This window comes from Dendropsophus ebraccatus, chromosome 1 (genome assembly GCF_027789765.1).
Source record: "Dendropsophus ebraccatus isolate aDenEbr1 chromosome 1, aDenEbr1.pat, whole genome shotgun sequence".
In the NCBI taxonomy this organism is placed as follows: domain Eukaryota; kingdom Metazoa; phylum Chordata; class Amphibia; order Anura; family Hylidae; genus Dendropsophus; species Dendropsophus ebraccatus.
Genome location: NC_091454.1, coordinates 1,804,771 through 1,922,270, shown reverse-complemented (window position 1 = coordinate 1,922,270; position 117,500 = coordinate 1,804,771). Strand labels below are relative to the sequence as shown.

Sequence of the window (117,500 nt, the reverse complement as noted above, 5' to 3'; positions counted from 1 at the left end):
CTACACTGTGACAATCCTCTGCTCAGCAGCTGCTCCGGCTCCTGCCAGTAACTACACCTATCAGCGGAGTGGCCCCTAGGGGCCTGGGCATCGAACACTGCTCTTAGTTTACTTCCTCCATGAATCTTCCTATATACAGGACACTGCATTGGCACTTTACCTCCTCAGGTTACATTTATGACGGCCATTTTTGCTTACTTGCACACGGACATTGTGATTCTTTTGTATACGGATAGAGACATGTAGTTTGGAGTATATCTCGCCCGGTATTGGCCCTGAAGACATGATTACTATTGTGTTTTCTTGCTTTGTGTTTTGGTGTTTCTTCTGTTTATTTCTCGTGTTGCTCATTAAGATAACTATATTCTATCTAGCTGTGCCATTGCCCTACTTTCCATACGTACTTTTTGGTTAGTTTGGTTTAGACGTTTTTTCCGTATGCGGGCTATGTGCACCCGTCTTTCATGCATTGACATTTACCTATTAAATTAATTTGTCTTAATCTTCAGGGTTGTGCATCTCCATCTCATCTGGGTTACGGTGCCCAATACAGCTCACCATCAGGGTGCCCAATACAGCTCCCCACTAGGGTGCCCAATACAGCTCCCCACTAGGGTGCCCAATACAGCTCCCCACTAGGGTGCCCAATACAGCTCCCCACTAGGGTGCCCAATACAGCTCACCATCAGGGTGCCCAATACAGCTCCCCACTAGGGTGCCCAATACAGCTCCCCACTAGGGTGCCCAATACAGCTCACCATCAGGGTGCCCAATACAGCTCACCATCAGGGTGCCCAATACAGCTCCCCACTAGGGTGCCCAATACAGCTCCCCACTAGGGTGCCCAATACAGCTCACCATCAGTGTGCCCAATACAGCTCACCATCAGGGTGCCCAATACAGCTCACCATCAGAGTTCCCAATACAGCTCCCCACTAGGGTGCCCAATACAGCTCCCCACTAGGGTGCCCAATACAGCTCCCCACTAGGGTGCCCAATACAGCTCACCATCAGGGTGCCCAATACAGCTCACCATCAGAGTTCCCAATACAGCTCCCTACTAGGGTGCCCAATACAGCTCACCACTAGGGTGCAAAATACAGATCACCATCAGGGTACCCAATACAGCTCCCCACTAGGGTGCCCAATATAGCTCACCATCAGAGTGCCCAATACAGCTCCCCACTAGGGTGCCCAATACAGCTCACGATCAGTGTGCCCAATACAGCTCACCATCAGTGTACCCAATACAGCTCACCATCAGGGTGCCCAATACAGCTCACCATCAGGGTGCCCAATACAGATCACCGTCAGGGTGCCCAATACAGCTCCCCACTAGGGTGCCCAATACAGCTCCCCATCAGGGTGCCCAATACAGCTCACCATCAGAGTGCCCAATACAGCTCCCCACTAGGGTGCCCAATACAGCTCCCCACTAGGGTGCCCAATACAGCTCACCATCAGGGTGCCCAATACAGCTCACCATCAGTGTGCCCAATACAGCTCACCATCAGGGTGCCCAATACAGCTCACCATCAGTGTGCCCAATGCAGCTCCCCACTAGGGTGCCCAATACAGCTCACCATCAGGGTGCCCAATACAGCTAACCATCAGGTTGCCCAATACAGCTCACCACTAGGGTGCCCAATACAGCTCACCATCAGTGTGCCCAATACAGCTCACCATCAGTGTGCCCAATACAGCTCACCACTGGGGTGCCCAATACAGCTCGGGATGCCTAAAAGAGCTCACCTTCAGAGTGCCCAATAGCTGTATTGGGCACCCTACTGGTGAGCTGTATTGGGCACCCTGATGGTGAGCTGTTTGGGCACCCTAGTGGTGATCTGTATCGGGCACCCTGATGGTGACCTCTATTGGGCACCCCAGTGGTGAGATGTATTGGGCACACTAGTGTTGAGCTGTATTGGGCACCTTAGTGGTGAGCTGTATTGGGCACCCTGATGGTGAGCTGTGTTGGGCACCCTGATGGTGAGCTGTATTGGGCACACTGATGGTGAGCTGCATTGGCCACCTTAGTGGTAAGCTGTATTGGGCACCCTAGTGGGGAGCTGTATTGGGAACACTGATGGGAAGCTGTATTGGGCACCCTGATGGTGAGCTGTATTGGGCACACTGATGGTGAGCTGCATTGGCCACCTTAGTGGTAAGCTGTATTGGGCACCCTAGTGGGGAGCTGTATTGGGAACACTGATGGGAAGCTGTATTGGGCACCCTGATTGTGAGCTGTATTGGGCACCCTGATGGGGAGCTGTATTGGGCACCCTGATGGTGAGCTGTATTGGGCACCCTGATGGGGAGCTGTATTGGGCACCCTGATGGTGAGCTGTATTGGGCACCTTAGTGATGAGCTGTATTGGGAACACTGATGGGGAGCTGTATTGGGCACACTGATGGGGAGCTGTATTGGGCACCCTGATGGTGAGCTGTATTGGGCACCTTAGTGGTGAGCTGTATTGGGCACCCTGATGGTGAGCTGTGTTGGGCACCCTGATGGTGAGCTGTATTGGGCACACTGATGGTGAGCTGTATTGGGCACCTTAGTGATGAGCTGTATTGGGAACACTGATGGGGAGCTGTATTGGGCACACTGATGGGGAGCTGTATTGGGCACCCTGATGGTGAGCTGTATTGGGCACCTTAGTGGTGAGCTGTATTGGGCACCCTGATGGTGAGCTGTGTTGGGCACCCTGATGGTGAGCTGTATTGGGCACACTGATGGTGAGCTGCATTGGGCACCTTAGCGGTGAGCTGTATTGGGCACCCTAGTGGGGAGCTGTATTGGGCACACTGATGGGGAGCTGTATTGGGCACCCTGATGGTGAGCTGTATTGGGCACCCTGATGGTGAGCTGTATTGGGCACCTTAGTGGTGAGCTGTATTGGGCACCCTGATGGTGAGCTGTGTTGGGCACCCTGATGGTGAGCTGTATTGGGCACACTGATGGTGAGCTGCATTGGGCACCTTAGCGGTGAGCTGTATTGGGCACCCTAGTGGGGAGCTGTATTGGGAACACTGATGGGAAGCTGTATTGGGCACCCTGATGGTGAGCTGTATTGGGCACCTTAGTGATGAGCTGTATTGGGCACACTGATGGTGATCTGTATTGGGCACCCTGATGATGAGCTGTATTGGGCACCTTAGTGGGGAGCTGTATTGGGCACACTGATGGTGAGCTGTATTGGGCACACTTATGGTGAGCTGTATTGGGCACCCTGATGGTAAGCTGTATTGGGAACACTGATGGGGAGCTGTATTGGGCACCCTAGTGGTGAGCTGTATTGGGCACCCTGATGGTGAGCTGTTTTGGGCACACTGATGGTGAGCTGTATTGGGCACCCTGATGGTGAGCTGTATTGGGCACACTTATGGTGAGCTGTATTGGGCACCCTGATGGTGAGCTGTATTGGGCACACTGATGGTGAGCTGTATTGGGCACACTGATGGTGAGCTGTATTGGGCACACTGATGGTGAGCTGTATTGGGCACCCTGATGGTGAGCTGTATTGGGCACCCTAGTGGGGAGCTGTATTGGGCACCCTGATGGTGAGCTGTATTGGGCACACTGATGGTGAGCTGTATTGGGCACCCTGATGGTGAGCTGTATTGGGCACCCTGATGGTGAGCTGTATTGGGCATCCTGATGGTCAGTTGTATTGGGCACACTGATGGTGAGCTGTATTGGGCACCCTGATGGTGAGCTGTATTGGGCACCCTGATGGTGAGCTGTATTGGGCATCCTGATGGTCAGTTGTATTGGGCACACTGATGGTGAGCTGTATTGGGCACCCTGATGATGAGCTGTATTGGGCACCTTAGTGGGGAGCTGTATTGGGCACACTGATGGTGAGCTGTATTGGGCACCCTGATGCGGAGCTGTATTGGGCATTCTGATGGTGAGCTGTATTGGGCACACTTATGGGGAGCTGTATTGGGCACACTGATGGTGAGCTGTATTGGGCACACTTATGGGGAGCTGTTTTGGGCACCCTGATGGTGAGCTGTATTGGGCACCCTGATGGTGAGCTGTATTGGGAACACTGATGGGGAGCTGTATTGGGCACCCTAGTGGTGAGCTGTATTGGGCACACTGATGGTGAGCTGTATTGGGCACCCTGATGGTGAGCTGTATTGGGGACCTTGATGGTGAGCTGTGTTGGGCACCCTGATGGTGGGCTCTATTGGGCACACTGATGGTGAGCTATATTGGGCACCCTGATGGTGAGCTGTATTGGGCACCTGATGGTGAGCTGTATTGGGCAACCTGATGGTGAGCTGTATTGGGCACCCTGATGGTGAGTTGTATTGGGCACCCTGATGGTGAGCTGTATTGGGCACACTGATGGGGAGCTGTATTGGGCACACTAGTGGTGAGCTGTATTGGGCACCTTAGTGGTGAGCTGTATTGGACACCTTAGTGGTGAGCTGTATTGGGCACCCTAGTGGTGAGCTGTATTGGGCACCCTAGGGATGAGCTGTATTGGGCACCTTAGTGGTGAGCTGTATTGGGCACCCTGATGGTGAGCTGTATTGGGCACACTGATGGGGAGCTGTATTGGGCATCCTGACGGTGAGCAGTATTGGGCACACTGATGGGGAGCTGTATTGAGCACCCTAGTGTTGAGCTGTATTGGGCACATTAGTGATAAGCTGTATTGGGCACATTAGTGGTGAGCTGTATTGGGCACCTTAGTGGTGAGCTGTATTGGGCACCCTGATGATGAGCTGTATTGGGCACACTGATGGTGAGCTGTATTGGGCACATTAGTGGTGAGCTGTATTGGGCACCTTAGTGGTGAGCTGTCTTGGGCACCCTGATGGTGAGTTGTATTGGGCACCTTAGTGGGGAGCTGTATTGGGCACACTGATGGTGAGCTGTAATGGGCGCCCTGATGGTGAGCTGTATTGGGCACCCTGATGGGGAGCTGTATTGGGCATCCTGATGGTGAGCTGTATTGGGCACACTGATGGTGAGCTGTATTGGGCACCCTAGTGGTGAGCTGTATTGGGCACATTAGTGGTGAGCTGTCTTGGGCACCCTGATGATGAGCTGTATTGGGCACACTGATGGTGAGCTGTAATGGGAGCCCTGATGGTGAGCTGTATTGGGCACCCTGATGGGGAGCTGTATTGGGCATCCTGATGGTGAGCTGTATTGGGCACACTTATGGGGAGCTGTATTGGGCACCCTGATGGTGAGCTGTATTGGGCACTCTAGTGGTGAGCTGTATTGGGCACACTGATGGTGAGCTGTATTGGGCACCCTGATGGTGGGCTGTATTGGGCACCCTGATGGTGAGCTGTATTGGGGACCTTGATGGTGAGCTGTGTTGGGCACCCTGATGGTGGGCTCTATTGGGCACACTGATGGTGAGCTATATTGGGCACCCTGATGGTGAGCTGTATTGGGCACCTGATGGTGAGCTGTATTGGGCACACTGATGGTGATCTGTATTGGGCACCCTGATGGTGAGCTGTATTGGGCACCCTGATGGTGAGCTGTATTGGGCACCCTGATGGTGAGCTGTATTGGGCACCCTGATGGTGAGCTGTATTGGGCACCCTGATGGTGAGCTGTATTGGGCACACTTATGGGGAGCTGTATCGGGCACTCTGATGGTGAGCTGTATTGGGCACCCTGATGGTGGGCTGTATTGGGCACCCTAGTGGTGAGCTGTTTTGGGCACACTCATGGTGAGCTGTATTGGGCACCCTGATGGTGAGCTGTATTGGGCTCACTGATGGGGAACTGTATTGGGCACCCTGATGGTGAGCTGTATTGGGCTCACTGATGGGGAACTGTATTGGGCTCACTGATGGTGAGCTGTATTGGGCACCCTGATGGTGAGCTGTATTGGGCACACTTATGGTGAGCTGTATTGGGCACCCTGATGGTGAGCTGTATTGGGCACACTGATGGTGAGCTGTATTGGGCACCCTGATGGTGAGCTGTATTGGGCACACTGATGGTGAGCTGTATTGGGCACCCTGATGGTGAGCTGTATTGGGCACCCTAGTGGTGAGCTGTATTGGGCACCCTGATGGTGAGCTGTATTGGGCACCCTGATGGTGAGCTGTATTGGGCACCCTGATGGTGAGCTGTATTGGGCACCCTAGTGGTGAGCTGTATTGGGCACCCTGATGGTGAGCTGTATTGGGCACCCTGATGGTGAGCTGTATTGGGCACCCTAGTGGTGAGCTGTATTGGGCACACTGATGGTGAGCTGTATTGGGCACACTTATGGGGAGCTGTATCGGGCACACTTATGGGGAGCTGTATCGGGCACTTTATTTATAGACCAGGCTGAGGGTAGTTTTGCTGCTCTTTATGTATTATAGATCAGAGGAGACCTATTTTTTGGCCACCAATTGTGGTAGTTTATGGTGATGTGTGAGCAGGTGCTCCGGGTTACACTCTCCCTCCCGTATCCCTGATTACATTGTTAGCGTTGCTCTCTATGTATTTTCCTCCTGTCCAGTGATTTAGTTATAAAGTATTGGCTATATGTCTGGTGGCCTGATTATAGGCAATGTAAGGGCCCTGAGGCAGGCCTAACTGGTCAATATAGGAAATATATCTCCTCCAATGGGAGGCTAGCCCTAGCTTCTCCTATAAAGGCTCCGGTTAGTCCCTGGTTTATTGCCTAGACTAGTGTATAGTGTATATTCTACTGCCAACACCTGACCTCACTGACCAGGCCTGCAAAGCACCAAGGAGGCAACCACCATTGAAGTTAACAGGTTCCATCCTGTCAAGTCTACAAAAGTCCTCTCTGTGCTTATTAAGGGCTTTCCTACAGCGGATGGAGAAGCTCTTATTCTGCCGATGTGCCCCGCTGACTACTGCTCTATCTACTATGGTAATGTGGAGGGATTAACTTCACCCGGCTGTATCCTTCCGGGGCTGTATACCTCCACCTGGCACCCCGTCGTCTCCTCCAGCATCAGGCGGAGTCTCATAGCCCTGAGTATAATATAGTAATATAAAGGCTGGTGCTCCCCTACATTATAGAACCCCCCTAACACCCCCAGGACTGAGGGAGGCGCGAGGCACCGCTGGACTCCTGGGCAGTTTATTACATCTGACTGGTCATGTGACCATTAGACAACTATTATAACCTCCAGAGCCTCACATGTACCTAGAGGCTGAAGACTATATAAAAGTCTGTTTCTCTATTTCGGGGGCGTTGTGCACCCCATTTCCACCATCCTGCGCCGGCTTCTTTGTGCCGTCTTCTTGCTCGCTCTCTTTTTTCACAGAAAGTTTCTTCTTCACCATAAATATAAAGATGACAAATAGGATGAAGGACGGGGCCCGGATCCCAGTGGTGAGGCCCAGGAAGGTGCTCCTGGGGGAGAAGAGACAAGGTTAGGGGTGTCATGTCATCCCCACCACCCTGTGCGCTGCACCCCAACATCTACAACCCCTGGTATGACCCCACCACCCTGTACCCTGCACCCCAACAACTGAACTCCCCAGCATGACCCCACCACCCTGTACCCCGCACCCAATCTCACACCTCCAGTATGACCCCACCACCCTGTACCCCAACATCTCACACTCCCAGCATGACCCCACCACCCTGTACCCAGCACCCCAACATCTCACACCCCCAGCATGACCACACCACCCAGCACCCCAACATCTCACACGCCCAGCATGACCCCACCTTGCACCCCAATATCTCACACCCCCAGCATGACCCCACCACCCTGTACTCAGCACCTCAACATCTCACACCCCTAGCATGACCACACCACCCTGTACCCCAACATCTCACACTCCCAGCATGACCCCACCACCCTGCACCCCAATATCTCACACCCCCAGCATGACCCCACCACCCTGTACCCACCACCCCAACATCTCACACCCCCAGCATGACCCCACCACCCTGCATCCCAACATCTCACACCCTCAGCATGACCCCACCACCCTGTACCCCAACATCTCACACTCCCAGCATGACCCCACCACCCCTTGCACCCCTCTATCTGGTTCTTTGTCTGGTATCGGGGTGATGTCAGGTATGTGGGGCCCCTTATAATGGGGTGTTTACCTGAATGAGTGGGTGTCATACAGGCGGCACGCCCCTCTCCCTCCACAGCGCTTTGCCCCCCACTTTAGGCAGGTTCTGTCAATGAGAGCCCCAAAATAAATGGGAGCCGGGATCCCCGCTGCAGAAAAAGAGGATCCAGGGTTACAGCAGAACTGACAACAGCACCCTAAAATAATTCTGCCCCCCCAGTGTACCTCCACTCAAAGGGTCTGCCCTGTTGTTGGTCTCCCATGGCTGGCACTGTTATTGGTCTCCCATGGCTGGCACTGTTATTGGTCTCCCATGGCTGGCACTGTTATTGGTCTCCCATGGCTGGCACTGTTATTGGTCTCCCATGGCTGGCACTGTTATTGGTCTCCCATGGCTGGCACTGTTATTGGTCTCCCATGGCTGGCACTGTTATTGGTCTCCCATGGCTGGCACTGTTATTGGTCTCCCATGGCTGGCACTGTTATTGGTCTCCCACGGCTGGCACTGTTGTTAGTGCCAGCCATGGCTGGCACTGTTATTGGTCTCCCATGGCTGGCACTGTTATTGCTCTCCCATGGCTGGAACTGTTATTGCTCTCCCACGGCTGGCACTGTTATTGCTCTCCCACGGCTGGCACTGTTGTAAGTCTCCCACGGCTGGCACTGTTATTGCTCTCCCATGGCTGGAACTGTTATTGCTCTCCCATGGCTGGAACTGTTATTGCTCTCCCACGGCTGGCACTGTTATTGCTCTCCCACGGCTGGCACTTTTATTGCTCTCCCACGGCTGGAACTGTTATTGCTCTCCCACGGCTGGCACTGTTATTGCTCTCCCACGGCTGGCACTGTTATTGCTCTCCCATGGCTGGAACTGTTATTGCTCTCCCACGGCTGGCACTGTTATTGCTCTCCCACGGCTGGCACTGTTATTGCTCTACCATGGCTGGCACTGTTATTGCTCTACCATGGCTGGCACTGTTATTGCTCTCCCACGGCTGGCACTGTTATTGGTCTCCCACGGCTGGCACTGTTATTGGTCTCCCATGGCTGGCACTGTTATTGCTCTCCCACGGCTGGCACTGTTATTGCTCTCCCACGGCTGGCACTGTTATTGCTCTCCCACGGCTGGCACTGTTATTGCTCTCCCACGGCTGGCACTGTTATTGCTCTCCCACGGCTGGCACTGTTATTGCTCTCCCACGGCTGGCACTGTTATTGCTCTCCCACGGCTGGCACTGTTATTGCTCTCCCACGGCTGGCACTGTTATTGCTCTCCCACGGCTGGCACTGTTGTTAGGTTCTGTTGACATGTGACAACCATATAACCTGCACACTTACCTAATGCTCTAATCAGTAACATATAGACACCGACAGCCAAAGATTTCAGCTCCGGAGAGACGCACCTGCAGGGAGGGCAAAGATACCAGGGATAAAAGAAAATGTTATCCACAGCAGGTACAAGCAAGACGGGAACAGGGCAAGCAAATGATGTAGGTACAGATAGTACTGCCTCCCTGTGGGTGATGTAGGTACAGATAGTACTGCCTCCCTGTGGGTGATGTAGGTACAGATAGTACTGCCTCCCTGTGGGTGATGTAGGTACAGATAGTACTGCCTCCCTGTGGGTGATGTAGGTACAGATAGTACTGCCTCCCTGTGGGTGATGTAGGTACAGATAGTACTGCCTCCCTGTGGGTGATGTAGGTACAGATAGTACTGCCTCCCTGTGGGTGATGTAGGTACAGATAGTACTGCCTCCCTGTGGGTGATGTAGGTACAGATAGTACTATCTGTACCTACATCATCTACAGGAGAGACAAAGAGACAATAGTACTGCCTCCCTGTGGGTGATGTAGATACAGATACTATTGTCTCCCTGTCTCTCCTGTAGATGATGTAGGTACAGATAGTACTGCCTCCCTGTCTCTCCCTGTAAATGATGTAGGTACAGATAGTACTGCCTCCCTGTCTCTCCCTGTAAATGATGTAGGTACAGATAGTACTACCTCCCTGTCTCTCCTGTAGATGATGTAGTTACAGATAGTACTGCCTCCATGTCTCTCTTGGTAAATAATGGAGGTACAGATAGTACTGCCTCCCTGTCTCTCCCTGTAGATGATGTAGGTACAGATAGTACTGCCTCCCTGTCTCTCCCTGTAGATGATGTAGGTACAGATAGTACTGCCTCCCTGTCTCTCCCTGTAGATGATGGAGGTACAGATAGTACTGCCTTCCTTTCTCTCCCGGTAAATAATGGAGGCCACTGTTATAAGTATTAGTCTCGGGGACGCACCAGAGGACAATGACATAACCTGGAGCTCCACTAATCGCAAATATAAAAGTGGTGAAGATTTGTGAGATGACATAGATGAGGAACATCCTGGAGCAGTTGTCACTGGGAGGACACGAGCCGAGCGAGACCGAGGAGTTTCCCGACGCTAAACCCATAGATTCAATACACGAGCAATTGTGATAAGCCTGAAATAACAGAGAGCATTATCTGATTATTATACACAGTATCACACTTATTATTATACATCACACTGATTATTATACATCACACTGATTATTATACATCACACTGATTATTATATACTGTATCACTCTGATTATTATACACAGTATCACACTTATTATTATACATCACACTGATTATTATACATCACACTGATTATTATACATCACACTGATTATTATACATCACACTTATTATTATACATCACACTGATTATTATACATCACTCTGATTATTATATACTGTATCACACTGATTATTATACATCACACTGATTATTATATACTGTATCACACTTATTATTATACATCACACTTATTATTATATACTGTATCACTCTGATTATTATATACTGTATCACACTGATTAAGAGACAGACAGAGACAGTTCCTGCTGCAGTGAAGCCAGAGTCCCGCTTAGGCCAAGACCCTTGTCAGGGACCAAGGAAAAGACTTTATTTCTTATGCAAGTAACATCGGCTAGCATGCAGTGCTAGACCCCTCAGAATGGAGGACGTCCTCTGAGGATCACCTTGTCTAGGCCAGGAATACTTTATACAAGATACAGGGTAGTAGACCTGAGGTTCGGTACTGACCCTACCATTACAAAGCTGCAGATTACGCCTACGTATCCTACTGTAACGCACAGTTGTTCTGAAAGGTTTCGGGAAATCTGCTTCACCCATTGCAGTGACCTGGGACTTGTACTACCCTAATAGGACGGGTATCCTGACACTACAGGGCATAAGGCAGTCAAACACGTAAGTATGAGTTTCTTCTTCTCTCAACTACGCAATCCCATCAGAGTACACAGCTACCTTGGACAGGGCCCTCACGTCGCTCCTCTACTCTCCCTTCTACAGTTACTATCTCTCACCTGCACCTGCAGTTACTGAAGCCTTATTACTGTATTACAATGAAGGACTCAACTAAAAGGACGTTATTCTGGTTAGGCAGCGGAACTGTCTATCATTCTGCACCTACACACCAAGTTATACTTCGGTTATCCAAACCTATGGAAGCAGCGCCTCTCTGAGCGGGGGAGGGTACCAACGCCACTCCAGCCTGCAGTGATAGGTGTCCATGCTTCCCCGACCAGCAGCACCCCATACCGCTTTGCCACAATTGCGCTGGTTACATCACTCACTATGTTCCTCCCTGAGCCGGTGGATGATCTGCAGCCGGCCAGACACGCGGACAGGTAGGTGATGTTATTATTTCCACAGACGGGATCCCATTGTTGTGTGGCGCATGAACAGTCAGCGTTACAGGAGGAGAAGAGGCTGTGCTCCCTGAATGTGTCCAGCTTACTCCTATAATATGATAGAAAACATCAGAGCCCACCACCTCCCCCTATCTGCCCCCATTTATGTACAGAGAAATCTCCAGAGAACGTCCCCAATGCAGGAATGAGATGGGAGCCATGCTGGGGGGCAGGAATGAGATGGGAGCCATGCTGGGGGGCAGGAATGAGATGGGAGCCATGCTGGGGGGGGGGGGGGGGGGGCAGGAATGAGATGGGAGCCATGCTGGGGGGGGGGGGGGCAGGGAGGAGGTGGGAGCCATGCTGGGGGGTAGGAATGAGATGGGAGCCATGCTGGGGGGAAGGAATGAGATGGGAGCCATGCTGGGGGGGGGGGGGCAGGAATGAGATGGGAGCCATGCTGGGGGGGGGGGGCAGGAATGAGATGGGAGCCATGCGGGGGGGCAGGAATGAGATGGGAGCCATGCTGGGGGGCAGGAATGAGATGGGAGCCATGCTGGGGGAAAGGAATGAGATGGGAGCCATGCTGGGGGGCAGGAATGAGATGGGAGCCATGCTGGGGGGGGGGCAGGAATGAGATGGGAGCCATGCTGGGGGGAAGGAATGAGATGGGAGCCATGCTGGGGAGCAGGAATGAGATGAGGAGCCATGCTGGGGGGCAGGAATGAGATGGGAGCCATGCTGGGGGGAAGGAATGAGATGGGAGCCATGCTGGGGGAAAGGAATGAGATGGGAGCCATGCTGGGGGGCAGGAATGAGATGGGAGCCATGCTGGGGGGGGGGCAGGAATGAGATGGGAGCCATGCTGGGGGGAAGGAATGAGATGGGAGCCATGCTGGGGGGGGGGGGGGGGCAGGAATGAGATGGGAGCCATGCTGGAGGGCAGGAATGAGATGGGAGCCATGCTGGAGGGCAGGAATGAGATGGGAGCCATGCTGGGGGGGCAGGAATGAGATGGGAGCCATGCTGGGGGGGGGGGGCACGAATGAGATGGGAGCCATGCTGGGGGGTAGGAATGAGATGGGAGCCATGCTGGGGGGCAGGAATGAGATGGGAGCCATGCTGGGGGGCAGGAATGAGATGGGAGCCATGCTGGGGGGGGGGGGCAGGAATGAGATGGGAGCCATGCTGGGGGGCAGGAATGAGATGGGAGCCATGCTGGGGGGCAGGAATGAGATGGGAGCCATGCTGGAGGGCAGGAATGAGATGGGAGCCATGCTGGAGGGCAGGAATGAGATGGGAGCCATGCTGGGGGAAAGGAATGAGATGGGAGCCATGCTGGGGGGTAGGAATGAGATGGGAGCCATGCTGGGGGGAAGGAATGAGATGGGAGCCATGCTGGGGGGAAGGAATGAGATGGGCGCCATGCTGGGGGGCAGGAATGAGATGGGAGCCATGCTGGGGGGCAGGAATGAGATGGGAGCCATGCTGGTGGTGGGGGGGGGGGGGGGGGCAGGAATGAGATGGGAGCCATGCTGGGGGGAAGGAATGAGATGGGAGCCATGCTGGGGGGAAGGAATGAGATGGGAGCCATGCTGGGGGGGGGGGGCAGGAATGAGATGGGAACCATGCTGGGGGGCAGGAATGAGATGGGGAGCCATGCTGGGGGGGGCAGGAATGAGATTGGGAGCCATGCTGGGGGGGGGGGGCAGGAATGAGATGGGAGCCATGCTGGGGGCAGGAATGAGATGGGAGCCATGCTGGAGGGCAGGAATGAGATGGGAGCCATGCTGGGGGGAAGGAATGAGATGGGAGCCATGCTGGAGGGCAGGAATGAGATGGGAGCCATGCTGGGGGGAAGGAATGAGATGGGAGCCATGCTGGGGGGGGGGCAGGAATGAGATGGGAGCCATGCTGGGGGGGGGGCAGGAATGAGATGGGAGCCATGCTGGGGGGAAGGAATGAGATGGGAGCCATGCTGGGGGGAAGGAATGAGATGGGAGCCATGCTGGGGGGAAGGAATGAGATGGGAGCCATGCTGGGGGGGGGGGGCAGGAATGAGATGGGAGCCATGCTGGGGGCAGGAATGAGATGGGAGCCATGCTGGGAGCAGGAATGAGATGGGAGCCATGCTGGGGGGATGGAATAAGATGAGAGCCATGCTGGGGGGGGGGGGTAGGAATGAGATGAGAGCCATGCTGGGGGGCAGGAATAAGATGGGAGCCATGATGGGGGGGGGGTAGGAATGAGATGGCAGCCATGCTGGGGGGGAGGAATGAGATGGGAGCCATGCTGGGGGGGGGGGGCAGGAATGAGATGGGAACCATGCTGGGGGGCAGGAATGAGATGGGGAGCCATGCTGGGGGGGGCAGGAATGAGATTGGGAGCCATGCTGGGTGGGGGGGCAGGAAAGAGATGGGAGCCATGCTGGGGGGCAGGAATGAGATGGGAGCCATGCTGGAGGGCAGGAATGAGATGGGAGCCATGCTGGGGGGGGGGGGGGGGGGGGGCAGGAATGAGATGGGAGCCATGCTGGGGGGGCAGGAATGAGATGGGAGCCATGCTGGGGGGGGGGCAGGAATGAAATGGGAGCCATGCTGGAGACTAGGAATGAGATGGGAGCCATGATGGGGGGGGGGGGTTAGGAATGAGATGAGAGCCATGCTGGGTGGGGGGGCAGGAAAGAGATGGGAGCCATGCTGGGGGGGGGGGCAGGAATGAGATGGGAGCCATGCTGGGGGGCAGGAATGAGATGGGAGCCATGCTGGGGGGCAGGAATAAGATGGGAGCCATGATGGGGGGGGGGTAGGAATGATATGGGAGCAATGCTGGGGGGGGGAGGAATGAGATGGCAGCCATGCTGGGGGGGGGGGGCAGGAATGAGAGGGGAGCCATGCTGGGGGGGAGGGCAGGAATGAGATGGGAACCATGCTGGGGGGAAGGAATGAGATGGGAGCCAAGCTGGGGGGAAGGAATGAGATGGGAGCCAAGCTGGGGGGGGGGGGGGGGTAGGACTGAGATGAGAGCCATGCTGGGGGGGGGGGGGGTAGGACTGAGATGAGAGCCATGCTGGGGGGGGGGGGTAGGAGTGAGATGAGAGCCATGCTGGGGGGCGGGAATAAGATGGGAGCCATGCTGGGGGGAGGAATGAGATGGGAGACATGCTGGGGGGGGAGGAATGAGATGGGAGCCATGCTGGGGGGCAGGAATGAGATGGGAGCCATGCTGGGGGGGCAGGAAAGAGATGGGAGCCATGCTGGGGGGCAGGAATGAGATGGGAGCCATGCTGGAGGGCAGGAATGAGATGGGAGCCATGCTGGGGGGGCAGGAATGAGATGGGAGCCATGCTGGGGGGGGGGAAGGAATGAGATGGGAGCCATGCTGGGGAGCAGGAATGAGATGGGAGCCATGATGGGGGGCAGGAGTGAGATAGGAGCCATGCTGGGGGGCAGGAATAAGATGGGAGCCATGATGGAGGGGGGGTAGGAATGATATGGGAGCCATGCTGGGGGGGAGGAATGAGATGGGAGCCATGCTGGGTGGGGGGGCAGGAAAGTGATGGGAGCCATGCTGGGGGGGGGGGCAGGAATGAGATGGGAGCCATGCTGGAGGGCAGGAATGAGATGGGAGCCATGCTGGGGGGGGGGCAGGAATGAGATGGGAGCCATGCTGGGGGGGGGGGCAGGAATGAGATGGGAGCCATGCTGGGGGGCAGGAATGAGATGGAAGCCATGCTGGGGGGCAGGAATGAGATCGAGGCCATGCTGGGGGGGGCAGGGAGGAGGTGGGAGCCATGCTGGGGGGCAGGAATGAGATGAAGGCCATGCTGGGGGGCAGGAGTGAGATAGGAGCCATGCTGGGGGGCAGGAATGAGATGGGCGCCATGCTTGGGGTAGGGTGGGGTGGGGGATTAGGAAGGAGATGGGAGCCATGCTGGGGGGCAGGAATGAGATGGAAGCCATGCTGCGGGGCAGGAATGAGACGGGAGCCATGCTGGGGGGTAGGAATGAGATGGGAGCCATGCTGGGGGTGGGGGGGGGGAGGCATGAAGGAGATGGGAGCCATGCTGGGGGGCAGGAATGAGATGGGAGCCATGCTGGGGGGGGGGGCAGGAATGAGATGGAAGCCATGCTGGGGGGGGGGGGCAGGAAAGAGATGGGAGCTATGCTGGGGGGGGGCAGGAATGAGATGGGAGCCATGCTGGGGGGCAGGAAAGAGATGGGAGCCATGCTAGGGGGGGGGGGCAGGAATGAGATGGGAGCCATGCTGGGGGGCAGGAAAGAGATGGGAGCCATGCTAGGGGGGGGGGCAGGAATGAGATGGGAGCCATGCTGGGGGGCAGGAAAGAGATGGGAGCCATGCTGGGGGGGAGTGGGCAGGAAAGAGATGGGAGCTATGCTGGGGGGGGGGGCAGGAATGAGATGGCAGCCATGCTGGGGGGGGGGGCAGGAATGAGATGGCAGCCATGCTGGGGGTGAGGGGGAGGAATGAGATGGGAGCCATGCTGGGTGGCAGGAAAGAGGTGGGAGCCATGCTGGGGGGGGGGGGGGGGCAAGAATGAGATGGGAGCTATGCTGGGGGGGGGGGCAGGAATGAGATGGGAGCTATGCTGGGGGGGGGGGGGGGCAGGAATGAGATGGGAGCCATGCTGGGGGGGGGCAGGAATGAGATGGGAGCCATGCTGGGGGTGGGGGGGGAGGAATGAGATGGGAGCCATGCGATGGGGCAGGAATGAGATGGCAGCCATGCTGGGGGTGGGGGGGGAGGAATGAGATGGGAGCCATGCGATGGGGCAGGAATGAGATGGAAGCCATGCTGGGGGGGGGGGGGCAGGAAAGAGATGGGAGCTATGCTGGGGGGGGGGCAGGAATGAGATGGGAGCCATGCTGGGGGGGGGGGCAGGAAAGAGATGGGAGCCATGCTGGGGGGGGGGGCAGGAATGAGATGGGAGCCATGCTGGGGGTGGGGGGGGGGAATGAGATGGGAGCCATGCGATGGGGCAGGAATGAGATGGAAGCCATGCTGGGGGGGGGGGGGGCAGGAAAGAGATGGGAGCTATGCTGGGGGGGGGGCAGGAATGAGATGGGAGCAATGCTGGGGGGGGCAGGAATGAGATGGGAGCCATGCTGGGGGGGGGGGGGAGGAATGAGATGGGAGCCATGCGGGGGGGCAGGAAAGAGGTGGGAGCCATGCTGGAGGGGGGCAGGAATGAGATGGGAGCCATGCTGGGGGTGGGGGGGAGGAATGAGATGGGAGCCATGCTGGGGGGCAGGAAAGAGGTGGGAGCCATGCTGGAGGGGGGCAGGAATGAGATGGGAGCCATGCTGGGGGTTTATTAAGGCTTCACGAGGACTCACCCATTATAGGACACAGTGATGCCGGCCACCTCACTGTTCTCGCAGCCCATGATGAAGACGGATAAAGACAAGACAAAGGCCGTGAAGGAACAAGTGAAGAGCAACTTAGAACCCGACAACAATCCAAGTTTGTACTTCTTCATCAGCAGACCACCCAGGAACATACCCAGGGCTGCGGCCGGCAGGGTGGAGACTCCTGCACATGGAAAACCATAGCATTTAGAGGGTATGTCCATATTACTGTGAGTGACTGGAATCATTGCGTATACCTACACACACAGCCAAATGTTTCTTTGCTTCAACTGAAGCAGCTTTGCAAACATTTCTTGAAGAAATTTAACTTCCTGCTCAGATGCAGATCTATGTGTCTCCATGGTAACAGACTACAAACAAACCCTGTGTAGTCTGTGGTTGTTACTCACTCCATATAAAATGTACATCATGAAAGAATAGGAAAAGATGTGAGTATGACTGCTGGATCTGTTTATAGCTGGTTACCATCGAGTCGCTTACTTAGTGCACAGGAGCTGCATACACTTTATGGAAGGAAATTGATATGAAGGCTGCACAGTAGTCATTAAAAATCCAAACATAGACTTCATTATGGAAGTCCGTGTTTGGAATCTTTATTTGGCTACTAGATGGAGAACAGTCTGGACCCCAGGGAAATAAATAACCCACAGGGGGCCAGACGGTTCTCTGTTGAGAGGGGAGTTATACTTTTCTTCCTGGGTCTCCACTGCTGATTGCAGAAGCAGAGGTGGCTCTGAAGAAAAAAGACGTGACTCCTTACCTAACCCCCTGGCTATCGGACTGCTCCGTCTAGCACTCAAGTGGTTAAGTGGGGATGCTATGCATCCTTACCTAACTTCCTGGTGGGCAGACAGTAATCAGCTGTCAGTACAGATGCTGCATACCGTAGAGGAGCAGAACACCGTCAAAAAAAGATTCCAATGTGTATGGTCTTTTTTATGCATTTACAGGCTTAGTATAGGATGCTTTCAGACGTCTTCAACTACTAAGTGGGGGCTTAGTGTCAGCCTGTAAAATGGCTGACCCCCACATTATTACCCCAGTACTTATTATAATTAATTATTTATTTTAAAAATCATTTTAAAAAGCGTGTATGGTTCCCCCCTTTTCCAATCAGCCAAATAAAAAACCAAGCAGCAGCAGCCTAATAGTACAATGATGGGAAGGGTATTTATGTTGGTCTCTCCCCAGCCTAATAAGGCCAGCCTGCTGCCGCCCCGTCCAGGAGCGCCATTTGTGGTGGTGGATAGTAGAGTAATAATGTAAGGGTTAGTGGTAGCCATTCTGCAGGCTAATACTAAGCCTCAGTAGTGGATGCTGCCTATCAGACATCTTCAACTACTCAGCCTTTAAGATGCATAAAAAAAAAGACAATACACCCTTTAAAGTTTTTAATTAAAAATATAGACACCCCCACACTCCTCGATGACCATTTTATTAAAACTAGAAACCTGATGGTCATTGCTTTAGTCCACCAAATCCGATGTAGTCCTGAGGATAACAATATCTGAAAAATAAAAAGAAGACACACATAAAAAGGCAGGAGCAGAACACCCATAATTTTGACAGGTGTTCTGCTCCTTACAGTATGCAGCATCTGTATAGATAGCTGCTTACTGTCTGGCCCTCAGAAACATAAGTGGATATGCTATGCATCCCCACTTAACCCCCTGGGGGTCCAGATTGTGCTCCATACGCTGTGCTGAGCGCAATGCACCTGCCCCAGCAAGAAAGGAGTTAAGTTATTTAACCCTTTCTTTACTGGGAAGGAATGGTGCACTCAGCATAGCAGATGGAGCACAGCCTGGCCCCCCAGGTGGTTAAGAGGGGATGCATAGCATGAGGTTGGTCTGAACCCATGGATCCGCTCATCCCTATTGCACAGTTCCTGCTTGTTTGGTGAAGCAGTAATGACTGGACACGGCCCGGGATATAAAGGATCGGGTAGTTATAAGGGGTCATGTGACCTGCATTGACCACTCACCGGTGATGAAGTTGGACCTGGAGATGGTCTGGCCGTACTGCTGCTCCATGTATTTGGGTTTGTAGGTTATAAAGCCCAGGAAGCTGTTTGTCTGCAGGAGGGTGATGACCATCAGCATGACGTAGAGGTTATTACAGGCCAGAGACTTCAAGGAGAGGAAGAAGCCTGCGAGGAGAAGAGCAGCATCGTCTATAAGGAAATGGGCTGCATTTTCCCCATTCCCTAGATCTCTGCTTGCTGTCAGAGCTTGTGAATAGAGATGGACGAGCCATATCCCTATCCCTCAGCAGCTTCATTCCAGCTCAAACCTTCACCATTTGGTTACCGCTCGCTGAAGAAGCTGGATGCCGCCCTAAGGCTGCCTGGAAAACATGGATACAGCCCACGGCTCCCTAGGACGGCATCCAACTTCTCCAGCCAACGATAACCAAATGGGATGAACCTGAGCCTGCTGAGGGATAGGGATATGGCCCCCTCATCTCTATGTGTGAACAAGGGTTCTATATACACAGTGTAGACTCAATGATACCTACAATGATACTATTCACTGACAGCAAGCGGTGCTCATAACCCTGGACAGCCCCCCTCCTATGTGGTCAGGTTGGTGTCACCTTTGATTGTTGCTTTCTTGTGCGGCTCGGCCTCCAGCTCCTTCAGCTTCTGTCCCTCAGGGGCGGCCTTCTCCTCCGTCTTCTTCAGACTCCTAGGCAGGAAGCAGAACGGGATCCCAGCAATCAGGGTGAGGACCCCGGCCACCAGGAAGCCCAGCCACCAGGCGCCCACCCAGCGGGTGTCCTGAGGGGAGATGGTCACAGTGTCTACAAGAGAGGAGGTCATGTGATGTCCATCAGGTCCGCCCCAAAGAAAACACTATATTATGCCCTAATGACGATAATAGTATATAACAGCCAATAGGTTATTATCATATATACTATACTATATATATATATATATATGACAATAATCTATTGGCTGGTTTATATAAACAGCCAATAGATTATTGTCATATATATATATATATATATATATATATATATATATATATAGTATAGTATACAACAGCCAATAGGTTATTATCATATATACTTTACTATATATATATACACTCACCGGCCACTTTATTAGGTACACCTGTCCAACTGCACGTTACCACTTAATTTCTAATCAGCCAATCACATGGCGGCAACTCAGTGCATTTAGGCATGTAGACATGGTCAAGACAATCTCCTGCAGTTCAAACCGAGCATCAGTATGGGGAAGAAAGGTGATTTGAGGCCTTTGAACGTGGCATGGTTGTTGGTGCCAGAAGGGCTGGTCTGAGTATTTCAGAAACTGCTGATCTACTGGGATTTTCACGCACAACCATCTCTAGGGTTTACAGAGAATGGTCCGAAAAAGAAAAACCATCCAGTGAGCGGCCGTTCTGTGGGCGGAAATGCCTTGTTGATGCCAGAGGTCAGAGGAGAATGGGCAGACTGGTTCCAGCTGATAGAAAGGCAACAGTGACTCAAATAGCCAACCGTTACAACCAAGGTAGGCAGAAGAGCATCTCTGATCGCACAGTACACAGTATGGGCTACAGCAGCAGAAGACCACCCCGGGGGCCACTCCGCTCAGCTAAGAACAGGAAACTGAGGCTACAATTTGCACAAGCTCATCGAAATTGGACAGTAGAAGATTGGAAAAACGTTGCCTGGTCTGATGAGTCTCGATTTCTGCTGCGACATTCGGATGGTAGGGTCAGAATTTGGCGTCAACAACATGAAAGCATGGATCCATCCTGCCTTGTATCAACGGTTCAGGCTGGTGGTGGTGGTGTCATGGTGTGGGGAATATTTTCTTGGCACTCTTTGGGCCCCTTGGTACCAATTGAGCATGGTTACAACGCCACAGCCTACCTGAGTATTGTTGCTGACCATGTCCATCCCTTTATGACCACAATGGACCCAACATCTGATGGCGACTTTCAGCAGGATAATGCGCCATGTCATAAAGCTAGAATCATCTCAGACTGGTTTCTTGAACATGACAATGAGGTCACTGTACTCCAATGGCCTCCACAGTCACCAGATCTCAATCCAATAGAGCATCTTTGGGATGTGGTGGAACGGGAGATTGGCATCATGGATGTGCAGCCGACAAATCTGCGGCAACTGTGTGATGTCATCATGTCACTATGGACCAAAATCTCTGAGGAAGCTTCCAGCACCTTGTTGTATCTATGCCACCAAGAATTGGGGCAGTTCTGAAGGCAAAAGGGGGTCCAACCCGTTACTAGCATGGTGTACCTAATAAAGTGGCCGGTGAGTGTATATGATAATAACCTATTGGCTGTTGTATACTATACTATATATATATATATGATAGTAACCTATTGGCTGTTATATACTATATATATATTAGTATAGTATATAACAGCCAATAGATTATTGTCATATATACTGCGTATTGTACAAAACATAGTGCTGTGTCACCGTGACGACTGCTGTGACCACATGATTAAATAATCACAACCCCTCAGGTGCAATCAAGCAAAAAGGATTAAAAAAACAATAGATAAACCAGATAGGGATATACATACATCAGCAACTGTGTGACGTCAGATGGTGGCGACACTTGTCACTACCCTGCGCCGGCCTGCACTGCGCACACGCCGACAAGCTGAATCACGTGGCCACCTCACCTCCATGTGACTCACTCCGCCACCAGGCGCATGCCGCGTGCGCAGCACACACTGGTCAAACATGTGTGGTGTCCCACTAGGGGTGTTCCTACTATCCACACCCTTTGTAAAAGTCTGTACTTGTTGTAGTCTTACTGCAGCTGAAGTGTTACTAAAGATGACCACTAGATGTCGCTTTATGTATAACTGAAGTGTCTACTATAAGTGAAGATCTCTTCTTTCTTCTATCCTATCACCCCTTCCCTTTCTACTCTTCTTTTGCACTCTTTCCACCCAACCACAGTGCACCTTACACGCTGGATAGGAAGTTAGTCCCTTGGGTGAGGGAAGAGTCCTAATTGAGATTCTGTGTAGAAAGGATGCAGCTTAGATAGCTCTCCACAGTGGTTTTGCCTGGGCCCTGGCCCTCTACCAGGTACCCCCATAGCAAGTCGCAATCTTAGTCAGTACCCAGCATTGGTAGGGCGCAGGACAGTCACCTCTTACGAACTTCTTTCTTGAAGTACCCAAACCCCGCATAATGCAGTGCTATACCCTTCAAGAGAGGACTAGCCAACATATCATCTCAACCCACACCGAGGACTAGGAGTAACCACAGTGCAGGACAGTATCCATTAAAGAGCCAAAGAGCCAGGAACTAGTCCGGATAGAGCAAAGTTACTGGAAAGTCTATGAACTCCATTTCGCAGCACGAGTGTCAGCAGGAAACCCTCATCACTCTGCTTATTCCAGGTAACACGGTCTGGGGCCTGTGTCACCCATTAGTACGGTTCAGCCAAAGCTAGTGGGCATGAGGTGGTGTGAAGACTATAGGAAAGGACAATACACAGGCACAGGTTGTCTTCTTCTCCTACAAGTATTCTTCTATACACTCCAATCTCACGGCAGAGCACAATACTAGTGAGACCCTCACAGCCCCCTCCTCTCTACTACCTCAGTACAACCTTATCACCTCCACTACATCCCACTCAGCACTTATCCCACAGATCTGGTGGTTCTATGGCCGTGTAATTATTGGCCCTGTATCAGTACCTGAAGGTCCGTTGTGTTACCTGCTGCACATTAATAAGTAGTAACCAAGTCACCGTTATCCCCCGAGTCTGTGATTATTCACCTCCACCTGCACAGTATATACACCGCAACCTTGGGACCTCTCCCCTATCTGTGGGTGGGGGGTCCTACTATCCGGGAGGGTCACTACACCGCTCTGACCACCTGCACAGTATATACACCACAACCTTGGGACCTCTCCCCTATCTGTGGGTGGGGGGTCCTACTATCCGGGAGGGTCACTACACCGCTCTGACCACCTGCACAGTATATACACCGCAACCTTGGGACCTCTCCCCTATCTGTGGGTGGGGGGTCCTACTATCCGGGAGGGACACTACACCGCTCTGACCACCTGCACAGTATATACACCACAACCTTGGGACCTCTCCCCTATCTGTGGGTGGGGGGTCCTACTATCCGGGAGGGACACTACACCGCTCTGACCACCTGCACAGTATATACACCGCAACCTTGGGACCTCTCCCCTATCTGTGGGTGGGGGGTCCTACTATCCGGGAGGGTCACTACACCGCTCTGACCACCTGCACAGTATATACACCACAACCTTGGGACCTCTCTCCTATCTGTAAGTGGGGGGTCCTACTATCCGGGAGGGTCACTACACCGCTCTGACCACCTGCACAGTATATACACCACAACCTTGGGACCTCTCCCCTATCTGTGGGTGGGGGGTCCTACTATCCGGGAGGGTCACTACACCGCTCTGACCACCTGCACAGTATATACACCACAACCTTGGGACATCTCCCCTATCTGTGGGTGGGGGGTCCTACTATCCGGGAGGGTCACTACACCGCTCTGACCACCTGCACAGTATATACACCACAACCTTGGGACCTCTCCCCTATCTGTGGGTGGGGGGTCCTACTATCCGGGAGGGACACTACACCGCTCTGACCACCTGCACAGTATACACACCACAACCTTGGGACCTCTCCCCTATCTGTGGGTGGGGGGTCCTACTAACCGGGAGGGACACTACAACGCTCTGACCACCTGCACAGCACACACCACAACCTTGGGACCTCTCCCCTATCTGTGGGTGGGGGGGTCCTACTATCCGGGAGGGACACTACACCGCTCTGACCACCCTGCACAGTATATACACCACAACCTTGGGAACATCTCCCCTATCTGTGGGTGGGGGGTCCTACTATCCGGGAGGGTCACTACACCGCTCTGACCACCTGCACAGTATATACACCACAACCTTGGGACCTCTCCCCTATCTGTGGGTGGGGGGTCCTACTATCCGGGAGGGACACTACACCGCTCTGACCACCTGCACAGTATACACACCACAACCTTGGGACCTCTCCCCTATCTGTGGGTGGGGGGTCCTACTAACCGGGAGGGACACTACAACGCTCTGACCACCTGCACAGCACACACCACAACCTTGGGACCTCTCCCCTATCTGTGGGTGGGGGGGTCCTACTATCCGGGAGGGACACTACACCGCTCTGACCACCTGCACAGTATATACACCACAACCTTGGGACCTCTCCCCTATCTGTGGGTGGGGGGTCCTACTATCCGGGAGGGACACTACACCGCTCTGACCACCTGCACAGTATATACACCACAACCTTGGGACCTCTCCCCTATCTATGGGTGGGGGGTCCTACTATCCGGGAGGGTCACAACACCGCTCTGACCACCTGCACAGTATATACACCACAACCTTGGGACCTCTCCCCTATCTGTGGGTGGGGGGTCCTACTATCCGGGAGGGACACAACACCGCTCTGACCACCTGCACAGTATATACACCACAACCTTGGGACCTCTCCCCTATCTGTGGGTGGGGGGTCCTACTATCCGGGAGGGACACTACACCGCTCTGACCACCTGCACAGCATATACACCGCACCCTTGGGACCTCTCCCCTATCTGTGGGTGGGGGGGGGTCCTACTATCCGGGAGGGTCACTACACCGCTCTGACCACCTGCACAGTATATACACCACAACCTTGGGACCTCTCTCCTATCTGTGGGTGGGGGGTCCTACTATCCGGGAGGGACACTACACCGATCTGACCACCTGCACAGTATATACACCACACCCTTGGGACCTCTCCCCTATCTGTGGGTGGGGGGTCCTACTATCCGGGAGGGACACTACACCGCTCTGACCACCTGCACAGTATATACACCACAACCTTGGGACCTCTCCCCTATCTGTGGGTGGGGGGTCCTACTATCCGGGAGGGTCACTACACCGCTCTGACCACCTGCACAGTATATACACCACAACCTTGGGACCTCTCTCCTATCTGTGGGTGGGGGGTCCTACTATCTGGGAGGGACACTACATCGCTCTGACCACCTGCACAGTATATACACCACAACCTTGGGACCTCTCCCCTATCTGTGGGTGGGGGGTCCTACTATCCGGGAGGGACACTACACCGCTCTGACCACCTGCACAGTATATACACCACAACCTTGGGACCTCTCCCCTATCTGTGGGTGGGGGGGTCCTACTATCCGGGAGGGTCACTACACCGCTCTGACCACCTGCACAGTATATACACCACAACCTTGGGACCTCTCCCCTATCTGTGGGTGGGGGGTCCTAGTCCTACTATCCGGGAGGGTCACTACACCGCTCTGACCACCTGCACAGTATATACACCACAACCTTGGGACCTCTCCCCTATCTGTGGGTGGGGGGGTCCTACTATCCGGGAGGGTCACTACACCGCTCTGACCACCTGCACAGTATATACACCACAACCTTGGGACCTCTCCCCTATCTGTGGGTGGGGGGTCCTACTATCCGGGAGGGTCACTACACCGCTCTGACCACCTGTGACTACACTATCCCAAGGGACCCTACAGGACACCGACCACAGGGGAGAAGGGTACAACCGGCCTTACACTATAACAGCAGACGTGCCATCCCACCTGTGTGCCCACCAGGCCCTGGTGTCACATGACAAACCCCTAAGGTCCGGCTGTATCTCGGCCATCCACCACAGGAGTCACACGTCCATCTAGCAAGTGACCGTGCATCCCCCCCCCCGCTATAACACCATCTGGGGGTCACCACTGCATACACCAGGCACCATGTTGAAAAAGGGTAAAATTGCTAACAGTAGAGGCAAAGTGCAATGTAACTGGGGAAAAGTATAGAAAAACCCTCCAATGTATAGACTGAGCAGAAACTCTCCATACTGGAGGGAATAGCATATCGGCCATATAAAGCGTCCAAGAGTAGGGAAGGGACCTCAGTTATGTGCTGATATGCCGCCCAAACCTTGGATTTACCAATGTCTCGATCGGTCCAGTGGCCATCAAGGTCAGGGATACCTTATCTCGGGGAACCCCATGCCACACTGTCTTGGGGCTCCAGTGTATGCATGTGGTTCCCCGAGATAAGGTATCCCTGACCTTGATGACCACTGGACTATAGTGGTCATACATCGGAGTGGTTTTCTATACTTTTCCCCAGTTACACTGCACTTTTCCTCTACTATTGGCAATTTTGCCCTTTTTCAATATGGCGCCTGGTGTATGCAGTGGTGACGGAGTGAGTCACATGAGCAGGAGGTGGCCATGTGATTCAGCTTGCTGGCGTGTGCGCAGTGCAGGCCGGCGCAGGGTAGTGTTTCGGCGCCATCTGACGTCACACAGTTCCCGGGACCCGCGTTCATGATGTATGTATATCCCTATCTGGTTTATCTATTTTTTTTTTAATCCTTTTTGCTTGATTGCACTTGAGGGGTTGTGATTATTTAATCATGTGGTCACAGCAGTCGTCACGGTGACACAGCACTATGTTTTGTCCAATACGCTGATTTACCACCTTGTGTCTATATACACGCTTACATTGATTTACACTGGTCTGATGACTGGTTTTTCCATATTTCTGTCAATGATCGTTGTAATGAGTTAATAGATTATCATGAGCCTGAGTGCATATATACCGCGTGTTCCCGCCATGTTGTATCATCTGCTGGAAAAAGCCGACAGTAAAGCCGAAAAATGGCGCCCTGGTGTGAACTACACCCACATCTCTTTGGAAGTGCTGTCTCTACTTTCTTTTTTCCTTCACACTGCGACCCTCCAGCTGTTGCAAAACCACAACTCCTATTATGCCCTGACATCTAAAGCTTTGGATTGGGCTGTCCGAGGATGATAGGAAATGTAGTATTGCAATAGCTGAAGGGCCGCTGCTTAAGAAACACATGAAGGACCTCTCTGCTGGAGGAACATATGGAAGACCTCTCTGCTGGAGGAACATATGGAAGACCTCTCTGCTGGAGGAACATATGGAAGACCTCTCTGCTGGAGGAACATATGGAAGACCTCTCTGCTGGAGGAACATATGGAAGACCTCTCTGCTGGAGGAACATATGGAAGACCTCTCTGCTGGAGGAACATATGGAAGACCTCTCTGCTGGAGGAACATATGGAAGACCCTCTCTGCTGGAGGAACATATGGAAGACCTCTCTGCTGGAGGAACATATGGAAGACCTCTCTGCTGGAGGAACATATGGAAGACCTCTCTGCTGGAGGAACATATGGAAGACCTCTCTGCTGGGAAAACACACGAAGGACCTCTCTGCTGGAGGAACACATGGAAGACCTCTCTGCTGGAGGAACACATGGAAGACCTCTCTGCTGGAGGAATACATGGAAGACCTCTCTGCTGGAGGAACATATGGAAGACCTCTCTGCTGGAGGAACATATGGAAGACCTCTCTGCTGGGAAAACACAAAGGACCTCTCTGCTGGAGGAACATATGGAAGACCTCTCTGCTGGAGGAACATATGGAAGACCTCTCTGCTGGGAGGACATATGGAAGACCTCTCTGCTGAAGGAACATATGGAAGACCTCTCTGCTGGAGGAACATATGGAAGACCTCTCTGCTGGAGGAACATATGGAAGACCTCTCTGCTGGAGGAACATATGGAAGACCTCTCTGCTGGAGGAACATATGGAAGACCTCTCTGCTGGGAAAACACACGAAGGACCTCTCTGCTGGAGGAACACATGGAAGACCTCTCTGCTGGAGGAACACATGGAAGACCTCTCTGCTGGAGGAATACATGGAAGACCTCTCTGCTGGAGGAATACATGGAAGACCTCTCTGCTGGAGGAACATATGGAAGACCTCTCTGCTGGGAAAACACACGAAGGACCTCTCTGCTGGGAAAACACAAAGGACCTCTCTGCTGGAGGAACATATGGAAGACCTCTCTGCTGGAGGAACATATGGAAGACCTCTCTGCTGGGAAAACACACGAAGGACCTCTCTGCTGGGAAAACACAAAGGACCTCTCTGCTGGAGGAACATATGGAAGACCTCTCTGCTGGAGGAACATATGGAAGACCTCTCTGCTGGAGGAACATATGGAAGACCTCTCTGCTGAAGGAACATATGGAAGACCTCTCTGCTGGAGGAACATATGGAAGACCTCTCTGCTGGAGGAACATATGGAAGACCTCTCTGCTGGAGGAACATATGGAAGACCTCTCTGCTGGAGGAACATATGGAAGACCTCTCTGCTGGAGGAACATATGGAAGACCTCTCTGCTGGAGGAACATATGGAAGACCTCTCTGCTGGGAAAACACACGAAGGACCTCTCTGCTGGAGGAACACATGGAAGACCTCTCTGCTGGAGGAACACATGGAAGACCTCTCTGCTGGAGGAATACATGGAAGACCTCTCTGCTGGAGGAATACATGGAAGACCTCTCTGCTGGAGGAACATATGGAAGACCTCTCTGCTGGAGGAACATATGGAAGACCTCTCTGCTGGGAAAACACACGAAGGACCTCTCTGCTGGGAAAACACAAAGGACCTCTCTGCTGGAGGAACACATGGAAGACCTCTCTGCTGGAGGAACATATGGAAGACCTCTCTGCTGGAGGAACATATGGAAGACCTCTCTGCTGGAGGAACATATGGAAGACCTCTCTGCTGGAGGAACATATGGAAGACCTCTCTGCTGGGAAAACACACAAAGGACCTCTCTGCTGGAGGAACATATGGAAGACCTCTCTGCTGGAGGAACATATGGAAGACCTCTCTGCTGGAGGAACATATGGAAGACCTCTCTGCTGGAGGAACATATGGAAGACCTCTCTGCTGGGAAAACACACAAAGGACCTCTCTGCTGGAGGAACATATGGAAGACCTCTCTGCTGAAGGAACATATGGAAGACCTCTCTGCTGGGAAAACACACAAAGGACCTCTCTGCTGGAGGAACATATGGAAGACCTCTCTGCTGGAGGAACATATGGAAGACCTCTCTGCTGGAGGAACATATGGAAGACCTCTCTGCTGGAGGAACATATGGAAGACCTCTCTGCTGGGAAAACACACAAAGGACCTCTCTGCTGGAGGAACATATGGAAGACCTCTCTGCTGGAGGAACATATGGAAGACCTCTCTGCTGGATGTACATATGGAAGACCTCTCTGCTGGTAAAACACACGAAGGACCTCTCTGCTGAAGGAACACATGAAAGACATCTGTGCTGGAGAAACATATGGAAGACCTCTTTGCTGGAGGAACATATGGAAGACCTCTCTGCTGGAGGAACACATGAAGGACCTCTCTGCTGGAGGAACACATGAAGGACCTCTCTGCTGGAGGAACACATGAAGGACCTCTCTGCTGGAGGAACACATGAAGGACCTCTCTGCTGGAGGAACACATGAAGGACCTCTCTGCTGGAGGAACACATGAAGGACCTCTCTGCTGGAGAAAAACATGAAGGACCTCTCTGCTGGAGGAACACATGAAGGACCTCTCTGCTGAGAAAACACACAAAGGACCTCTCTGCTGGAGGAACACATGAAGGACCTCTCTGCTGGAGGAACAAATGAAGGACCTCTCTGCTGGAGAAACACATGAAGGACCTCTCTGCTGGGAAAAACATATGACGGACCTCTCTGCTGGAGGATTTTTTTTTTTTTTTAATGAAGTTTAGATAAGCGATTGTTCAGCTGAGCGATTGGCTCATCTCTCCTGGCAGCACTAGTGCGGTGTTCACAATATGGGATAAATAATGTTTGTATGAAGAATGATTATCAGGCAGCTCTGCTCAATCACCATTTTTTAATGTAATTCCATTTCTCCCATTCCAAATTTGGTCCCTAAGTACTAGGGATGGTCCGAACCCTCGGAAATGATTCCCCTTGGCTGTATCCAAGTTTTCCAGGCATTACTCCCGCTGGATCCACCCGCTCCACCGAGCGGGCAAACAGTGGTAATCTGCTGCAGAGCGTTCGGCAGGTTTGGACCATCCCTACTAAGTACCTTAATGGAGGCGCCGTTGTCTCCGCTCCCTGCTGTCTGTACCTGAGGAGGCTCCGTTGTCTCCGCTCCCTGCTGTCTGTACCTGAGGAGGCGCCGTTGTCTCCGCTCCCTGCTGTCTGTACCTGAGAAGGCTCCGTTGTCTCCGCTCCCTGCTGTCTGTACCTGAGGAGGCTCCGTTGTCTCCGCTCCCTGCTGTCTGTACCTGAGGAGGCGCCGTTGTCTCCGCTCCCTGCTGTCTGTACCTGAGGAGGCGCCGTTGTCTCCGCTCCCTGCTGTCTGTACCTGAGAAGGCTCCGTTGTCTCCGCTCCCTGCTGTCTGTACCTGAGGAGGCGCCATTGTCTCTGCTCCCTGCTGTCTGTACCTGAGGAGGCGCCGTTGTCTCCGCTCCCTGCTGTCTGTACCTGTGGAGGCGCCGTTGTCTCCGCTCCCTGCTGTCTGTACCTGAGGAGGCGCCGTTGTCTCCGCTCCCTGCTGTCTGTACCTGTGGAGGCGCCGTTGTCTCCGCTCCCTGCTGTCTGTACCTGTGGAGGCGCCGTTGTCTCCGCTCCCTGCTGTCTGTACCTGAGGAGGCGCCGTTGTCTCCGCTCCCTGCTGTCTGTACCTGAGGAGGCGCCGTTGTCTCTGCTCACTGTTGTCTGTACCTTAATGGAGGCGCCGTTGTCTCCGCTCCCTGCTGTCTGTACCTGAGGAGGCGCCGTTGTCTCTGCTCCCTGCTGTCTGTACCTTAATGGAGGCGCCGTTGTCTCCGCTCCCTGCTGTCTGTACCTGAGGAGGCGCCGTTGTCTCTGCTCCCTGCTGTCTGTACCTGAGGAGGCGCCGTTGTCTCTGCTCACTGTTGTCTGTACCTTAATGGAGGCGCCGTTGTCTCTGCTCCCTGCTGTCTGTACCTTAATGGAGGCTCCGTTGTCTCTGCTCCCTGCTGTCTGTACCTGTGGAGGGGCCATTGTCTCCGCTCCCTGCTGTCTGTACCTGAGGATGCTCCGTTGTCTCCGCTCCCTGCTGTCTGTAGGGGGGGCTGGATAGTGCAGAGACAGAAGAGAAGTGGGGGAGGGGCTGGATAGTGCAGAGACAGAAGAGAAGTGGGGGAGGGGCTGGATAGTGCAGAGACAGAAGAGAAGTGGGGGAGGGGCTGGATAGTGCAGAGACAGAAGAGAAGTGGGGGAGGGGCTGGATAGTGCAGAGACAGAAGAGAAGTGGGGGAGGGGCTGGATAGTGCAGAGAGCAGAAGAGAAGTGGGGGAGGGGCTGGATAGTGCAGAGACAGAAGAGGAGAAGGGGGGAGGGGCTGGATAGTGCAGAGAAAGAAGAAAAGTGGGGGAGGGGCTGGATAGTGCAAGGACAGAAGAGAAGTGGGGGAGGGGCTGGATAGTGCAGGGACAGAAGAGGAGAAGTGGGGGAGGGGCTGGATAGTGCAAAGATAGAAGAGAAGTGGGGGAGGGGCTGGATAGTGCAGAGACAGAAGAAAAGGTGGGGGAGGGGCTGGATAATGCAGAGATAGAAGAGAAGTGGGGGAGGGGCTGGATAGTGCAGAGATAGAAGAGAAGTGGGGGAGGGGCTGGATAGTGCAAAGATAGAAGAGAAGTGGGGGAGGGGCTGGATAGTGCAGAGACAGAAGAAAAGTGGGGGAGGGGCTGGATAATGCAGAGATAGAAGAGAAGTGGGGGAGGGGCTGGATAGTGCAGAGATAGAAGAGAAGTGGGGGAGGGGCTGGATAGTGCAAAGATAGAAGAGAAGTGGGGGAGGGGCTGGATAGTGCAGAGACAGAAGAGGAGAAGTGGGGGAGGGGCTGGATAGTGCAGAGACAGAAGAGGAGAAGTGGGGGAGGGGCTGGATAGTGCAGAGACAGAAGAGGAGAAGTGGGGGAGGGGCTGGATAGTGCAGAGACAGAAGAGGAGAAGTGGGGGGGGGGCTGGATAGTGCAGAGACAGAAGAGGAGAAGTGGGGGAGGGGCTGGATAGTGCAGAGACAGAAGAGGAGAAGTGGGGGGGGGGCTGGATAGTGCAGAGATAGAAGAGAAGTGGGGGAGGGGCTGGATAGTGCAAAGATAGAAGAGAAGTGGGGGAGGGGCTGGATAGTGCAAAGATAGAAGAGAAGTGGGGGAGGGGCTGGATAGTGCAAAGATAGAAGAGAAGTGGGGGAGGGGCTGGATAGTGCAAAGATAGAAGAGAAGTGGGGGAGGGGCTGGATAGTGCAGAGATAGAAGAGAAGTGGGGGAGGGGCTGGATAGTGCAGAGATAGAAGAGGAGAAGTGGGGGAGGGGCTGGATAGTGCAGAGATAGAAGAGGAGAAGTGGGGGAGGGGCTGGATAGTGCAGAGATAGAAGAGGAGAAGTGGGGGAGGGGCTGGATAGTGCAGAGATAGAAGAGGAGAAGGGGGGAGGGGCTGGATAGTGCAGAGACAGAAGAAAAGTGGGGGAGGGGCTGGATAGTGCAGAGACAGAAGAAAAGTGGGGGAGGGGCTGGATAGTGCAGAGACAGAAGAGGAGAAGTGGGGGAGGGGCTGGATAGTGCAGAGACAGAAGAGGAGAAGTGGGGGGGCTGGATAGTACAGAGACAGAAGAGGAGAAGGGGGGAGGGGCTGGATAGTGCAGAGACAGAAGAGAAGTGGGGGAGGGGCTGGATAGTGCAGAGACAGAATGGGAGAAGTGGGGGAGGGGCTGGATGAGGAGGAGGAGGGCAGCCTGGGCTGTGTAGGTGCAGCAGGAGCTCAGAGCTTAGTGTAACCCTTTCCTTTCTGTACTGCTGTTTGTCTCCTTTCTGCTCACCCATCAGTCAGTGCATCAGTAACCTCTTCCCCTTCTCTTCTCTCTGAGGGGGTTTTTCAGTCAGTAACATGAAGGCTTATAACATCCTACTGAACCAGCAGGTGGTCTTTGGGTCGTCCGTCTTTGGTTTCGTCCGTCTTTGGGTCGTCCGTCTTTGGTTTCGTCCGTCTTTGGGTCGTCCGTCTTTGGGTCGTCCGTCTTTGGGTCGTCCGTCTTTGGTTTCGTCCGTCTTTGGGTCGTCCGTCTTTGGGTCGTCCGTCTTTGGGTCGTCCTTGGGTTCTACCCCCAGTGGAATGAAGGAGCATCAAGGATTTTGATGCAAGGAGCGTTATGTAAGGCCCCTCCCTTATTATTACCATTCTATCATTATAACCCCCTGCCAGGAGATCTGTGACCCCCCCTCCGGCTGTGCAGACCCTGGACCCTCTGAGGATCGGGGGATTCACTTTGTTATATATCATGTCTGTAAACTCACCCAGGTCCACGAATCCGATATCAACGTAAAGCTTGGCGAATACTGAGCTGAGTGTGAACCCCGTCATTGGGCCAAACATTGCGGCCGTGTGCAGAAAAGCTGGAGGAGAAGACAGAGGAAGGGGTTAAATCACCACAATAATAATCACTATGGACTTTATTATAACCTCCCCCCCCCCCCCACTACTGCTATCTGCTGCCCTGTGACATCACCATTACCCGTATACACTATATACCCCCCCACTACTGCTATCTGCTGCCCTGTGACATCACCATTACCTATATACACTATATACCCCCCACTACTGCTATCTGCTGCCCTGTGACATCACCATTACCTATATACACTATATACCCCCCCCCCACTACTGCTATCTGCTGCCCTGTGACATCACCATTACCTATATACACTATATACACTATATACCCCCCCACTACTGCTATCTGCTGCCCTGTGACATCACCATTACCTATATACACTATATACCCCCCCACACTACTGCTATCTGCTGCCCTGTGACATCACCATTACCTATATACACTATATACACTATACCCCCCCAATACTGCTATCTGCTGCCCTGTGACATCACCATTACCTATATACACTATATACCCCCCCCCCCCACTACTGCTATCTGCTGCCCTGTGACATCACCATTACCTATATACACTATATACACTATACCCCCCCCACTACTGCTATCTGCTGCCCTGTGACATCACCATTACCTATATACACTATATACCCCCCCACACTACTGCTATCTGCTGCCCTGTGACATCACCATTACCTATATACACTATATACCCCCCACTACTGCTATCTGCTGCCCTGTGACATCACCATTACCTATATACACTATACCCCCCCACTACTGCTATCTGCTGCCCTGTGACATCACCATTACCTATATACACTATATACCCCCCCACTACTGCTATCTGCTGCCCTGTGACATCACCATTACCTGTATACACTATATACCCCCCACTACTGCTATCTGCTGCCCTGTGACATCACCATTACCTGTATACACTATATACCCCCCACTACTGCTATCTGCTGCCCTGTGACATCACCATTACCTGTATACACTATATACCCCCCCCCCCCCCACACTACTGCTATCTGCTGCCCTGTGACATCACCATTACCTGTATACACTATATACCCCCCACTACTGCTATCTGCTGCCCTGTGACATCACCATTACCTATATACACTATATACCCCCCCACACTACTGCTATCTGCTGCCCTGTGACATCACCATTACCTATATACACTATATACCCCCCACTACTGCTATCTGCTGCCCTGTGACATCACCATTACCTATATACACTATATACACTATACCCCCCCACTACTGCTATCTGCTGCCCTGTGACATCACCATTACCTATATACACTATACCCCCCCACTACTGCTATCTGCTGCCCTGTGACATCACCATTACCTATATACACTATATACCCACCACTACTGCTATCTGCTGCCCTGTGACATCACCATTACCTATATACACTATATACACTATATACCCCCCCACTACTGCTATCAGCTGCCCTGTGACATCACCATTACCTATATACACTATATACCCCCCCCCCACTACTGCTATCTGCTGCCCTGTGACATCACCATTACCTGTATACACTATATACCCCCCCACTACTGCTATCTGCTGCCCTGTGACATCACCATTACCTATATACACTATATACACTATACCCCCCCACTACTGCTATCTGCTGCCCTGTGACATTACCATTACCTATATACACTATATACACTATATACCCCCCCCACTACTGCTATCTGCTGCCCTGTGACATCACCATTACCTATATACACTATACCCCCCCACTACTGCTATCTGCTGCCCTGTGACATCACCATTACCTATATACACTATATACACTATATACCCCCCCACTACTGCTATCTGCTGCCCTGTGACATCACCATTACCTGTATACACTATATACACTATACCCCCCCACTACTGCTATCTGCTGCCCTGTGACATCACCATTACCTATATACACTATATACCCCCCCCACTACTGCTATCTGCTGCCCTGTGACATCACCATTACCTATATACACTATATACCCCCCACTACTGCTATCTGCTGCCCTGTGACATCACCATTACCTATATACACTATATACCCCCCACTACTGCTATCTGCTGCCCTGTGACATCACCATTACCTATATACACTATATACCCCCCCACTACTGCTATCTGCTGCCCTGTGACATCACCATTACCTATATACACTATACCCCCCCACTACTGCTATCTGCTGCCCTGTGACATCACCATTACCTATATACACTATATACCCCCCCACTACTGCTATCTGCTGCCCTGTGACATCACCATTACCTATATACACTATATACACTATACCCCCCCACTACTGCTATCTGCTGCCCTGTGACATCACCATTACCTATATACACTATATACCCCCCCCCCCACTACTGCTATCTGCTGCCCTGTGACATCACCATTACCTATATACACTATATACCCCCCACTACTGCTATCTGCTGCCCTGTGACATCACCATTACCTATATACACTATATACACTATATACCCCCCACTACTGCTATCTGCTGCCCTGTGACATCACCATTACCTATATACACTATATACACTATACCCCCCCCCCCACTACTGCTATCTGCTGCCCTGTGACATCACCATTACCTGTATACACTATATACCCCCCACTACTGCTATCTGCTGCCCTGTGACATCACCATTACCTATATACACTATATACCCCCCCACTACTGCTATCTGCTGCCCTGTGACATCACCATTACCATATACACTATATAACACTATATACCCCCCCCACTACTCGCTATCTGCTGCCCTGTGACATCACCATTACCTATATACACTATATACCCCCCCCACTACTGCTATCTGCTGCCCTGTGACATCACCATTACCTATATACACTATATACCCCCCACTACTGCTATCTGCTGCCCTGTGACATCACCATTACCTATATACACTATATACCCCCCACTACTGCTATCTGCTGCCCTGTGACATCACCATTACCTGTATACACTATATACCCCCCCACTACTGCTATCTGCTGGCCCTGTGACATCACCATTACCTATTATACACTATATACCCCCCCCACTACTGCTATCTGCTGCCCTGTGACATCACCATTACCTATATACACTATATACACTATATACCCCCCCACTACTGCATCTGCTGCCCTGTGACATCACCATTACCTATATACACTATATACCCCCACTACTGCTATCTGCTGCCCTGTGACATCACCATTACCTATATACACTATATACCCCCCCACTACTGCTATCTGCTGCCCTGTGACATCACCATTACCTATATACAACTATATACCCCCCCCACTACTGCTATCTGCTGCCCTGTGACATCACCATTACCTAGTATACACTATATACCCCCCCCACTACTGCTATCTGCTGCCCTGTGACATCACCATTACCTATATACACTATATACCCCCCCACTACTGCTATCTGCTGCCCTGTGACATCACCATTACCTATATACACTATATACACTATACCCCCCACTACTGCTATCTGCTGCCCTGTGACATCACCATTACCTATATACACTATATACCCCCCCCACTACTGCTATCTGCTGCCCTGTGACATCACCATTACCTAGTATACACTATATACCCCCCCCACTACTGCTATCTGCTGCCCTGTGACATCACCATTACCTATATACACTATATACCCCCCCACTACTGCTATCTGCTGCCCTGTGACATCACCATTACCTATATACACTATATACCCCCCCACTACTGCTATCTGCTGCCCTGTGACATCACCATTACCTATATACACTATATACACTATACCCCCCCACTACTGCTATCTGCTGCCCTGTGACATCACCATTACCTATATACACTATATACCCCCCCCACTACTGCTATCTGCTGCCCTGTGACATCACCATTACCTATATACACTATATACCCCCCCCCACTACTGCTATCTGCTGCCCTGTGACATCACCATTACCTGTATACACTATATACCCCCCCACTACTGCTATCTGCTGCCCTGTGACATCACCATTACCTGTATACACTATATACCCCCCACACTACTGCTATCTGCTGCCCTGTGACATCACCATTACCTATATACACTATACACTAATACCCCCCACTACTGCTATCTGCTGCCCTGTGACATCACCATTACCTATATACACTATATACCCCCCACACTACTGCTATCTGCTGCCCTGTGACATCACCATTACCTATATACACTATATACCCCCCCACTACTGCTATCTGCTGCCCTGTGACATCACCATTACCTATATACACTATATACCCCCCACTACTGCTATCTGCTGCCCTGTGACATCACCATTACCTATATACACTATATACCCCCCCACTACTGCTATCTGCTGCCCTGTGACATCACCATTACCTATATACACTATATACCCCCCCCCCCACTACTGCTATCTGCTGCCCTGTGACATCACCATTACCTATATACACTATATACCCCCCCACACTACTGCTATCTGCTGCCCTGTGACATCACCATTACCTATATACACTATATACACTATATACCCCCCCACTACTGCTATCTGCTGCCCTGTGACATCACCATTACCTATATACACTATATACCCCCCCACACTACTGCTATCTGCTGCCCTGTGACATCACCTTTACCTATATACACTATATACACTATACCCCCCCCACTACTGCTATCTGCTGCCTTGTGACATCACCATTACCTATATACACTATATACACTATACCCCCCCCACTACTGCTATCTGCTGCCTTGTGACATCACCATTACCTGTATACACTATATACACTATACCCCCCCACTACTGCTATCTGCTGCCTTGTGACATCACCATTACCTGTATACACTATATACCCCCCCCACTACTGCTATCTGCTGCCCTGTGACATCACCATTACCTATATACACTATATACACTATACCCCCCCACTACTGCTATCTGCTGCCCTGTGACATCACCATTACCTATATACACTATATACACTATACCCCCCCACTACTGCTATCTGCTGCCTTGTGACATCACCATTACCTGTATACACTATATACCCCCCCACTACTGCTATCTGCTGCCCTGTGACATCACCATTACCTATATACACTATATACCCCCCCCCCACTACTGCTATCTGCTGCCCTGTGACATCACCATTACCTATATACACTATATACCCCCCCCCACTACTGCTATCTGCTGCCCTGTGACATCACCATTACCTATATACACTATATACCCCCCCACTACTGCTATCTGCTGCCCTGTGACATCACCATTACCTATATACACTATATACCCCCCCCCACTACTGCTATCTGCTGCCCTGTGACATCACCATTACCTATATACACTATATACACTATACCCCCCCCCACTACTGCTATCTGCTGCCCTGTGACATCACCATTACCTATATACACTATATACACTATACCCCCCCCACTACTGCTATCTGCTGCCCTGTGACATCACCATTACCTATATACACTATATACCCCCCCACACTACTGCTATCTGCTGCCCTGTGACATCACCATTACCTATATACACTATATACCCCCCCCACTACTGCTATCTGCTGCCCTGTGACATCACCATTACCTATATACACTATATACACTATATACCCCCCCACTACTGCTATCTGCTGCCCTGTGACATCACCATTACCTATATACACTATATACACTATACCCCCCCACTACTGCTATCTGCTGCCCTGTGACATCACCATTACCTATATACACTATATACCCCCCCCACTACTGCTATCTGCTGCCCTGTGACATCACCATTACCTATATACACTATATACCCCCCCCACTACTGCTATCTGCTGCCCTGTGACATCACCATTACCTATATACACTATATACCCCCACACTACTGCTATCTGCTGCCCTGTGACATCACCATTACCTATATACACTATATACCCCCCACACTACTGCTATCTGCTGCCCTGTGACATCACCATTACCTATATACACTATATACCCCCCCCTCTACTGCTATCTGCTGCCCTGTGACATCACCATTACCTATATACACTATATACCCCCCCACTACTGCTATCTGCTTCCCTGTGACATCACCATTACCTATATACACTATATACCCCCCCCCCCCACTACTGCTATCTACTGCCCTGTGACATCACCATTACCTATATACACTATATACCCCCCCCACTACTGCTATCTGCTGCCCTGTGACATCACCATTACCTATATACACTATATACCCCCCCACTACTGCTATCTGCTGCCCTGTGACATCACCATTACCTATATACACTATATACCCCCCACTACTGCTATCTGCTGCCCTGTGACATCACCATTACCTATATACACTATATACACTATATACCCCCCACTACTGCTATCTGCTTCCCTGTGACATCACCATTACCTATATACACTATATACCCCCCCACACTACTGCTATCTGCTGCCCTGTGACATCACCATTACCTATATACACTATATACACTATACCCCCCCACTACTGCTATCTGCTGCCCTGTGACATCACCATTACCTATATACACTATATACCCCCCCACTACTGCTATCTGCTGCCCTGTGACATCACCATTACCTATATACACTATATACACTATATACCCCCCCCACTACTGCTATCTGCTGCCCTGTGACATCACCATTACCTATATACACTATATACCCCCCCACTACTGCTATCTGCTGCCCTGTGACATCACCATTACCTATATACACTATATACACTATATACCCCCCCACTACTGCTATCTGCTGCCCTGTGACATCACCATTACCTATATACACTATATACCCCCCCCACTACTGCTATCTGCTGCCCTGTGACATCACCATTACCTATATACACTATATACCCCCCCACTACTGCTATCTGCTGCCCTGTGACATCACCATTACCTATATACACTATATACCCCCCACTACTGCTATCTGCTGCCCTGTGACATCACCATTACCCATACCTCCCAACTTTTGCAAAGAGCAAAGAGGGACATGTGCGCCGCGGTCCCCATAGCCACGCCCCCATAGCAACCCTCCATAGCCACGCCCTCATAGCAACCCTCCATAGCCACTCCCCTACAGTCACCACATGCTGCTGACTGAATAGTTCCCTATACAGTATCCAATTCCACCAAAAATGCCCTATATAGTATCCAATCCCCCATTATAGTGCCCCACATAGTATCCAATGCCCCCATATAGTGCCCCCATATAGTGCCCCACATAGTATCCAATGCCCCCATATAGAGCCCCACATAGTAGCCTATGCCCCCATATAGTGCCCCACATAGTAGCCAATGCCCCCATATAGTGCCCTACATAGTAGCCAATGCCCTCATATAGTGCCCCACATAGTAGCCAATCCCCATATAGTACCCCACATAGTAGCCAATCCCCCCATATAGTGCCCACATAGTAGCCAATCCCCATATAGTGCCCCACATAGTAGCCAATCCCCCCATATAGTGCCCACATAGTAGCCAATCCCCATATAGTGCCCCATATTATCCAATCCCCCATATAGTGCCCCACATAGTAGCCAATGCCCCCATATAGTGCCCCACATAGTAGCCAATCCCCCATATAGTGCCCCACATAGTAGCCAATGCCCCCATATAGTGCCCACATAGTAGCCAATCCCCCATATATGCCCACATAGTAGCCAATCCCCCCTTATAGTGCCCCACATAGTAGCCAATCCCCATATAGTGCCCCACATAGTAGCCAATCCCCCATATAGTGCCCCACATAGTAGCCAATCCCCCATATAGTGCCCCACATAGTAGCCAATCCCCCATATAGTGCCCCACATAGTAGCCAATCCCCCATATATGCCCCACATAGTATCCAATCCCCCATATAGTAGCCAATCCCCATATAGTGCCCCACATAGTAGCCAATCCCCACATAGTGCCCCACATAGTAGCCAATCCCCACATAGTGCCCCACATAGTAGCCAATCCCCATATAGTGCCCCACATAGTAGCCAATCCCCATATAGTGCCCCACATAGTATCCAATCCCCATATAGTGCCCCACATAGTAGCCAATCCCCATATAGTGCCCCACATAGTAGCCTATCCCCATATAGTGCCCCACATAGTAGCCAATCCCTCCATATATGCCCCATATAGTAGCCAATCCCCCATATAGTGCCCCATATAGTAGCCAATGCCCCCCATATAGTGTCCACATAGTAGCCAATCCCCCATATATGCCCCACATAGTAGCCAATCCCCCATATAGTGCCCCATATAGTAGCCAATGCCCCCCATATAGTGCCCCACATAGTAGCCAATCCCCCATATATGCCCCACATAGTAGCCAATACCCCCCATTAGTGTGGCCCCAGCGGAAAAAACAATAAACCAGTAACTCACCTGTCCGCCGGTCCCAGCAGCTCCTCTCCCGGCAGAGCGCGCACTCCCGTCATCCTCCGGGGCGGGCAGCGGGGTACAGAGACACTGACTGTGCCGGAAGTAATTCATGATGGAGGCTGCAGGTCACTTCCGGCACAGTCAGTGTCTCTGTACCCCGCTGCCCGCCCCGGAGGATGACGGGAGTGCACGCTCTGCCGGGAGAGGAGCTGCTGGGACCGGCGGACAGGTGAGTTACTGGTTTATTGTTTTTTTCGCTGGGGCCACATATAATGCGGGACACGGGGGGCCGTTCCGGGACCGCGGGACAGAACCCCGAAAACGGGACTGTCCCGCGAAATCCGGGACGGTTGGGAGGTATGCCATTACCTATATACACTATATACCCCCCCACTACTGCTATCTGCTGCCCTGTGACATCACCATTACCTATATACACTATATACCCCCCACTACTGCTATCTGCTGCCCTGTGACATCACCATTACCTGTATACACTATATACCCCCCCACTACTGCTATCTGCTGCCCTGTGACATCACCATTACCTATATACACTATATACCCCCCCCCCCACTACTGCTATCTGCTGCCCTGTGACATCACAATTACCTATATACACTATATACCCCCCACTACTGCTATCTGCTGCCCTGTGACATCACAATTACCTATATACACTATATACCCCCCACTACTGCTATCTGCTGCCCTGTGACATCACCATTACCTATATACACTATATACCCCCCCCCCCCACTACTGCTATCTGCTGCCCTGTGACATCACCATTACCTGTATACACTATATACCCCCCACTACTGCTATCTGCTGCCCTGTGACATCACCATTACCTATATACACTATATACCCCCCCCCCACTACTGCTATCTGCTGCCCTGTGACATCACCATTACCTATATACACTATATACCCCCCCCCCCACTACTGCTATCTGCTGCCCTGTGACATCACCATTACCTATATACACTATATACCCCCCCACACTACTGCTATCTGCTGCCCTGTGACATCACCATTACCTGTATACACTATATACCCCCCACTACTGCTATCTGCTGCCCTGTGACATCACCATTACCTATATACACTATATACACTATACCCCCCCCCACTACTGCTATCTGCTGCCCTGTGACATCACCATTACCTATATACACTATATACCCCCCCACTACTGCTATCTGCTGCCCTGTGACATCACCATTACCTGTATACACTATATACCCCCCACTACTGCTATCTGCTGCCCTGTGACATCACCATTACCTATATACACTATATACACTATACCCCCCCCACTACTGCTATCTGCTGCCCTGTGACATCACCATTACCTATATACACTATATACCCCCCCACTACTGCTATCTGCTGCCCTGTGACATCACCATTACCTATATACACTATATACACTATACCCCCCCCACTACTGCTATCTGCTGCCCTGTGACATCACCATTACCTATATACACTATATACCCCCCCACTACTGCTATCTGCTGCCCTGTGACATCACCATTACCTATATACAGCGCTGTGTTCTGCTTCTCCGAGAAGTCATCTATGTAAGCGATTCCCAGAGGAGCAATCGGCGTCTCTCCGATCCCTCGCAGCATATTCCCCATCAGGACGTACACCCATATGTACGAGCTCGTCTCCTTCCCACACCCTGAGAACACACCATTACATGGGACTGCAGGTGACAGCTACTACATGATCTGTACTCAGAGATATCACTGTGTTATCTGTGGTGTTACATAGGACTGCAGGTGACTACTACATTATCTGTACTCAGAGATATCACTGTGTTATCTGTGGTGTTACATAGGACTGCAGGTGACTACTACATTATCTGTACTTAGAGATATCACTGTGTTATCTGTGGTGTTACATAGGACTGCAGGTGACTACTACATTATCTGTACTCAGAGATATCACTGTGTTTTCTGTGCTGTTACATAGGACTGCAGGTGACTACTACATTATCTGTACTCAGAGATATCACTGTGTTATCTGTGCTGTTACATAGGACTGCAGGTGACATCTACTACATTATCTGTACTCAGAGGTATCACTGTGTTATCTGGTATGTTACATGGGACTGCAGGTGATATCTACTACATTATTTGTACTCAGAGAGTTATCACTGCCTGTTATTTGTTGTGTTACATAGGACTGCAGGTGACATTCTGACACTTTCTCACCTGTTTTGATAGGATCTGTCAGTGTTGCGTTGGCCAGACACGGAGAGACGCTGTAGGCGGAGCCTGTTATATTGTTGGGTGGAGTCATGTGCATCCTGGCTGATTCATACTTATACCTGTAAAGAGATGATGATAGTGAGTGCAGCAGCGGAGGGCAGGGTTAGGATATAATGCAGCACACTGGTGTAGTACATACGGCCCCATGAAGAAGTGCGGCAGTGCTGTGAGAAAACTGCCTAATGACATCACAAAACACCCGGCAGCAATGATCCGAGGTCTGTGAAAATTTGTCCCAAAGTAACTGACAAAGGCGATGACCAGCAGGTTCCCTGTACGGAAGAAAGAGCGCAAAATAAACATCACAAAGAGAATAACGTGAGAGAGAAGAAGAGGAAGAAGTAATACTCACCAAACTCAAAGCTCCCGTCAACCATCCCCACCGTGGAGGAGGAAATGTCAAAACGGCGCTCAATCTGCGTTATGGAGCTCTTCATGTAACTCCCAGAGAACGCCTTCGCGAAATACGAGAAACACAGAGCCACCAGAAACGTCTGCCGAGAAAAGAGGACAAGGTGGTGGATGAGGAGGGCAAGATGGAGGGAGAGGAGGGCAAGATGGAGGAGGAGGAGGAGGAGGAGGAGAAGGAGGACAAGGTGGTGGATGAGGAGGGCAAGACGGAGGAGGAGGAGGGCAAGATGGAGGAGGAGGAGAAGGAGGACAAGGTGGTGGATGAGGAGGAGGACAAGGTGGTGGATGAGGAGGGCAAGATGGAGGAGGAGGAGGAGGACAAGATGGAGGAGGAGGAGGAGAAGGAGGACAAGTTGGTGGATGAGGAGGAGGACAAGGTGGTGGATGAGGAGGGCAAGATGGAGGAGGACAAGGATGAGATGGAGGACAAGATGGAGGAGGAGGAGGAGGAGGACAAGATGGAGGAGGAGGAGAAGGGGGAAGACAAGGTGGTGGAGGAGGAGGAGGACAAGGTGGTGGATGAGGAGGAGAAGGAGGACAAGGTGGTGGATGAGGAGGAGAAGGAGGACAAGGTGGTGGATGAGGAGGAGGACAAGGTGGTGGATGAGGAGGAGGACAAGGTGGTGGATGAGGAGGGCAAGATGGAGGAGGACAAGGATGAGATGGAGGACAAGATGGAGGAGTAGGAGGAGGAGGACAAGATGGAGGAGGAGGAGGAAGACAAGGTGGTGGATAAGGAGGGCAAAATGGAGGAGGACAAGGATAAAAAGGAGGACAACATGGAGGAGGACAAGGATGAGATGAAGGACAAGATGGGGGAGGAAGAGGAGGAGGAGAAGAAGGACAAGGTGGTGGATGAGGAGGGCAAGATGGAAGAGGACAAGGATGAGATGGAGGACAAGATGGAGGAGGAGGAAAAGGAAGACAAGATGGTGGATGAGGAGGAGGACAAGGTGGTGGATGAGGAGGAGGACAAGGTGGTGTAGGAGGAGGGCAAGATGGAGGAGGACAAGGATGAGATGGAGGACAAGATGGAGGAGGAGAAGGAGGACAAGGTGGTGGATGAGGAGGACAACAACGTGGTGGATGAGGAGGGCAAGATGGAGGAGGACAAGGATGAGAAGTAGGACAAGATGGAGGAGGAGAAGGAGGACAAGGTGGTGGATGAGGAGGAGGACAAGGTGGTGGATGAGGAGGAGGACAAGGTGGTGGATGAGGAGGGCAAGCTGGAGGAGAACAAGGATGAGATGGAGGAAAAGATGGAGGAGGAGGAGGAGGAAAAGGAGGACAAGGTGGTGGATGAGGAGGGCAAGCTGGAGATGGATAAGGATGAGAAGAAGGACAAGATGGAGGAGGAGGAGAAGGAGGACAAGATGGAGGAGGAGGAGAAGGAGGACAAGGTGGTGGATAAGGAGGAGGACAAGGTGGTGTAGGAGGAGGACAAGTTGGTGGATAAGAAGGGCAAGATGGAGGAGGACAAGGATGAGATGGAGGACAAGATGGAGGAGGAGGAGCAGGAGAAGGAGGACAAGGTGGTGAATGAGGAGGAGGACAATGTGGTGGATAAGGAGGGCAAGATGGAGGAGGACAAGGATGAGATGGAGGACAAGGTGAAGGAGGCGGAGAAGGAGGACAAGGTGGTGGATGAGGAGGAGGACAAGGTGTTGGATGAGGAGGAGGACAAGGTGGTGGATGAGGAGGGCAAGATGGAGGAGGATAAGGATGAGAAGAAGGACAAGATGGAGGAGGAGGAGGAGAAGGAGGACAAGGTAGTGGATGAGGAGGAGGACAAGGTGGTGGATGAGGAGGAGGATAAGGTGGTGGATGAGGAGGTGGACAAGGTGGTGGATGAGGAGGAGGACAAGGTGGTGGATGAGGAGGGCAAGCTGGAGGAGGATAAGGATGAGAAGAAGGACAAGATGAAGAAGGAGGACAAGGTGGTGGATGAGGAGGAGGACAAGGTGGTGAATGAGGAGGAGGACAAGGTGGTGGATGAGGAGGGCAAGCTGGAGGAGGATAAGGATGAGAAGAAGGACAAGATGGAGAAGGAGGACAAGGTAGTGGATGAGGAGGAGGACAAGGTGGTTTATGAAAAGGGCAAGATGGAGGAGAACAAGGATCGGATGGAGGACAAGATGGAGGAGGAGGAGGAGAAGGAAGACAAGATGGTGGATGAGGAGGAGGACAAGGTGGTGGATAAGGAGGAGGACAAGTTGGTGGATGAGGAGGAAGACAAGGTGGTGGATGAGGAGGAGGAGGACAAGGTGATGGATAAGGAGGGCAAGCTGGAGGAGGACAAGGATGAGATGGAGGACAAGATGGAGAAGGAGGTGGAGGAGGAAAAGGAGGACAAGGTGGTGGATGAGGAGGGCAAGCTGGAGATGGATAAGGATGAGAAGAAGGACAAGATGGAGGAGGAGGAGAAGGAGGACAAGATGGAGGAGGAGGAGAAGGAGGACAAGGTGGTGGATGAGGAGGAGGACAAGGTGGTGTAGGAGGAGGACAAGGTGGTAGATAAGGAGGGCAAGATAGAGGAGGACAAGGATGAGATGGAGGACAAGATGGAGGAGGAGAAGGAGGACAAGGTGGTGGATGAGGAGGAGGACAACGTGGTGGATGAGGAGGGCAAGATGGAGGAGCACAAGGATGAGAAGGAGGACAAGATGGAGGAGGAGAAGGAGGACAACGTGGTGGATGAGGAGGAGGACAAGGTGGTGGATGAGGAGGAGGACAAGGTGGTGGATGAGGAGGAGGAGGAGGACAAGGTGGTGGATAAGGAGGGCAAGCTGGAGGAGGACAAGGATGAGATGGAGGAAAAGATGGAGGAGGAGGAGGAGGAGGAAAAGGAGGACAAGGTGGTGGATGAGGAGGGCAAGCTGGAGATGGATAAGGATGAGAAGAAGGACAAGATGGAGGAGGAGGAGAAGGAGGACAAGATGGAGGAGGAGGAGAAGGAGGACAAGGTGGTGGATGAGGATGAGGACAAGGTGTTGTAGGAGGAGGACAAGTTGGTGGATAAGAAGGGCAAGATGGAGGAGGACAAGGATGAGATGGAGGACAAGATGGAGGAGGAAAAGGAGCAGGAGAAGGAGGACAAGGTGGTGGATGAGCAGCGCAAGATGGAGGAGGACAAGGATGAAATGGTGGACAAGATTGAGGAGGAGGAGAAAGAGGACAAGGTGGTGGATGAGAAGGAGGACACGGTGGTGGATGAGGAGGAAGACAAGGTGGTGGATAAGGAGGGCAAGATGGAGGAGGACAAGGATGAGATGGAGGACAAGATGGAGGAGGAGGAGAAGGAGGAAGACAAGGTGGTTAAGAAGGAGGAGGACAAGGTGGTGGATGAGGAGGAAGGCAAGGTGGTGGATAAGGAGGGCAAAAAGGAGGAGGACAAGGAAAAAAGAAGGACAAGATGGAGAAGGACAAGGATGAGATGGAGGACAAGATGAAGGAGGAGAAGAAGGAGGACAAGGTGGTGGATGAGGAGGAGGACAAGGTGGTAGATGAGGAGGGCAAGATAGAGGAGGACAAGGATGAGATGGAGGACAAGATGGAGGAGTAGGAGCAGGAGGACAAGGTGGTGAAATAGGAGGAGGACAAGGTGGGGGATGAGGAGAAGGACCGGGTGGTGGATGAGGAGGGCAAAATGCAGGAGGACAAGGATGAGAAGGAGGACATGGTGGTGGATAAGGAGGGCAAGATGGAAGAGGACAAGGATGAGATGGAGGAGGAGGAGGAGAAGGAGGACAAGATGGTGGATGAGGAGGAGGACAAGGTGGTGGATGAGGAGGAGGACAAGGTGGTGGATAAGGAGGGCAAGCTGGAGGAGGACAAGGTTGAGATGGAGGACAAGATGGAGGAGGAGGAGGAAAGGGAGGACAAGGTGGTGGATGAGGAGGGCAAGCTGGAGGAGGGTAAGGATGAGAAGAAGCCCAAGATGGAGGAGAAGGAGAAGGAGGACAAGGTGGTGGTGGTGGAGGAGGAGGACAAGGTGGTGGATAAGCAGGGCAAGATGGAGGAGTACAAGGATGAGATGGAGGACAAGATGGAGGAGGAAAAGGAGGAGGAGAAGGAGGACAAGGTGGTGGATGAGGAGCGCAAGATGGAGGAGGACAAGGATGAAATGGTGGACAAGATTGAGGAGGAGGAAAAAGAGGACAAGGTGGTGGATGAGGAGGAGGACAAGGTGGTGGATAAGGAGGAGGAGGACAAGGTGGTGGATAAGGAGGGCAAGCTGGAGGAGGACAAGGATGAGATGGAGGACAAGATGGAGGAGGAGGAGGAGGAGGATGAGGAGGAGGAAAAGGAGGACAAGGTGGTGGATGAGGAGGGCAAGCTGGAGATGGATAAGGATGAGAAGAAGGACAAGATGGAGGAGGAGGAGAAGGAGGACAAGGTGGTGGATGAGGAGAAGGACAAGGTGGTGAATGAGGAGGAGGACAAGGTGGTGGATAAGGAGGGCAAGCTGGAGGAGGACAAGGTTGAGATGGAGGACAAGATGGAGGAGGAGGAGGAAAGGGAGGACAAGGTGGTGGATGAGGAGGGCAAGCTGGTGGAGGGTGAGGATGAGAAGAAGGCCAAGATGGAGGAGAAGGAGAAGGAGGACAAGGTGGTGGTGGAGGAGGAGGACAAGGTGGTGGATAAGGAGGGCAAGATGGAGGAGTACAAGGATGAGATGGAGGACAAGATTTAGGAGGAGGAAAAAGAGGACAAGGTGGTGGATGAGAAGGAGGACAAGGTGGTGGATAAGGAGGAGGAGGACAAGGTGGTGGATAAGGAGGGCAAGCTGGAGGAGGACAAGGAAGAGATGGAGGACAAGATGGAGGAGGAGGAGGAGGAGGAAAAGGAGGACAAGGTGGTGGATGAGGAGGGCAAGCTGGAGATGGATAAGGATGAGAAGAAGGACAAGATGGAGGAGGAGGAGAAGGAGGACAAGGTGGTGGATGAGGAGAAGGACAAGGTAGTGGATGAGGAGGAGGACAAGGTGGTGGATAAGGAGGGCAAGCTGGAGGAGGACAAGGTTGAGATGGAGGACAAGATGGAGGAGGAGGAGGAAAGGGAGGACAAGGTGGTGGATGAAGAGGGCAAGCTGGAGGAGGGTAAGGATGAGAAGAAGGCCAAGATGGAGGAGAAGGAGAAGGAGGACAAGGTGGTGGTGGTGGAGGAGGAGGACAAGGTGGTGGATAAGGAGGGCAAGATGGAGGAGTACAAGGATGAGATGGAGAACAAGATGGAGGAGGAAAAGCAGGAGGAGAAGGAGGACAAGGTGGTGGATGAGGAGCGCAAGATGGAGGAGGACAAGGATGAAATGGTGGACAAGATTGAGGAGGAGGAAAAAGAGGACAAGGTGGTGGATGAGGAGGAGGACAAGGTGGTGGATAAGGAGGAGGAGGACAAGGTGGTGGATGAGGAGAAGGACAAGGTGGTGGATGAGGAGGAGGACAAGGTGCTGGATAAGGAGGGCAAGCTGGAGGAGGACACGGTGGTGAATGAGAAGGGCAAGATGGAGGAGGACAAGGATGAGAAGGAGGACAAGATGGAGGAGGAGAAGGAGGACAAGGTGGTGGATGAGGAGGAGGACAAGGTGGTGGATGAGGAGGAGGACAAGGTGGTGGATGAGGAGGAGGAGGACAAGGTGGTGGATAAGGAGGGCAAGCTGGAGGAGGACAAGGATGAGATGGAGGACAAGATGGAGGAGGAGGAGGAGGAGGAAAAGGGGGACAAAGTGTTGGATGATGAGGGCAAATAGTAAAATCCACGGCACTCAATGTTATGCAGAAGTGAAAAAGTTTATTTTACAGTGAGAAAGAATAATGTATACTCCGACCAATATGAGATACTATGCAATAGAGATCATAATAGTAAGGCAAGCTTTCGGCCCTTCCCGGACCTTCTTCAGGCTAAAGGATCTCGCTATGCAGTGTGTGGCTAGGCCTGGTGGAGACTCCACCAGGCCTAGCCACACACTGCATAACGAGATCCTTTAGCCTGAAGAAGGTCCGGGAAGGGCCGAAAGCTTGCCTTACTATTATGATCTCTATTGCATAGTATCTCATATTGGTCGGAGTATACATTATTCTTTCTCACTGTAAAATAAACTTTTTCACTTCTGCATAACATTGAGTGCCGTGGATTTTACTATTTGTTGGATACCTGGTTGAAGAACCACAACCCACTGGGCACCTACTAGCGAGAGGTGTGCAACACTGATTTGTTCCAGGATGATGAGGGCAAGCTGGAGATGGATAAGGATGAGAAGAAGGACAAGATGGAGGAGGAGGAGAAGGAGGACAAGGTGGTGGATGAGGAGAAGGACATGGTGGTGGATGAGGAGGAGGACAAGGTGGTGGATAAGGAGGGCAAGATGGAAGAGGACAAGGATAAGATGGAGGACAAGATGGAGGAGGAGGGGAAGGAGGACATGATGTTGGATGAGGAGGAGGACAAGGTGGTGGATGAGGAGGGCAAGCTGGAGGAGAACAAGGATGAGAAGGAGGACAAGATGGAGGAGGAGGGGAAGGAGAACAAGGAGGAGGAGGAGGAGGAAAAGGAGGACAAGGTGGTGGATGAGGAGGGCAAGCTGGAGATGGATAAGGATGAGAAGAAGGACAAGATGGAGGAGGAGAAGGAGGACAAGGTGGTGGATGAGGAGAAGGACAAGGTGGTGGATGAGGAGGAGGACAAGGTGGTGGATAAAGAGGGCAAGATGGAGGACGACAAGGATGAGATGGAGGAGGAGAAGAAGGAGGACAAGGTGGTGGATGAGGAGGAGGACAAGGTGGTGGATGAGGAGGGCAAGATGGAGGAGGACAAGGATGAGAAGGAGGACATGGTGGTGGATAAGGAGGGCAAGATGGAAGAGGACAAGGATGAGATGGAGGAGAAGGAGGAGGAGAAGGAGGACAAGATGGTGGATGAGGAGGAGGACAAGGTGGTGGATGAGGAGGACAAGGTGGTGGATAAGGAGGGCAAGCTGGAGGAGGACAAGGTTGAGATGGAGGACAAGATGGAGGAGGAGGAGGAAAGGGAGGACAAGGTGGTGGATGAGGAGGGCAAGCTGGAGGAGGACAAGGATGAGATGGAGGACAAGATGGAGGAGGAAAAGGAAGAGGAGAAGGAGGACAAGGTGGTGGATGAGGAGCGCAAGATGGAGGAGGACAAGGATTTAATGGAGGACAAGATTGAGGAGGAGGAGAAAGAGGACAAGGTGGTGGATGAGAAGGAGGACACGGTGGTGGATGAGGAGGAAGACAAGGTGGTGGATAAGGAGGGCAAGATGGAGGAGGACAAGAATGAGATGGAGGACACGATGTCGAAGGAGGATAAGGAGGACAAGGTGGTGGATGAGGAGGGCAAGATGGAGGAGGATAAGGATGAGATGGAGGAGGAGGAGGAGGAAGAGGAGGAGGAGGAGGAGGAGGAAGAGGAGGAGGAGAAGAAGGAGGACAAGATTGTGGATGAGGAGGAGGACAAGGTGGTGGATGAGGAGGGCAAGATGGAGGAGGATAAGGATGAGATGGAGGAGGAGGAGGAAGAGGAGGAGGAGGAGGAGGAGGAAGAGGAGGAGGAGAAGAAGGAGGACAAGATTGTGGATGAGGAGGAGGACAAGGTGGTGGATGAGGAGGGCAAGATGGAAGAGGACAAGGATGAGATGGAGGAGGAGGAGGAGGAAGTGGAGGAGGAGAAGAAGGAGGACAAGATGGTGGATGAGGAGGAGGACAAGGTGGTGGATGAGGAGGAGGACAAGGTGGTGGATAAGGAGGAGGAGGACAAGGTGATGGATGAGGAGGGCAAGATGGAGGAGGATAAGGATGAGATGGAGGAGGAGGAGGAGGAAGTGGAGGAGGAGAAGAAGGAGGACAAGATTGTGGATGAGGAGGAGGACAAGGTGGTGGATGAGGAGGGCAAGCTGGAGGAGGACAAGGATGAAATGAAGGACAAGATGGGGGAGGAAGAGGAGGAGGACAAGGTGGTGGATGAGGAGGGCAAGATGGAGGAGGACAAGGAAGAGATGGAGGACAAGATGGAGGAGGAGGAGGAGGAGGAAAAGGAGGACAAGGTGGTGGATGAGGAGGGCAAGCTGGAGATGGATAAGGATGAGAAGAAGGACAAGATGGAGGAGGAGGAGAAGGAGGACAAGGTGGTGGATGAGGAGAAGGACAAGGTAGTGGATGAGGAGGAGGACAAGGTGGTGGATAAGGAGGGCAAGCTGGAGGAGGACAAGGTTGAGATGGAGGACAAGATGGAGGAGGAGAAGGAAAGGGAGGACAAGGTGGTGGATGAAGAGGGCAAGCTGGAGGAGGGTAAGGATGAGAAGAAGGCCAAGATGGAGGAGAAGGAGAAGGAGGACAAGGTGGTGGTGGTGGAGGAGGAGGACAAGGTGGTGGATAAGGAGGGCAAGATGGAGGAGTACAAGGATGAGATGGAGAACAAGATGGAGGAGGAAAAGCAGGAGGAGAAGGAGGACAAGGTGGTGGATGAGGAGCGCAAGATGGAGGAGGACAAGGATGAAATGGTGGACAAGATTGAGGAGGAGGAAAAAGAGGACAAGGTGGTGGATGAGGAGGAGGACAAGGTGGTGGATAAGGAGGAGGAGGACAAGGTGGTGGATGAGGAGAAGGACAAGGTGGTGGATGAGGAGGAGGACAAGGTGCTGGATAAGGAGGGCAAGCTGGAGGAGGACACGGTGGTGAATGAGAAGGGCAAGATGGAGGAGGACAAGGATGAGAAGGAGGACAAGATGGAGGAGGAGAAGGAGGACAAGGTGGTGGATGAGGAGGAGGACAAGGTGGTGGATGAGGAGGAGGACAAGGTGGTGGATGAGGAGGAGGAGGACAAGGTGGTGGATAAGGAGGGCAAGCTGGAGGAGGACAAGGATGAGATGGAGGACAAGATGGAGGAGGAGGAGGAGGAGGAGGAATAGGGGGACAAAGTGTTGGATGATGAGGGCAAGCTGGAGATGGATAAGGATGAGAAGAAGGACAAGATGGAGGAGGAGGAGAAGGAGGACAAGGTGGTGGATGAGGAGAAGGACATGGTGGTGGATGAGGAGGAGGACAAGGTGGTGGATAAGGAGGGCAAGATGGAAGAGGACAAGGATGAGATGGAGGAGGAGGAGAAGGAGGAGAAGGAGGACAAGATGGTGGATGAGGAGGAGGACAAGGTGGTGGATGAGGAGGAGGACAAGGTGGTGGATAAGGAGGAGGAGGACAAGGTGATGGATGAGGAGGGCAAGATGGAGGAGGATAAGGATGAGATGGAGGAGGAGGAGGAGGAAGTGGAGGAGGAGAAGAAGGAGGACAAGATTGTGGATGAGGAGGAGGACAAGGTGATGGATGAGGAGGGCAAGCTGGAGGAGGACAAGGATGAAATGAAGGACAAGATGGGGGAGGAAGAGGAGGAGGACAAGGTGGTGGATGAGGAGGGCAAGATGGAGGAGGACAAGGATGAGATGAAGGACAAGATGGAGGAGGAGGAGAAGGAGGACAAGGTGGTGGATGAGGAGAGCAAGATGGAGGAAGACAAGGATGAGAAGGAGGACAAGATGGAGGAGGACAAGAATGAGAAGGAGGACAAGATGGAGGAGGAGAAGGAGGACAAGGTGGTGGATGAGGAGGAGGACAAGGTGGTGGATGAGGAGGGCAAGATGGAGGAGGACAAGGATGAGAAGGACAAGAATGAGGAAAGGAGAACCAGGACAAGGTGGCGGATGAGGAGGGCAAGATGGAGGAGGACAAGGATGAGAAGGAGGACAAGATGGAGGAGGAGGAGAAGGAGGACAAGGTGGTGGATGAGGAGGGCAATATGGAGGAGGAGAAGGAGGACAAGATGGAGGAGGAGGAGAAGAAGGACAAGGTGGTGGATGAGGAGGAGGACAAAGTGGTGGATGAGGAGGGCAAGATGGAGGAGGACAAGGAGGAGAAGGAGGACAAGATGGAGGAGGAGAAGGAGGACAAGGTGGTAGATAAGGAGGGCAAGGTTGAGGAAGACAAGGTGGTGGATGAGAAGGAGAAGGAGGACAAGGTAAAGGATGGGAAGGAGGACTAAGTGGCGGATGAGAAGGACTAGATGGAGGAGGAGTAGAGTTATAAGAAGGAGGACAAGGTAAAGGATGAGAAGATGGGCAAGGTGGAGGAGGAGGAGGACAAGGAGGAGGAGAAGGGGAAGGATGAGAAGCAGGACAAGGTAGAGGAGGAGGACAAGGTGGAGGAGTAGGATAAGGTGAAGGATTAGAAGGAGGACGAGAAGGAGGAGGACAAGGTGAAGGATGAGGTTAAAGATGAGGAGAGAAGGACAAGGTGGTAGATGAGGACAAGAACAAGGTAGTGGATGAGAAGGAGAAGAAGGTGGAGAAGGAGGTCAAGGTAAAGGATGAGGAGGAGGACAAGGTGGTGGATGACAAGGAATATAGGGTGAAGGATTAGAGGTAGAACAAGCTGGAGGATGAGGAGGAGGACAAGATAGAGGATGGGGAGGAGAAGATAAAGGAGGTCAAGGTGAAGGATGATGGAGAAGGACAAGGTGAGGGAGGAGGAAAAGGTGAAGGATGAGGAGGAGGACAAGGATGAGGAGGAGGACAAGGTGGACAAGATGGAGGAAGACAAGGTGGACAACATGGAGGTGGATAATGAGAAGGAGGACAATGTGGAGTATGAGGAGGAAGGCAAGGTTGAGGATGAGAAGAAGGACAAGGTGGAGGAAGAGGAGGAGGACAAGATGAAAGATGCGAAGATGACAAGGTAAGGAATGAGGACAAGGTGGAGGATGAGGAGTAGGAAAAGGTGAAGGATGAGAAGGAGGACAAGGTAAAGGATGAGGAAAAGGACAACATGGAGGAGGACGACAAGGTGAAGGATGAGGAAGAGGACAATGTGAAGGATAATAAGTAGGACAAGGTGGAGGAATACAAGGTGGAGGATGAGGAGGAATACAAGGTGGATGATGAGGAGGAATACAAGGTAGAGGATGAGGAGGAGGACAAAGTGGAGGATGAGGAGAAGGACAAGGTGAAGGATGAGGAAGAGGACATGGTGGGGGAGGAGGAAAAGGTAGATGGTGGTGGTGGTGATGATGATAAAAAGAACAAGGTGGACAATAAAAGCGAGGACAGGGTGGATGATAAGGAGAAGGAAAAGGAGAAGAATAAGGAAGATGACAAGGTGAATGATGCTGATGATAAGATGATGGAGAAGGACAAGGTGATGGATGAGGAGGAGGACAAGGTGGAGAATGAAAAGGAGGATAAGGTGGAGGATCAGAAGGAAGACAAGGTGGAGGATGAGGAGGACAAGGTGGAGGATGATGATGATGATGAGAAGAAGGACAAGATGGTGGATGATAAGGATGGCAAGGTGGAGGATGAGAAGAAGGACAAGGCGGAGGAGGAGGAGGACAAGGTTGAGGATGAGAATGAGGACCAGGTGGATAAAGAGGAGGAGGAGGAGGAGAAGATAAAAAGGTGAGGAAGATGATAAGGTAAGGAATGAAGACAAGGTGGATTATTTGAAGGAGGACAAGGATGAGAAGAAAGATGAGGAGGATGGTAATGATGAAGCGGGAAAAGGACAAGGTGGAGAATAAGGAGAAGAGAGGACAAGTTGGAGGCTGAGGAGGAGAAGAACAAGGTGGAGGACAGACTGGAGAATGAGGACAGTGATGTTAAGGGGGAGAGAGGGCAAGGAGGAGGATAAGGAAGAGGACAAGGTGGAGAATGAGGTTGAAAAGAAGGAGGAAGAAGGGGGAAGAGGATGATGATTAGGTGGAGAATGAGGAGGAGGACAAGGTGGAGGAGAAGGAGAAGCAGAAGGTCAAGGTTAGGGGTGAGGAAGACAAGGAGGAGGATGAAGAGGTGGTGAGCAAGATGAAGAATGAGAATAAGGATAAGGAGAATAGGAGGAGAATGGTGATTATGAGGAGAACAAGGTGGAGGAAGAGGAGGAGAACAAAGTGGAGGAGGAGAGAGGAAAATGTGGAGATTGAGGAGAAGGATAAAGAACATAAAGTACAAGGTGAAGGATGAGAAGAAAAATGATGCAGAGGGGGTTAATGTGGAGGATGAAGAGAAGGAGGAGAACAAAGTGGAGGAGAAGGAGGACAAGGTGAAGAATGAGGAGAAGAGAGAACAAGGTGAAGGATGAAGGAGGAGGACCAGGTAGAGGATGATGAGAAGAGGGTGGTGTTGATAATGATGAATAGGATGAGGATGGTGATGAGGAGGAAAAGGTGCAGGATGAGAAGGAAATAGAGGACAAGGTAAAAAAATATGAGGAGAAAAGAGGACAAGTTGGAGGAGGAGCAGAAGAAGGACAGTGATGATGAGGGGAGGACAAGGAGGGATGAGGAGGAGGACAAGGTGGAGAATGCAGAGGAGGATAATGATGAGGAGAAGAAGGTGAAGAATGAGGTGGAGGACAAGATGGAGAATGAGTAGGAGGACAAGGTGAAGGACGAGGAAAAGTTGGTGGAAAGTATGATGATGATGAGAAGGAAAAGATGGAGGATGAGGGGAAGGATAATGAGGAGGAGGATGGTGATGAAGGTGAGAAGGACAAGGTGGAGGAGGAGGAGAGAGGACAATGTGGTGTCCCACCATGGGACCATGGGTGTTGCTACTTTGAACACCCCTTGCACAAGTTTAAGTGGTAATGAAGTCATGTATACGTTTTGCCACTAGATGTCACTATTTTGTATATCTATGTCTGTACATTGCACAGCTGTAGTGAATCAAGGGTTAATGTTTTGTTTAGGATCTGCACCACCAATGAGAGCTGCTCTTTCCTTCTGCCTATCTCTATTCTTCTTTCTCTTTGCACTCTCATCTCCATCACTCACAGGAGCTGTTACACAACCTGTAGGAAGTTGTCACATGGGGAGAGGAAGTGTAGTCACACACTTAGTCTTATCTAAGTTTCTGTAGAGAGAGGATGCAAGACAAAACGGTCCCTGCTGTCATCCAGCTCGGCCCTGGATTTGCCAGGTCCTCCTTCCAAGTCCAGGGTGGTCTAGTCTAGAGTGTGGTGGTAGAAAACACAGAGACTCTTTTCTTTAACCCCTTAAGGTCAAAGCCTATTTTCATTTTTGCGCTTTTGCTTATTCCATTTTAAGTTTAAAAGTCCATAGCGCTTGCATTTTTTCACCTAGAGACGTATATGAGCGCTTATTTTTTGCGAAACCAATTGTACTTTGCAATGACAGGCATTATTTTTCCATAACATATGCTGCGAAACCGGAAAAAAATCATTTGCGCTGTCAAATTGAAAAAAAAAACGAATTTGTTTTGATTTCGGGGAGTTTTGCATTTACGCCGTCCGTCCTATGGTAAAACTGACTTGTTATATATGTTCCTCAAGTCGTTACGATTACTATGATATATAACATGTATAACTTATATTGTATCGGATGGCCTGTAAAAAATTCAAACCATTGTTAACAAATATACGTTCCTTACAATCGCTCCATTCCCGGCTTATAGCGCTTTTATCCTTTGGTCTATGGCGCTGTGTCAGGTGTCAGTTTTTGCGCCATGATGTGTTCTTTCTATCGGTACCTTGATTGCGCATATACGACTTTTTGATCGTTTTTTATTACATTTTTCTGGATTTGATGCGACCAAAAATGCGCAATTTTGCACTTTGGAATTTTTTTGCGCTGACGCCGTTTACCGTGCGAGATCAGGAGTGTGATTAATTAATAGTTTGGGCGATTACGCACGCGGCGATACTAAATATGTTTATTTATTTATTTATTTGGACTTTTATTAGGGGAGGGGATTTTTATTAATAAAAACACTTTTTTACTTTTTTTTTTACATGGACTAGAAGCCCCCCTGGGGGACATGTATATACACAGCACTGATCCCCCTGGGGGACTCGTGTATATACACAGCACTGATCCCCCTGGGGGACATGTATATACACAGCACTGATCCCCCTGGGGGACATGTATATACACAGCACTGATCCCCCTGGGGGACTTGTATATAGACAGCACTGATCCCCCTGGGGGACTTGTATATACACAGCACTGATCCCCCTGGGGGACTAGTATATACACAGCACTGATCCCCCTGGGGGACTTGTATATACACAGCACTGATCCCCCTGGGGGACTTGTATATACACAGCACTGATCCCCCTGGGGTACTTGTATATACACAGCACTGATCCCCCTGGGGGACTTGTATATACACAGCACTGATCCCCCTGGGGTACTTGTATATGCACAGCACTGATCCCCCTGGGGGACTTGTATATGCACAGCACTGATCCCCCTGGGGGACTTGTATATAGACAGCACTGATCCCCCTGGGGGACTTGTATATACACAGCACTGATCCCCCTGGGGGACTTGTATATACACAGCACTGATCCCCCTGGGGGACTTGTATATACACAGCACTGATCCCCCTGGGGGACTTGTATATACACAGCACTGATCCCCCTGGGGTACTTGTATATAGACAGCACTGATCCCCCTGGGGGACTTGTATATACACAGCACTGATCCCCCTGGGGGACTTGTATATAGACAGCACTGATCCCCCTGGGGGACTTGTATATACACAGCACTGATCCCCCTGGGGTACTTGTATATAGACAGCACTGATCCCCCTGGGGGACTTGTATATAGACAGCACTGATCCCCCTGGGGGACTTGTATATACACAGCACTGATCCCCCTGGGGGACTAGTATATACACAGCACTGATCCCCCTGGGGGACTTGTATATACACAGCACTGATCCCCCTGGGGGACTTGTATATACACAGCACTGATCCCCCTGGGGGACTTGTATATACACAGCACTGATCCCCCTGGGGGACTTGTATATACACAGCACTGATCCCCCTGGGGTACTTGTATATGCACAGCACTGATCCCCCTGGGGGACTTGTATATGCACAGCACTGATCCCCCTGGGGGACTTGTATATAGACAGCACTGATCCCCCTGGGGGACTTGTATATACACAGCACTGATCCCCCTGGGGGACTTGTATATACACAGCACTGATCCCCCTGGGGGACTTGTATATACACAGCACTGATCCCCCTGGGGGACTTGTATATACACAGCACTGATCCCCCTGGGGTACTTGTATATAGACAGCACTGATCCCCCTGGGGGACTTGTATATACACAGCACTGATCCCCCTGGGGGACTTGTATATAGACAGCACTGATCCCCCTGGGGGACTTGTATATACACAGCACTGATCCCCCTGGGGTACTTGTATATAGACAGCACTGATCCCCCTGGGGGACTTGTATATAGACAGCACTGATCCCCCTGGGGGACTTGTATATACACAGCACTGATCCCCCTGGGGGACTTGTATATACACAGCACTGATCCCCCTGGGGGACTTGTATATACACAGCAAAGATCCATCAGATCGGTCATAGATTGCTATGGCCTGCTGCAGGCCATAGTAATCTATTGCCGAGCCGGGATCAGCGTCATTCCGACGCTGAGGCCCGGCACGGGCAGAAGAACGGATCTCCCCCCCCCCGCGATCGCATCGCGGGGGGGAGATCCGTCCCACTAGACACCAGGGACGTGCGGCACAAAGCACTTCAATGCAGCTGTCAGGTTTGACAGCTGCATTGAAGTGCTTAATTAGCCGGCGCGGCAACAGGACCCGCGCCGGCTAACAGAGGCACGTGTCAGCCGGGATCAGCGCCGTTCAGAGCGGGGTCCCGGCGGGACCCCGCTCTGAACACCCCCCGCGGCGCCATGACGTATCAGATACGTCATGGGTCGCTAAGGGGTTAAAGCAACACTTATTTAAACCATGCACTGCTACACCACTAAAGAGAGGACAAGTTAGGGATCACCCCAACCCATGCCGTGAACATCTCTAAAAGTGCAGAACGGTATCCTTTAGCAGAGGAACTGATTTGGATAGAGCAAAGTTGCTACAAGCCTACGTACTCTATCTCGCAACCCTCGGTCACTTCGCTCAACTCAGGGAACTAGGACTGGGGCTTGTGTCACCCTAGGAGGACGGGTCACCTGACACTGTAGCGCAACAGGTGGTACAGCGACAACAAAGGTTGTAACACGGGCACAAGTATTATTCTTCTCTCAAGTATTCTCAATTATCCTTCTAAAGTTCCGAAAGAGCACAGTACTACATTGGGTTGGGACAGTCAGGACAGACTCCTCTCCTCTGAATGTTCACGACCTACTCTTCTCCGATGCTCTCAATGCTCTCTACTCTTGTAAGCACGCAACCAAGCCAGCACTGCTGTTCTGCTTCTACCTCACAGTTCTCGGTAGGGAACTAGTCAAGTCCAGATTGCACCAGCACCTACACACAGGTTAGACAGTCCCTAGGTCATCTCCCCTTTTCTGTGGGTGGTGGTACTGACAGTCCGGGTGGGTCACAATTCCACTCTGGACCACTGTGATAAACGCCCAAGGGACCCATCACAACCTGGCAGGTCACCGACCACAGGGGAAGGGTATAGCCAGCCCCAAAAACTAAAAGCCTCATACCTGTGTGCTGGATCAGCACTGACGTCACGACAACCTACCATCTGGCTGAGCCACCGACCAACCACCACAGTAGTGGCGTCACACACCACCATCTGGCAAGTGACCGGTCAAGCACTCACCACAACAAGGAAGAGAAGGATGAGGAGGAGAGAGGTTAAGGTGGAAGATGTGGAAAAGGATGATAAGGAGGAGGAGGAGGAGGAGGAGGAGAACAATTTAGAGGATGAGAAGCACCAGGATAAGGAGGAGGATGAGAATGGTAAGGCGGATGTGGTGGAGATCAAAGTTGAGGTGGAGGAAAACAGTGATGATGAGGAGGACAAGGTGGAAAAGGAGAAGGAGAAAGATGAGGAGGGGGGGGAGGATCAGGAGAAGAACAAGGTGGAGAATGAGAAGGACAAGGGAGAGGATAAGAAGAGGGCCAAGGTAGAGAATGAGAAAGATGAGGACAAGGTGGAGCATGAGGAGTAGGATGTTGGTGAGGAGGAGGAGAACAAGGTGGATGAGTAGGATAAGCAGTAAAGAGGACAAGCTAGAGAATGAGGACAAGGATGAGGAGGAGAAAGGACAAAGAAGAGGATGGGGAGGAGGATGGTGATGATAAGGAGGAGAATGGGTAGGACAAGGTGGGAATCTCTCCTATATGCTCCTACACATGGTGTCCACGCTCTCTCCTGTGTGAGTGTCAGTAGTCACCGTTGATGGTGCAGGAGGCCAAGGGGGTGTTGTATATTTGGGGGGGGGGGGGGGGGGGGTATAGCTTCTATGGGAAGGAGTAGTCTCTTATCTCTCGTCCTGGTATGGTTGGGCGGACCGTCACAGTCTTTAGTAAATCAGTAAATAAGAACTTTTAGTCATTAGAACTGAAGCTTTGAAGATTTGACCCTTCACCCCTCTCTGTCCTCTTCCGCAAACATCTATCCGAATCCCAGGGTAAAGTCTCATCCCTCTCAAGATTAAAGGTGGAATGGAAGGGGGGGCTTCTACCTTTAGTGAAGCGCAGCAGGGTGCCCCCTTTTTTTTCTGGGGGGCTGGGGCAGCTTCATCCTGGATAGTTGCGCTGATGTTGAGGTTGTTGAGTTCGCTGCCATCTTTCTCCACCGCCATGTTATACAGTTATCCTAAACACTAATCATCAATGAGGGATCAATAATCTGTGAGTAATGACGGGTGGGACGTTATAATATTATCAACAGGTAAGTCACAATACAACACAAACACACAAAGTAACACAAGGATACAATGTAACAATGATACATGGTAAAAGCTCTGCTCACCCTACACCGGGGATATCTCCTCACACGTCACCCCAGGATATCTCCTCACACTTCTCCCCAGGATATCTCCTCACCCTACACCCAGGATATCTCCTCACCCTACACCCAGGATATCTCCTCACCCTACACCCAGGATATCTCCTCACCCTACACCCAGGATATCTCCTCACCCTACACCGGGGATATCTCCTCACCCTACACCCAGGATATCTCCTCACCCTACACCCAGGATATCTCCTCACCCTACACCCAGGATATCTCCTCACCCTACACCGGGGATATCTCCTCACCCTACACCCAGGATATCTCCTCACACTTCACCCCAGGATATCTCCTCACCCTACACCCAGGATATCTCCTCACACTTCACCCCAGGATATCTCCTCACCCTACACCGGGGATATCTCCTCACACGTCACCCCAGGATATCTCCTCACCCTACACCCAGGATATCTCCTCACACTTCTCCCCAGGATATCTCCTCACACTTCACCCAGGATATCTCCTCACACGTCACCCCAGGATATCTCCTCACACTTCTCCCCAGGATATCTCCTCACCCTACACCGGGGATATCTCCTCACCCTACACCCAGGATATCTCCTCACACTACACCCCAGGATATCTCCTCACACTTCACCCCAGGATATCTCCTCACACTTCACCCTAGGATATCTCCTCACCCTACACCGGGGATATCTCCTCACCCTACACCCAGGATATCTCCTCACCCTACACCGGGGATATCTCCTCACCCTACACCCAGGATATCTCCTCACACGTCACCCCAGGATATCTCCTCACACTTCACCCTAGGATATCTCCTCACCCTACACCCAGGATATCTCCTCACACTTCTCCCCAGGATATCTCCTCACACTACACCGGGGATATCTCCTCACCCTACACCCAGGATATCTCCTCACACTACACCCAGGATATCTCCTCACACTTCTCCCCAGGATATCTCCTCACACTACACCGGGGATATCTCCTCACCCTACACCCAGGATATCTCCTCACCCTACACCCAGGATATCTCCTCACCCTACACCCAGGATATCTCCTCACACTTCTCCCCAGGATATCTCCTCACACTTCTCCCCAGGATATCTTCTCACACTTCTCCCCAGAATATCTCCTCACACTTCTCCCCAGGATATCTCCTCACCCCAGCATATCTCCTCACACTTCACCCCAGGAAATCTCTTCACACTTCACCCCAGGATATCTCCTCACACTTCACCCCAGGATATCTCCTCACACTTCTCCCCAGGATATCTTCTCACACTTCTCCCCAGAATATCTCCTTACACTTCTCCCCAGGATATCTCCTCACACTTCTCCCCAGGATATCTTCTCACACTTCTCCCCAGGATATCTCCTCACACTTCTCCCCAGGATATCTTCTCACACTTCTCCCCAGGATATCTCCTCACACTTCTCCCCAGGATATCTCCTCACACTTCTCCCCAGGATATCTCCTCACCCCAGGATATCTCCTCACACTTCACCCCAGGATATCTTCTCACACTTCTCCCCAGGATATCTTCTCACACTTCTCCCCAGGATATCTCCTCACCCCAGGATATCTCCTCACACTTCTCCCCAGGATATCTCCTCACCCCAGGATATCTCCTCACACTTCTCCCCAGGATATCTCCTCACCCCAGGATATCTCCTCACACTTCACCCCAGGATATCTCCTCTCACTTCTTCCCAGGATATCTTCTCACACTTCTCCCCAGGATATCTCCTGACACTTCTCCCCAGGATATCTTCTCACACTTCTCCCCAGGATATCTCCTCACCCCATGATATCTCCTCACACTTCTCCCCAGGATATCTCCTCACACTTTTCCCCAGGATATCTCCTCACACTTCACCCCAGGATATCTTCTCACACTTCACCCCAGGATATCTCCTCACACTTCACCCCAGGATATCTCCTCACACTTCTCCCCAGGATACCTCCTCACACTTCTCCCCAGGATATCTCCTCACACTTCTCTCCAGGATATCTCCTCACACTTCTCCCCAGGATATCTCCTCACACTTCTCCCCAGGATATCTCCTCACACTTCTCCCCAGGATATCTCCTCACACTTAACCTCAGGATATCTCTTCACACTTCACCCCAGGATATCTCCTCACACTTAACCCCAGGATATCTCCTCACACTTCTCCCCAGGATATCTTCTCACACTCCTCCCCAGAATATCTCCTCACACTTCTCCCCAGGATATCTCCTCACACTTCTCCCCAGGATATCTCCTCACACTTCTCCCCAGGATATCTCCTCACACTTAACCTCAGGATATCTCTTCACACTTCACCCCAGGATATCTCCTCACACTTAACCCCAGGATATCTCCTCACACTTCTCCCCAGGATATCTTCTCACACTCCTCCCCAGAATATCTCCTCACACTTCTCCCCAGGATATCTCCTCACCCCAGGAAATCTCCTCACACTTTACCCCAGGATATCTCCTCACACTTCTCCCCAGGATATCTCCTCACCCCAGGATATCTTCTCACGCTTCTCCCCAGGATATCTCCTCACCCCAGGATATCTCCTCACACTTCACCCCAGGATATCTCCTCACACTTCTCCCCAGGATAACTTCTCACTCTTCTCCCCAGGATATCTCCTCACACTTCACCCCAGGATATCTCTTCACACTTCACCCCAGGATATCTCCTCACACTTCACCCCAAGATATCTCCTCACACTTCACCCCAGGATATCTTCTCACACTTCTCCCCAGGATATCTCCTCACACTTCTCCCCAGGATATCTTCTCACACTTCTCCCCAGAATATCTCCTCACACTTCACCCCAGGAAATCTCTTCACACTTTACCCCAGGATATCTCCTCACACTTCACCCCAGGATATCTCCTCACACTTCTCCCCAGGATATCTTCTCACACTTCTCCCCAGGATATCTCCTCACACTTCTCCCCAGAATATCTCCTCACCCCAGGATATCTCCTCACACTTCACCCCAGGATATCTCCTCACACTTCTCCCCAGGATATCTTCTCACACAACTCCCCAGGATATCTCCTCACCCCAGGATATCTCCTCACACTTCACCCCAGGATATCTCCTCACTCTTCACCCCAGGATATCTCCTCACACTTTACCCCAGGATATCTCCTCACACTTCACCCGGGATATCTCCTCACTCTTCACCCCAGGATATCTCCTCACTCCTCACCCCAGGATATCTCCTCACTCTTCACCCCAGGATATCTCCTCACACTTCACCCCAGGATATCTCCTCACACTTTACCCCAGGATATCTTCTCACACTTCTCCCCAGGATATCTCCTCACACTTCACCCCAGGATATCTCCTCACACTTTACTCCAGGATATCTTCTCACACTTCTCCCCAGGATATCTCCTCACACTTTACCCCAGGATATCTCCTCACACTTCACCCCAGGATATCTCCTCACACTTTACCCCAGGATATCTTCTCACACTACTCCCCAGGATATCTCCTCACCCCAGGATATCTCCTCACACTTCACCCCAGGATATCTCCTCACTCTTCACCCCAGGATATCTCCTCACACTTTACCCCAGGATATCTCCTCACACTTTTCCCCAGGATATTCGATGCTGAATACACCTTGCAATACATATCTATGTAGTCTTGTCCCAGAATCTTCTCCCTTGCCCCCATTTTCATCTTTGAGGGTGAGGTCCCAATTACTTTGTTTAATCTTATAATCCAGAACATCTGATAGGAGCAGGAGTGGACTTCTCCTAGTATAACGCGTCAGCCCCCCGAACCCCCATATAACAAACATGAGGCCCCCACAGCCTCCATTATATCAGCCTTCACTGCACATACATCATACATCTTCCTCCATTCTTGCTTCACCCCCATGACCCCAGATGATTCCAATGGCCGCCATTTTATATTACCAATTTGAGGCATTTCTTTAATTGTTTATTTCTTTCCTCAAATGTCTTGAACTTTGAACATTTAAAAAGAGCGGCGAGTAGAGACGCTGGGGGTCTCTGTGCAGGAACAGTATAGGGGCCCCTACAGCTAAGGATACCAGCCTCCATATGGACTGGGGATATTTATTAGTCCCTTCCATGTATTTGGGGGAGCTGCCGTGGCCCCCATTATCTCTCAGGCCCCCCATAGCGCAGCTTCCAGCTGTTACAATGTATCAGACATACCCTATAGAAGGAGAACTGTTACCTGAGCTGCTGTTCTGGCTCCATGTAGCATCTGCACCAGGATCAGCCTGTCCAGAGTTGTTGTAATAAAGTATCAGCAATGATTAACCCATCCCAGAGCCGCCCGATCCCCACCGCCGGATCTCCTCTTAGGAGGGATGGCTCTGTTTGGCTTTCCCAGTCACTGATCAGTGGAAACAAAGGATCCAGGACAATGGGGTGATAAGGACAAGCTGCCCTGACGGCTGGGGGTGGGAGGGGGCAACAAATGTCTTCTATCATATGTGTGTTATATGTAATGTGAGATCCCAGGATCTTACACCAGGACCCCCATAGATCATAGCCCCCAACCCCAAGACCCCCATAGATCACAGCCGCATACCCCAGGACCCCTATAGATCACAGCCCCCTACCCCAGGACCCCCACAGATAACAGCTGCCTACCCCAGGACCCCCATAGATCACAGCCGCCTACCCCAGGACCCCCATAGATCACAGCCGCCTACCCCAGGACCCCCATAAATCACAGCCCCCAACCCAGCACCAACATAGATCACAGCCCCCAGCCCAGGACCCCATAGATCACAGCCCGCTACCCCAAGACCCCCATAAATCACAGCCCCAAACCCAGGACCCCCATAGATCACAGACCCCTACCCCAGGACCCCCATAAATCACAGCCCCAAACCCAGGACCCCCATAGATCACAGACCCCTACCCCAGGACCCCCATAGATCACAGTCGCCTACCCCAGGACCCCCATAGATCACAGCCCCTAACCCAGGGACCCCCATAGATCACAGCCGCCAACCCAGGACCCCTATAGATCACAGCCCCCAACCCTAAGACCCCCATAGATCACAGCCGCATACCCCAGGACCCCCATAGATCACAGCCCCTAACCCAGGACCCCCATATAGCACAGCCCCCAACCCCAAGACCCCCATAGATCACAGCCGCCTACCCCAGGACCCCCATACATCACAGCCCCCAACCCAGCACCAACATAGATCACAGCCCCCAGCCCAGGACCCCATAGATCACAGCCCGCTACCTCAAGACCCCCATAGATCACAGCCGCCTTCCCCAGGACCCCGATAGATCACAGCCCCCAACCCAGGACCCCCATAGATCACAGCCCCCAACCCCAGGACCGCCATAGATCACAGCCCCCAACCCAGGACCCCCATAGATCACAGCCCGCAACCCAGGACCCCATAGATCACAGCCCCAAACCCAGGACCCCCATAGATCACAGCCGCCTACCCCAGGACCCCCATAGATCACAGCCACTTACCCCAGGATCCCCATAGATCACAGCCTGCAACCCAGGACCCCCATAGATCACAGCCCCCAACCCAGGACCCCCATAGATCACAGCCCCCATCCCAGGACCCCCATAGATCACAGCCCCCTACCCCAAAACCCCCATGGATCACAGCTCTCAATCCCAGGACCCCCCGTAGGTCACAACTGCCTACCTCAGGACCCCCATAGATCACAGCCCCAAAACCCCCATGGATCACAGCTCCCAATCCCAGGACCCCCATAGATCACAGCCGCCTACCCCAGGACCCCCATAGATCACAGCCCTCAACCCAAGACCCCCATAGATCAAAGCCCCCAACCCTAAAACCCCCATAGATCACAGCCGCCTACCCCAAGACCCCCATAGATCACAGCCCTCAACCCCAAGACCCCCATAGATCACAGCCGCCTACCCCAGGACCCCCATAGATCACAGCCGCCTACCCTAAAATTCCATGGATCACAGCCTCCTACCCCAGGAACCCCATAGATCACAGCCCCCAACCCTAAAACCCCCATAAATCACAGCCCCCAACCTCAGGACCCCCATAGATCACAGCTCCCAACCCCAAGACCCCCATAGATCACAGCCCCCAACCGAGGACCCCCATAGATCACAGCCGCCTACTCCAGGACCCCTATAGATCTCAGCCCCCAACCCAGGACCCCCATAGATCACAGCCGCCTACCCCAGGACCCCCATAGATCACAGCACCCAACCCTAGGAACCCCATAGATCACAGCCGCCTACCCCAGGACCCCCATAGATCTCAGCCCCTAACCCAGGGACCCCCATAGATCACAGCCCCCAACCCCAGGACCCCCATAGATCACAGCCGCCTACCCCAGGACCCCCCTAGATCATAGCCCCCAACCCAGGACCCCCATAAATCACAGCCCGCAACCCAGGACTCCCATAGAACACAGCCCCCAACCCTAGGACCCCCATAGATCACAGCCCTCTACCATAGGACCACCATAGATAACAGCCCTTACCCCAGGACTTCCATAGATCACAGCCCCCAACCCCAGGACCCCCATAGATCACAGACCCCAACCCCAGGACCCCCATAGATCACAGCCGCTTACCCCAGGACCCCCATAGATCTCAGCCCCTAACCCAGGGACCCCCATAGATCACAGCCCCCAACCCAGGGACCCCCATAGATCACAGCCCCCAACCCTGGACCCCCATAGATCACAGCCCCCAACCCCAGGACCCCCATGGATCACAGCCCCCTACCCCAGGACCTCCATAGATCACAGCCGCCTACCCCAGGACCCCCCTAGATCATAGCCCTCAACGCAGGACCCCCATAGATCACAGCCGCCTACCCCAGGACCCCCATAGATCTCAGCCCCCAACCCAGGACCCCCATAGATCACAGCCGCCTACCCCAGGACCCCCATAGATCATAGCCCTCAACTCAGGACCCCCATAAATCACAGCCCGCAACCCAGGGACCCCCATAGATCTCAGCCCTTACCCCAGGACTTCCATAGATCACAGTCCCCAACCCCAGGACCCCCATAGATCACAGCCCCCAACCCTGGACCCCCATAGATCACAGCCCCCAACCCCAGGACCCCCATGGATCACAGCTCCCAATCCCAGGACCCCCATAGATCACAGCCCCCAATCCCAGGACCCCCATAGATCACAGCCCCCTACCCCAAGACCCCCACAGATCACAGCCCCCAACCCCAGGACCCCCATAGATCACAGCCCCCAACCCAGGACTCCAATAGATCACAGCCCCCAATCCAGGACCCCCATAGATCACAGCCCCCAACCCAGGACCCCCATAAATTACAGCCCCCAACCCCAGGACCCCCATAGATCACAGCCGCCTACCCCAGGACCCCCATAGATCTCAGCCCCCAACCCAGGGACCCCCATAGATCACAGCCCGCAACCCAGGGACCCCCATAGATCACAACCTCAACCCCGGACCCCCATAGATCACAGCCCCCAGCCCCAGGACCTCCATAGATCACAGCCGAATACCCCAGGACCCCCATAGATCACAGCCCCCAGCCCCAGGACCTCCATGGATCACAGCTCCCAATCCCAGGACCCCCATAGATCACAGCCCCCTACCCCAAGACCCCAATGGATCACAGTCCCCAACCCCAGGACCTCCATAGATCACAGCCGCCTACCCCAGGACCCCCCCTAGATCATAGCCCTCAACGCAGGACCCCCATAGATCACAGCCGAATACCCCAGGACCCCCATAGATCACAGCCCCCAGCCCCAGGACCTCCATGGATCACAGCTCCCAATCCCAGGACCCCCATAGATCACAGCCCCCTACCCCAAGACCCCAATGGATCACAGCCCCCAACCCCAGGACCTCCATAGATCACAGCCGCCTACCCTAGGACCCCCCCTAGATCATAGCCCTCAACGCAGGACCCCCATAGATCTCAGCCCCCAACCCAGGACTCCCATAGATCACAGCCCCCAGCCCCAAGACCCCAATAGATCACAGCCCCCTACCCCAAGACCCCAATAGATCACAGCCGCCTACCCCAGGACCCCCATAAATCACAGCCCCCAACCCAGGGACCCCCATAGAGCACAGTTGCCTACCCCAAGACCCCCATAGATCACAGCCCCCAACCCAGGACCCCCATAGATCACAGTCCCCAACCCCAGGACCCCCATAGATCACAGACCCCAATCACAGGATCTCCATAGATCACAGCCCTCTGCCCCAGGACCGACATAGATCACAGCCCCCAACCCCAGGACCCCCATAGAACACAACCCTGTAGCCCAGGACCCCCATAGATCACAGCCTCTACCCCAGGACCCCCATAGATCTAAGTCCCCAACCCCAGGAACCTCATAGATCACAGCCGCCTACCTTAGGACCCCATATATCACAGCCCTCTACCTCACAACCCCTATGGATCCCAGCCCTCTACCCCAAGACCCCTAAAGAGCCCTCTACCCCAAGACCCCTAAGGATCACAGCCCCCAACCCAGGACCCCCATAGATCACAGCCCCCAACCCCAGGACCCCTATAGATTAAAGCCCCCAACCCAGGACCCCCATAGATCACAGCCCCCAACCCAGGACCCCATAGATCACAGCCCCCAACCCCAGGACCCCTATAGATTAAAGCCCCCAACCCAGGACCCCCATAGATCACAGCCCCCAACCCAGGACCCCATAGATCACAGCCCGCTACCCCAGGAACCCCATAGATTACAGCCCCCAACCCAGTACCCCCATAGATCCCAGCACCCAACCCAGGACCCCCATAGATCACAGCACCCAACCCAGGGACCCCCATAGATCACAGGTTAAGAGATGGGGGGGTTACTAGTGCTATATTAGAAGTATGATGGAACCCCCAAACTACAGACACTGCACAGGGGCAGACCACTATAAACATCGGGGGATTTATCAGGAATAGTTATTATTATTACCGATTTACTTCTAGTGTGATATCACCCCAGTCCTGGATTCAAAGTTACACTGCTCAGTGCTGCTCTATAATGTCCTTCATGCTTCTTCTTCTAGTATAAGTTATACCTCCCCCTAGTGTTGGATTCATTGCTGCACTGCTCAGTACTCCTATGTAATGTCCCCCATGCTTCCGCTAACAGTTATACCTCCACTCTCCATCCCCCAGTCCTGGATTGATAGATTCACTTCCCAGTACCACTACATATTGTCCATGCTGCAAGTGTGTAATTCTTGTGACTACTACCCTAAAATATCCCTCATGCTCCATGTGCTAGTAGTAGTTGTTATGTCTCCCCCAGTGCTGAATCTCCTGCTGTTCTGCTCAGTACTGCTGCATAATGGCCTCTATTTTTTGCTGTTTCTAATATATAATATACCTTTTTCCAATGTTGGATTTATAGTTACACTGGTTAGAGGCACCAATATATAATCTGTGCAATGCTGCTGCTTCTACTAAGCGTTGCCTTCATAGATAAACTGCTAAATACTGCTGTACAATGTCTGCTCCCTTGCTCCATGTCCTCCCTTACCCCCAGTGCCAGATTCACAGCTACACTGCTTATTACTGCTCCATAATGTCCTCCATGCTGCTGCTCTCTTTGGTGGTGAATTAACAGCAATGATCTCCCTCCGCCAATCCTCATCTCCCTCCGCCAATCCCGATCTCCCTCCACCAATCCCGATCTGCCTCCACCAATCACGTTCCCCCCCACCAATCCCGATCTCCCCCCACCAATCCTTGTCTGCCTCCGCCAATCCTCATCTCCCTCCGCCAATCCTCATCTCCCTCCGCCAATCCTAATCTCCCTCCGCCAATTCTCATCTCCCTCCACCATCCTGATCTCCCTCCGCCAATTTTCATCTCCCTCCTCCAATCCTCATCTCCCTTCACCAATCTCGATTTACCTCCACCTTCCCGATCTCCCTCTGCAAATCCAGATCTCCCTCCGCCATCCCGATCTCCCTCTACAAATCCAGATCTCCCTCCGCCATCCCGATCTCCCTCTGCAAATCCAGATCTCCCTCCGCCATCCCGATCTCCCTCTGCCAATCCCGATCTCCCTCCGCCATCCCGATCTTCCTCCGCCAATCCTCATCTCCCTCCGCCAATCTCGATCTCCCTCCGCCATCCTGATCTCCCTCTGCCAATTCTCATCTCCCTCCGCCAATCCCGATCTCCCTCCGCCAATCCTCATCTCCCTCCACCAATCCCGATCTCCGCCCACCAATCCTTATCTGCCTCCGCCAATCCTCATCTCCCTCCGCCAATTCTCATCTCCCTCTGCCAATTCTCATCTCCCTCCGCCAATCCCCATCTCCCTCCGCCAATTCTCATCTCCCTCCGCCAATCCTCATCTCCCTCCACCAATCCTCATCTCCCTCCACCAATCCTCATCTCCCTCCGCCAATCCTTATCTGCCTCCACTAGTGATGAGCAAAAACTAAAATGCTCGGGTGCTCGTTACTCTAAACGAATATCCCCCGATACTCGAGTGCTCGTTTCAAGTAACGAACCCCATTGAAGTCAATGAGAGACTCGAGCATTTTTGCAGGAGACTCAAGTTCGGTAGAGAGAAGGTCATGTGAAAACTTGTCAACCTCAGAAATTGATGGAAACACAATGGAAATGCACAGGAAACAGCAGGGGCAGCATGTATGGATGCCTCTGAGGCTGCCTAATGGCACCATTATGCCTAATTCTGGCCAACAGCCTGGTTAAAACAGAGGTAGGCATAGGGACCACCCAAAAACTCAGCCTGACACAGCATGGCAGTGAGAACACAGGGAACCTTTAAAACAGAGGTAGCATATCATGAACCACCCCAAAATTCAGCCTGACGCAGCATGGCGGTAAGGACAGAGTGAGCAAGGTAGAAGCGGTAGCCAGTCAGCCTTCCAAAAATTATACCAGACACAGCATGGCATTGAGCACAAAGAGAACCATTAAAAGTGAGTGAGGAAGCAAGTGAGCCTCCCAAAAATTGGAGTGAGTCCAGGGGCTGGGATATTTAGTTGACACGAACCCGGGTGCTGACAGCTAACTGGCTAGACCAGCTGTCAGTCATCATCAAAGGTACACCCGATGCCTCTCGACCGGGGGTGGTGAGGCCCCGGCCACGGCTAGACAAAAAAATAAATAAATAAATAAAACAACTGGCTGGTTGGCGGGGGTGTGATCGGCGGGCCCCCGGCAACCAGTCCCGCTCCTCCACAGCCGTAGTGTGACGTCAGTGGCAGTGAGGACGTGGCAGTGAGGACACAGAGAACCATTAGAAGTAAGTGAGGAAGCAATTGAGCCTCCAAATAATTAGGCCAGACACTGCATGGCGGAAGAAGACTTGGCTGTTGGCTGAGAATTGAAGGAAGAGGAGGAAGAGGAGGAGGAGGAGAGGAGATAACAAGAATCTTCATGTTGAGCTGCTTTCCCAGGGTGGACAGCCAACAAGGAGGCAAGGGCAGGCCCAGCAGTAGTCAACATGGATGCCAGTTAAGGCCCAGCAGTAGCCAACAAGTAGCCTTCTACCCTCAGCACCCTTTCGATTTTCAATTTGACTGCAGCAGTTGGGGTAACATTCCCTGCATAATGTGACTCACCACCTCTCCCCCCACCGCTTTTTTGATTTTGAATTTGACTTTGATCCTTGAGGATCTGGCAATTGTCTCATGCAAAGGGATCATCACTTGAGGGGTAGTGTACTACAAATCCCAGCAATACAGTGTAGTACCCACTAGTTTTGGGGGGCTGTACGGTACAATCTGGTAGTGGCTGGACCTAGATACACACTCTGTGACACCCCCGTCCAATGAGCAGTGAGGTTCTATGCAGGATGTACTACAAATCCCAGCAATACAATGTAGTACAGCAGGACCAACAGCCCCATTCATAGCTACACTGCTCTATAATGTCCTCCATGCTGCTGCTCTTTGTAAGCGTTATATCTCACTCCAATGTTGGAGTCATAGCTACACTACTCAGTAATGCTCTATAATGTCCTCCATGCTGCTGCTGCATCTAGTAAGTGTTATATCTCACCCCAATGCTGGATTCACAGCTACACTGCTTAGTACCGATCTAAAATGTTCTCCATACTGCTGCTTCTAGAAAGCATCATATCCTCCCCCCAGTGCCAGATTCACAGCTACACTGCTCAGTACTGCTCTATAATGAACTCCATGCTGCTGCTGCCTGTATTATTAGATGTCACCCAATGCTGAATTCATAGCTACACTGCTCAGTACAGCTCTATAATTTCCCTACTATAAATTCCCCAGCTCTATAATTTTTGCTACTGCTGCTTCTGGTGTTATATGTCATTTTATTGCCCCTCCCGTGCTGGATTCATAACTGCATTGCTCAGCACTGCTCCATAATGTCCTTAATGCTGCTACTAGTAAGGGTTATAGCTTACCCCAGTGCTGGATTCATAGCTACACTGCTCAATACTGCTTTATAATGTCCTTCATTCCGCTGCTTTTAGTAAGTGTTATACTTACCCCCCCCCACACACACACACACACACACACAGCAGTGCTGAATTCATAGATACACTGCTCAGTACTGCTCTATAATGTCCTCCATAGTGCTGCCTGTATTGTTATATGTCCTCCCAGTGCTAGATTCATAGCTTAATTGCTCGGTGCTGTTATATAATGTCCTCCATGCTGCTGCTTCTAGTAAGCATTATATGTTCCCCTCGTGCCAGATTCACAATTACACTGCTCTGTACTGCTTTATAATGTTCACCATGGTGCTGCTTGTATTGTTATGTTTCACTCAGTGCCAGATTCACATCTACACTGCTCTGTACTGCTCTATAATGTCCTCTATGCTGCCATTGCCTGTATTGTTATATGTCACCCCAGTGCCAGATTCATAGCTACACTGCTCTGCATGGCTCCATAATGTCCTCTATGCTGCCATTGCCTGTACTGTTATATGTCCCCCAGTGCTAGATTCACAGCTACGCTGCTCTGTACTGCTCTATAATGTCCTCTATGGTGCCATTGCCTGTATTGTTATATATCACCCCGGTGCCAGATTTACAGCTACACTGCTCTGTACTACTCTATAATGTCCTCTATGCTGCCATTGCCTGTACTGTCATATGTCACCCGAGTGCCAGATTCACAGCCACACTGCTCTATACTGCTCTATAATGTCCTCTATGCTGCCATTTAGGGATGGTCCGAACCTGCCGAGGTTTGGGTTCGTATGAACCCCAACGCTCGGCAGCAGATTCTCGCTGTCTGCCCGCTCCGTGGAGCGGGCAGATCCAGCGGGAGGAACGCCTGGAAAACTGGGATACAGCCTATGGCTATGGCTGTATCCCAGTTTTCCAGGCGGTCCCCCCTCTGGATCCGCCCGCTGCACGGAGCAGGCAGACAGCGGGAATCATTACAGAGGGTTCGGACCATCCCTACTGCCATTGCCTTTATTGTAATATGTCACCCCAGTGCCAGATTCACAGCTACACTGCTCTGTACTGCTCTATAATGTCCTATATGCTGCCATTGCCTGTACAGTTATATGTCCCTCCAGTGCCAGATTCACATCTACACTGCTCTGTACTGCTTTATAATGTCCCCTATGCTGCCATTGCCTGTAATGTTATATGTCACTCCAGAGTTGGATTTACAGCTACACTGCTATGTACTTCTCTATAATGTCCTCTATGCTCTATGTCCTCTCTACGTTTTTCAGCTCTGTTTAAAATGACGTCCTTCATTTTGAGTCTAAAATAATGGACGTTATTTAGCAGCATGGCCTCCCCTTAGTGCAATGACGGGTGTTTGTACATGATGCTAGTTTGGTTACTAATCGGCCGTTGGATGCGACTTAATTGAAAAGTCCATTGAATTTAATAATAAAAACGGAGAAAGAACGGTAAAAACAGTGTGTGAACAGCTAATAAAAAACGTCCGCTGTGTGCAACAGACGTCTGAAAATAATGATCATGTTCATTATTTTGACGTCCGCGGCAAAAACGTCCGTTATTCATTACACTGTGTGCATTGGACGTCCGTCTTCCCATTGACTTTCAGTTAAATATCGTCCATCTTTTCTCTATTTTAGATGTTATGTGAACATAGCCATAAGTGATATCATGGTGAGAACTCTGCTACTCCAGGACGGGATGTCACTTAGGCTCCTCCCCTCTCCACCACAGACAGCTGGCGATGGCAGCAGCGGGCAGCAGTGGGCAGCAGCGGGCACAACAACAAATCTAATCTGAAGAGAAGAAGAAAAAACATCACCTCAAGCGCTGGCAAATTCCTCAGCTCCAGGCAGCACGTCCGTCCGTCACCACTCACAGGGCACGTTACTGGGGGAGACGGCCGGCCGTGCACACAAACCTCACTAATCCGCAAAGAAAAGGGTCAGCGGGAGGCCCGGCCGGCAGGACGTCTCTATGGCATTCCTCATTATGGCAGCCCCCGGGGAATGTGCCGGAGGGGGGGCGTAATCGGAGTATAATAACCAGCACACCGAAATACAGAACAACCAATAAATAACCAGATACCTGCAGAGGGCAGTCCTATGTAAGCAGAAACTCATCACTCTGCAACAAAGACTTATTATCAAACTGATCTGTTACATGCCTCTTACATAGGACTGCAGGTGACAGCTACTACATTATCTGTACTCAGAGATATCACGGTGTTATCTGTGCTGTTACATAGGACTGCAGGTGACAGCTACTACATTATCTGTACCCAGAGATATCACTGTGTTATCTGTGCTGTTACATAGGACTGCAGGTGACAGCTACTACATTATCTGTACTCAGAGATATCACTGTGTTATCTGTGCTGTTACATAGGACTGCAGGTGACTACTACATTATCTGTACTCAGAGATATCACTGTGTTATCTGTGCTGTTACATAGGACTGCAGGTGACAGCTACTACATTATCTGTACTCAGAGATATCACTGTGTTATCTGTGCTGTTACATAGGACTGCAGGTGACTACTACATTATCTGTACTCAGAGATATCACTGTTATCTGTGGTGTTACATAGGACTGCAGGTGACTACTACATTATCTGTACTCAGAGATATCACTGTTATCTGTGGTGTTACATAGGACTGCAGGTGACTACTACATTATCTGTACTCAGAGATATCACTGTTATCTGTGGTGTTACATAGGACTGCAGGTGACTACTACATTATCTGTACTCAGAGATATCACTTATCTGTGGTGTTACATAGGACTGCAGGTGACTACTACATTATCTGTACTCAGAGATATCACTGTTATCTGTGGTGTTACATAGGACTGCAGGTGACTACTACATTATCTGTACTCAGAGATACCACTGTGTTATCTGTGCTGTTACATAGGACTGCAGGTGACTACTACATTATCTGTACTCAGAGATATCACTGTTATCTGTGGTGTTACATAGGACTGCAGGTGACTACTACATTATCTGTACTCAGAGATATTACTGTTATCTGTGGTGTTACATAGGACTGCAGGTGACTACTACATTATCTGTACTCAGAGATATCACTGTGTTATCTGTGGTGTTACATAGGACTGCAGGTGACATCTACTACATTATCTGTACTCAGAGGGATATCACTGTTATCTGTGCTGTTACATAGGACTGCAGGTGACTACTACATTATCTGTCCTCAGAGATATCACTGTGTTATCTGTGGTGTTACATAGGACTGCAGGTGACATCTACTACATTATCTGTACTCAGAGATATCACTGTGTTATCTGTGGTGTTACATAGGACTGCAGGTGACTACTACATTATCTGTACTCAGAGATATCACTGCGTTATCTGTGCTGTTACATAGGACTGCAGGTGACAGTGATATCTCTGAGTACAGATAATGTAGTAGTCACCTGCAGTCCTATGTAACACCACAGATAACAGTGATATCTCTGAGTACAGATAATGTAGTAGTCACCTGCAGTCCTATGTAACACCACAGATAACACAGTGATATCTCTGAGTACAGATAATGTAGTAGCTGTGTTATCTGTGCTGTTACATAGGACTGCAGGTGACATCTACTACATTATCTGTACTCAGAGATATCACTGCGTTATCTGTGCTGTTACATAGGACTGCAGGTGACAGCTACTACATTATCTGTACTCAGAGATATCACTGTGTTATTTGTGCTGTTACATAGGACTGCAGGTGACTACTACATTATCTGTACTCAGAGATATCACTGTGTTATCTGTGCTGTTACATAGGACTGCCCTTTCCTAAACATTTCATCCGTCCCTTCCCCCAGGTTGGTGTTTTTCTGGCACATATCACGTCTCACCTGGTGACCCCATGTACAAACAGATTAGGAGCGCAGCTCTGAGGACAAACAAGATAAACCCTGGGGGGACGGATATCTGATGAGTGAATTGTGACTCAGCACACGGCCACATTACTTCTTATGTTTATTACTGATATAATAAGAAACATACAGGTATAATAAGAAATATACTGAAATAAAACACACCGCAAGTCCTCAGAAACAGCGAGTGACTACAAAGGGTTCATCTGTCGTCTGTTACCATGGAGACACATAGATCTGCGTTAGCAAGCACAGATCCTGAGATGATGGAGAACCGAGGAGGGAGTGAGGTGTGAGGTCCTCCATCCTGAGAGATATCAGGAGAGCAGCAGAGAACAGCAGTGAGGTGTGAGGTCCTCCATCCTGAGAGATAACAGGAGAGCAGCAGAGGACAGCAGTGAGGTGTGAGGTCCTCCATCCTGAGAGATAACAGGAGAGCAGCAGAGGACAGCAGTGAGGTGTGAGGTCCTCCATCCTGAGAGATATCAGGAGAGCAGCAGAGGACAGCAGTGAGGTGTGAGGTCCTCCATCCTGAGAGATAACAGGAGAGCAGCAGAGGACAGCAGTAAGGTGTGAGGTCCTCCATCCTGAGGACAGCAGTGAGGTGTGAGGTCCTCCATCCTGAGAGATAACAGGAGAGCAGCAGAGGACAGCAGTGAGATGTGAGGTCCTCCATCCTGAGAGATAACAGGAGAGCAGCAGAGGACAGCAGTGAGGTGTGAGGTCCTCCATCCTGAGAGATAACAGGAGAGCAGCAGAGGACAGCAGTGAGGTGTGAGGTCCTCCATCCTGAGAGATATCAGGAGAGCAGCAGAGGACAGCAGTGAGGTGTGAGGTCCTCCATCCTGAGAGATAACAGGAGAGCAGCAGAGGACAGCAGTAAGGTGTGAGGTCCTCCATCCTGAGGACAGCAGTGAGGTGTGAGGTCCTCCATCCTGAGAGATAACAGGAGAGCAGCAGAGGACAGCAGTGAGGTGTGAGGTCCTCCATCCTGAGAGATAACAGGAGAGCAGCAGAGGACAGCAGTGAGGTGTGAGGTCCTCCATCCTGAGAGATAACAGGAGAGCAGCAGAGGACAGCAGTGAGATGTGAGGTCCTCCATCCTGAGAGATAACAGGAGAGCAGCAGAGGACAGCAGTGAGGTGTGAGGTCCTCCATCCTGAGAGATATCAGGAGAGCAGCAGAGGACAGCAGTGAGATGTGAGGTCCTCCATCCTGAGAGATAACAGGAGAGCAGCAGAGGACAGCAGTGAGGTGTGAGGTCCTCCATCCTGAGAGATAACAGGAGAGCAGCAGAGGACAGCAGTGAGGTGTGAGGTCCTCCATCCTGAGAGATAACAGGAGAGCAGCAGAGGACAGCAGTGAGGTGTGAGGTCCTCCATCCTGAGAGATAACAGGAAAGCAGCAGAGGACAGCAGTGAGGTGTGAGGTCCTCCATCCTGAGGGATAACAGGAGAGCAGCAGAGGACAGCAGTGAGGTGTGAGGACCTCCATCCTGAGAGATAACAGGAAAGCAGCAGAGGACAGCAGTGAGGTGTGAGGTCCTCCATCCTGAGAGATAACATGAGAGCAACAGAGGACAGCAGTGAGGTGTGAGGTCCTCCATCCTGAGAGATAACAGGAGAGCAGCAGAGGACAGCAGTGAGGTGTGAGGTCCTCCATCCTGAGAGATATCAGGAGAGCAGCAGAGGACAGCAGTGAGGTGTGAGGTCCTCCATCCTGAGAGATATCAGGAGAGCAGCAGAGGACAGCAGTGAGGTGTGAGGTCCTCCATCCTGAGAGATAACAGGAGAGCAGCAGAGGACAGCAGTGAGGTGTGAGGTCCTCCATCCTGAGAGATAACAGGAAAGCAGCAGAGGACAGCAGTGAGGTGTGAGGTCCTCCATCCTGAGAGATAACAGGAGAGCAGCAGAGGACAGCAGTGAGGTGTGAGGTCCTCCATCCTGAGAGATATCAGGAGAGCAGCAGAGGACAGCAGTGAGGTGTGAGGTCCTCCATCCTGAGAGATAACAGGAAAGCAGCAGAGGACAGCAGTGAGGTGTGAGGTCCTCCATCCTGAGAGATAACAGGAGAGCAGCAGAGGACAGCAGTGAGGTGTGAGGTCCTCTATCCTGAGAGATATCAGGAGAGCAGCAGAGGACAGCAGTGAGGTGTGAGGTCCTCCATCCTGAGAGATAACAGGAGAGCAGCAGAGGACAGCAGTGAGGTGTGAGGTCCTCCATCCTGAGAGATAACAGGAGAGCAGCAGAGGACAGCAGTGAGGTGTGAGGTCCTCCATCCTGAGAGATAACAGGAGAGCAGCAGAGGACAGCAGTGAGGTGTGAGGTCCTCTATCCTGAGAGATAACATGAGAGCAGCAGAGGACAGCAGTGAGGTGTGAGGTCCTCCATCCTGAGAGATAACAGAAGAGCAGCACAGGACAGCAGTGAAGTGTGAGGTCCTCCATCCTGAGAGATAACAGGAGAGCAGCAGAGGACAGCAGTGAGGTGTGAGGTCCTCCATCCTGAGAGATAACAGGAGAGCAGCAGAGGACAGCAGTGAGGTGTGAGGTCCTCCATCCTGAGAGATAACAGGAGAGCAGCAGAGGACAGCAGTGTGGTGTGAGGTCCTCCATCCTGAGAGATAACAGGAGAGCAGCAGAGGACAGCAGTGAGATGTGAGGTCCTCCATCCTGAGAGATAACAGGAGAGCAGCAGAGGACAGCAGTGAGGTGTGAGGTCCTCCATCCTGAGAGATAACAGGAGAGCAGCAGAGGACAGCAGTGAGGTGTGAGGTCCTCCATCCTGAGAGATAACAGGAGAGCAGCAGAGGACAGCAGTGAGGTGTGAGGTCCTCCATCCTGAGAGATAACAGGAGAGCAGCAGAGGACAGCAGTGAGGTGTGAGGTCCTCCATCCTGAGAGATATCAGGAGAGCAGCAGAGGACAGCAGTGAGGTGTGAGGTCCTCCATCCTGAGAGATATCAGGAGAGCAGCAGAGGACAGCAGTGAGGTGTGAGGTCCTCCATCCTGAGAGATATCAGGAGAGCAGCAGAGGACAGCAGTGAGGTGTGAGGTCCTCCATCCTGAGAGATAACAGGAGAGCAGCAGAGGACAGCAGTGAGGTGTGAGGTCCTCCATCCTGAGAGATAACAGGAGAGCAGCAGAGGACAGCAGTGAGGTGTGAGGTCCTCCATCCTGAGAGATAACAGGAAAGCAGCAGAGGACAGCAGTGAGGTGTGAGGTCCTCCATCCTGAGAGATAACAGGAAAGCAGCAGAGGACAGCAGTGAGGTGTGAGGTCCTCCGTCCTGAGAGATAACAGATAACATCTGATATGGGGGATATTATAGGAGGTGATATGGGGGGAAATTATAGGGGCTGATATGGGGGGATATTATAGGAGCTGATATGGGGGGATATTATAGGGGCTGATATGGGGGGATATTATAGGGGCTGATATGGGGGGATATTATAGGGGCTGATATGGGGGGATATTATAGGGGCTGATATGGGGGGATATAATAGGGGCTGATATGGGGGGATATAATAGGGGCTGATATGGGGGGAAATTATAGGAGCTGATATGGGGGGATATTATAGGGGCTGATATGGGGGGATATTATAGGGGCTGATATGGGGGGATATTATAGGGGCTGATATGGGGGGATATTATAGGGGCTGATATGGGGGATATTATAGGGGCTGATATGGGGGGATATTATAGGAGCTGATATGGGGGGATATTATAGGGGCTGATATGGGGGATATTATAGGGGCTGATATGGGGGGATATTATAGGGGCTGATATAAGGGGAAATAATAGGGGCTGATATGGGGGGGATATTATAGGGGCTGATATGGGGGGATATTATAGGAGCTGATATGGGGGGATATTATAGGGGCTGATATGAGGGGAAATAATAGGGGCTGATATGGGGGGATATTATAGGGGCTGATATGGGGGGATATTATAGTGGCTGATATGGGGGGATATTATAGTGGCTGATATGGGGGGTATTATAGTGGCTGATATGGGGAGATATTATAGGGGCTGATATGGGGGATATTATAGGGGCTGATATGGGGGATATTATAGGGGCTGATATGGGGGGATATTATAGAGGCTGATATGGGGGGATATTATAGGGGCTGATATGGGGGATATTATAGGAGGTGATATGGGGGGATATTATAGAGGCTGATATAGTGGGATATTATAGGAGCTAATATGGGGGTATATATTAGGGGCTGATATAGGGGAATATTATAGTGGCTGATATGGGGGGATATTATAGGGGCTGATATGAGGGGAAATAATAGGGGCTGATATGGGGGATATTATAGGGGCTGATATGGGGGGATATTATAGTGGCTGATATGGGGGGATATTATAGTGGCTGATATGGGGGGATATTATAGGGGCTGATATGGGGGATATTGTAGGGGCTGATATGGGGGGGATATTATAGAGGCTGATATAGTGGGATATTATAGGAGCTAATATGGGGGGATATAATAGGGGCTGATATGGGGGAATATTATATGAGGTTATATGGGGGATATTATAGGAGGTGATATGGTGGAAATATTATATGAGGTCATATGGGGGATATGATAGGGGCCAATATGGGGGATATTATAGGAGCTGATATGGGGGGGAATATTATAGGAGCTGATATGGGGGGGATATTATAGGATCTGATATGGGGGATATTATAGGTGCTGATATGGGGGGATATTATAGGCGCTGATATGGGGGGATATTATAGGGGCTGATATGGGGGGGGATTTTATGGGAGCTGATATGGGGGTATATTATAGGGGCTGATATGGGGGGATATTATAGGGGCTTATTTGGAGGGGGATTTTATGGGAGCTGATATGGGGGTATATTATAGGAGCAGATATGGGGGGGGATATTATAGGGGCTTATATGGGGGGATATTATAGGAGCTGATATGAGGGGATATTATAGGGGCTGATATGGGGGGATATTATAGGGGCTGATATGGGGATATTATAGGGGCTGATATGGGGGGATATTATAGGGGCTGATATGGGGGGATATTATAGGGGCTGATATGGGGGGATATTATAGGGGCTGATATGGGGGGATATTATAGGGGCTGATATGGGGGGATATTATAGGGGCTGATATGGGGGATATTATAGGAGGTGATATGGGGGGATATTATAGGGGCTGATATGGGGAGATATTATAGGGGCTGATATGGGGGATATTATAGGAGGTGATATGGGGGGGATATTATAGGGGCTGATATGGGGGGATATTATAGGAGCAGATATGGGGGGGGGGATATTATAGGGGCTTATATGGGGGGATATTATAGGAGCTGATATGGGGGGATATTATAGGGGCTGATATGGGGGGATATTATAGGGGCTGATATGGGGGATATTATAGGGGCTGATATGGGGGGATATTATAGGGCTGATGATGGGGGATATTATAGGGGCTGATATGGGGGGATATTATAGGGGCTGATATGGGGATATTATAGGAGGTGATATGGGGGGATATTATAGGGGCTGATATGGGGAGATATTATAGGGGCTGATATGGGGGATATTATAGGAGGTGATATGGGGGGATATTATAGGGGCTGATATGGGGGGATATTATAGGGGGCTGATATGGGGAGATATTAGTGATCTGATATGGGGATATTATAGGGGCTGATATGGGGGGATATTATAGGGGCTTATATGGGGGGATATTATAGGAGCTGATATGGGGGGATATTATAGGGGCTGATATGGGGGGATATTATAGGGGCTGATATGGGGGATATTATAGGGCTGATATGGGGGATATTATAGGGGCTGATATGGGGGGATATTATAGGGGCTGATATGGGGGGATATTATAGGGGCTGATATGGGGGATATTATAGGAGGTGATATGGGGGGATATTATAGGGGCTGATATGGGGAGATATTATAGGGGCTGATATGGGGGGATATTATAGGAGGTGATATGGGGGGATATTATAGGGGCTGATATGGGGGGATATTATAGGGGCTGATATGGGGAGATATTATAGGATCTGATATGGGGGATATTATAGGGGCTGATATGGGGGATATTATAGGGGCTGATATGGGGGGATATTATAGGGGCTGATATGGGGGATATTATAGGGGCTGATATAGGGGGGATATTATAGGGGCTGATATGGGGGGATATTATAGAAGCTGATATGGGGGGATATTATAGGGGCTGATATGGGGGGATATTATAGGGGCTGATATGGGGGATATTATAGGGGCTGATATAGTGGGATATTATAGGGGCTAATATGGGGGGATATTATAGGGCTGATATGGGGGATATAATAGGGGCTGATATGGGGGGATATAATAGGGGCTGATATGGGGGTAAATTATAGGAGCTGATATGGGGGGATATTATAGGGGCTGATATGGGGGGATATTATAGGGGCTGATATGGGGGGATATTATAGGGGCTGATATGGGGGGGATTATAGGGGCCTATTTGGAGGGGGATTTTATGGGAGCTGATATGGGGGGATATTATAGGGGCTGATATGGGGGATATTATAGGGGCTGATATGGGGGATATTATAGGGGCTGATAGGGGGGGATATTATAGGGGCTGATATAAGGGGAAATAATAGGGGCTGATATGGGGGGGATATTATAGGGGCTGATATGGGGGGATATTATAGGGGCTGATATGGGGGGATATTATAGGAGCTGATATGGGGGGATATTATAGGGGCTGATATGAGGGGAAATAATAGGGGCTGATATGGGGGGATATTATAGGGGCTGATATGGGGGGATATTATAGTGGCTGATATGGGGGGATATTATAGTGGCTGATATGGGGGGTATTATAGTGGCTGATATGGGGAGATATTATAGGGGCTGATATGGGGGATATTATAGGGGCTGATATGGGGGATATTATAGGGGCTGATATGGGGGGATATTATAGAGGCTGATATAGTGGGATATTATAGGAGCTAATATGGGGGTATATATTAGGGGCTGATATGGGGGAATATTATAGTGGCTGATATGGGGGGATATTATAGGGGCTGATATGAGGGGAAATAATAGGGGCTGATATGGGGGGATATTATAGGGGCTGATATGGGGGGATATTATAGTGGCTGATATGAGGGGATATTATAGTGGCTGATATGGGGGGATATTATAGGGGCTGATATGGGGGATATTATAGGGGCTGATATGGGGGGATATTATAGAGGCTGATATAGTGGGATATTATAGGAGCTAATATGGGGGGATATAATAGGGGCTGATATGGGGGAATATTATATGAGGTTATATGGGGGATATTATAGGAGGTGATATGGTGGAAATATTATATGAGGTCATATGGGGGATATGATAGGGGCCAATATGGGGGATATTATAGGAGCTGATATGGGGGGGAATATTATAGGAGCTGATATGGGGGGGATATTATAGGATCTGATATGGGGGATATTATAGGCGCTGATATGGGGGGATATTATAGGCGCTGATATGGGGGGATATTATAGGCGCTGATATGGGGGGATATTATAGGGGCTGATATGGGGGGGATTTTATGGGAGCTGATATGGGGGTATATTATAGGGGCTGATATGGGGGGATTATAGGGGCTTATTTGGAGGGGGATTTTATGGGAGCTGATATGGGGGTATATTATAGGAGCAGATATGGGGGGGGATATTATAGGGGCTTATATGGGGGGATATTATAGGAGCTGATATGGGGGGATATTATAGGGGCTGATATGGGGGGATATTATAGGGGCTGATATGGGGGGATATTATAGGGGCTGATATGGGGGGATATTATAGGGGCTGATATGGGGGGATATTATAGGGGCTGATATGGGGGGATATTATAGGGGCTGATATGGAGGGATATTATAGGGGCTGATATGGGGGATATTATAGGAGGTGATATGGGGGGATATTATAGGGGCTGATATGGGGAGATATTATAGGGGCTGATATGGGGGATATTATAGGAGGTGATATGGGGGGATATTATAGGGGCTGATATGGGGGGATATTATAGGAGCAGATATGGGGGGGATATTATAGGGGCTTATATGGGGGGATATTATAGGAGCTGATATGGGGGGATATTATAGGGGCTGATATGGGGATATTATAGGGGCTGATATGGGGGGATATTATAGGGGCTGATATGGGGGGATATTATAGGGGCTGATATGGGGGGATATTATAGGGGCTGATATGGGGGGATATTATAGGGGCTGATATGGGGATATTATAGGGGCTGATATGGGGGGATATTATAGGGGCTGATATGGGGGGATATTATAGGGGCTGATATGGGGGGATATTATAGGCAGTGGCGTAGCCACCGTGGTCGCGGGGGTCGCCGCCGCGACCGGGCCCGCCACAAGGGGGGCCCGCGGGGCCCCCCGATCAATCACTCTTGTGACCGCAAGCATTGTTTTGCTTGCGGTCACAAGAGTCGGGCTCCGTCTTTCCCACGGCTGCTGCGCGACTGCCGGGGGTGTCGCGTCTTACCCCCGGCAGCGCGCGCATCCCAGAACTCCCTGCACGCCTTGGGCCTTGACTTCCGGTTTCCGGCGCGCAGGGAGTTCTGGGATGCGAGCGCTGCCGGGGATAAGACGCGACACCCCCAGCAGCCGCGTAGCAGCCGGGGACAGACCAGGAGGAGTGAGAATCAACGTGGGAGCGCGATGTCAGGTGAGTTAAGTTTTGTTTTTTTATCAGGAGGGGGCCATCTATGAGGGTGGGGGGAAAGAGGGGGCCATCTATAAGGGAGGAGGGGGGGTGAAGGGGACCATCTATGAGGGTGGGGGGAAAGAGGGGGCCATCTATGAGGGTGGGGGGAAAGAGGGGGCCATCTATGAGGGTGGGGGGAAAGAGGGGGCCATCTATAAGGGTGGGGGGAAAGAGGGGGCCATCTATAAGGGAGGAGGGGGGGGTGAAGGGGGCCATCTATAAGGGAGGAGGGGGGGGTGAAGGGGGCCATCTATAAGGGAGGAGGGGGGGGTGAAGGGGGCCATCTATAAGGGAGGAGGGGGGGTGAAGGGGGCCATCTATAAGGGAGGAGGGGGGGTGAAGGGGGCCATCTATAAGGGAGGAGGGGGGGTGAAGGGGACCATCTATGAGGGTGGGGGGAAAGAGGGGGCCATCTATGAGGGTGGGGGGAAAGAGGGGGCCATCTATGAGGGTGGGGGGGAAGGAGGGGGCCATCTATGAGGGTGGGGGGAAGGAGGGGGGCATCTATGAGGGTGGGGGGGAAGGAGGGGGCCATCTATGAGGGTGGGGGGGAAGGAGGGGGCCATCTATGAGGGTGGGGGGGAAGGAGGGGGGCATCTATGAGGGTGGGGGGAAAGAGGGGGGCATCTATGAGGGTGGGGGGAAGGAGGGGGCCATCTATGAGGGTGGGGGGAAAGAGGGGGCCATCTATGAGGGTGGGGGGGGGGGAAAGGGGACCATCTATAAGGGAGGGAGGAAGGGGACTATCTATAAGGGAGGGGGGGGGAAGGGGACCATCTATAAGGGAGGGGGGGGGGGGGAAGGGAACCATCTATAAGGGAGGGAGGGGGGGGGAAGGGGACCATCTATAAGGGAGGGAGGGGGGGGGGAAGGGGACCATCTATAAGGGAGGGTGAGGAGAGAGGGGGCCATCTATAAGGGAGGGGGTAGAGGGGGGCATCTATAAGGGAGGGGGGAGAGGGGGCCATCTATAAGGGAGGGGGTAGAGGGGGCCATCTAGAAGGGAGGGGGCCATCTAGTTGGGGGGGCAACATAGGGGGAGAGGGAATACACAGAGGGGGGCATATATTATTAGGGGGTCACATAGAGTCAGGGCTACCCACTAAATGAGGGTGTAAAGGGGACAGTACAGATGTGCAGTGTTTAGAGAGATGAGGATGGTGTCAGAGTGTGGAGCCTAATATGTCTGTCTGGCAGATTCTGTGGATTCGTGGCTCGGAGAAGTTCTCATAACGGCCCAGGACGGATGGAGAAGATGATGAAAAGGAAAGAACTCCGATCAGAAAAGACGTCTCCTGTGAGTCACCTGATATAACTGCACAGTAATGTATATGGTGTATAGAGCCTGTGTAGAGCTGGGGCCACCTCTATATGACTGGATGAGGTGATTTAGTGTACTGGATTTGGTCAGTAACAATATGGTGGTGATGGTAGTGGTTGTGGTGTGGCGGTAATGTTTCCTCCCTATATACTGGTATTACTGGTAATATTGGTCTCAGTATACAGGATTTGGTCGGTAACAGTATGGCGGTAATAGGTAATATCTGTCTTGGTGTGTGTGTGTATATATATATATATATATATATATATATATACAGTGGTACCTTGGTTTAAGAGTAACTTCGTTTAAGAGCGTTTTGGTTTAAGAGCTCACAGTTTTTCAAAATTGTGACTTGGTTTAAGAGCATTGCTTTGGTTTAAGAACTTCCTGTATTGGGTGGGAGCGCGAGTGGAGAAGGGGCATGGCCTGCATAGCGGGGTCTACAGCACTGTACTCTAAACACCTTCCAAATCATAGCAGATCCCCTTCAGGCTGGGGTTTACATCAGGGGACAGGACTGTGGGGGGGGGGGGGGTAATCTCTCCATAGCTGTAACCCCTCTCTCCCCGGACAGAGAGCGCTGCATGTATGTACCCACATCTGTCCTGCTCATTCCTCCCTGCTCCCTGCAGTCTCTGTCAGCCCTTGTGTTTCCCATCCTCTCTATTACTGTACAGTACAGAATAATAAATATATTTGGGGTGCGGAACCAATTGTCTGCATTTACATGATTTCTTATAGGAAAATTTGCTTTGGTTTAAGAGTGGATTTGGATTACAAGCACGGTCCTGGAACGAATTATGCTCATAATCCAAGGCACCACTGTGTGTATATATATATATATATATATATATATATATATATATATATATATATATATATATATATATATATAATATATATATACACACACACACACAACAATAGCATCACTTGGTCGTGAAAGGAGGGGGGGGGGGGGCCCAAGTTGGCCTCTCGCACCAGGGCCCAGGAGACATTAGCCATGCCCCTGATTATAGGGGCTGATATGGGGGGATATTATAGGGGCTGATATGGGGGGATATTATAGGAGGTGATATGGGGGGATATTATAGGGGCTGATATGGGGGGATATTATAGGAGGTGATATGGGGAGATATTATAGGGGCTGATATGGGGGATATTATAGGAGGTGATATGGGGGGATATTATAGGGGCTGATATGGGGGGATATTATAGGGGCTGATATGGGAAGATATTATAGGATCTGATATGGGGGATATTATAGGGGCTGATATGGGGGGATATTATAGGAGGTGATATGGGGAGATATTATAGGGGCTGATATGGGGGATATTATAGGAGGTGATATGGGGGGATATTATAGGGGCTGATATGGGGGGATATTATAGGGGCTGATATGGGGAGATATTATAGGATCTGATATGGGGGATATTATAGGGGCTGATATGGGGGGATATTATAGGGGCTGATATGGGGGGATATTATAGGGGCTGATATGGGGGGATATTATAGGGGCTGATATGGGGAGATATTATAGGATCTGATATGGGGGATATTATAGGGGCTGATATGGGGGGATATTATAGGGGCTGATATGGGGGGATATTATAGGGGCTGATATGGGGGATATTATAGGGGCTGATATGGGGGGGATTTTATGGGAGCTGATATGGGGGTATATTATAGGGGCTGATATGGGGGGGATTATAGGGGCCTATTTGGAGGGGGATTTTATGGGAGCTGATATGGGGGTATATTATAGGAGCAGATATGGGGGGGGATATTATAGGGGCTTATATAGGGGGAAATTATAGGAGCTGATATGGGGGGATATTATAGGGGCTGATATGGGGGATATTATAGGGGCTGATATGGGGGGATATTATAGGGGCTGATATGGGGGGATATTATAGGGGCTGATATGGGGGATATTATAGGGGCTGATATAGTGGGATATTATAGGGGCTAATATGGGGGGATATTATAGGGGCTGATATGGGGGGATATTATAGAAGCTGATATGGGGGGATATAATAGGGGCTGATATGGGGGATATTATAGGGGCTGATATGGGGGGGATTTTATGGGAGCTGATATGGGGGTATATTATAGGGGCTGATATGGGGGGATATTATAGGGGCTGATATGGGGGGGATTTTATGGGAGCTGATATGGGGGTATATTATAGGGGCTGATATGGGGGGGATTATAAAAGAGCTGATATGGGGGATATTATAGAGACTGATATGGGGGGATATTATGTGTTAGATCTTTGTTACAAGGACAAGCAGATAATTGTCACAGTCAAAGGATCCGCATTACTTAATAATAGGGATGAGCGAACTTTTGAAAAGTTCGGTTTGGTTCGATCCGGCGAACTTTCGTGAATTTCGGATCGGTCCGAACCGAAAACGAACCTTGCTCTAACGGCTGAATAATTGCAGCTACAATAGTGGGAGTGTGATAGGGTATACATGTAGTTTCGTTTAGTTGCAGTTGCTATTACAATGAAAAAAGTGGGAAAATAAAATTTCCAAAAATGAGAAGAAAAAATAATAATAATAGGACTTAAATTAATAAAATATAGTGAATAAAAGTGCAAAAATAGTGAAAAAAAATATTGGAAAAAAAAAGTTTACAAGGAGGATGCGGCAGCACTTGATTGCACCCAGGTCAGTATTGTTGAGAAGAGACAAGTTTAGCAGCAGAAGGAGGCAGCAGTTGATTGATTCCAGTCCAGTATTATTAAGGAGAGGCTACTTCAGGAGGAGGCAGCAGTTGATCGATTCCAGGCCAGTATTATCGAGGAGAGGCTACTTGAGGAGGATGAGGCAGCAGTTGATCGATTGATTACAAGCCAGTCTAATAAAAAAGAGACTACTAGAAGAGCAGGAGGAGGCAGCAGTTGATTGATTACAGGCCAGTATTATTGAGGAGAGGCTACTTGAGGAGGAGGCAGCAGCAGTTTATCTATTCCAGGCCAGTATTATTAAGGAGAGGCTAATTGAGGACGATGAGGCAGCAGTTGATCTATTCCAGGCCAGTATTATTGAGGAGAGGCTACTTGAGCAGCTGGAGGAGGCAGCAGTTGATCAATTCCAGGCCAGTATTATTGAGGAGAGGCTACTTGAGGAGGAGGAGGAGGCAGCAGTTGATCAATTCCAGGCCAGTATTATTGAGGAGCGGCTACTTGAGGAGGATGAGGATGAGGATGAGGAGGAGGAGGAGGCAGCATTTGATTGATTCCATGTCAGTATTATTTAAAACAGACCAGTTGAGGAGCAGGAGGAGGCAGCAGTTGATGGCTTCCAGGCTAGTATTGTTACAAACAGACCAGTTGAGGAGCAGGAGGAGGCAGCAGTTGATGGCTCTCAGGCTAGTATTGTTACAAACAGACCAGTTGAGGAGCAGGAGGAGGCAGCAGTTGATGGCTTCCAGGCTAGTATTGTTACAAACAGACCAGTTGAGGAGCAGGAGGAGGCAGCAGTTGATGGCTCTCAGGCTAGTATTGTTACAAACAGACCAGTTGAGGAGCAGGAGGAGGCAGCAGTTGATGGCTCTCAGGCCAGTATTGTTACAAACAGACCAGTTGAGGAGCAGGAGGAGGCAGCAGTTGATGGCTCTCAGGCCAGTATTGTTACAAACAGACCAGCTGAGATGGCAGCTTCCACCCAGTATGTTTCCAAATAAACAATTGACGGTGGGGGCATTAGTAGGAGTAGTAATCTTTTGGCCCCAGAAGGACCTAGTACAGACAACTAAAGTTTGAAGCTAAGGATATGCATGTGTGTAAAAATCATTCTGTAAACATGACAACATGTTGATGTAGAGTTCAGCACAGGACAGTCAACGTTACAAACCCCCGTCTAACATTACACCTAGTCTAGCAGGATACGGATACGGTAAAATAGACAGAGAACCTCACCCTCAGAATGCATGAGGTGAAGAAAGGACATTTAAAATTGGACAGATTCAGGAAGGCTTTACCCCAGCTCCATTATCCAAAAACACCTGTCCAATTTTCATTAAATTGACACCTCACTGGCACTTGCTTTACAAACTGACGCAACTACTCTGGTGTCAAACCTGTTGGATCTGGGCCTATGGCTGTTGGCGATACATATATATATATTATTTTCTTAACACCAGTTTGATGTCCTAACCGGGTGTAGCGTCCAATCCAATGGATGTATGCTTTTGTGTTTTTTAAGTGTCACCTGCTGGCTTAAAGGATAAGTCCGGTCAATTAATAAGTTTCTGGGTCAAGTAAGGGTACAGAAAGTTATTGACTGCCTGGACTTATCTTTTAAAGTGGGTAGGGGAAAAACCCCTGATGGGGTATGGGAGTGACCTCCCACCCTCGTTTTATCACTCCCAAAACACCTCACCCTATGGGTACCTTCACATGTGGCTACGGGTCTGCTGAGTAAAATCCACAGGGCCTTTTTATACCGTTCACCAAATGGCATTCAGTACTAGGGTGCCGGCCGGACATACGCAGTGCGGCGCTGGGACAGCCTGAGAGCGGCGGGCCTGACATCGGTGGTTAGACACCGGGGCAGGTTGGACTGCAGTGGTGGTGGAGGCAGAGCTTGTGCTACCCGCTGCTGGCCCCCTAAAGCCCCGGGGAGGTGACAGTGGCAAGAATGGGCCAACTTCCTGATGGTCTCCTGGGAGGATGTTGACCCAATGGGCAGTAACGGACATGTACTGGCCTTGCCCATAATTAGAGGACCAGACATCAGCACCCAGGTGCACGGTCACACCGAGAGTCCCAATGAGTCGCCAACCTTTCTCTTCACATAACTGTGCAGTGATGGGACAGCTTTGCTAGAGAAGTAGTGGCGGCTGGGGACTCGCCATCTGGGGTGCGCACACGCCACGACATCCCTGAAAGGCTGGGAGTCCACAAGGTGTAATGGCAGGGACTGAAGCACCAGCAGCTTAACCAGGTGTCCGGCCAGTTTCTGGGCCATGGGATGGCTGCTGCAGTACACCTGACGTCTGCCCATGGACTCGGTCAGGGATTGCTGCCTCATTAGGGGTGTACATGGCAGTGAGACTGTGCTGCTGCTGGCACCTGAGGCTGACGAGGCCTGAGCTGCATGAGAGGATGCTGCATGATGGGATCTGCAGTGTATGGTGCATCCTGACAGGAGGTGGTATTGGGGTCACGGTTTTTCCAGGCCTGTTGGTGTAGCCTTTCCATGTGCTTCCTCATGGATGTTGTGCCAAGATTATCACCCCTGCCACGACTGACCCTCTCATTGCACAGCAGGCACAGAGCGATGTGCTTATCTGTCCCCAGGCGAAAGAACTGCCAGACGACAGAGGACCATGGTTTGCTGCCAGCCACGGGGGGTCTTGCGGCCTGTTGGCTGCCACTGCTGCCTGAGGGTCCCCTCTCAGGACCAAGACTTGGAGGTAAGTGACTCTGCCTGGTAGGTTGTCTTCTACCCCTCCCTCTTGTGCCTCGCTTCCTTGCACCAGTGGGATGTTGCTGCTTCGGTAGCACCTCACTTTCCTCCCCTGATGCCATGAGGATAATGGTGCTTGGGGGCGCCACGTCCGATCAGCGACATCATCATCACCACCACTGCTACTGTCCTCCAGGGGCTGGGACAGGATCTCAGGTGCCCCTCCCTGGCTTACAGCCACCACCTCCTCTGCAGTCTCTGCACGTTCCACCTGCTGCCTTTGGGGGACTACTACCTCCTCCTCCTCATCATCATCACTAAAATGTGGTAGAGAATCCAAAGGCAGATCAAGATTTGCCAAGAGTTCCCTGGCAGAAGGTCCCCAGAGGTGGGTGGCATAGTAATAACAGGGGACGGGGCAGAGGACTGTCGCTGACTGTCCCATGTAAGGGTGGTGTCGGATGATCCAGCCGACCTCGTTTGGGAGCTTTGGGCGGTGGAAGTGGAGGATTGGGTAAGCCAATCTAGAACCGCTGGCTGTGTGGTTCTTACAGAACCACTGGGTGTCTGGGGTAGCTGCACCCTGCTGCCACGCCTGTTGCCCCGGCTGCCGCCGTGCTGGTGCGGGCCTGGTGCTGCCACTTCTCCTACCCTCACCGCCTGCCGTTGCAGTCCTTGCCTGGGAAGTGCTGGAAGTAGGACGCTTGGACATTGTTCTTTGGTTGGTGTAAATTTTGAAAAAGAAATAATCTATTGGGCAGAAGGCAGAAGGTTTCAGTGACTATTGCTCTGTGGGTTGGAGGCGCCCAGCAAAGGAGACATTTACAGGTTATCACAAAAAAACTTTTATTTTTTTTTTATTTTTAACTTTTTTGGTTGCGGGTGGCTAGAGGGGTTTGACGGCAACCGGCAGAGCACAAACGGACAGCTTTTGTGAGGCGCTGACTTAGCGTCACCTACAACAGCTGATCACAAACAAACGTCTAGCGTCTCCTCTGTGTCACAGAACAGTAGCTGGTATAATGCTCCGTGTCCTGACTCCTGAGTGACTCTTCTCACTTTTCTCTCCCTATTTCTTTTTCTTATCTCCCTAGATATCATGATTTTTGAGTTAGATGGCTCTCTCTCCCTATCTCTACCTATCTCTCCCTATCTCTCCCTATCTCTCCCTATCTCTCCCTATCTCTCCCTCTCTCTACCTATCTCTCCCTCTCTCTCCCTCTCTCTCCCTATCTCTCCCTATCTCTCCCTCTCTCTACCTATCTTTCCCTCTCTCTCTACCTATCTTTCCCTCTCTCTACCTATCTTTCCCTCTCTCTCCCTATCTCTCCCTATCTCTACCTATCTCTCCCTCTCTCTACCTATCTCTCCCTATCTCTCCCTATCTCTCCCTATCTCTCCCTCTCTCTCCCTCTCTCTCCCTCTCTCTCCCTCTCTCTCCCTCTCTCTCCCTCTCTCTACCTATCTTTCCCTCTCTCTCTACCTATCTTTCCCTCTCTCTACCTATCTCTCCCTCTCTCTCTACCTATCTCTCCCTCTCTCTACCTATCTTTCCCTCTCTCTACCTATCTCTCCCTCTCTCTCTCTACCTAACTCTCTACCTATCTCTCCCTCTCTCTCTCTACCTATCTCTCTCTCTACCTATCTCTCTCTCTACCTATCTCTCCCTCTCTCTACCTATCTCTCCCTCTCTCTACCTATCTCTCCCTCTCTCTACCTATCTCTCCCTCTCTCTACCTATCTCTCCCTCTCTCTACCTAACTCTTGATTTCTCAGCCTCTCTCACTATGTATGAGCTTATCAAGCTTTCCCTGGATCTTGCAGGGTTTTTTTTTATCTTCCTCTCTCCGGCTTCTCTCACAAACAATATATACTCCTTCTCTATCTCTCCCTGTACTTATCCAGTTGTTTGGATATGTAATCTATGTGATTTCCCTCTCTGCCTAACATACACCTCCTCTCTCTCTGCCTAACGTACACCTCCTCTCTCTCTGCCTAACATACACCTCCTCTCTCTCTGCCTAACGTACACCTCCTCTCTCTCTGCCTAACGTACACCTCCTCTCTCTCTGCCTAACGTACACCTCCTCTCTCTCTGCCTAACGTACACCTCCTCTCTCTCTGCCTAACGTACACCTCCTCTCTCTCTGCCTAACGTACACCTCCTCTCTCTCTGCCTAACGTACACCTCCTCTCTCTCTGCCGTCTGGACACAATAAGAGAACATGGCCGCTCAGGCACTTCCTCTTCCTGGAGTGACGTCACACACCTTGATATTCACATAATAACAGGATACAAAGGATTAGAGGAGTAATAATCCCTTGTATCCTCTTCTATTCTCTGAGTACAGTTTTGCGACGCTGTTGTGATTTTAACGAACTTCGTCACAAACTTTTTGCAAAGTTCGTAACGAATCTGGTTCGTAACGGTTCAGTTCGCTTACCCCTCCTCAATAAATTATCCTCCTTGGATCTCAAGAGTGTCCGTAGTCACACACCGTCTGTCACTGCTGTAATCCGCTGTCCTGGCCCGTCATCACCTGTCACCGCCTGTCCTGGCCCGTCATCACCTGTCACCGCCTGTCCTGGCCCGTCATCACCTGTCACCGCCTGTCCTGGCCCGTCATCACCTGTCACCGCCTGTCCTGGCCCGTCATCACCTGTCACCGCCTGTCCTGGCCCGTCACCACCTGTCATCCCCTGTCCCCGCCCATCATCCCCTGTTCCCGCCCATCATCCTCTGTCCCCGCCCATCACTGTCACCACCCGTCATCACCTGTACCGGCATGTCACTGTCACCACCTGTCATCCCCTGTCTCCGCCCATCATCCCCTGTCCCCGCCCATCACTGTCACCGCCCGTCATCACCTGTCCCCGCCCATCACTGTCACCGCCTGTCATCACCTGTCCCGGCATGTCACTGTCACCACCTATCATTACTGTCACCACCTGTCATCCCGTCCCCGCCCATCACCCCTTTTCCCCGCCCATAACCCGTCAGTGTTGTGACAAACGTAACAATTATTTGAATATTCTAGAATGATTTTATTATAAAATATAGAAAGAGCTGATGTCAGGATCCTCGCTCAGCTCCTGGCGCCCTCCACAGGAGGTGGGATGGAACCCAATGCAGCGCTAGTGACTGATCACCCAGCTCGCCCAGGGTCCTGCATGGCCCATCTGTCACCAGAGGAAGTATAATAGCTGACAGGGATCCAGGAAAGCTTTGGTGGAGGCTGTAATAGTAACCGCAGGCTATCACCCAGCTCGCCCGGGGTCCTGCATAGCTAAAGCCATAGGACCAGTATATAAGGCCCTGCGGAGTCCTCGTCCATGTGCAGCTCGTCTAGCGATATCATCTACAGGGGCTGCGGATGGCGCTACAGGCGGGTCTCCTTCTGTGACCAGTAGTGGGACCGCAGCAGGTGGACGTTACTGACCAGGGTGGAGGGCAGCACTGAGCTCTTGCAGCCACTGCAGGGGGCGCTGTTGTCTTTCTTCTTCAGTATATAGAGGACAGCAGTGCACAGACCGAGAAAGACTGCGCCCAGCGCCAGCGTCATCCCCAGGTAAATGAACCTGCAGAGAGAGAAAGCACCATAATACAATAGTGAGTGCAGCTCTGGAGGATGAGACATGATGTAACAGCAGAATAGTGAGTGCAGCTCTGGAGGAGGAGACAGGGTGTAAGAGCAGAATAGTGAGTGCAGCTCTGGAGGATGAGACAGGATGTAACAGGAGAATAGTGAGTGCAGCTCTGGAAGATGAGACAGGATGTAACAGCAGGATAGTGAGTGCAGCTCTGGAGGATGAGACAGGATGTAACAGCAGTATAGTGAGTGCAGCTCTGGAGGATGAGACCAGCTGTAACAGCAGAATAGTGAGTGCAGCTCTGGACGATGAGAAAGGATGTAACAGCAGAATATTGAGTGCAGCTCTGGAGGGTGAGACAGGATGTAACAGCAGATTAGTGAGTGCAGCTCTGGAGGATGAGACATGATATAACAGCAGAATAGTGAGTGCAGCTCTGGAGGATGAGACAGGGTGTAAGAGCAGAATAGTGAGTGCAGCTCTGGAGGATGAGACAGGATGTAACAGCAGAATAGTGAGTGCAGCTCTGGAGGATGAGACATGATGTAACAGCAGTATAGTGAGTGCAGCTCTGGAGGAGGAGACAGAGTGTAAGAGCAGAATAGTGAGTGCAGCTCTGGAGGAGGAGACAGGGTGTAAGAGCAGAATAGTGAGTGCAGCTCTGAATGAGGAGACAGGGTGTAAGAGCAGAATAGTGAGTGCAGCTCTGGAGGATGAGACATGATGTAACAGCAGAATAGTGAGTGCAGCTCTGGAGGAGGAGACATGATGTAACAGCAGAATAGTGAGTGCAGCTCTGGGGGATGAGACCTGCTGTTATATCATGTCTCATCCTCCAGAGCTGCACTCACTATTCTCATGTTACAGCTGAATAGTCAGTGCAGCTCTGGAGGATGAGACATGGTGTAACAGCAGAATAGTGAGTGCAGCTCTGGGGGATGAGACATGATGTAACAGCAGAATAGTGAGTGCAGCTCTGGAGGATGAAACCAGCTGTAACATGAGAATAGTGAGTGCAGCTCTTAGGGATGAGACATGATATAAAAGCAGTATGGTGAGTGCATCTCTGGAGGATGAGACATGATGGAACAGCAGAATAGTGAATGCAGCTCTGGAGGATGAGACATCATGGAACAGCATAATAGTGAGTGCAGCTTTGGGGGATGAGACCAGCTTTAACAGCAGAATAGTGAGTGCAGCTCTGGAGGATGAGACATGATGTAACAGCAGAATAGTGAGTGCAGCTCTGGAGGATGAGACAGGACGTAACAGCAGAATAGTGAGTGCAGCTCTGGGGGATGAGACCAGCTGTAACAGCAGAATAGTGAGTGCAGCTCTGGAGGATGAGACAGGATATAACAGCAGAATAGTGAGTGCAGCTCTGCGGGATGACACATGATGATGTAACAGCAGAACAGTGAGTGCAGCTCAGGAGGATGAGACAGGATGTAACAGCAGAATAGTGAGTGCAGCTCAGGAGGATGAGACAGGGTGTAACAGCAGAATAGTGAGTGCAGCTCTGGAGGATGAGACATGATGGAACAGCAGAATAGTGAGTGCAGCTCTGGAGGATGAGACATGATGTAACAGCAGAATAGTGAGTGCAGCTCTGGGGGATGAGACAAGATGGAACAGCAGAATAGTGAGTGCAGCTCTGGAGGATGAGACAGGATGTAACAGCAGAATAGTGAGTGCAGCTCTGGAGGATGAGACAGGATGTAACAGCAGAATAGTGAGTGCAGCTCTGGAGGATGAGACATGTTGTATCTGTTACATGTCGCCCCCTGGAGGTAGGTGCGGCTCCTCGCTGTACTCACCGGAAGGAGTCTGTGTTGTACACTCGGCAGGAGCCTTTTCCTCTGCATGGGCGGCTGCTCCACTTCAGACACACACTGTCAATGAGCGCCCCGAAATACATGGGGGCCGGGACCCCGGCTGTAAGAGACAAGTATAATCCCCATCATCCACACTGCTGTATATCACCCCATCAGCGGATACCTATCTCCTGCACTGATACACTGTAACAAACCATCTACATATCATCATAATCAGCCAGATGATAATATACTGACACACTGTGACGAACACTCTCCTGTGCTCAGTCACCTCGCTCTCACCTAGAACCCGAACCGCCATCGTGTAGACGCCCAGAGCCAGAGACTTCAACTCCGGATCAATACATCTATAAGAGAGAGGAGACAGCAGTGTCACATAGACCGCTAACTATACAGGAGACTGCCCCTCCCCCCATGCTGTATACACCTGTATTATCTGCTGTACAGTACACTGCTCCTCCATGCTGTATACACCTGTATTATCTGCTGTACAGTACACTGCTCCCCTCCATGCTGTATACACCTGTATTATCTGCTGTACAGTACACTGCCCCTCCTCCATGCTGTATACACCTGTATTATCTGCTGTACAGTACACTGCTCCTCCATGCTGTATACACCTGTATTATCTGCTGTACAGTACACTGCCCCTCCCCTCCATGCTGTATACACCTGTATTATCTGCTGTACAGTACACTGCTCCTCCTCCATGCTGTATACACCTGTATTATCTGCTGTACAGTACACTGCCCCCCCTCCATGCTGTATACACCTGTATTATCTGCTGTACAGTACACTGCCCCTCCCCTCCATGCTGTATACACCTGTATTATCTGCTGTACAGTACACTGCCCCCCCCCTCCATGCTGTATACACCTGTATTATCTGCTGTACAGTACACTGCCCCCCTCCTCCATGCTGTATACACCTGTATTATCTGCTGTACAGTACACTGCCCCCCCATGCTGTATACACCTGTATTATCTGCTGTACAGTACACTGCCCCCTCCATGCTGTATACACCTGTATTATCTGCTGTACAGTACACTGCTCCCCCCTCCATGCTGTATACACCTGTATTATCTGCTGTACAGTACACTGCTCCCCCTCCATGCTGTATACACCTGTATTATCTGCTGTACAGTACACTGCTCCCCTCCCCCTCCATGCTGTATACACCTGTATTATCTGCTGTACAGTACACTGCCCCCCTCCATGCTGTATACACCTGTATTATCTGCTGTACAGTATACTGCCCCCCCTCCATGCTGTATACACCTGTATTATCTGCTGTACAGTACACTGCTCCCCCTCCATGCTGTATACACCTGTATTATCTGCTGTACAGTACACTGCCCCCCTCCATGCTGTATACACCTGTATTATCTGCTGTACAGTACACTGCTCCTCCATGCTGTATACACCTGTATTATCTGCTGTACAGTACACTGCTCCTCCATGCTGTATACACCTGTATTATCTGCTGTACAGTACACTGCCCCCCCTCCATGCTGTATACACCTGTATTATCTGCTGTACAGTACACTGCCCCTCCTCCATGCTGTATACACCTGTATTATCTGCTGTACAGTACACTGCCCCCTCCATGCTGTATACACCTGTATTATCTGCTGTACAGTACACTGCTCCATGCTGTATACACCTGTATTATCTGCTGTACAGTACACTGCCCCCCCTCCATGCTGTATACACCTGTATTATCTGCTGTACAGTACACTGCCCCCCCTCCATGCTGTATACACCTGTATTATCTGCTGTACAGTACACTGCTCCTCCATGCTGTATACACCTGTATTATCTGCTGTACAGTACACTGCTCCCCTCCATGCTGTATACACCTGTATTATCTGCTGTACAGTACACTGCCCCCCCTCCATGCTGTATACACCTGTATTATCTGCTGTACAGTACACTGCCCCCCCTCCATGCTGTATACACCTGTATTATCTGCTGTACAGTACACTGCCCCCCCCCTCCATGCTGTATACACCTGTATTATCTGCTGTACAGTACACTGCTCCCCTCCATGCTGTATACACCTGTATTATCTGCTGTACAGTACACTGCCCCCCTCCATGCTGTATACACCTGTATTATCTGCTGTACAGTACACTGCCCCCTCCATGCTGTATACACCTGTATTATCTGCTGTACAGTATACTGCCCCCCTCCATGCTGTATACACTTGTATTATCTGCTGTACAGTACACTGCCCCCCTCCATGCTGTATACACCTGTATTATCTGCTGTACAGTACACTGCCCCCCCCTCCATGCTGTATACACCTGTATTATCTGCTGTACAGTACACTGCCCCCTCCTCCATGCTGTATACACCTGTATTATCTGCTGTACAGTACACTGCCCCCCCTCCATGCTGTATACACCTGTATTATCTGCTGTACAGTACACTGCCTCCCTCCATGCTGTATACACCTGTATTATCTGCTGTACAGTACACTGCCCCCCCTCCATGCTGTATACACCTGTATTATCTGCTGTACAGTACACTGCCCCCCCTCCATGCTGTATACACCTGTATTATCTGCTGTACAGTACACTGCCCCTCCTCCATGCTGTATACACCTGTATTATCTGCTGTACAGTACACTGCCCCCCCCTCCATGCTGTATACACCTGTATTATCTGCTGTACAGTACACTGCCCCCCTCCATGCTGTATACACCTGTATTATCTGCTGTACAGTACACTGCCCCCCCCATGCTGTATACACCTGTATTATCTGCTGTACAGTACACTGCCCCCCCCATGCTGTATACACCTGTATTATCTGCTGTACAGTACACTGCTCCTCCATGCTGTATACACCTGTATTATCTGCTGTACAGTACACTGCCCCCCCCTCCATGCTGTATACACCTGTATTATCTGCTGTACAGTACACTGCCCTCCTCCATGCTGTATACACCTGTATTATGTGCTGTACAGTACACTGCCCCCCCTCCATGCTGTATACACCTGTATTATCTGCTGTACAGTATACTGCCCCTCCTCCATGCTGTATACACCTGTATTATCTGCTGTACAGTACACTGCCCCTCCTCCATGCTGTATACACCTGTATTATCTGCTGTACAGTACACTGCCCCTCCTCCATGCTGTATACACCTGTATTATCTGCTGTACAGTACACTGCCCCTCCTCCATGCTGTATACACCTGTATTATCTGCTGTACAGTACACTGCCCCTCCTCCATGCTGTATACACCTGTATTATCTGCTGTACAGTACACTGCCCCCCCTCCATGCTGTATACACCTGTATTATCTGCTGTACAGTACACTGCCCCCCCTCCATGCTGTATACACCTGTATTATCTGCTGTACAGTATACTGCCCCTCCTCCATGCTGTATACACCTGTATTATCTGCTGTACAGTACACTGCCCCTCCTCCATGCTGTATACACCTGTATTATCTGCTGTACAGTACACTGCCCCTCCTCCATGCTGTATACACCTGTATTATCTGCTGTACAGTACACTGCCCCCCCCTCCATGCTGTATACACCTGTATTATCTGCTGTACAGTACACTGCCCCCCTCCATGCTGTATACACCTGTATTATCTGCTGTACAGTACACTGCCCCCCCTCCATGCTGTATACACCTGTATTATCTGCTGTACAGTACACTGCCCCCCCTCCATGCTGTATACACCTGTATTATCTGCTGTACAGTACACTGCTCCCCCTCCATGCTGTATACACCTGTATTATCTGCTGTACAGTACACTGCCCCCCCTCCCTGCTGTATACACCTGTATTATCTGCTGTACAGTACACTGCTCCCCCTCCATGCTGTATACACCTGTATTATCTGCTGTACAGTACACTGCCCCCCTCCATGCTGTATACACCTGTATTATCTGCTGTACAGTACACTGCCCCCCCTCCATGCTGTATACACCTGTATTATCTGCTGTACAGTACACTGCTCCCCCTCCATGCTGTATACACCTGTATTATCTGCTGTACAGTACACTGCCCCCCCTCCATGCTGTATACACCTGTATTATCTGCTGTACAGTACACTGCTCCTCCATGCTGTATACACCTGTATTATCTGCTGTACAGTACACTGCCCCCCTCCATGCTGTATACACCTGTATTATCTGCTGTACAGTACACTGCCCTCCTCCATGCTGTATACACCTGTATTATCTGCTGTACAGTACACTGCCCTCCTCCATGCTGTATACACCTGTATTATCTGCTGTACAGTACACTGCTCCCCCTCCATGCTGTATACACCTGTATTATCTGCTGTACAGTACACTGCCCCCCCCTCCATGCTGTATACACCTGTATTATCTGCTGTACAGTACACTGCCCCCCCTCCATGCTGTATACACCTGTATTATCTGCTGTACAGTACACTGCCCCCCTCCATGCTGTATACACCTGTATTATCTGCTGTACAGTACACTGCTCCCCCTCCATGCTGTATACACCTGTATTATCTGCTGTACAGTACACTGCCCCCCCTCCATGCTGTATACACCTGTATTATCTGCTGTACAGTACACTGCTCCTCCTCCATGCTGTATACACCTGTATTATCTGTTGTACAGTATACTGCTCCCCTCCATGCTGTATACACCTGTATTATCTGCTGTACAGTATACTGCCCCCTCCTCCATGCTGTATACACCTGTATTATCTGCTGTACAGTACACTGCCCCCCCTCCATGCTGTATACACCTGTATTATCTGCTGTACAGTACACTGCCCCCCTCCATGCTGTATACACCTGTATTATCTGCTGTACAGTACTCTGCCCCCCCCTCCATGCTGTATACACCTGTATTATCTGCTGTACAGTACACTGCCCCCCCTCCATGCTGTATACACCTGTATTATCTGCTGTACAGTACACTGCCCCCCCTCCATGCTGTATACACCTGTATTATCTGCTGTACAGTACACTGCCCCTCCTCCATGCTGTATACACCTGTATTATCTGTTGTACAGTATACTGCTCCTCCATGCTGTATACACCTGTATTATCTGCTGTACAGTACACTGCCCCCTCCTCCATGCTGTATACACCTGTATTATCTGCTGTACAGTACACTGCCCCCTCCTCCATGCTGTATACACCTGTATTATCTGCTGTACAGTACACTGCCCCCCTCCTCCATGCTGTATACACCTGTATTATCTGCTGTACAGTACACTGCCCCCTCCTCCATGCTGTATACACCTGTATTATCTGCTGTACAGTACACTGCCCCCTCCTCCATGCTGTATACACCTGTATTATCTGCTGTACAGTACACTGCCCCTCCTCCATGCTGTATACACCTGTATTATCTGCTGTACAGTACACTGCCCCCCCTCCATGCTGTATACACCTGTATTATCTGCTGTACAGTACACTGCCCCCCCATGCTGTATACACCTGTATTATCTGCTGTACAGTACACTGCTCCTCCATGCTGTATACACCTGTATTATCTGCTGTACAGTACACTGCCCCCCCTCCATGCTGTATACACCTGTATTATCTGCTGTACAGTACACTGCTCCTCCATGCTGTATACACCTGTATTATCTGCTGTACAGTATACTGCCCCCCCTCCATGCTGTATACACCTGTATTATCTGCTGTACAGTACACTGCTCCCTCCATGCTGTATACACCTGTATTATCTGCTGTACAGTACACTGCCCCCCCTCCATGCTGTATACACCTGTATTATCTGCTGTACAGTACACACCCCCCCCCCCCTCCATGCTGTATACACCTGTATTATCTGCTGTACAGTACACTGCCCCCCTCCATGCTGTATACACCTGTATTATCTGCTGTACAGTACACTGCCCCCTCCATGCTGTATACACCTGTATTATCTGCTGTACAGTACACTGCCCCCCCTCCATGCTGTATACACCTGTATTATCTGCTGTACAGTACACTGCTCCCCTCCATGCTGTATACACCTGTATTATCTGCTGTACAGTACACTGCTCCCCTCTATGCTGTATACACCTGTATTATCTGCTGTACAGTACACTGCCCCCCTCGATGCTGTATACACCTGTATTATCTGCTGTACAGTACACTGCCCCCCCCCTCCATGCTGTATACACCTGTATTATCTGCTGTACAGTACACTGCCCCCCTCCATGCTGTATACACCTGTATTATCTGCTGTACAGTACACAGCCCCCCCCCCCCTCCATGCTGTATACACCTGTATTATCTGCTGTACAGTACACTGCCCCTCCTCCATGCTGTATACACCTGTATTATCTGCTGTACAGTACACTGCCCCCCCTCCATGCTGTATACACCTGTATTATCTGCTGTACAGTATACTGCCCCCCCTCCATGCTGTATACACCTGTATTATCTGCTGTACAGTACACTGCTCCTCCTCCATGCTGTATACACCTGTATTATCTGCTGTACAGTACACTGCCCCCCCTCCATGCTGTATACACCTGTATTATCTGCTGTACAGTACACTGCCCCCCCATGCTGTATACACCTGTATTATCTGCTGTACAGTACACTGCCCCCTCCTCCATGCTGTATACACCTGTATTATCTGCTGTACAGTACACTGCCCCCTCCTCCATGCTGTATACACCTGTATTATCTGCTGTACAGTATACTGCCCCCCTCCATGCTGTATACACCTGTATTATCTGCTGTACAGTACACTGCTCCTCCATGCTGTATACACCTGTATTATCTGCTGTACAGTACACTGCTCCTCCATGCTGTATACACCTGTATTATCTGCTGTACAGTACACTGCCCCCCCTCCATGCTGTATACACCTGTATTATCTGCTGTACAGTATACTGCCCCCCTCCATGCTGTATACACCTGTATTATCTGCTGTACAGTACACTGCCCCTCCTCCATGCTGTATACACCTGTATTATCTGCTGTACAGTACACTGCCCCCCTCCATGCTGTATACACCTGTATTATCTGCTGTACAGTACACTGCCCCCCTCCATGCTGTATACACCTGTATTATCTGCTGTACAGTACACTGCCCCCCCTCCATGCTGTATACACCTGTATTATCTGCTGTACATTACACTGCTCCTCCATGCTGTATACACCTGTATTATCTGCTGTACAGTACACTGCCCCCCCTCCATGCTGTATACACCTGTATTATCTGCTGTACAGTACACTGCCCCCCCCCCTCCATGCTGTATACACCTGTATTATCTGCTGTACAGTACACTGCCCCCCTCCATGCTGTATACACCTGTATTATCTGCTGTACAGTATACTGCCCCCTCCATGCTGTATACACCTGTATTCTCTGCTGTACAGTACACTGCCCCCCCTCCATGCTGTATACACCTGTATTATCTGCTGTACAGTACACTGCCCCCTCCATGCTGTATACACCTGTATTATCTGCTGTACAGTACACTGCCCCCCTCCATGCTGTATACACCTGTATTATCTGCTGTACAGTACACTGCTCCCCCTCCATGCTGTATACACCTGTATTATCTGCTGTACAGTACACTGCCCCCCCTCCATGGTGTATACACCTGTATTATCTGCTGTACAGTACACTGCCCCTCCATGCTGTATACACCTGTATTATCTGCTGTACAGTACACTGCCCCCCCTCCATGCTGTATACACCTGTATTATCTGCTGTACAGTACACTGCCCCCCCTCCATGCTGTATACACCTGTATTATCTGCTGTACAGTACACTGCCCCCTCCATGCTGTATACACCTGTATTATCTGCTGTACAGTACACTGCTCCCCCTCCATGCTGTATACACCTGTATTATCTGCTGTACAGTACACTGCCCCCTCCATGCTGTATACACCTGTATTATCTGCTGTACAGTACACTGCCCCCCCTCCATGCTGTATACACCTGTATTATGTGCTGTACAGTACACTGCCCCCCTCCATGCTGTATACACCTGTATTATCTGCTGTACAGTACACTGCTCCTCCATGCTGTATACACCTGTATTATCTGCTGTACAGTACACTGCTCCTCTCCATGCTGTATACACCTGTATTATCTGCTGTACAGTACACTGCCCCTCCTCCATGCTGTATACACCTGTATTATCTGCTGTACAGTACACTGCCCCCCCTCCATGCTGTATACACCTGTATTATCTGCTGTACAGTACACTGCCCCTCCTCCATGCTGTATACACCTGTATTGTCTGCTGTACAGTACACTGCCCCTCCATGCTGTATACACCTGTATTATCTGCTGTACAGTACACTGCCCCCCTCCATGCTGTATACACCTGTATTATCTGCTGTACAGTACACTGCCCCCCCTCCATGCTGTATACACCTGTATTATCTGCTGTACAGTACACTGCCCCCCCTCCATGCTGTATACACCTGTACTATCTGCTGTACAGTACACTGCCCCCCCCATGCTGTATACACCTGTATTATCTGCTGTACAGTACACTGCCCCCCCCTCCATGCTGTATACACCTGTATTATCTGCTGTACAGTACACTGCCCCCCCTCCATGCTGTATACACCTGTATTATCTGCTGTACAGTACACTGCTCCCCCTCCATGCTGTATACACCTGTATTATCTGCTGTACAGTACACTGCCCCCCCTCCATGCTGTATACACCTGTATTATCTGCTGTACAGTACACTGCTCCTCCATGCTGTATACACCTGTATTATCTGCTGTACAGTACACTGCCCCCCTCCATGCTGTATACACCTGTATTATCTGCTGTACAGTACACTGCTCCTCCATGCTGTATACACCTGTATTATCTGCTGTACAGTACACTGCTCCTCCATGCTGTATACACCTGTATTATCTGCTGTACAGTACACTGCCCCCCCTCCATGCTGTATACACCTGTATTATCTGCTGTACAGTACACTGCCCCCCCTCCTCCATGCTGTATACACCTGTATTATCTGCTGTACAGTACACTGCCCCCTCCATGCTATATACACCTGTATTATCTGCTGTACAGTACACTGCTCCCCCTCCATGCTGTATACACCTGTATTATCTGCTGTACAGTACACTGCCCCTCCATGCTGTATACACCTGTATTATCTGCTGTACAGTACACTGCCCCCCCCTCCATGCTGTATACACCTGTATTATCTGCTGTATAGTACACTGCTCCCCCTCCATGCTGTATACACCTGTATTATCTGCTGTATAGTACACTGCCCCCCTCCATGCTGTATACACCTGTATTATCTGCTGTACAGTACACTGCCCCCCTCCATGCTGTATACACCTGTATTATCTGCTGTACAGTACACTGCTCCTCCATGCTGTATACACCTGTATTATCTGCTGTACAGTACACTGCCCCCCCCTCCATGCTGTATATACCTGTATTATCTGCTGTACAGTACACTGCCCCCCCTCCATGCTGTATACACCTGTATTATCTGCTGTACAGTACACTGCCCCCCCCTCCATGCTGTATACACCTGTATTATCTGCTGTACAGTACACTGCCCCCCCTCCATGCTGTATACACCTGTATTATCTGCTGTACAGTACACTGCCCCCCCTCCATGCTGTATACACCTGTATTATCTGCTGTACAGTACACTGCCCCCCCTCCATGCTGTATACACCTGTATTATCTGCTGTACAGTACACTGCCCCCCCCTCCATGCTGTATACACCTGTATTATCTGCTGTACAGTACACTGCTCCTCCATGCTGTATACACCTGTATTATCTGCTGTACAGTACACTGCCCCCCCCTCCATGCTGTATACACCTGTATTATCTGCTGTACAGTACACTGCCCCCCCCTCCATGCTGTATACACCTGTATTATCTGCTGTACAGTACACTGCCCCCCCTCCATGCTGTATACACCTGTATTATCTGCTGTACAGTACACTGCCCCCCCTCCATGCTGTATACACCTGTATTATCTGCTGTACAGTACACTGCCCCCCTCCATGCTGTATACACCTGTATTATCTGCTGTACAGTACACTGCCCCCCCTCCTCCATGCTGTATACACCTGTATTATCTGCTGTACAGTACACTGCCCCCTCCATGCTGTATACACCTGTATTATCTGCTGTACAGTACACTGCCCCCCCTCCATGCTGTATACACCTGTATTATCTGCTGTACAGTACACTGCTCCTCCATGCTGTATACACCTGTATTATCTGCTGTACAGTACACTGCCCCCTCCATGCTGTATACACCTGTATTATCTGCTGTACAGTACACTGCCCCCCCCTCCATGCTGTATACACCTGTATTATCTGCTGTACAGTACACTGCTCCTCCATGCTGTATACACCTGTATTATCTGCTGTACAGTACACTGCCCCCCCTCCATGCTGTATACACCTGTATTATCTGCTGTACAGTACACTGCTCCCCTCCATGCTGTATACACCTGTATTATCTGCTGTACAGTACACTGCCCACCCTCCATGCTGTATACACCTGTATTATCTGCTGTACAGTACACTGCTCCCCTCCATGCTGTATACACCTGTATTATCTGCTGTACAGTACACTGCTCCCCTCCTCCATGCTGTATACACCTGTATTATCTGCTGTACAGTACACTGCCCCTCCTCCATGCTGTATACACCTGTATTATCTGCTGTACAGTACACTGCCCCCCTCCTCCATGCTGTATACACCTGTATTATCTGCTGTACAGTACACTGCCCCCTCCATGCTGTATACACCTGTATTATCTGCTGTACAGTACACTGCTCCTCCATGCTGTATACACCTGTATTATCTGCTGTACAGTACACTGCTCCTCCATGCTGTATACACCTGTATTATCTGCTGTACAGTACACTGCCCCCCCCCCCTCCATGCTGTATACACCTGTATTATCTGCTGTACAGTACACTGCCCCCCTCCATGCTGTATACACCTGTATTATCTGCTGTACAGTACACTGCTCCCCTCCATGCTGTATACACCTGTATTATCTGCTGTACAGTACACTGCTCCCCCTCCATGCTGTATACACCTGTATTATCTGCTGTACAGTACACTGCTCCTCCATGCTGTATACACCTGTATTATCTGCTGTACAGTATACTGCCCCCCTCCATGCTGTATACACCTGTATTATCTGTTGTACAGTACACTGCTCCTCCTCCATGCTGTATACACCTGTATTATCTGCTGTACAGTACACTGCCCCCCCTCCATGCTGTATACACCTGTATTATCTGCTGTACAGTACACTGCCCCCCCTCCATGCTGTATACACCTGTATTATCTGCTGTACAGTACACTGCCCCCCCTCCATGCTGTATACACCAGTATTATCTGCTGTACAGTACACTGCTCCCCCTCCATGCTGTATACACCTGTATTATCTCCTGTACAGTACACTGCTCCTCCATGCTGTATACACCTGTATTATCTGCTGTACAGTACACTGCTCCTCCATGCTGTATACACCTGTATTATCTCCTGTACAGTACACTGCCCCCCCTCCATGCTGTATACACCTGTATTATCTGCTGTACAGTACACTGCCCCCCCTCCATGCTGTATACACCAGTATTATCTGCTGTACAGTACACTGCTCCCCCTCCATGCTGTATACACCTGTATTATCTCCTGTACAGTACACTGCTCCTCCATGCTGTATACACCTGTATTATCTGCTGTACAGTACACTGCCTCCTCCATGCTGTATACACCTGTATTATCTGCTGTACAGTACACTGCCCCCCTCCATGCTGTATACACCTGTATTATCTGCTGTACAGTACACTGCCCCCCTCCATGCTGTATACACCTGTATTACCTGCTGTACAGTACACTGCTCCCCCCCTCCATGCTGTATACACCTGTATTATCTGCTGTACAGTACACTGCCCCCTCCTCCATGCTGTATACACCTGTATTATCTGCTGTACAGTACACTGCTCCTCCATGCTGTATACACCTGTATTATCTGCTGTACAGTACACTGCCCCCCCCTCCATGCTGTATACACCTGTATTATCTGCTGTACAGTACACTGCCCCCCTCCATGCTGTATACACCTGTATTATCTGCTGTACAGTACACTGCCCCTCCATGCTGTATACACCTGTATTATCTGCTGTACAGTACACTGCCCCCCTCGATGCTGTATACACCTGTATTATCTGCTGTACAGTACACTGCCCCCCCCTCCATGCTGTATACACCTGTATTATCTGCTGTACAGTACACTGCCCCCCTCGATGCTGTATACACCTGTATTATCTGCTGTACAGTACACTGCCCCCCCCCCTCCATGCTGTATACACCTGTATTATCTGCTGTACAGTACACTGCCCCCTCCATGCTGTATACACCTGTATTATCTGCTGTACAGTACACTGCCCCCCTCCATGCTGTATACACCTGTATTACCTGCTGTACAGTACACTGCTCCCCCCCTCCATGCTGTATACACCTGTATTATCTGCTGTACAGTACACTGCCTCCCTCCATGCTGTATACACCTGTATTATCTGCTGTACAGTACACTGCCCCCCTCCATGCTGTATACACCTGTATTACCTGCTGTACAGTACACTGCTCCCCCCCTCCATGCTGTATACACCTGTATTATCTGCTGTACAGTACACTGCCTCCCTCCATGCTGTATACACCTGTATTATCTGCTGTACAGTACACTGCCCCCCCATGCTGTATACACCTGTATTATCTGCTGTACAGTACACTGCTCCCCGCTCCATGCTGTATACACCTGTATTATCTCCTGTACAGTACACTGCCCCCCTCCATGCTGTATACACCTGTATTATCTGCTGTACAGTACACTGCCCCCCCCTCCATGCTGTATACACCTGTATTATCTGCTGTACAGTACACTGCCCCCCTCCATGCTGTATACACCTGTATTATCTGCTGTACAGTACACTGCCCCCCCCTCCATGCTGTATACACCTGTATTATCTGCTGTACAGTACACTGCCCCCCCCCCTCCATGCTGTATACACCTGTATTATCTGCTGTACAGTACACTGCCCCCCTCCATGCTGTATACACCTGTATTATCTGCTGTACAGTACTGCTCCTCCATGCTGTTTACACCTGTATTATCTGCTGTACAGTACACTGCCCCCCCCTCCATGCTGTATACACCTGTATTATCTGCTGTACAGTACACTGCCCCCCCTCCATGCTGTATACACCTGTATTATCTGCTGTACAGTACACTGCCCCCTCCATGCTGTATACACCTGTATTATCTGCTGTACAGTACACAGCTCCTCCATGCTGTATACACCTGTATTATCTGCTGTACAGTACACTGCCCCCCCTCCATGCTGTATACACCTGTATTATCTGCTGTACAGTACACTGCTCCCCCTCCATGCTGTATACACCTGTATTATCTGCTGTACAGTACACTGCCCCCCCTCCATGCTGTATACACCTGTATTATCTGCTGTACAGTACACTGCCCCCTCCATGCTGTATACACCTGTATTATCTGCTGTACAGTACACTGCCCCCCTCCATGCTGTATACACCTGTATTATCTGCTGTACAGTACACTGCTCCCCCTCCATGCTGTATACACCTGTATTATCTGCTGTACAGTACACTGCCCCCCTCCATGCTGTATACACCTGTATTATCTGCTGTACAGTACACTGCCCCCCCTCCATGCTGTATACACCTGTATTATCTGCTGTACAGTACACTGCCCCCTCCATGCTGTATACACCTGTATTATCTGCTGTACAGTACACTGCCCCCTCCTCCATGCTGTATACACCTGTATTATCTGCTGTACAGTACACTGCCCCCCTCCATGCTGTATACACCTGTATTATCTGCTGTACAGTATACTGCCCCCCCCTCCATGCTGTATACACCTGTATTATCTGCTGTACAGTACACTACCTTTATGTGCTGTATACACTTGGTTATCTGTGGTATACAGTTGGTACTATTGGGTCACCTGAGTAGGAGGATGTATCCGGGGGTCCCTCCAAAGGACAAAGTGAAGGATGTGATGACAGAGACCACCACAAAGTATAAGAACATCCTGGAGCAGGTCTTCCCCCTGGAGCAGGGGCCGGGTATGGCGGTGCTGCCCCCGGAGAGGGATGGCGGTCGGGTCACACAGCTGCAGTTCTGATAGAACTGGAGGAGAGAAGACGTCAGTAACCTGAAGAGAGGAGTCACCGCCCCGGAGCCCACTGCCCACCGCCCCGGAGCCCACTGCCCACCGCCCCGGAGCCCACTCACCACCGCCCCGGAGCCCACTGCCCACCGCCCCGGAGCCCACTCACCACCGCCCCGGAGCCCACTCACCACCGCCCCGGAGCCCACTCACCACCGCCCCGGAGCCCACTGCCCACCGCCCCGGAGCCCACTGCCCACCGCCCCGGAGCCCACTGCCCACCGCCCCGGAGCCCACTGCCCACCGCCCCGGAGCCCACTGCCCACTCACCATCGCCCCAGACAGGGCCGGCGTCAGCACCAGGCATACTCGGGCAAGTGCCGGGGCCCACAGTGCCTCAAGGGGCCCCCCTGTACTTGCCCACACCATTTCTTCCCCTCTCACTGCGCTCACACACTGACACACATTGCACTGTGTGCAGGTGGTGAGCGCACACATCATTACCTGAGGCTATGGGGGGAGGGGGGATGAGCCGGGCGCAGGGATGAGGGGGGCGCTGGGAGGAGGGGGGCGCAGGGATGAGGGGGGCGCTGGGAGGAGGGGGGCGCAGGGATGAGGGGGGCGCTGGGATGAGGGGGGCGCAGGGATGAGGGGGGCGCAGGGATGAGCCGGGCGCAGGGATGAGCCGGGCGCAGGGATGAGCCGGGCGCAGGGATGAGCCGGGCGCAGGGATGAGCCGGGCGCAGGGATGAGCCGGGCGCAGGGATGAGCCGGGCGCAGGGATGAGGGGGGGCGCAGGGATGAGGGGGGCGCAGGGATGAGGGGGGCGCAGGGATGAGGGGGGCGCAGGGATGAGGGGGGCGCAGGGATGAGGGGGGGCGCAGGGATGAGGGGGGCGCAGGGATGAGGGGGGCGCAGGGATGAGGGGGGCGCAGGGATGAGGGGGGCGCAGGGATGAGGGGGGCGCAGGGATGAGGGGGGCGCAGGGATGAGGGGGGCGCAGGGATGAGGGGGGCGCAGGGATGAGGGGGGCGCTGGTGAGCCACTGAAAGCATATGGTGGCTCCTCCAGGCCTCAGTCTCTCAGTGTCGGACCAGAGGAGAGGGGGACGGGGCTCACTGCACGGCAGCCTGTAGAGGCCAAACAGCAGGTCAGGGCCCAGAAGCCTCCTCACTACAGTGCTGCCTGTGCTTCCCTGCCCCCTCCTGTATTCCTGGGTCTCCTGACCTCCACAGCGGCCCAGGCAGAGGGAGAAGATGTAACAGGACTGCCAGATACAGAGGTGAGTGTAACAGGACTGCCAGATACAGAGGTGAGTGTAACAGGACTGCCAGATACAGAGGTGAGTGTAACAGGACTGCCAGATACAGAGGTGAGTGTAACAGGACTGCCAGATACAGAGGTGAGTGTAACAGGACTGCCAGATACAGAGGTGAGTGCAGGGGCGTAGCTAATGTCTCCTGGGCCCTGGTGCGAGAGGCCAACTAATATATATATATATATATATATATATATATATATATATATACATACACACACAGTGGTGCCTTGGATTATGAGCATAATTCGTTCCAGGACCGTGCTTGTAATCCAAATCCACTCTTAAACCAAAGCAAATTTTCCTATAAGAAATCATGTAAATGCAGACAATTGGTTCCGCACCCCAAATATATTTATTATTCTGTACTGTACAGTAATAGAGAGGATGGGAAACACAAGGGCTGACAGAGACTGCAGGGAGCAGGGAGGAATGAGCAGGACAGATGTGGGTACATACATGCAGCGCTCTCTGTCCGGGGAGAGAGGGGTTACAGCTATGGAGAGATTACCCCCCCCCCCCCACAGTCCTGTCCCCTGATGTAAGCCCCAGCCTGAAGGGGATCTGCTATGATTTGGAAGGTGTTTAGAGTACAGTGCTGTAGACCCCGCTATGCAGGCCATGCCCCTTCTCCACTCGCGCTCCCACCCAATACAGGAAGTTCTTAAACCAAAGCAATGCTCTTAAACCAAGTCACAATTTTGAAAAACTGTGAGCTCTTAAACCAAAACGCTCTTAAACGAAGTTACTCTTAAACCAAGGTACCACTGTATATATATATATATATATATATATATATATATATACACACACACACACACCAAGACAGATATTACCTATTACCGCCATACTGTTACCGACCAAATCCTGTATACTGAGACCAATATTACCAGTAATACCAGTATATAGGGAGGAAACATTACCGCCACACCACAACCACTACCATCACCACCATATTGTTACTGACCAAATCCAGTACACTAAATCACCTCATCCAGTCATATAGAGGTGGCCCCAGCTCTACACAGGCTCTATACACCATATACATTACAGTGCAGTTATATCAGGTGACTCACAGGGGACGTCTTCTCTGATCGGAGTTCTTTCCTTTTCATCTTCTCCATCCGTCCTGGGCCGTTATGAGAACTTCTCCGAGCCACAAATCCACAGAATCTGCCAGACAGACATATTAGGCTCCACACTCTGACACCATCCTCATCTCTCTACACACTGCACATCTGTACTGTCCCCTTTACACCCTCATTTAGTGGGTAGCCTGACTCTATGTGACCTCCTAATATATGCCCCCCTCTGTGTATTCCCTCTCCCCCTATGTTTGCCCCCCCAAATAGATGGCCCCCTCCCTTATAGATGGCCCCCTCTACCCCCTCCCTTATAGATGGCCCCCTTCCCCCCCCCCCCTTATAGATGGTCCCCTTCCCCCCCTCCCTTATAGATGGCCCCCTCTACCCCCTCCCTTATAGATGGCCCCCTTCCCCCCCTCCCTTATAGATGGTCCCCTTCCCCCCCTCCCTTATAGATGGTCACCTTCCCCCCCCCCTCCCTTATAGATGGTCCCCTTCCCCCCCCCCCCCTCCCTTATAGATGGTCCCCTTCCCCCCCCCCTCCCTTATAGATGGTCCCCTCCCCCCCCCCCTCCCTTATAGATGGTCCCCTTCCCCTTCCTCCCTTATAGATGGTCCCCTTTCCCCCCCTTTATAGATGGTCCCCTTCCTCCCTCCCTTATAGATGGTCCCCTTCCCCCCCCACCCTCATAGATGCCCCCCTCTTTCCCCCACCCTCATAGATGGCCCCCTCTTTCCCCCCACCCTCATAGATGGCCCCTCCTTCCCCCCACCCTCATAGATGGCCCCTCCTTCCCCCCACCCTCATAGATGGCCCCTCCTTCCCCCCACCCTCATAGATGGCCCCCTCCTTCCCCCCACCCTCATAGATGGCCCCCTCCTTCCCCCCCACCCTCATAGATGGCCCCCTCCTTCCCCCCACCCTCATAGATGGCCCCCCTCTTTCCCCCCACCCTCATAAATGGCCCCCTCTTCCCCCCACCCTCATAGATGCCCCCCTCCTTCTCCCCCACCCTCATAGATGCCCCCCTCCTTCCCCCCCACCCTCATAGATGGCCCCCTCCTTTCCCCCCACCCTCATAGATGGCCCCCTCCTTTCCCCCCACCCTCATAGATGGCCCCCCTCCTTTCCCCCCACCCTCATAGATGGCCCCCTCCTTTCCCCCCACCCTCATAGATGGCCCCCTCCTTTCCCCCCACCCTCATAGATGCCCCCCTCCTTCCCCCCCACCCTCATAGATGGCCCCCTCTTTCCCCCCACCCTC

The 117,500-nt window shown here is 51.3% G+C and overlaps 2 protein-coding genes across 3 annotated transcripts in view; both read right to left on the bottom strand.

Moving 5' to 3' along the window:
• Positions 1–7,075: 7,075 nt before the first annotated feature.
• On the bottom strand, positions 7,076–66,766 carry LOC138786704 (solute carrier organic anion transporter family member 1C1-like). The gene is made up of 15 exons (XM_069963695.1): positions 66,664–66,766; positions 62,145–62,285; positions 44,598–44,739; positions 44,385–44,517; positions 44,189–44,304; positions 43,507–43,653; positions 33,419–33,517; positions 19,751–19,957; positions 19,140–19,304; positions 17,123–17,318; positions 11,709–11,874; positions 10,341–10,525; positions 9,386–9,450; positions 8,079–8,196; positions 7,076–7,367 (listed from the first exon to the last, which is right to left on the bottom strand). Exons 2-15 carry the CDS (start codon positions 62,262–62,264, stop codon positions 7,172–7,174), a joined length of 2,055 nt encoding a protein of 684 aa, XP_069819796.1. The 5' UTR covers positions 62,265–62,285; positions 66,664–66,766; the 3' UTR covers positions 7,076–7,171.
• Positions 66,767–97,330: 30,564 nt separating this feature from the next.
• The window catches only part of SLCO1C1 (solute carrier organic anion transporter family member 1C1), a 43,292-nt gene continuing 23,122 nt past the window's right edge, over positions 97,331–117,500 (bottom strand). For both annotated transcript variants that reach the window (XM_069951195.1, XM_069951204.1), the window contains 4 exons: positions 113,668–113,852; positions 99,969–100,033; positions 99,669–99,786; positions 97,331–97,839 (listed from right to left, as the gene is read on the bottom strand). In XM_069951195.1, coding sequence (XP_069807296.1) covers positions 97,641–97,839; positions 99,669–99,786; positions 99,969–100,033; positions 113,668–113,852 — 567 coding nt within the window. In that variant the 3' untranslated portion in view covers positions 97,331–97,640. The remainder of the gene's footprint in view (positions 97,840–99,668; positions 99,787–99,968; positions 100,034–113,667; positions 113,853–117,500) is intronic.

What these genes read in the sequence shown, in the direction of transcription:
- LOC138786704 (XM_069963695.1), bottom strand. Translation starts at nt 62,264, where the DNA reads ATGGCGGTGGAGAAAGATGGCAGCGAACTCAACAACCTCAACATCAGC. An exon ending in CCGCACTTCTTCATGGGGCC is followed by an intron (nt 44,305 to 44,384) that starts GTATGTACTACA and finishes ATCTCTTTACAG; the next exon opens with GTATAAGTATGAATCAGCCA. An exon ending in CAAGAAAGCAACAATCAAAG is followed by an intron (nt 19,305 to 19,750) that starts GTGACACCAACC and finishes TTCTCCTCGCAG; the next exon opens with GCTTCTTCCTCTCCTTGAAG.